Raw genomic sequence first — 133,517 nt, 5'->3', positions numbered from 1 at the left:
CATATTAAATGTCTGCACCAAAGACCTTTTATAACCAATTATATCGAACTGTTTTAAATATTGTATTCTACAACGTTTTTTCAAATTATTAAAAAAATCATGTAAATAACGATTGATATGTTTGAATCTTATTAAAATTTTAGACGTAGGGCTTGAAAGTCGAACGGCATTCCTATTTGAATGACACGAATAATTGTATGCCTCGCGAGGCATTTTTGATCTAATAAAGCTCGCATTTGTTAAGTCGCCTTGAGAACTTGTGCCTCGCAAGACAAACGATGTTCAACTTCTATGAATTTGTATGCCTCGTGATACATATTTCGTGAGGCATACTCAGCATGTAAGTTCAAATATGGGTATGTTTTAGACCGCCTGCAGAGAAAGGCTAAGGCCCTATGTATTAGCACTAATTTAAGATTCTATGTTTTACTATAGCGCTATTGGTTGTTGTTGTATTTTAAGTACATATTATGTCAGTTAGGTTAGTTTGCCATGGCGCGGCGAGGCTCATTGACGATACTAGTTTTTATTGGGGCTAGATTGGTGCACTAACAACTACGCTTATTTTAACGATACGTGATACGTGATAAATATTATAATAATACGAGTATACCTGCAAATGTTGTAGTAATCATAAGTATGTATTTGCTTGATGTTCTTCAATTATTCGAAATCAATTTAGTCCTAATCGGTTCAGTGGAAGGCAGGTCGGTACTGTAGATAAAGATTTTATTTTGCATCGCAATACCGACCCATTAGCCCTATATTTGCCCACTCTAATACTATGACATAATTGAGTTAGGTATCAGTTTGGCAAAGTGGGCAAAGTTATCTTAAAAAGAGATTAAATCAGACTAGATTTACTGATGTTGTCAACAATGGGCAAAGTTATATTTACGAGCAAAATTGCACTTAAGCATCATCAATGTTGCCAGAATACAAACGTTTACAAATACCGCCGCGCCTTGCTTCCTACGCCAACCAGTCTTCCGACCGCCGGCCGCGGAGCCGGCGCGCACAAGTTTAGGTTATGTAAGTGTAAGTGGTAGCCTGTCGGAGTACGCCCGCTGGTATCGTGAAAAGCAGATGTAATAAAAATGTAATGTCATAATTAAATGTATGACATAATAATATATAATTGGCAGTTCAAGTTTATGGTTGGAACTTACTTCAGAAAATACGTTCTTTACGACACACGTTAAACAGGATCACCATTCAGGTAGGTACTCAGTCATGTGTATAAAAAAAATATTGTATATTTGCATAATTGGGCAAAGTTACCTTAACGGGCAAAGTTAGCCGATGGTTTTATGTTGCCCAATTTGTCCTTGAAAGCCATTTAGCGTACTTTACACAATGTTATAATATGCACTAATCTAATGCTATGGCATGGCGGTATTATTTTTTTTTATTTCAAAATTGATAAGATTCTTTGTGATAGTATTACATCTGCTTTTTTTCATATTTCCTGTTATGCCTGATATGTCGCTAAATTATGTATTTGTGTGAGTAAAACCATAAATTAGCGGGCGGCAAGCGCCCTATGGCTGAAATGGCACATAGATTCATAGTGCCAATAGGGAATATTACGCAATACTCTGCGTAGGGGGCGCCACTAGTACAAACAGAAGGCCTACCGCGAAACACGAAAGTTCGTTGTCTGCCTCTATCACTCGTGTGTATTCGAGCGATAGAGAGGCAGATAACGAAATTTTTCACGTTTCGCGGTAGGCTGTAAACAAACCGCCTTGATGCATCAATTTCATATTTATTCGTAACAAATTATCAGTTTAAACTGTTTAAGGCATAGCATGTAGGTACGAGGGTTGCACTGAAAATGTCGGGAATAGAGAAAACTGTCGCATCTAGACGGTCAATCTTTATTTTAATACATACTTAAACTCAAACTGACCACGCATATAAATTTTCTTTTGAAAGTAATCATTCTGTAATGCACACGGCTCATAATCCCAAAGTCCTTTTTGTATGGCGATTTTGGGGCCTTAGTGGTTTTGTATGAAATTCGTGGAGTAGCCAACGGAATTGAAGTTTTTTTACATATATATATATATATATAAAAGATTTTTTTACTGTTGTCATATGAATATTTAGGAATGTCGAAATCTGCCGATATGCAACTTTTTTGGCAGTCTTTTTAATTAACAGCACAAATGCGATTTTAATTTTTGACGTCGCTTTGGAATGACATGCTTCTTTAAGATCACCCATGGGATAAAATGAAAGTGACTTTCATATTTAATTTTAACTGCAAACGAGCGTACGATGAACTCTAGTTCATAAAAAAATAACAGAAGCCCATTGTAACTTTTATTTGTTCGCTGAGGGCATATTGAAAACCGTTTAAAAATATGATCCGAAAAATCACTTGGCCAAAAATTCAAATAATGTTCGACATACAATTTTCAAATTGCCAGTAATTCTTAAATACAAATGACAACCAAATGGAATATACCTTAAAAGTTTTATAAAGAGTTACATTTTTATAAATTATATGCCTGTTTCTATTATGTTATTTCTAAGTGTCCCATTCCCGAATCTTTCAGTGCGACCCTAGTATAAGTTACTCTATGGTTTACGATAAGTGCTAGTGCTGCACTCTGGCGGCAGAACATTGCAGTAATACCCCCTATTGAAGAAAATATCGTTCAGCCGGGGCGTGGGCGTCGCTGTTCAATGCGCTTTTTACTCGTGTATTTTATTTCGAAAATAAAATTGATGGACTGGTGTATGATGTTTCTTTTCTACTTATTTAACTACCAAAGACATCCACAGACGCGCATTTTAAAATGAACCTTCACGCATTCTATTAAGGCTTACTTTAGCGGGTTATATAACATAGTTGTGGCGTTCAAAAGGGACTAAATTTAACCTTTCGAACGCCAAGAACACCTAAAGTCGTTACTAGGCGTGCCCACAGCGCCATGAACTATAGGTGTTATGGCACTTATGACGGACGCTGTCAAAGTAACCTTCACACTCTAGTAAGGTTTACATTAGCTTGCGCCCGGGATCTTGGCGTTTGAGTGATAGGTATTTGTTGAATAATTTTATGGTTTAGACACGCTTGTTTTTAGTAACTCGCGCGACATGTTTCGGAGAGCCTAGGTCTCCTTTCTCAAGCACTGACAGTGCGAGCAGCGTTCACGACGGCCGTGTATCGCGTACTGCGTACAAGTGAGTCTAAACCGAAATTTATTCAATGTTAGTATGTCTCACAACAGGTATTCGATAGGTATTTGTGTTTGTTTACGACATAAAGTGTTCAAAGGGTTAAGACATTCATACATGAATCTTGCTACAGCGAGATTTGACCTAGTTCCCAATTTCCGATTGACTTGATTTATTTACGGTACCTATAAAGTAATCGCCCGCCTTTTATCACTCTTATGGGTAGATTTTATGTTTACTAACTGGGATAATATTAAAACACCATATCAGAGTCAAAATGTATTTAAAAAACAATATGGATGCGAATTATACAAATAATAGGAGTTTTAACAAATTACACATTATTCAGTCATATTATTATGCAAAATAAATGCAGTCAGAAAAGGACAAGTTTAGTTCGAAATAGTTTTAGTACTTTTAGTGAAACAGAAGATGGAAATTAAAACGTAATGACAGTAAATACAAAATATAAACAGAAAACGTAGGAAATAATTTGAAGGATAACTCTTTTGAGAACCATTTTACAATGTGGGAAAATAGATTTCTATATTGGAAATAAACCTTGGGTTCTTCTGTATTATTATTATCACAATTTCATTTGTTTTTACTCACTTTTTCTTTCCTATATTATATCTATTTCAGTTTATAATTTATATAGTAGTGTTTCTACTCCAAATAAAACAAATTAAAACATTTCCATACAAATAATTTAATTTGTTTTCTATCGGTGCAGAATAGTCAATGTCCGGTTCGGCCATAAGTCGGCCTTTCTAATGAGGGATCTATTGCACAGTGAAAAAACACTTTATAAGTACATTCGAGAGCAGTTAAAATAGGTCACTTTTTATGAAAATTCTACACAAAACAATCTGCTTTCATTGCTTTTACGTGTATTCAAATTTAAAGGGCATTAATGTCGACTTCAACGTCGGCGACCCGATATCGATATTTTTTACTTTATAGTTTAAAGAATACATTTTTAGGCGAATTCTACACTAAATGTCACTTTTTCAATGCTAAAGAGTGTATTTCAAGACATCTTTCAGTATGAGTGTAGTTTAGTAGATTTATCAATCATCATCATCAGCCAAATGCAACGCTAGCACCGACGCAGCGCCAAACGGCGATCTATAAGCCACGCCCACCGCGCCAAACAGCTGCGCAGGCGGCGCCACGTTAGCCAATAGCAGCCGCGGCGCGACGGCAGAGAGAGACGGCGGTAGCAGTGCGACGAGGACGGCGCGAGCGGAGAGCAGCACGGAGTCCCAGAGGCCGGAGTCGTCGCCGCCGGGCTCCAGGATGACGAGGGCACCGCGGGACGTGGAGGCCCACTCGAGGGCTTGGGGAGTGCTGGAATAAAGAAAAAAATGTACCTTTGTATTACATGTAAATACAAAAATGCATTATTATCTATCATAGTTTGGCAAACCGATAGGTAGAGTCTATGCTGAAAGAGAAGAGTCGTGGAATGTAAGGGAGCCCATACATTTCACAACTCTTCTCTTTCCGCACAGACTCTGCTTATACGATACCGAACTTTCGCGCCTACATTTTTACACACTTTTATTTGATATCCATCATGGATTTTTACAACACAGAAAAGCATCTTTTATTCGATATCAAACTCAATGGAATAATATTAACATCAATAAATTGCTCTGATAATTAGATTTAGATTAATTACGATTCATAAGAGCTTGTTGCTAGGCCTACATGAATAAAGTAGATTTTGATTTTTGAATGATAATTTCTCGCGAAGAAACTGGGCGTCAATTTAGCCGCTAACCCTCGAACCGAATTGCCATTTGTCATTGTATCTATCATTATTACAAAATAAATTTAACGCGGTTTAAACGTCAACGTTATGATTGCCTCAACAAGCAAAAATGACCAACTAGAATTAAATAATGTAACTGTCAAAATAACGCCATGCCATTTGATCCCACGTGTTTTATTTTTAGCGGCAAACACAATTTTGATAATATTACACACAAACATACCTAATAAGAATGTAATCAACAGTCTTGTTTAAATCCAGAAAAAAGATGATTTCCAAAAATGTCTGCCAATAAAGTCTCCCGGATTAGTTGAAAACATATTGCCCTTTTGATGTGTGGATAACCGTAATGCGATTTTTTTTTACAAAAAACCATACTATATGACGATAATACATTGCACCAGATGACTGATATAAATTGCGATTATTCTTCGAAAGACCAAAAACTCAATATAACTCTTAAATCTGTGCAGATGCTGTAAAGTATAGAATACATATAAGTTCCCTCTATGGATCAGCATTAGGGAACTAAGTGCAAATCAGATAGTTAATCTAACAGAGTTCTTAAAAACGAACAACAGAATGCCTAAGCTGATGGTTTTATATAGTTAACTTCAAATTATGTTAAGGTACGGTCGTCCATTATTTTTGCCAGAAAAAAATATAATAATATAATTTAATAATAAACACATAATTAGGGCAGCTTGTGGCGAGCTGTTGGGGAGTAACGACCCCACGGACCCGAGTGCTCCCGAGAGTCGGTCAGGGTCTCCGTCTCCGGCGTGTCTTCGTCGGTCGGAGTGGACCCCAAGGGGACCCGCAGGACTCTCAGCTCTGGCTTGCCTTCATTGGCCGTCCAGAGAGGAGTCGCTAGAGCTATATGCTCCAGGGGTGGAAGTGAAAGATGCATAAGACGCGAGTTGGCACAGTGGCTGGTGACAGCCACTGGGTAGAAAGCGGCGCACACCTCTCGACACCCCTGAGCCGCTCACACCGATGTTGCTACTGGTCGTCTTCCCGACGGCAGTTTCAGGGGCCAATCTAGTCAGCGGCGAGTCACCGCCTGCCTCGATGACGGTGTTAACATTGTTATGGCAGGTGTCCGGACCTCTTTACAATAGCCCAGTTTCATTGTCCACCCAAACATCAATCCAAAGACCGGTATACTGTTCACTTTTTCTACAATAGTCCCAATGCCTGCTGCGACCGGTTCATGGGTGTCTATTGTTGCGCCTGTGAACGGGTTCCAGCAGGCGTTTACATGACATTAAAGCTCTCCAAAGGGCCTCTACGTGTTGGATGTGTCCCCAGGCAAGCCTATCAAAAGACCGGGATTTATAGGCCCGTGAAATCCAAAACGGAGAAACACATAATTATAGTTTTAAACTAACTTTTCTTTTGTATTTAGAATGTGTCTGTGCATATGTATCTGCACATACCGCTGGTGTTGCACCGCATTATGCGGTCCCAATAGAAGCAGTGCCCCCGCAATGCGGGGTTTCGACTCTTCCGACTTTATTAATTCAACAAATATTCGGCCCCCGCATGTGCGAGACGCGGGCAGCGAAGTTAATAATAAGGAATCTACACGAGATCTTGCTGTGAGTATATAAAGCATATTATTTTTGTAATTATGTGCGTATAATACCTACTTAGAGTAGGTAATAGAGGACCCCACAAATCCCGCAATGCGGGCTTCTGAATCCGTTAATATTCGGCCCCCGCAAGTACAAAAAGCAGTCCGCGTATTTAAAATCGATATGGGATCTTGTTCTGAGTATACAAAGCATAAATACCGGATGATACCAACCACGGTGGTTGTAAAGATCCATCATCCATGGAGTCGTCTTCGGGTAATATCATAGGTACAATTAATAATACATACCTCGGGTGCTGTACTGACGTCTCCGGGTCGTGCAGGGCTAGTAGGAGAAGGTCCCCCGCGGGGCGGGGGTCCGTGGGCCGCAGTACGCGGCCCCCGCACAGGCGGTAGGCGGATAGCGCGCTTGTTACTAATGGACAAGTGTCTGTGAATAGAAATACTGCAATTAGAACAATACTATGGCAATCAATATAACCACCGTGGATGTAGCAGTGGTATATAATTCGATAGCTCACGGATGCTCTGAGTCATAATAACCTGAGCAGTGTAAAAAGTAGCAGTTGTCCGACGGCCTTTGACGTGTAGCGCGCTACTAACAATGGCGATGACAGCGATATATATCACCCCTCGTCGAATGAATGTACAGACTGTGACCTAAGGCAGTCTGTACAGCACAAATGATTTACTAGCTAAAACAGTTTGGTTAGACAGTGAGAATTTTGTAATGAGGATTGTAGTTATTAGTCTATTCCGTGACTGAAGTTTGAGCTGGCCTCGTCACGGTCGCCATGTGAAGCGACGTACAAGTTGATGTTTTTTACATACACCACATAATAATAGGTTGGATAAATTATTCTGAAATTGTTAATGGTACATATTTATATCCCTAAAATACATTATTCTTCTACAAAACGGTACTAACCGTCGAGCGGTACGACGTAGGTGTCGACCCCGTGCGCGCGCAGCAGGCGCGCCGCGGAGACGGCGGCGGCGGCGGCCGGCCCGCCGCCCGCCACCGCGCCGCAGCACGGCCGCTGGTGCGCGTTGCGCGGGTCCAATCTGTAGAAAGCTTTATTTTAAGATGTGCCCACAGTAGGCAAACTCGCCTATAGTCTGTATCTTTAGGTATTTAAATAAAAGTAAACAAAATCTACCCTTAAATCCTTAAGCCAGTTGAGGGTGGATGAAAACATTACACGATCAAATAATGTAGGTTAAAGTCAGGTCGTACAGTGACAGATCCAGGCGGTTTTGTATTTGGTCGGTTAACCAATAAATGTTATAACTACCCGAAAATGTACAAATTATTTGTTTACTTTTATTTAAATACCTAAAGATACAGAGTATAGAGTGGGATCAAGTTAACTATGCATGACATTTACATTGATAAATTAATTACAAATTTCTATGAAGATATGACATTTATTAAGACACTCCCTCGCTTTGTTCTGTTAAAGTTGGTGCAAAAGTAAGTTTAGACGGACTCAATGCTTATGCTAGACTCGCTAACCGGGGGTGCATGGTCATTATGACCTTTACGAAACAGGAGTTTTGGCCGAAGGGTGTCAAGTTTCGGCGATTCCGCGACCGGCTCCCTGGCACAGCGGGGTTGCAAATGCATCACCGTTAATATGTGTGTTTTGGTTTTTAAGATGTATTTCATAATATCTATGCTAGTTTTAAGGTATTTATCTATGGGCCAGTTGCCTGAAAATAAAGACGTATCACTCTTACATAATTACATTACAGTAACATTTATATTTCTCTTTAATAGATAAAAAATACAAATAATCAGAATAAATTTGGCATATTACTTTTCAGCTTGGAGTCACAAAGGAAGTTTTAGAGTTATGGAAAAATAAAAAAGTGAAAAGTAAAGACACCAAAGATTTCGAAGAAACTAGTTCAAAAAAGAAAGTAAACAAGTAAAGTTTTACAACTTCAATGTTTTTATCTACTTTTAGTCTTCCATTTTGTAAAAATGTAGCCTTTATTATCCGGGCCATAAAAACCAATTATGGGACACACTCTGAGTCAGGATGGCCGAGTCAGCACACACTCGGCCATTCTGACTCAGTGCATGTCCCTGTCTTAATGTTACTTTAACAAATGATAGTTCTTACCTACGAGTCCCACCGACAAGTTTCAACGCTACATCAGCAGTCGCACGCGCGAACAAAGCCCTCGCCGTATGCTGCGTCTCATCATCCGTCCTTCTCAATCCAGCCCACAATCTTCCTCTTAAAGCCGCTGACACACTGGGTAACCTCGTCCCGGAATCAGTGACGTAGTCTCTAGCGCCTCTTAACGCTGGTGGTACGGTGACAGGGGCAGTGTCTGGTGCGGTTGTTCGGAGCACGTTCTGGTCGTGTCGCAGTTTGCCGCCGGCGGCCATTTCGTCGCGGGCGGCGGCTACGCGAACGACGTCGGGACGCATTTGTTGCCAGAGCGCCTAAAAAGGATACAATACAATTTATGTTAATGTCACTATCATCTCATTTAGAATTAAGTGTCCAAATTTCGATATTGTAAGTCTGTCTGAGGTAGGACATGCCGACATGATTGGTAATGACTAACAATAAATATTTTGACTTTTCTCATGGACTTGATAAAGCTTGTTTTATCTCTTCTTCAGTTGGTCCCTCAATACTGAGGATCGTGACATCATATCCTTCTGTTGAAGACCAGGTTCCTCCATAGGGTTCCATTCCCCGCCAAGCGCATGCCCTCGTGCAGTTTTAATTGCATAGGTGCCGTCATTTGAGCATACAGTAGGAGTAGGGCCCTGAGGTCTCGTGCCTTCAACTTTGCCCGTCATTATTTGGGCTTGTTTTATGGCTTGTTATATTTCTTTGGTGCTGTCATGTCAGAATGAGCCGTGCCGTAGGTAAGTACTGTATGCAAAAACAAATTGTTTGATTATATTTTGTGTGAGAAAATTCTTTTTAATTTAAATGTATATTTAAATATTGATTCCCTTGAATGTACATGTATAGTTAAAAAGCGGCCAAGTGTGCGTCGGACTCGCCCATGAAGGGTTCCGTAGCAGCAAGTAACATAATAAAATTGCGGTTTACGATTTATGACGTATTAAAAAAAACCGGGCAAGTGCGAGTCGGACTCGCGCACGAAGGGTTCCGTACCATAATGCAAAAAAAAAACGAAAAAAAAAAGCAAAAAAAAACGGTCACCCATCCAAGTACTGACCACTCCCGACGTTGCTTAACTTTGGTCAAAAATCACGTTTGTTGTATGGGAGCCCCATTTAAATCTTTATTTTATTCTGTTTTTAGTATGTATTTGTTGTTATAGCGGCAACAGAAATACATCATCTGTGAAAATTTCAACTGTTTAGCTATCACGGTTCGTGAGATACAGCCTGGTGACAGACGGACGGACGGACGGACGGACAGCGAAGTCTTAGTAATAGGGTCCCGTTTTACCCTTTGGGTACGGAACCCTAAAAACTACTTACTAGATCTCGTTCAAACCAATTTTCGGTGGAAGTTTGCATGGTAATGTACATCATATATTTTTTTTAGTTTTTACCCGACTACGGCAACGCAAAAGGAGGGTTATGATTTTGACCGGTATGTATGTGGGTATGTATGTATGTATGTATGTTCATCTGTTCCCTCATAACTTCTAAAGTACTCATTGAAATTTGACAAACGACATGTCATTCGAATCGTCTTAATCGTCCGCTGGTTATAGACTATATGACGTCACAAAAAAATTAACACGGCGCCCTGTAGAGGTCATAAAGTCACGAACCAAAAAATTAAAAATAAGTAATGATGACGTGTTGTATATCATTTGAAAGAGCTCAATTAGCACATTTCAAATATATACATATTGTTAGTATTTGCACCCGGCTTTGCTTGCATGCACCCGATAAAACATTAATTTATTTGGTAGGTAATTCGAACTACGAATCTACAACCGCTCTGGATTCTATCTATCCGCGTGTTACGCGACTATGGCGATACAAGAAGGATTTTCAAAAGAAATCAGTTTGGCCGCTATATACATGGTGTTTTTTAATGACCTGCAATTTTTTATAACGTGAATAGGTATAGAAGTCCAGATCGGCAAAATTTTTTACGAGAATGGGTTTGGTCCCATGGTAAAAGTTGCTTAATATATTCACCTCGTAAACTTCGCAGTGGTCAGGCGAAGCATACTGAAACGTACCTATGTGACGCACCGGACTCGGTCCAAAAGGCGACACTAAGGGTCAGGCGTAGCCCGATGTACGTGGCGCGCTGTACGCGGTCCAAAGCCGGGCGCCTTCGGCACCCTCATACTAAAAGAGTCTGGCGTAACCCGACACGTACGAGGCATGATGTACGCGTTCCAAAGCCGGGCGCCTTCAGCGCCCTCATACTAAAAGAGCCTAGCGTAGCCCGACGTACGAGGCTCGCTGTACGCGTTCCAAAGCCGGGCGCCTTGGGCGCCCTCATACTAAACGAGTCGAGCATAGCCCGACGTACGAGGCACGATGTACGTGTTCCAAAGCCGGGCGCCTTCGGTGCCCTCGTACTAAAAGAGTCGGGCTTAGCCCGACGTACGAGGCTCGCTGTACGCGTTCCAAAGCCGAGGCGCCCTCCTACTAAAAGAGTCGGGCATAGCCCGACGTACGAGGCACGATGTACGCGTTCCAAAGCCGGGCGCCTTCGGCGCCCTCGTAATAAAAGAGTCGGGCGTAGCCCGACGTACGAGGCATGATGTACGCGTTCCAAAGCCGGGCGCCTTCGGCGCCCTCATACTAATAGAGTCGGGCGTAGCCCGACGTACGAGGCATGATGTACGCGTTCCAAAGCCGGGCGCCTTCGGCGCCCTCATAATAAAAGAGTCGGGCGTAGCCCGACGTACGAGGCATGATGTACGCGTATACAGCTGGGCGCCTTCGGCGCCCTCATACTAAAAGAGTCGGGCGTAGCCCGACGTACGAGGCTCGCTGTACGCGTTCCAAAGCCGGGCGCCTTCGGCGCCCTCATACTAAACGAGTCGGGCCTAGCCCGACGTACGAAGCACGTTGTACGCGTTCCAAAGCCGAGGCGCCCTCATACTAAAAGAGTCGGCCATAGCCCGACGTACGAGGCACGATGTACGCATTCCAAAGCCGGGCGCCTTCGGCGCCCTCATACTAAAAGAGTCGAGCGTAGCCCGACGTACGTGGCGCGCTCCACGCGGTCCAAAGCCGGGCGCCTTCGGCGCCCTCATACTAAAAGAGTCGGACGTAGCCCGACGTACGAGGCACGATGTACGCGTTCCAAAGCCGGGCGCCCTCGGCGCCCTCATACTAAAGAGTCGGGCGTAGCCCGACGTACGAGGCTCGATGTACGCGTTCTCATACTAAAAGAGTCGGGCGTAGCCGACGTACGAGGCTCGATGTACGCGTTCCAAAGCCAGGCGCCGAAGGCGCCTTCATGCCAAAGGTTGTCGGGCGTAGCCCGATATATGCGGCGCTCTGCGTGCATTCCTGTACTGAGGACGCCCTTGCAAAAGTAATATAAAGTGACTTCAAATATTATTAGTAAGTAACGAAATCCTGACCCCAAAATTAATTAAATAAAAAAATAAGTTCAAAAACTAAAACCCGACTACTGCAAATTGTGCTCTAAAAAGTATGAAACAAGATGGAATTCTTATCTGAAATTATCATACAGGAAAATTACAAGAGTTATCATTTTTTTATATATTTACAGAGATTCAGAGGATAGCCGTGGTTGTATGCCACTTTACCTTAAAGTTTATAATTTGGAAGTGTCTCTCGCGCAAACTATTCAGTTTAGAAAAAAATGATATTAGAAACACCAATTTCATTTTTGAAGACCTATCCATAGATACCCCACACGTATGGGATTGATGAAAAAAAATTTTTGAGTTTCAGTTCTAAGTATGGGGAACCCCCAAAATTTATTGTTTTTTTTCTATTTTTGTGTGAAAATCTTAACGCGGTTCACAGAATACATCTACTTACCAAGTTTCAACAGTATAGTTCTTATAGTTTCGGAAAAAAGTGGCTGTGACATACGGACAGACAGACAGACAAACAGACAGACAGACAGACATGACGAATCCATAAGGGCTGTTCCGTTTTTTGCCATTTGGCTACGGAACCCTAAAAATGGGCCACCTTCATCAAGAATTGGCTGGTAGTAAAACTTAAGCCAAATTTTTCTTTGCAAATAGGCCCCAGGAGTCAAGAAACATGGAAAAGTTTCATTGTGTTCCTTTTGAACAATGTTTTTTAAATCAACCTGTCGAAGAAACCTAATATGACATAAAAATTACCTCTTTATCAAAAAGTGCTAAGTTTCCCTCAAAGTCAAAATCATTATCGACGGCCTCCAAGGCAGCGGAGCCGAAGCACGCTTCGTTTTTACGACGCGCCTTGTCACCGCCTGGCATCCGAGTCTTCGGTGTTGAGCCGGAGGCGCCATAGCTCCCTGCAAACACAATTACTAACTAAAGAATGTGCCGTCAGTACAACAACCTGATGTCTAAGCATATTGGTGTTTAAAATGCAGTGAGTTCAGTTTTATCTCCCAATGCAGCTCACTAAGCACTGAGCGGATGTCTGTGCGTGCCCAGGATTGCACATATTTTATTTTCTTTATTTTTAGGATTATATCATTGTTATTAAATTGTTGCTGAGTCTTAAACAGAGTTTTCTACAAAAAATAAATAATTTACTCAGTAGTTGTCAGTAGCTCTGCAATGGCATCACAAAAAAAAAACATACAATACAATACAAATCCTCCTTATTGCACAACCTCATAATCAATGTACATGGAAACACAAATTCAAAACATTTTGAATTTTGAGTCCTTTATTGTGACATACAGAATGTTAGCCTGATTGGCTTTTGTGATAATTACTGATCATAATTACTACACATGGCAAAAATTATTAATTCCTACAAGACTCTCCTATCATACAGAAAAGCTAGACTTAACTTTCACATACCAGCATGAGTGATGTTCCTATTCTTAGCCTGTATATCAATAGGCTTGCTCCTCGCCTGCTTGCTCTTATTAACAACCGGGAGTGGTGGTGCTGGAGCCTGTTCTTGTAAGCTCTCTCCAACCGTAGCCCGTGGCACTCGCTTCTTGCCTACAACTGGGACAGTGCTGTGCGCTGTACCACCTGACGTCTTGCCGGAGATAATCTCTAGGGATTTGATGTCTGAAGCTCTGTAAAGTTTAAATTTAATTTACCTTTTAACCGCAGTAGACTGATATATAAGACATACAAAATTGGGCTCATTTTGCAGATTTCTGATAAATAGCTTTGTACCGCCGGCAACACAAGCATGCTAGATGAAAAATTCTATGGTGGTTAAAAGGTTAAAGTGTAAGACATTTTATAACAGCTTGTGTATTTTATGTGATGATATATTCACTGCACTAAACATAAAACATCTTACTCTGAATTTCATTTGAACACTACTGTAAAAATATAACTGCTCAGTTGCATAGGATTGATGAATAAGAAAACGGAACCAACAGGCAGTCATTTTGTGGTAGTACTTAGTATAGATGATGTAATATAGTTATGCAAAACAAATAGGTATATTGCCCCAATGTATTAAACTTATTTGTCATTTTAATACAAAGTTGGTAGAAAAACAGGACGGTTGGGAAGAAAATAGCCAATCGGATTGTCATTTAAATATCCAGGATATTAAAATACAGCTCAGGTAACCTGAAAAATCTCCTAAACCTGATTGACGGCAGGAGTAGGCAGTTGGCTAAATTTAAAAGTGACGAAACTACCAAGCTTACAAGACTAGCTGAAGCACTTACTTTAACGTAACCTGTGCCTTAGGATAAGGGAATCCGTTCCGAAACGGTTTGGTAAGCGTAATGGACGCTCCATCAGCCGCGAGGATCGTGCCCTGGTAGCAGCCGAGCGGCGACCCACAGCGCACCGAAACGCTGAAACCTTCCCACTGCGCCATGTTTGGTCCACTAAACCATACAAGACACGATCACACAAACCGTTAATTACAAACAATATTATGGATCACAGCGTGAAAGGAATAAATGACACACATCGCATAATGACATGTAGACAAGTTCCATGACAAGTGACAACAATGCGTGACCAGGGGCAGGTTACAAAATGATTATTTTTGGATAACTCTAGTTTCTCGCAACGATGAAAATGGTAATCGCTTATGTATGCTGATAAAGATTATTTGAATACATAAAAAATACTTTATTAGTAATTTGCCAATGAGTATGTACTTAATTCAGGATATTATTTTAAATGAAATTAACATGTTTTGGAACATATAACAAAAACAACGATGCGGTTATCTGAGGGGCTACCGCGAAAACCGAAATTCGCAAATTGCGGGGATCTTACTCTTTTACTCCAATGAAGGCGTAATTAGAGTGACAGAGAAAAATGCCCGCAATTGACGATTTTCGGTATTGGCGGTAGCCCTACTGCCCCCTAGCCTAAAAGCAGCATTTTCGGTCGTTTTAATTATGTAGCTCAAATGGCTTTGAATTACATAAGTAGTGTCAGCTGTCAATAATGTCAAATCTTCATTTTTGATTTTTTTTTATTCATTTGTTCTTCAGTCTGTGGTTGCACTGGTTGCCGTGCGATCCTACTGGACTGTGAAGTTTTGTGATTTATACGGCAAAAAATAATGTGAGAAAAAGCTTCGTTACATGCTAATATAACTGAAGCGAAAACTTAGAATTCCTGGGACGCAAACGCCAGACGCTTGAGAGCTACGGGCACTGCAATACAGTTAAGGTAATAAATGTAATAATGTAATGATTTGCACTGCGGTCTACTCTTAATAGGAATAGTTTTTATCACTTACATGCTTACATGTACTTGTAGATCTCTGAAATAATAGTTTAATACTGACACGAACTATTGCTATCACAAGTTATTATTATTATTTGTATGTCTTTTCCATATCTCGGGACCATGGGGTCCGAGACCTTTGGGAGGCGTACGTGGGGCCGAAGCCAACTGCGCAGAGGCCCTTTAAGACACTTTTAATCTAACAGCAAGGGATACACGTGGCGGATACCATCCCCGAACGCACAATGTGATACATCCGGAGATGGTCCCCGCCAGGTGCAAAGACTATTGCAGTGCAGCACTTTTGTGCTGCGATGGGAACTAAGGTCATGGGTTATAGATTTGAAAGTTGGATGGACTGGATAATGGGCTATGGGAGAGACTAGCGGACACCTGCCGTGACAATCAGTCTCAAAATTGTTAAAGACAGGTGGTGACTCGCCAACTCATTGAGTGGGCCCCGCAATGGCCGCACGCACAGTGCGACAACAGGGCAACACTTTGGAGTGGCTGTGAGGTTGTCGAGAGGTGAGTCTGTAGTAGCCAGATCCCGGTAATCCGTTCAGCGGGCCGCCAGCGTTATGGCATTTTACACTTCCAACCTGGAGCATGGGTCCCGCTCTTGCGACTCCACTCTGGCTGGCCAATCAAGGCAAGCACAGAGGTGAGGGCCAGATGACAGGGCCCTCTGGAATAGGAGTCCGCAGTGTCGCCACTCACCGTCAGCTCGCCACAAGCTGCCCCCGCGGGGTTATTATTATTATTTGTATGTCTTTCTCATCACGGAACAATGGTGTTCCAGACCTTTGGGAGGCGTGCGCGGAGCCGAAACCAACACGTAGAGGCCCTTTTGACACTTTAATGAAATGTAAGGGGTACACCGAGCGGAGGCTGCCCCTTGCCCGTGTCATGGGACGCACGCAGAGGCAGCACCCGCCAGGGTGTAAGTACTATTGAGAGTTGATGGAATCTAAAATGAACTAGGTTATTGGGTGAAAGCGATGGACTAAGAACTGAGTTATGGGGTAAAAAACCGGACGCCTGCCTAATAAAACGGTATGCAATTTTATTTCCGGCAGAGTGACTCGCCCTCACAAGATGGGCCCCCACAAAAAGCGACATCTAGGATGGCTCAAGGGCAACACTGGTGTGAGCGGCTCAGGGGCGTCGAGAGGTGTGCGCCGCTTTCTACCCAGTGGCTGTTAACAACCACTGTGCCGACTCGCGTCTTATGCATATTTCACTTCCACCCCTGGAGCTTATAGCTCTAACGACTCCACTCTGGCCGGCCGGCTAAGGCAAGCCAGAGGCAGAGAATCCTGTCCCACCCACCCTCCTTGCGGGTAACAGAACTCCCCAGGAGCACTAATGTAAAGCGGACAAGGTTTATGTAGGAGCGCAGCATCGGTGGATGCTAGGTGCTTCGACCTTATAAAAGGGCGGCGGCTGTGGTTGCCGTGACCGGGTGGGTACGGTGACTACAGTCGCCAGGCGCCTCGACCTTATAAGAGGGCGGCGGCTGCGGCGACCGTGACGGAGTGAGTACGGTGCTTCAGTCGTCAGGCGCCTCGACCTCAGAGGTGTGCCGACGTGCGGCAGGATACCTCGACCTTATAAGAGGGCGGCGGCTGCGGCGACCGTGACGGAGTGAGTACGGTCCTTCAGACGTCAGGCGCCTCAACCTTATGTACCGGCTCCCTAGAGAGAGGGAGCGAGGCAGTTTTGGCTGCATAATACTTTAGAGGTACTTATGTCGATGTGCGGCAGGATACCTCGGCTCGGATGCTAGGCGTCCGAGTTATCCGACCTGATGTGTCGGCGGACTCCCCGTGGGGGGAGTTCTTTGTACCTTCATCCGGCTGGGTAAGATGGTGCTCATGTGTTAGAGTTAACTGATATATATATATATATATATACATATATATATATATATATATATATATATATATATATATATATATATATATATATATATATATATATATATATATATATATATAATATATATATATATATATATATATGTAACTCTTATTTATTATTATTATTTGTATCTCCTTGGATATCACGGGCCTATAATCCCGATTTTTTGATAGGCTTGCGTGGGGACACAGATCCAACACGTAGAGGCCCCTTGGAGAGCTTTTATGTCATGTAGAACGCCTGCTGGAACCCGTTCACAGGTGCAACAATAGATACCCATGAACTGGTCTCAGCAGGCATTGGGACTATTGTAGAAAAAGAGAACAGTATACCGGTCTATGGATTGAAGTTTGGGTGGACTATGAGACTGGGTTATTACAAAGACGTACAGACACCTGCCATAACAATGTTTACACAAGTTATCGAGGCAGGTGGTGATTTGCCGCGCACTAGATGGGCCCCTGAAACTGCCGTCCCGAAGACGACCAGGAGCAACATCGGTGTGAGCGGCTCAGGGGTGTCGAGAGGTGTTAGCCGCTTTCTACCCAGTGGCTTTTAACAGCCACTGTGCTAACTCGCGTCTTATGCATCTTTTACTTCCACCCCTGGAGCATATAGCTCTAACGACTCTTCTCTGGACGGCCAATGAAGGCAAGCCAAAGCTGAGAGTCCTGCTCCCCTTGGGGTCCACTCGAACCGACGAAGACACGCCGGAGACGGAGACCCTGACCGACTCTCGGGAGCACTCGGGTCCGTGGGATCGTTACTTCCCAACAGCTCGCCATATTATTACATTTTTATAGGCGAGCAGCTATTGAGCTGATGAGCCTATGTCGCACAGTGTCCAGTACTATATAGTTCAAAGTTTGTAAAGTCATATCACATCACTAGTCACATCAGTCTAACTTATTGTTTAAAAGCCACTTAACCAATCTGTTTTTAAACACATTGACCGAAGGAGCAGTCACAACACTGTCCGGTAAACTGTTCCAAGCCGCCACGACACGCAATGATATGCAAACAATGATGGATAAGGAATGATATGCAGCTTTACTAGTAGTGGAAGTGCGAACAATTCGTAGGCTGTGACCTCGGGTCTCGCGGCTGGTAGTTGTTAGTGATTTATGATCGATGGAAGATGCCATCACCTTTGGAAATAGACATATAAAAAAAGCCTATACTTAGCTGTAAACACTTGGTGACCTGTCATTTCATATTTACTTTTTAACCACAGATGGTGCAAGAGAGCCATGAGAAGCAAAGATTTAGGCAGTTAATGAGGAGTCTACGACAAGACTATGAGGTAGGACTAACCACTCCTATTTACCCTTACACATTACCATTATTCCTATTGTCGCGGCGTTCTAGTTAGACTATTGTTGTAGTCTAGTGTATTTACTTGTCTAAGTAATCTAAGTATAGTGTTCAATAATGAGAACGCCGCGACACCTATAATCTATAATAAATAAATAATAAAATAATTTAGCCTATATACGTCCCACTGCTGGGCACAGGCCTCCTCTCAAGCATGAGAGACTTCGCTATAGTCCCCAGGCTGGCCCAATGCGGGGCCCAATACACCTTTGAATTTACAAATACAAATACAAATTCTTTATTTGCCAGAATACAGTGAATATGTAGTATGTGTTATAGTGTTTCTAAATATTACTGTACATCCCGTAAGTTTGTCTATCTGACCTGACTGGAGTTTTCCTCTCATCTAATCGAAGGTTAGCTGGAAGAGATCCCTTATAGGGATAAGTTCGCCTTTGTACTTCCATTACTGTAATTTATTTTTGTAAACCTGTGTTGTGTACAATAAAGTGATTACTACTACTACTACTACTAATATGTAGATGGTGACTTAAAATTAGTAGTACAGTGTACTCTACTCACAATTGAGCATGCAAAACTTATAATAGGTACATAATGTCATGCGATCAAATTAAATAATTGAAATAGCAGAAACCACAATAAAATAAATTACAAATCATTAAGTCAATCAAGCTGGATAAATTATTCTGAGACATTTAAAATTACATACAATTAGTCAACATCATACTCGTATTCGTCATTATTCATATTCAAGAATTCACTTATGGAGTAAAAGCATTTATTTAATAGCCATTTAGATAGTAATTTCTTCGCGGATGTATGCAGGTTTCCTCACGATGTTTTCCTTCGCCGAAAAGCTAGTGGTAAATATCAAATGACATTCCGTACATAGTTAGCTCCGAAAAAGTCATTGGTACGAGCCAGGATTTGAACCAGATTGAAAGTCGGATGTCAGATCCACTCGGCCAACACCGCTTCACTCGGCCACCACCGCTTCAATACCTACCAATGCATAATGCAGTAATACCTACTTTTTAGAAAAATTCATTAGTTATACTCAACAACTTCCAGTTAATTGTAAAAAAAATGTTGTATTGTTTTAAAATATTTTGCTTAGCACACTCAAGTTCCAGTGATTACATATGCAAATATACTTACATGGTGGCAGTAAACAAGTTTTAGTTTTTTATAACTTTGTTGTCAACCATGATTTGTTAGTAAAGCAAGTTTTTGTCAATCATTTAATTTCTGGTACATAGTTTTTTAACGCCTGTAGGTACATTCCTAACTACAGAGTACAATGAATACAGTCAACCATGGTCTAATAAAACATGGTCTTCTATTCCCAGAGTGACACGGGCCTACGTCACAATAACATTGCCACTTTATTTCAACATAACATGTTACATGGGTACATTATACCTATGGTTAATAAGTTAAAATATTTCTTTATAATATTATAATTTTCATTTATATGTATTTTATCTTAAATTTTACAATAACACGTCATTTTTAATTATTCGTTAGCAATATCTTCCGATTCACGAATGAAATTTCAGACGTTCGGGTAATTCTGTTTACATTACTGGCAACACAGGATAGCGCTGTCACATTTGACAATTCGGATCTAGATAACTTCATGCCCTGACCATAGACTTATAATATATATAGAGACGGTGTCTCAGCGAGCTGTCACTGTTGCCACTTTTGTTTAGTGTACGATTAACAATGAGGCCCACCTTGCTGTAGCCATATCGATAAAATCATATCGATAAACTATCGACATTTCTTGCAATTTTAATTTTACTTCAAAGGCTTAACGATACCTAAAATGAACAAAAACGCTTTTATTCTTTATTGTGGTTATCAGATCACAATTTTATAGTCACGCCCCAGCAGGGAACCAAGGGAAAGTTCAGATATTTAATTAAAATACATAAATACCTCCTAAAATAGGTGTTCCGCAATAATTGAATTATATTATTATATTATAATATATTAATTATACATTAGCATTTCAATTATGTTTATGTTTAACGAAGATATTGAAGCTTCAATTAATCGCTATTTCGTTCCGCTGTGTAGCGTTTATCGATATATAACATGATTAAAATCGACTTTTTACATCCCTAAATAAAAGAGCACACGTATACGCTTTTACGCACACATATACAGCCTGGGCGCATCAAGAAAGGCAACACTTGATTTGAAGTTCATCTTGTCAACAGTATGGTTGTCCTTTTTTGACAAACGGCATTTTTAAAAGAGCGAGGAGAGAGAAATGATACTAGTTGCTGCGCCGTGAAAGAGAACAGAAAACGTTGGGCCCTTGGCCCTGACCGTCATCCTGGTCGAACGCGTGTTAATTGTTATTTCCTTCTCGCTCAGTGTCAGCAGTCGCAGTGTTTTCCAAACTTTTCACGTCGTAAGCTTGGTAATTAATGTGTAACTGTGAATTAGTTTTTCAAACGTTTGTCTTGTATTGTATAGATAAATAAAGTTTAATTTAATACATTAGATTTGTTTTATTTTACTATGTTTCTACAATTAATGCCGTTAAAATAATTTTCACCGTTGGTTAAAATTCTCCCACATTTTAAAGTTTGAGAACCTGTAAACAGCATGATGACGTAGGCCCGTGTCAGTTAGGTCATACGCGAATCTCGGAATAGAGTACCAGGCGGAGTATATTATTATACCATGCAGTCAACCAAATACCACAATGGAACCAAAATCGCATACAAATTCTTGAACCGTCCAATTAATAGGGCGTAATTTTGCGTTATACACCTATAAAATATTTTCAGGAGAAGTAAATGGGGACTATGTTAGTATGTGTGTGTGTGTGTTAACAATTTGAAAAAATATTTAGTTGAGAACTGATTCCATAGATTATTTTGACTTGTATAAATATCAAAAATAGTTACATTATTTATTCTTGTTAAAGAGTTATTGTGTATGTCTTAGTTATAGTTTTGCAATACCCTAACAGGGTCTCATGATGCGCCTTAATTTTGTAAATGTTACCTGTATTTATTTGTACCAACATGAACGCAATAAAGATATTATGATTATGCAAAGGCAGATTCCGGGTGGTCATCTCCGCTTACGTTTGTAGCGGCCCATGTATGTTTTCCTGGAAATAATTGTGAGGTGACGCTGTTCATTATCCGCGTGGGATGTGTGATGATTGTTTTATATACTCTTAGCACAGAATGATTAACAGAACTCCTTAATGATATATATATATAGGCTTTTTGTAATTATTTTGATAGTGGGTACTTTATTTATTTATTTAAAATTTATGTCAGGCATCAAGGCCCATATTACAAATACTTACCTTACAGACTAACATACATATTATGTATTTTATAAACGCGAAGGGTTATTAGGTATCCCAGCGTAAATTTGAATTTCGCACCTTTTCCAACTGACAAAGTTGTTTGACGGACTATAAGTACCCTCATAAAATTTTATAAAAATCGCTAATTTTATCAACTATTGTTAAAATTAAGTATAAACTAAATAAATTAAAACGAATAAAATAAATAAATAAATAAAACTTACCCATCTATCTTAAGTTCCCCAGATCTGCCCCTGCGGAAGGGTGCCCATAAGGCCCACTACATTCCCACGCTGAATTGCTATGCCTATTCTTTGGCCTAGAAATGAGCCAGCCCTAGGGTCACTCGTGGCTTCAATCAACAGATTACTCTATCCTCAACAGATGGTGGAGAATGTAAAGGAGAACATTCTGATCCGCGAGCCGCTATCGCTCCGCTGGCTCGTCCTGGGCGCGCTGAGCTGTGTACTAGCAGCATTGGCTCTGCTGGCAGCGGGTGACTTACTACCGGAACCACTCACGCAAGCCGCTGAACCGACCAGCTTTATTGCTGAAAACGCGCATATACACCTTGTTAACCTAACTTCTATAGGCCCTAGGGTGAGTATAGGTGCTTTGGTATGGGTTAAGCTACATCCTAGTATTCCTAGTCAGTCTAACTTCTATTAGTCCTAGGGTAATGTAAGACAGAGCGGCTTGGAGAGCTCTGGTGAAAAGTGTCCACATTCGTCACGTGGGTCTCTATTGGTTCCCATACATTTTTTGTCCCGATTTTTTCAGTCCTTAACGTTTTCCATCATAATTTTGATTAGACATATTGTCAATAGTCATAAATTTTAACAATATAAATTGCAGTTCCGATTTTTGCAGGTCATTATTATTGTTAGTCATAAAATTTGTTACTCATAATATTCAAAGTCCAGAAGGTATACCATTACATAATGTTGAAGGCAATAAACTTGCTTACAATAATCGTTGTAAGGTCTTTTATCGCAGGTTATAATGATAGGTAAGTATGGGCTCTATTGCATTCCCTAAATTTTAAGTTCCGATTTTTTTTAGACCATAACGTTTTCCATCATAATTTTTATTAGTCATATTGTCAATAGTTATAAAATTAAACAATACAAATTGCATGCTTGCCTACCTACCTGGGGATTATTTTTTATTTGGCTTACTGATTTCCCCTCCATTTCTTATTTTTCATGTAGTTTATTAAGCCATTTCGTCCCGCCAACGAGTCGACGGAGCCCCGCTTCGCGGGGCTCCTATTTCCGCTCTGAGGGACACAAGGTAACTAACGAACCTACCTGAGGAAACAGATTTTTTATTGTTTGGCTTACTGATTTCCCCGCCATTTCTTATTTTTCATGTAGCTTATTAAGCCATTTCGTCCCGCCAACGAGTCGACGGAGCCCCGCTTCGCGGGGCTCCTATTTCCGCTTTGAGGGACACAAGGTAACTAACAAACCTACCTGAGGAAACAGATTTCTTTTTTCTTTATATGAAGGATGTTATTGATTTGGTTTCTTAGACGTAATTCACTTTAGTCATTAAAAATGGGGGTCCCTTTGTTTGACATAATTATTGAAAGTCATAATGTTTAATATTATAGCTCCTAAATATTAGAATATTAGAGGATATCATTTTCTGACTATCGAAATTCGAAGCAGTAAGTTTATGGGAAACAAAGGGATGACATTGAAACGATATGATTAACGACCATTAGTCCGATGAAATATATGCCTTAAAATATTTCTGAATAATTATTGATATGCCTTTGAATGTTATACTCATCAATTTTATAACTTTTGTGATTATAGCGTTTAATATTATAGATGTTTAACATTAGAACTATGAAACGTTATACTTAACAAAAATTATGACTTTTGATGTTTATGTCGATAAATTATATGGCTATCAATTTCTGACTATCGAAATTCGAAACAATAAGTTTATGGGAAACAAAGGGATCCCTCGTCACGTCCCTCAGCCATGAGGATACGGCAAGGAAGAAGAATGTATACATAGATATATAACTCAGGATAGGGTGATCATAGTCCGTCAATCTATTGCTCCGTTGGTTCGTTCTGGGCGCGCTGAGCTGTGCACCAGCAGCATTTAGCGGGGGAATTACTACCTAAACCACTAACACAAGTCGCCGAACCAACTTGTTAACCTGACTTCTATTGGTCCTAGTAAGTATTTACAAAAGGTGAAAGAGATGAAAATCCAGCGTCATGTCTTTTCCTAACAGCTTGCGCATCAATAACCATTTCTGCACTATTTTTTGTCACTTTATTTTAATTTGTTCGTCTTTTCCAAATAATTAATTTAGTGATATAGTTTTGGTTTGTTTAAAGCTTTTACGACTAGAAGTTTTTAAGTCTTCTGCACAAAATGTACACGTGGATAGCTATGTCATAGCACAAATATGGCCGTGCTGGTGTCGTGCCGTGTGACGTGGCCATGGCGTGGCGGCCAGTAGGGCTACCGCCAATACCGAAAATCGTCAATTGCGGGCATTTTTCTCTGTCACTCTAATTACGCCTTCATTGGAGTAAAAGAGTAAGATCCCCGCAATTTGCGAATTTCGGTTTTCGCGGTAGCCCCTCAGCTGTCACTTGGCTGTCAGGCCTGTTCCAGATACGGCAATTGCCGCAATGTTGAAGTTGTATATTAAATAGATTTAGTTTCAATTTTATGTTTTAGGTATAGTTCTAGTTTTTAATTAGTTTAGTAAATTATAGCATAACCGCCTCGTCGTCGAACGGCGTACGCCTGGGTTACAACGGAAGAACAGCGCTGGCTTGCCAGCAACATGCTGAGTTGTGACCCTTTTATGGCATTTTTCACTAAATGTTATACATTGTATATTTGTCAACATGTTTTTGTTATCTGTGTTTGTTTGTCATAAATAAATGTATTTCTATTTCTATAATAAGCAACCCAAAATATTTAATTTTGTAGTTGCTTTATCTCATAATCACCAGCCTACATCTCTCACTACTGAGCACAGCACAGCCCTCCACAGAGGAGTTTAGGCACAGATTAATAAATAGTTACTACGTAACAGATAATTCATTCCCAAAGAAAAGCCAAAATACCTACGCTATAATAGCCTACAAAACCTTAATAATAATACCTGCTGCTCAGGCAGGACAAGAAGAAATGTACCATAAGTACGCGCACAAAGAGTCGAGACTGTGTTGCCCGCCGTGCGAGTCACGTGCTAACGCGTCATCGTAAGAATGCGCTAGGGTTGTAGGCATCTACCTATGATGATTATTGTAATAAAACGAATGTTGCGGATCAACCATATTTTTTATTAGTCAATCAAATATGTTTTAGTTTTATATAATGATTTATAATTTTTTCCCTTCTCGGAATTCTCTGTTATTAAATTTTATAGTTGTAAATATCCTAAATCGCGTAAATAATTTTAATAAATACTCAGGAGCAAAGCAACGGAAAATCAACGGTTTTTAAAATTTGTAATACGGTGCTACCAGGCCGGTTAATTATTACGTCGTCTAAATTATTTAAAAATACTTTTTCTAACCCTTCAATATAATTATTAAACGTTTCAGGTGGGACCTTTAGCCCGCCATAAAAAGATGAATCTTTATTATAGGCTTTTTCCTTTGTTTTTTGACTTTTAAACCCATTTACTGCACAATAATTACGTGGTTTCGGCATTTCGAAGCGTAAGCGCGGGAAACGTGCGGTGCGAGCGTTCAGGCGGGCGTTCGGCGGCCCTCTGTCGGTTGTATCGTCGACGATACGACGAGCGGTAGGCATATAGCGCGTGGCCTTGAGCGTGTGACGGAGGCCTGGTTTAGGCTATAGTCCCCACACTAGTCTATAATATGGACTTCTTCCACACCTTTGAATTTCTTCTTATATGTAATATGCTAGTATTTTCACCATATTTTCCTTCGAATAATTCGTACATAAGTTCCGAAAACTAATTGGTTTGAACCCACTTCCCCTTCGATTTAAAACACTTATCACTTATCACTATCAATGTTTTATTACATCTAATGAGTCTGAAACTGGGGTCTAGAGATTGTTTATAATATGCGTTTACGCAGGTCGCGGGTAGCTACGAGAACGAAGTACTAGCGGTGGGTGTTCTAGTAGGCGCGTTGCGTGAGATCGCGGCCGGCGCTGCACCGCACCACATCCTCGAAATAGACGTGCATACAGCAAGCGGCGCGTTCTCTCTGTCTTTTTTGGATGGTTAGTAATCACAGCTGTCACTCGTATGAAACTACACGGTGAGGTTGTGTGTTATGTATATGTAAGTTTATTTTCGTTAGTATGTATTATATATGGCTATTTTTTATGTCTTAAGTTACCTGTTCTGCGTTTTTTTTGTTTAATGCCTGCACCTACTACTGTTTCTGTTTAGCCTGGTGGTTGACTGGTAGAGAATGCCTTTAGGCATTAAGTCCGCCATTTGTACTTTATTTGTTATATTGTGCAATAAAGTTTAAAATAAATAATAATAATAATGTGTGTAATAGCAACATGTACTCTGTTGCCATCATTGGGTGCTAATACATTGAATTTTGAGGAAGAAATTGTGAAAAATATAGTATTACTCAGATTGAAATTGAAATTGATCCTACCGATTGCGCCATATAAGATCTTGAATAAAACCTCGTATTCAGCCTTTAGAACTGTTTATTAAATAAATAGTTAATTGGTTACATAATATGAAGAGAGTTAATATAGAATTCCGATCCGGCCTCGAGCACCTAGTACCTTGGTCACCTTTTCTTTAGTATAGTATAATATGATATCTAATTCAGCATATAAAGATTGAACTGTCATGCAGGCATGAACAACGTCTACCGCGACGTCCAAAGCGTAGTGGCGCGCCTCTCAGCGCGCGGAGGCCGCCCGCCGCCCGCGAGCCGAAGAAACGCACTTCTCATCAACTGTCACTTCGACACCGTGCCTGACAGCCCTGGTGAGTACACTACTGTTACTATTGTTGTAGTTGTGGACAAGACAGGATCATTGTAGGGATGAACAACGTATGCCGCGACGTCCAAAACGTAGTGGCGCGTGGCGCGGCAATCGGCGCGTGGCGCGGCAATCGGCGCGCGGAGGCCGACCGCCGCATGCGAGCCAAGAAACGCACTTCTCATCAACTGTCACTTCGACACCGTGCCTGACAGCCCTGGTGAGTACACTACTGTTACTGTTGTTGTAGGTGTGGACAAGACAGGATCATTGTAGGGATGAACAACGTATGCCGCGACGTCCAAAGCGTAGTGGCGCGACTTTCGGCGCGCGGAGGCCGGAGGATAAAAAAATTTTGGTCGGTTAATTTTGACCAGCAAGGCGTCCGCCTATACTCCATTTTTTTAAGCTTTTTTAAAGAATTGCTAGGGTTCCTATGATTTCTAATATTGCGGTAGGTACAATAATATGTTATATTGTATGTAAATGACACTAATTCAGTGCATAGTTACTCAGATTTAATTTTGGAGGGAAAAAGTTACCACTACTTTTGAGATTATGAAATTTCTAATATGAAAAAAAAACGGAGTAGGTATAACTTCTGCTGCAGGCTGTACTTAGTAGCAGTCAGTGTGAAGTAATTCCCATGAGAACCGTTACTCTTTAATGCAGCTGCAGTTTTCCAATGCAATATTGATCGCTATATTGCTCGTCGTCCACAATATTTCGTCATACTTATATTAGTTATATTGCATGATAAACATTTGGGGCATTATCTATGAAAAGGGACCTTATTGTCGATGGCGCTTACGCCGCACAGTGTCGCGCGGCATTGTATTTGTATCGGAGCATTGTTAATAATGGCGTAAGCGCCATCGACAATAAGGTCCCTTTTCATAGATAACGTCACATTTTTCACCACATCAGCTCGTAAAGACTCTTTTTGTGATTCGAAAACTGATGAGAAAGTTCCATTTAAGTAATCATAAGAGTGGAAAAGTAATTTAGTGCAAATTTTAAATTGTCTCCTCATGTCGGTTGATAGAATTGACTTTTAAGTGAATTGAATGATATTGAAATAAATTAAAAAAATACAGTTCGTATTCGCTCGCCTTGTTTTAGTGAATGATTTTGCGTTTCATTCGGTAGCAAAGTTTGTTTAACTCTCGGCTTCGTACCTTGAAGCCCTCACAACGCTCAATATTCCACTTTTCGAAACACTCGCTACGTTATATTATACAGAATATATCGTTTCACTTTGGCTTTTTTCCTCAATTTTGTGAGCCTGATAACATATATTGGGGGGAAACCACAGAAAACGGCCTCGGGGTTGGTCTGTGGGCGAAACCTGCAGGACAGGTTATATTAAAACACTGATACGTAAAATAGAGATATACGTAACACACGTTGTATCGCCTAGCAACCATCATGCCCCTTTTACCGATTGATAAATTCGTGCAATAACCTTAATAAATGAGCATATTGTTGATTACCTTATCGACATAGACGACCTACTTGGCTTCATTTAACGCGTATCGTTTTTCAATTCAATTGAATGTTGAAAATGGTCTAGGGCCAATAACCTTTTTATTTTGTCATATCCCCGATCCTGTTCTGATTTTAATTTATGTTTTATTTCTGGACCAAAAACGTTACTGTTGACATATATGATATATCACTACAATATTCTTGATCAAGTTTTTTTTATATTTATTGGTTCACCTACAATTGTTTACACTTTGTAAAATATAACAAATGTTTTAAATATTATCGCTAAGCGTAACAATTATTTATGTGTCAGGAATTATTGAAATAAAGTTCAATATCAGGTGGGGAATATATGCCCACTGCCTTATAAAGGCTTAACTCAAGCCTCGATGTATGTACCTAACTGCAATAACTCATCAATCTAAGATAAGATGCATGCCGTTATGAGAAGTTCAAAGTACATTATTGAAAAAAAACCGGTCAAGTGCGAGTCGGACTCGCGTTCCAAGGGTTCCGTGTACATTACCCAATTTTTAACAATGTATTTTACTATGTGGCACGTGAATGAAATGCCTTTAAAAAACCCGTAGAGGTCGGATCACAAACTATGTAATTAAGTCCGACTCACGCCTGACCGCACATTTCTAATAGGTTTTCCTGTCATCTATAGGTAAAGAACTATTTTGTGGATTTTTTTCAGAATAATATAAAGAGCGAAAATTGCGTAAAACCATAGGTAGAGAAAATACAGGTTATTTACTTCGGCTCGCGGTAACCGGTATTGCTAGGTACCTTTTACGACATGCTTGACCGTATTACTTACATACAGTCAGCAGCAGAAGTTACTAAGCGGGTGAGGTGTTCAAAATGATCTTGACGTGACATTATTGTTAAGAGAATAAGAGCGTGTCAAGGTAATTTTGAACACCTCGCCCGCTTAGCAACTTCTGCTGCTAACTGTACATGTTTTAATTCCTTTGAAAATATTACAATTTCTAGCAACGATAACCAGTACCAGAAAACCAGACATACATACATGTTACTTGAATGTTAATGTCACTTACTTAACTGTATGGCAGCGGCTAGGTTCGTGTGTCTCTTAAGAGTTTTCTATGGCTATCCTTCATATGTGGCTTTCCGTGTGGACCCTTTAGGCATGAAACGCCACATATAATCGTTAAAATATAATGTGAAAGTATGAAGATAGATAGGTTAGTCATTCACTCTTTTGCTATCAGATAAACAAGTAAATAAACATTGGACATCGAATCGACCTGGTTCTGATATTGATAAAAAATGTTTTCGTAGATTAGGCCAATCATATTAATTAAATCTTTTCGAATAATTAATTTCCAGCTTGCTAAGTAAGGACTATTGAAAGTTATGGAATCTTAAATGAACTAGGCTATTGGGTTAAAGCGATGGACTAAGTACTGGGCTGCGTAATAAAAAACCGGACGCCTATATATAATAAAACGGTGCGCCATATCATTTCCGGCAGATGGTGATTTTTATTGCCGTCAGCAGAGTTTTTAACTCCATAATGAATAAATTGGTCATTGTTTTTATCTTAATTTATTAATACTACGTCGGTGGCAAAAAGCATATCGCCAGCCTGATGGTAAGCAGTCACCGTAGCCTACAACTCCAGAGGTGTTACATTGTGCGTTGCCGACCCTAACACTCCGCACCCTCGTTGAGCTCTGGCAACCTTACTCACCGGCAGGAACACAATATGAGTAGGGTCTAGTGTTATTTAGCTGCGGTTTTCTGTAAGGTACTTCCCCAGTTGGGCTAGAGCCCAACCGAGCAGACTAGATCAGGCATGACACGCTTTATACGAACATTGCTTATTTTTTCCACAGGCGCCAGCGACGATGGCGCGGGGTGTGCCGTGGGGCTAGAAACATTGCGAGCGCTGGCCGCGGCTCCTGCGCCGCACCCTCACGACGTATTACTACTGCTGAACGGTGCCGAAGAAAACATCATGCAGGTGAGAATAACCACTACAAAGTTTAGACCTTATCTCCTTGCCACAAGGTTGCTAATGGCGCGGGAGCTGTGGGTTTAGAAACATTGCGAGCGCTGGCAGCCGCCCCTGCCCCGCACCCTCACGATGTTTTACTACTCCTGAACGGTGCCGAAGAAAACATCATGCAGGTGAGAATAACCGCAACAAAGTTTAGACCTGATTTCCTTGCCACAAGGTTGCTAATGGCACGGGAGTTGTGGGTTTAGAAACATTGCAAGCGCTAGCCGCGGCCCCTGCCCCGCACCCTCATGATGTGTTACTACTCCTGAACGGTGCCGAAGAAAACATTATGCAGGTGAGAATAACCGCAACAAAGTTTAGACCTGATTTCCTTGCCACAAGGTTGCTAATGGCACGGGAGTTGTGGGTTTAGAAACATTGCAAGCGCTAGCCGCGGCCCCTGCCCCGCACCCTCATGATGTGTTACTACTCCTGAACGGTGCCGAAGAAAACATCATGCAGGTGAGAATAACCACTACAAAGTTTAGACCTTATCTCCTTGCCACAAGGTTGCTAATGGCGCGGGAGCTGTGGGTTTAGAAACATTGGGAGCGCTGGCAGCCGCCCCTGCCCCGCACCCTCACGATGTTTTACTACTCCTGAACGGTGCCGAAGAAAACATCATGCAGGTGAGAATAATCGCAACAAAGTTTAGACCTGATTTCCTTGCCACAAGGTTGCTAATGGCACGGGAGTTATGGGTTTAGAAACATTGCGAGCGCTAGCCGCGGCCCCTGCCCCGCACCCTCATGATGTGTTTCTACTCCTGAACGGTGCCGAAGAAAACATCATGCAGGTGAGAATAACCACTACAAAGCTTAGATCTTATCTCCTTGCCACAAGATTGTTAATGGCGCGGGAGCTGTGGGTTTAGAAACATTGCGAGTACTTGCAGTTTTTTACTTAAATGTTACTTTTCTAAATGCATTAATTTCCTAAATATCAGAAATTTATTAATACTTTACGTGACAGCTACTCCATACAAAATGAACTGTCATATTGACCATCATTTTACGCGAAACGTATAGGTAAGTGTGCCAGCAAAAAGGCTCACGCTCAGCATTGTGTACTTGATAACTTCTTTCTTTAACATTGAAAATCAATTACAATGTAACTTTTTGCAGGCTAAATTAATTTTGTATCGAGTAGAAACGTCTGCGAACGATGCACATAGCGATGCTATGCATGTTGGGTAAGGTCTTGGTAGCTGAGATGGAAGAGCACTGGGGTAGCGATCCGGTGGTTCAAGTCCAGACAGTGAAATTTCCCCTTTTTTTTTGCAGGCTTCCCACGCCTTCATAACCACCCACAAATGGGCGCCCTCCGTCCGAGCGTTCATCAACGTGGAGGCGTGCGGCGCCGGCGGGCGGGAGGTGCTGTTCCAGGCCGGGCCCCACGACCCCTGGATCATGGAGGTACTGTCCAGGAAACTAGAGCGTTCGGCAGTGGCAGATTTGCTGTCTTTGCCGCCCTAGGCCCAAGGCTCTGTAGCCGCCCTAGGGCCTAGGCCCAAGGCTCTGTAGCCGCCCTAGGGCCTAGGCCCAAGTCTCTGTAGCCGCTTTCTCAGCACCCATCATACTGACTAAATTTTGATTTATTTCTTGTTATCATCAGCGAATTTTTTGTCACAATTAGCCGCCCTAGGCCTGGGCCTACTTGGCCTTAGGGCAAATCCGCCACTGGCGTTCGGACATTCTCGGCTCCGTTCGGCTCAGCATTGCTCCGAGCAATTATTAGGATTGACACAACGTGACGTCCCTTTGTCGTGCACAACCACAGATTTTTATTTGAATTTTGACAACCCTAAATAGCCGAAAGGGATAGTGCTATACGTCAAAAAGGGACAGCATGATTCGTCTCTGATATCGCTGTCAAACGTTGGTTTTGTAGGAAGTGTCTTTTCGGTACGGTAGTACTATTATTTATTATGTGGAACGGTGCCATATAGTCCGTCACTGGCCATAAGACGCCCTCTGTACGTCGTTCATCACTACACCTTATAAAACAAAGACCCCCGCCCTCGGAGTAATTAACAATGGAGCCGCCATTAACAGGCGTTCCCCTCTGTCGAAAATAGGCGGCCAATGGTCAACCACATGTCAACCATATGTATGGACTGACGTTTATCTGACATCACGTACATCTGACATTTGATGTGCCCCTCCCCCGCAAAAAACGGCAGACTATTTTGTACCGAAAATTTTAGACATGGCGTCTCCGTTGGTTATATCCTCTAAGCCCCCGCCGCGTCTGTCTATTTGTGTGTTTGTATATATGTTCGCGATAAGCTCAAAAACTACTGAACGAATTTTCATGCGGTTTTCACCTATCAATAAAGTGATTCTTGAGGAAGGTTTAGGTGATGTATAATTTGTTAACCCGTGCGAAGCCGGGGCGGGTCGCTAAAGTACCTACTATTGTGCTTACGATACTTTCGAATTCCATTCTCAATTCGGTTGAATAATACCCAGTTTTAAGCCGTTGATCCCCTTGCTTGTCGGAAAAACGAACTGATTTAGTATAGAATAAGGTACTTACTCGTAAAGCGGTTAATCTTAAGTTCGGTTCCAAATGTTGAGGTAGACGTATAAAACGTAGAATGAATCGAGTCTTATGAGTTCAATTATTAAACCAGTAACTAAGTCATTTCAACTGAAAGTAGAAAAACCATCCGGATTTTAACCCTTTACCAGACCGACCATTCAAAAATGACAATCGAATGTCAGGCTTACTCATCGAAACTAGAAGACATAACTAATCCTATACCAGGGAAAAGGGTTAATAAAATATTTTAACTTGTTTCTTATACCACCGCACCAATTTGGATTTCGAAAGTCACATTCCACAACTGAACAAGTACATCGGGTTCATGACGCAATACGTCACTGTTTCGAACACAAACAATACTGCTCTGCGGCGTTCCTGGACGTGCAACAAGCCTTCGATCGTGTCTGGCACAAGGGACTATTGTGCAAGATAAAAGAAAAACTGCCTCACTCACTCTTTCACATCCTAGCTTCGTACCTATCTGACAGAATATTCCAAGTAAGGCATGGTGACGCGAGATCCAGTTTTTATAACATAACAGCAGGTGTGCCGCAGGCTCAGTGCTTGGTCCTACTCTCTATAACATATTTACCTATGATTTGCCTACTTCTGAGCAGGTGACCGTTGCTACCTACGCAGATGATATAGCTTACCTCTCCTGTCACAAACTACCTGAAATAGCTAGTAAGCAGCTGCAGCTTGTGCTGGATAATACTTATAGCTGGTGAACCAAATGGCGCGTAAGAGCAAGTGCTCATAAGTCAAACCACATCACCTTTAGTCTAAGAAGAGGAGATTGCCCTCCCGTAAAACTTGGAAATGATATCCTGCCACACTGCGAGTGTATCAAGTATCTAGGTTTTCATCTGGATAGGCGCCTTACATGGAAAACCCACATAAAACATAAACGCAACGAAATGATTCTAAAATACAAAAATCTTTACTGGCTAATGGGACGCAACTCAACCCTCTCAGTGGACGACAATAAATTACTCCTATACAACGCAATCATTAAACCCATCTGGACCTATGGGATCCTACTTTGGGGAATTGCTAGCGACAGTAACATAATGTGTCTTCAAAGAGCACAGAACGCCATCCTTCGTGTGATTGCCAATGCACCCTGGTGTCCCTGGTTCACTCGTTACGATGAAGTACACGACTATCTCAGTATGCCCACCATAAAGCAAGAGATCAAAAAATTCACTAATAATTACATTGAGCGCCTGGCAAGGCATCCTAATCCACTGGTTTCAAAATTACTGGACAAGACTGAAACAGTGCAAAGACTTAAAAGGAAGCACATCGTGCAATATGAAAGTAGTGGTTAGGTGAGACGATGGTCTCCAAAACCCAAAATTAATACCTATATACAGCAAAACTGATTATAGTCATTACCGACTGATGGCAGTTCAAAACAGAACAAAAAAAAACTTGTTTCTAGGTGTACGCATCATCGGTGCCGCACCCGTTCGCATCGTCTCTAGCGCAGGAGATATTTGAGAGCGGCCTCATCCCTGCCGACACCGACTTTAGGGTTTTCCGGGACTTTGGGAACTTGTCTGGTAAGCAATGCTGATAGTAAAGTTCTTGTTGTACTTGATGCAAATCGGGCTTGATGCTTGTTTCGTTTTCTGACGAATAAAGGTTTACTCCGCTAAATTAAGCCAAAAAACAAATGAAAACGATGGTTGACTGGTAGAGAATGCCATTAGGCATTAAGTCTGCCATTTGTACATTATGTTTATGTTTTGCGCAATAAAGTTTAAATAAATAAATAAAATTCTTTAGCTACTGCTGCGGGTTACCGGCGGTGACCCACATGTCATCGTGAGTATTTATCAATGACAAGCGGATCAACACAAGTCAACTAATGAAGCCACGTGGGCTACAGGTGGCCCATGTGGAGCTGAAAAAGTTAAAAGTGACAAGTGAAGCCTATATATTTTTGCATTCGAGAATATCTCGACGAAATACACTAATAATTAGATATACGAGTAAACAATGTATGCAATACACACGACATTCCTATGTAAATATTTGCATGTCCCTGTCACGAAATATGTTCTGCTTTATTTTAAAAATGACCTATGTGTACCCTATTTATTTACTAAAAATAAATAACTGATTCAACGTTCGAGAATCTGTTTCGCCCTATGGTTGACTGGTAGAGAATTCTTAGTACTTATTATTATTGTGCAATAAAGTTTAAATAAATAAACTAATTACATACTTCCCTAACCACTGATTGTTCACAGGTGTGGACTTAGCTTGGAGCGCGAACGGCTATGTGTACCACACCAGACTGGACACCGCCGACCGGGCACCGCCCTCCACCCTCCAGCGCACTGGAGACAATGTGCTGGCCCTCGCTAAAGGTGCGTACCTATAATATAATATAAAAACATTCCTGCAGTTTTAATAACATAACTTCCGTGAGACACAGACATATTAAATATATTAAGAACGGGAACGCAAGCTCCTGATGACATTCCTCGGTACGGAGTGAAACATGTCGAGCGTTATTCGACTTAAAAATACGTGAGTGACCCGTTCTTAATATATTCATGCAGTTTTTATACTCAAAGGTCTAAAACTGAGTTTTCTATCCTCCTGGGATCCCCTGAATGTGTGCAAAAGTTTTATTCTAGTGTGAATTGGGGGTAAATTTAAGCCCCCCAATAGGTTTCAGGGGTAACATAGAAAATATTTATGTCACTAGGAAAAGGCAAGAAATTTATGAATCTTATGGGAGCTCGAACCTTGGCGTCAATATTTGTATACATTTTCCACTTTTTTCACTTACGAATTGGTTTTCCAGACTATAGTTTAAAATCACTACACCTTATGAAACAAAGTCCCCCGCCGCGTATGTCTGTTTGTATGTTTGTTCGCGATAAACTCAAAAACTACTGAACGGATCATGCGGTTTTCTCCTATCAATAGAGTGATACTTGAGGAAGGATTAGGTGTATAATTTGTTAACCCGTGCGAAGCCGGGGTCGGTCGCTAGTTATACTGTATTATGCTGAGGCGAGCCCATTTCGTAGTAAACAATATGTAATTATGTTTGTATTAAACCTTTCATGTTACTTTTGTATGTACACTAAGTTTATCACGAAAAATAAATTATTTATGATTTATTTTATTTATGTTTTACCTGCAGGGCTACTCCAAAGCGGTCGCCTCTCCCGCAAAGTGGAACGCACGGCCGGCCAGCCAGTGTTCTTCGACGCCCTCGGCGTGGGGCTCGTGTTATTGCGGTCCCACGCCGCCGTGGCTGTCGCTATAGCGGCCGTCGCCGCCGCCGTGCTGAGGGTCAAGCTCCATGCCGGCTTGGCGAGGGATGAATGTGAGTTGACTGACTTTTACCACAATAAATAATAGTACTACCGTACAGAAAGAAAACTTCCTACAAAACCGAAGTTTGACAGCGGTTCAGGGTCGAATTATACTGTCCGTTGCTAATATATGGCACTATCCCTTTCGGCTATTTAGGGTTATCTAAATTCAAGTCATTATCTTATGTCGTGTACACAAAGGGACGTCAAGTTGTGCCAACCCTAATAATTGCTCGGAGCAATGTTGAGCCTAACGGAGCCGAGTTTGCCCGAAGCGAGGAGTTTCGCACCCCTGGTTTTACTAGTCTCTTTACATAAATATGTTTGTGACCAAATTTACCTAGTGTCTCAAATTTAATTACACGAACGGGTCTACCGCGATATGATTTCAATTGTTTTTATCTTAAATTCCCTTACCCGTTAGATCCGTTGGTGTGATTAAATATGTGTCCTGAGTCATGGGTGTTTTCTATGTATCTAAGTATGTATTTATCTATATAAGTATGTATATCATCACCTAGCAGCCACAGTACAAGCTTTGCTTAGTTAGTTGATCTGTGTAAGACGTCCCCAGATATTTATTTATTTACTATATTTATTTTTGTTCCCAGTATACATGAAGCCAGGTGAATGGCTGCGTCACGTGGTCACCACCCTGGTCCTGGGCTCGGTGGGCGCGCTGTGCGGGCTGGGCTGGGCCGCGGCGTGCGGCGCGGTGCTGCACGCCGCGGCCGCGCTGGCGTTCTATAGCGACCCCTGGTTGTTAGTCCCGCTGTACGCCGCGCCTGGTAAGTGGTCAGCACCCTGGTCCTGGGCTCGGTGGGCGCGCTGTGCGGACTGGGCTGGGCCGCGGCGTGCGGCGCGGTGCTGCACGCCGCGGCCGCGCTGGCGTTCTATAGCGACCCCTGGTTGTTAGTCCCGCTGTACGCCGCGCCTGGTAAGTGGTCAGCACCCTGGTCCTGGGCTCGGTGGGCGCGCTGTGCGGGCTGGGCTGGGCCGCGGCGTGCGGCGCGGTGCTGCACGCCGCGGCCGCGCTGGCGTTCTATAGCGACCCCTGGTTGTTAGTCCCGCTGTACGCCGCGCCTGGTAAGTGGTCAGCACCCTGGTCCTGGGCTCGGTGGGCGCGCTGTGCGGACTGGGCTGGGCCGCGGCGTGCGGCGCGGTGCTGCACGCCGCGGCCGCGCTGGCGTTCTATAGCGACCCCTGGTTGTTAGTCCCGCTGTACGCCGCGCCTGGTAAGTGGTCAGCACCCTGGTCCTGGGCTCGGTGGGCGCGCTGTGCGGGCTGGGCTGGGCCGCGGCGTGCGGCGCGGTGCTGCACGCCGCGGCCGCGCTGGCGTTCTATAGCGACCCCTGGTTGTTAGTCCCGCTGTACGCCGCGCCTGGTAAGTGGTCAGCACCCTGGTCCTGGGCTCGGTGGGCGCGCTGTGCGGACTGGGCTGGGCCGCGGCGTGCGGCGCGGTGCTGCACGCCGCGGCCGCGCTGGCGTTCTATAGCGACCCCTGGTTGTTAGTCCCGCTGTACGCCGCGCCTGGTAAGTGGTCAGCACCCTGGTCCTGGGCTCGGTGGGCGCGCTGTGCGGGCTGGGCTGGGCCGCGGCGTGCGGCGCGGTGCTGCACGCCGCGGCCGCGCTGGCGTTCTATAGCGACCCCTGGTTGTTAGTCCCGCTGTACGCCGCGCCTGGTAAGTGGTCAGCACCCTGGTCCTGGGCTCGGTGGGCGCGCTGTGCGGACTGGGCTGGGCCGCGGCGTGCGGCGCGGTGCTGCACGCCGCGGCCGCGCTGGCGTTCTATAGCGACCCCTGGTTGTTAGTCCCGCTGTACGCCGCGCCTGGTAAGTGGTCAGCACCCTGGTCCTGGGCTCGGTGGGCGCGCTGTGCGGGCTGGGCTGGGCCGCGGCGTGCGGCGCGGTGCTGCACGCCGCGGCCGCGCTGGCGTTCTATAGCGACCCCTGGTTGTTAGTCCCGCTGTACGCCGCGCCTGGTAAGTGGTCAGCACCCTGGTCCTGGGCTCGGTGGGCGCGCTGTGCGGACTGGGCTGGGCCGCGGCGTGCGGCGCGGTGCTGCACGCCGCGGCCGCGCTGGCGTTCTATAGCGACCCCTGGTTGTTAGTCCCGCTGTACGCCGCGCCTGGTAAGTGGTCAGCACCCTGGTCCTGGGCTCGGTGGGCGCGCTGTGCGGACTGGGCTGGGCCGCGGCGTGCGGCGCGGTGCTGCACGCCGCGGCCGCGCTGGCGTTCTATAGCGACCCCTGGTTGTTAGTCCCGCTGTACGCCGCGCCTGGTAAGTGGTCAGCACCCTGGTCCTGGGCTCGGTGGGCGCGCTGTGCGGGCTGGGCTGGGCCGCGGCGTGCGGCGCGGTGCTGCACGCCGCGGCCGCGCTGGCGTTCTATAGCGACCCCTGGTTGTTAGTCCCGCTGTACGCCGCGCCTGGTAAGTGGTCAGCACCCTGGTCCTGGGCTCGGTGGGCGCGCTGTGCGGGCTGGGCTGGGCCGCGGCGTGCGGCGCGGTGCTGCACGCCGCGGCCGCGCTGGCGTTCTATAGCGACCCCTGGTTGTTAGTCCCGCTGTACGCCGCGCCTGGTAAGTGGTCAGCACCCTGGTCCTGGGCTCGGTGGGCGCGCTGTGCGGACTGGGCTGGGCCGCGGCGTGCGGCGCGGTGCTGCACGCCGCGGCCGCGCTGGCGTTCTATAGCGACCCCGGGTTGTTAGTCCCGCTGTACGCCGCGCCTGGTAAGTGGTCAGCACCCTGGTCCTGGGCTCGGTGGGCGCGCTGTGCGGGCTGGGCTGGGCCGCGGCGTGCGGCGCGGTGCTGCACGCCGCGGCCGCGCTGGCGTTCTATAGCGACCCCTGGTTGTTAGTCCCGCTGTACGCCGCGCCTGGTAAGTGGTCAGCACCCTGGTCCTGGGCTCGGTGGGCGCGCTGTGCGGACTGGGCTGGGCCGCGGCGTGCGGCGCGGTGCTGCACGCCGCGGCCGCGCTGGCGTTCTATAGCGACCCCTGGTTGTTAGTCCCGCTGTACGCCGCGCCTGGTAAGTGGTCAGCACCCTGGTCCTGGGCTCGGTGGGCGCGCTGTGCGGGCTGGGCTGGGCCGCGGCGTGCGGCGCGGTGCTGCACGCCGCGGCCGCGCTGGCGTTCTATAGCGACCCCTGGTTGTTAGTCCCGCTGTACGCCGCGCCTGGTAAGTGGTCAGCACCCTGGTCCTGGGCTCGGTGGGCGCGCTGTGCGGACTGGGCTGGGCCGCGGCGTGCGGCGCGGTGCTGCACGCCGCGGCCGCGCTGGCGTTCTATAGCGACCCCTGGTTGTTAGTCCCGCTGTACGCCGCGCCTGGTAAGTGGTCACCACCCTGGTCCTGGGCTCGGTGGGCGCGCTGTGCGGGCTGGGCTGGGCCGCGGCGTGCGGCGCGGTGCTGCACGCCGCGGCCGCGCTGGCGTTCTATAGCGACCCCTGGTTGTTAGTCCCGCTGTACGCCGCGCCTGGTAAGTGGTCAGCACCCTGGTCCTGGGCTCGGTGGGCGCGCTGTGCGGGCTGGGCTGGGCCGCGGCGTGCGGCGCGGTGCTGCACGCCGCGGCCGCGCTGGCGTTCTATAGCGACCCCTGGTTGTTAGTCCCGCTGTACGCCGCGCCTGGTAAGTGGTCAGCACCCTGGTCCTGGGCTCGGTGGGCGCGCTGTGCGGACTGGGCTGGGCCGCGGCGTGCGGCGCGGTGCTGCACGCCGCGGCCGCGCTGGCGTTCTATAGCGACCCCTGGTTGTTAGTCCCGCTGTACGCCGCGCCTGGTAAGTGGTCAGCACCCTGGTCCTGGGCTCGGTGGGCGCGCTGTGCGGACTGGGCTGGGCCGCGGCGTGCGGCGCGGTGCTGCACGCCGCGGCCGCGCTGGCGTTCTATAGCGACCCCTGGTTGTTAGTCCCGCTGTACGCCGCGCCTGGTAAGTGGTCAGCACCCTGGTCCTGGGCTCGGTGGGCGCGCTGTGCGGACTGGGCTGGGCCGCGGCGTGCGGCGCGGTGCTGCACGCCGCGGCCGCGCTGGCGTTCTATAGCGACCCCTGGTTGTTAGTCCCGCTGTACGCCGCGCCTGGTAAGTGGTCAGCACCCTGGTCCTGGGCTCGGTGGGCGCGCTGTGCGGGCTGGGCTGGGCCGCGGCGTGCGGCGCGGTGCTGCACGCCGCGGCCGCGCTGGCGTTCTATAGCGACCCCTGGTTGTTAGTCCCGCTGTACGCCGCGCCTGGTAAGTGGTCAGCACCCTGGTCCTGGGCTCGGTGGGCGCGCTGTGCGGACTGGGCTGGGCCGCGGCGTGCGGCGCGGTGCTGCACGCCGCGGCCGCGCTGGCGTTCTATAGCGACCCCTGGTTGTTAGTCCCGCTGTACGCCGCGCCTGGTAAGTGGTCAGCACCCTGGTCCTGGGCTCGGTGGGCGCGCTGTGCGGACTGGGCTGGGCCGCGGCGTGCGGCGCGGTGCTGCACGCCGCGGCCGCGCTGGCGTTCTATAGCGACCCCTGGTTGTTAGTCCCGCTGTACGCCGCGCCTGGTAAGTGGTCAGCACCCTGGTCCTGGGCTCGGTGGGCGCGCTGTGCGGGCTGGGCTGGGCCGCGGCGTGCGGCGCGGTGCTGCACGCCGCGGCCGCGCTGGCGTTCTATAGCGACCCCTGGTTGTTAGTCCCGCTGTACGCCGCGCCTGGTAAGTGGTCAGCACCCTGGTCCTGGGCTCGGTGGGCGCGCTGTGCGGACTGGGCTGGGCCGCGGCGTGCGGCGCGGTGCTGCACGCCGCGGCCGCGCTGGCGTTCTATAGCGACCCCTGGTTGTTAGTCCCGCTGTACGCCGCGCCTGGTAAGTGGTCAGCACCCTGGTCCTGGGCTCGGTGGGCGCGCTGTGCGGGCTGGGCTGGGCCGCGGCGTGCGGCGCGGTGCTGCACGCCGCGGCCGCGCTGGCGTTCTATAGCGACCCCTGGTTGTTAGTCCCGCTGTACGCCGCGCCTGGTAAGTGGTCAGCACCCTGGTCCTGGGCTCGGTGGGCGCGCTGTGCGGGCTGGGCTGGGCCGCGGCGTGCGGCGCGGTGCTGCACGCCGCGGCCGCGCTGGCGTTCTATAGCGACCCCTGGTTGTTAGTCCCGCTGTACGCCGCGCCTGGTAAGTGGTCAGCACCCTGGTCCTGGGCTCGGTGGGCGCGCTGTGCGGACTGGGCTGGGCCGCGGCGTGCGGCGCGGTGCTGCACGCCGCGGCCGCGCTGGCGTTCTATAGCGACCCCTGGTTGTTAGTCCCGCTGTACGCCGCGCCTGGTAAGTGGTCAGCACCCTGGTCCTGGGCTCGGTGGGCGCGCTGTGCGGACTGGGCTGGGCCGCGGCGTGCGGCGCGGTGCTGCACGCCGCGGCCGCGCTGGCGTTCTATAGCGACCCCTGGTTGTTAGTCCCGCTGTACGCCGCGCCTGGTAAGTGGTCAGCACCCTGGTCCTGGGCTCGGTGGGCGCGCTGTGCGGACTGGGCTGGGCCGCGGCGTGCGGCGCGGTGCTGCACGCCGCGGCCGCGCTGGCGTTCTATAGCGACCCCTGGTTGTTAGTCCCGCTGTACGCCGCGCCTGGTAAGTGGTCAGCACCCTGGTCCTGGGCTCGGTGGGCGCGCTGTGCGGGCTGGGCTGGGCCGCGGCGTGCGGCGCGGTGCTGCACGCCGCGGCCGCGCTGGCGTTCTATAGCGACCCCTGGTTGTTAGTCCCGCTGTACGCCGCGCCTGGTAAGTGGTCAGCACCCTGGTCCTGGGCTCGGTGGGCGCGCTGTGCGGACTGGGCTGGGCCGCGGCGTGCGGCGCGGTGCTGCACGCCGCGGCCGCGCTGGCGTTCTATAGCGACCCCTGGTTGTTAGTCCCGCTGTACGCCGCGCCTGGTAAGTGGTCAGCACCCTGGTCCTGGGCTCGGTGGGCGCGCTGTGCGGGCTGGGCTGGGCCGCGGCGTGCGGCGCGGTGCTGCACGCCGCGGCCGCGCTGGCGTTCTATAGCGACCCCTGGTTGTTAGTCCCGCTGTACGCCGCACCTGGTAAGTGGTCAGCACCCTGGTCCTGGGCTCGGTGGGCGCGCTGTGCGGACTGGGCTGGGCCGCGGCGTGCGGCGCGGTGCTGCACGCCGCGGCCGCGCTGGCGTTCTATAGCGACCCCTGGTTGTTAGTCCCGCTGTACGCCGCGCCTGGTAAGTGGTCAGCACCCTGGTCCTGGGCTCGGTGGGCGCGCTGTGCGGGCTGGGCTGGGCCGCGGCGTGCGGCGCGGTGCTGCACGCCGCGGCCGCGCTGGCGTTCTATAGCGACCCCTGGTTGTTAGTCCCGCTGTACGCCGCGCCTGGTAAGTGGTCAGCACCCTGGTCCTGGGCTCGGTGGGCGCGCTGTGCGGGCTGGGCTGGGCCGCGGCGTGCGGCGCGGTGCTGCACGCCGCGGCCGCGCTGGCGTTCTATAGCGACCCCTGGTTGTTAGTCCCGCTGTACGCCGCGCCTGGTAAGTGGTCAGCACCCTGGTCCTGGGCTCGGTGGGCGCGCTGTGCGGACTGGGCTGGGCCGCGGCGTGCGGCGCGGTGCTGCACGCCGCGGCCGCGCTGGCGTTCTATAGCGACCCCTGGTTGTTAGTCCCGCTGTACGCCGCGCCTGGTAAGTGGTCAGCACCCTGGTCCTGGGCTCGGTGGGCGCGCTGTGCGGGCTGGGCTGGGCCGCGGCGTGCGGCGCGGTGCTGCACGCCGCGGCCGCGCTGGCGTTCTATAGCGACCCCTGGTTGTTAGTCCCGCTGTACGCCGCGCCTGGTAAGTGGTCAGCACCCTGGTCCTGGGCTCGGTGGGCGCGCTGTGCGGGCTGGGCTGGGCCGCGGCGTGCGGCGCGGTGCTGCACGCCGCGGCCGCGCTGGCGTTCTATAGCGACCCCTGGTTGTTAGTCCCGCTGTACGCCGCGCCTGGTAAGTGGTCAGCACCCTGGTCCTGGGCTCGGTGGGCGCGCTGTGCGGGCTGGGCTGGGCCGCGGCGTGCGGCGCGGTGCTGCACGCCGCGGCCGCGCTGGGGTTCTATAGCGACCCCTGGTTGTTAGTCCCGCTGTACGCCGCGCCTGGTAAGTGGTCAGCACCCTGGTCCTGGGCTCGGTGGGCGCGCTGTGCGGACTGGGCTGGGCCGCGGCGTGCGGCGCGGTGCTGCACGCCGCGGCCGCGCTGGCGTTCTATAGCGACCCCTGGTTGTTAGTCCCGCTGTACGCCGCGCCTGGTAAGTGGTCAGCACCCTGGTCCTGGGCTCGGTGGGCGCGCTGTGCGGGCTGGGCTGGGCCGCGGCGTGCGGCGCGGTGCTGCACGCCGCGGCCGCGCTGGCGTTCTATAGCGACCCCTGGTTGTTAGTCCCGCTGTACGCCGCGCCTGGTAAGTGGTCAGCACCCTGGTCCTGGGCTCGGTGGGCGCGCTGTGCGGACTGGGCTGGGCCGCGGCGTGCGGCGCGGTGCTGCACGCCGCGGCCGCGCTGGCGTTCTATAGCGACCCCTGGTTGTTAGTCCCGCTGTACGCCGCGCCTGGTAAGTGGTCAGCACCCTGGTCCTGGGCTCGGTGGGCGCGCTGTGCGGGCTGGGCTGGGCCGCGGCGTGCGGCGCGGTGCTGCACGCCGCGGCCGCGCTGGCGTTCTATAGCGACCCCTGGTTGTTAGTCCCGCTGTACGCCGCGCCTGGTAAGTGGTCAGCACCCTGGTCCTGGGCTCGGTGGGCGCGCTGTGCGGGCTGGGCTGGGCCGCGGCGTGCGGCGCGGTGCTGCACGCCGCGGCCGCGCTGGCGTTCTATAGCGACCCCTGGTTGTTAGTCCCGCTGTACGCCGCGCCTGGTAAGTGGTCAGCACCCTGGTCCTGGGCTCGGTGGGCGCGCTGTGCGGACTGGGCTGGGCCGCGGCGTGCGGCGCGGTGCTGCACGCCGCGGCCGCGCTGGCGTTCTATAGCGACCCCTGGTTGTTAGTCCCGCTGTACGCCGCGCCTGGTAAGTGGTCAGCACCCTGGTCCTGGGCTCGGTGGGCGCGCTGTGCGGGCTGGGCTGGGCCGCGGCGTGCGGCGCGGTGCTGCACGCCGCGGCCGCGCTGGCGTTCTATAGCGACCCCTGGTTGTTAGTCCCGCTGTACGCCGCGCCTGGTAAGTGGTCAGCACCCTGGTCCTGGGCTCGGTGGGCGCGCTGTGCGGGCTGGGCTGGGCCGCGGCGTGCGGCGCGGTGCTGCACGCCGCGGCCGCGCTGGCGTTCTATAGCGACCCCTGGTTGTTAGTCCCGCTGTACGCCGCGCCTGGTAAGTGGTCAGCACCCTGGTCCTGGGCTCGGTGGGCGCGCTGTGCGGACTGGGCTGGGCCGCGGCGTGCGGCGCGGTGCTGCACGCCGCGGCCGCGCTGGCGTTCTATAGCGACCCCTGGTTGTTAGTCCCGCTGTACGCCGCGCCTGGTAAGTGGTCAGCACCCTGGTCCTGGGCTCGGTGGGCGCGCTGTGCGGGCTGGGCTGGGCCGCGGCGTGCGGCGCGGTGCTGCACGCCGCGGCCGCGCTGGCGTTCTATAGCGACCCCTGGTTGTTAGTCCCGCTGTACGCCGCGCCTGGTAAGTGGTCAGCACCCTGGTCCTGGGCTCGGTGGGCGCGCTGTGCGGGCTGGGCTGGGCCGCGGCGTGCGGCGCGGTGCTGCACGCCGCGGCCGCGCTGGCGTTCTATAGCGACCCCTGGTTGTTAGTCCCGCTGTACGCCGCGCCTGGTAAGTGGTCAGCACCCTGGTCCTGGGCTCGGTGGGCGCGCTGTGCGGACTGGGCTGGGCCGCGGCGTGCGGCGCGGTGCTGCACGCCGCGGCCGCGCTGGCGTTCTATAGCGACCCCTGGTTGTTAGTCCCGCTGTACGCCGCGCCTGGTAAGTGGTCAGCACCCTGGTCCTGGGCTCGGTGGGCGCGCTGTGCGGGCTGGGCTGGGCCGCGGCGTGCGGCGCGGTGCTGCACGCCGCGGCCGCGCTGGCGTTCTATAGCGACCCCTGGTTGTTAGTCCCGCTGTACGCCGCGCCTGGTAAGTGGTCAGCACCCTGGTCCTGGGCTCGGTGGGCGCGCTGTGCGGGCTGGGCTGGGCCGCGGCGTGCGGCGCGGTGCTGCACGCCGCGGCCGCGCTGGCGTTCTATAGCGACCCCTGGTTGTTAGTCCCGCTGTACGCCGCGCCTGGTAAGTGGTCAGCACCCTGGTCCTGGGCTCGGTGGGCGCGCTGTGCGGACTGGGCTGGGCCGCGGCGTGCGGCGCGGTGCTGCACGCCGCGGCCGCGCTGGCGTTCTATAGCGACCCCTGGTTGTTAGTCCCGCTGTACGCCGCGCCTGGTAAGTGGTCAGCACCCTGGTCCTGGGCTCGGTGGGCGCGCTGTGCGGGCTGGGCTGGGCCGCGGCGTGCGGCGCGGTGCTGCACGCCGCGGCCGCGCTGGCGTTCTATAGCGACCCCTGGTTGTTAGTCCCGCTGTACGCCGCGCCTGGTAAGTGGTCAGCACCCTGGTCCTGGGCTCGGTGGGCGCGCTGTGCGGGCTGGGCTGGGCCGCGGCGTGCGGCGCGGTGCTGCACGCCGCGGCCGCGCTGGCGTTCTATAGCGACCCCTGGTTGTTAGTCCCGCTGTACGCCGCGCCTGGTAAGTGGTCAGCACCCTGGTCCTGGGCTCGGTGGGCGCGCTGTGCGGACTGGGCTGGGCCGCGGCGTGCGGCGCGGTGCTGCACGCCGCGGCCGCGCTGGCGTTCTATAGCGACCCCTGGTTGTTAGTCCCGCTGTACGCCGCGCCTGGTAAGTGGTCAGCACCCTGGTCCTGGGCTCGGTGGGCGCGCTGTGCGGACTGGGCTGGGCCGCGGCGTGCGGCGCGGTGCTGCACGCCGCGGCCGCGCTGGCGTTCTATAGCGACCCCTGGTTGTTAGTCCCGCTGTACGCCGCGCCTGGTAAGTGGTCAGCACCCTGGTCCTGGGCTCGGTGGGCGCGCTGTGCGGACTGGGCTGGGCCGCGGCGTGCGGCGCGGTGCTGCACGCCGCGGCCGCGCTGGCGTTCTATAGCGACCCCTGGTTGTTAGTCCCGCTGTACGCCGCGCCTGGTAAGTGGTCAGCACCCTGGTCCTGGGCTCGGTGGGCGCGCTGTGCGGGCTGGGCTGGGCCGCGGCGTGCGGCGCGGTGCTGCACGCCGCGGCCGCGCTGGCGTTCTATAGCGACCCCTGGTTGTTAGTCCCGCTGTACGCCGCGCCTGGTAAGTGGTCAGCACCCTGGTCCTGGGCTCGGTGGGCGCGCTGTGCGGACTGGGCTGGGCCGCGGCGTGCGGCGCGGTGCTGCACGCCGCGGCCGCGCTGGCGTTCTATAGCGACCCCTGGTTGTTAGTCCCGCTGTACGCCGCGCCTGGTAACTTTTATAGCGAAATACTCTTATATGGATATGTGAATAGGTTCTTTAGAATATGAAGTACCAATATGTTTTTGCAATTTATTCTCTTTATACACAGCAACGGGAGCCTCATTAAGGGTCAATAAGCTTAACATAATTGTAGTGTAGTTGTTGCGTTCAAATAAATGTGGGAAGCCGGTGTCCCGTCGGGGTTTGGTGATAAAGTTATTAATAACTTAGTGACCTGCTCTAGTGATTTAGTGCCCACAAAATGCTGAGAGTGTAGGTTTTGTTTCTTTCTTACGAAGGTAAAAACGGGGAGGAAGGCTCGGAACCGGTTTTTTCTTCATACAAAAAATACCGGTATTATTACGTTCTTTTTCGTTCTTATTAGGTTTATTATTTCATTTTTAATGGGACAATCTAATAATACAAAGTTGTTACCTAAATACGTGATTCAGTCCTACGTAAAAAGCATAAAATAATTAATAATATTGGGCTATTTCGGAGTTTTGAAGAAAAAAACCGGTTCCGAGCCTTGGTCCCTGCCATGAACCGGATACCGGCGTAATCAATTTCCAGCGGTGGCAGTGTGGTGGCTAGCGACGCTGCGTCTGGCGCGCGGCCGGCGGGTGGTGCTGGCGTGTCGCGGCTGGAGGCGCGCGCGGGTGGCGGGCGACGCGCTGTGCGGGGGCTGGGCCGCGCTGCTGCTGCTGTGCACGCTCACGGCGCTGCGCTCCGGGTCAGCACAAACACCAACACTCCTCACTGTACAGCGGGGGACCTTATTACAAAAGGCATAAGGTCCGCCGATGTACAGTTAACAGCGTGGGCGATGGTACTCATTTATAGGCAATTTTATTAACGTTGAAAACAAATACTTGAAAAAAATATATAAATATTGTATTATAGTGAAGAATATTCTGTAAATCTGTAGCCAGTCCATGTGGGCTGCCGGTGGCCCACAAGACGCTGAACTTTAATCGGTTAAATGTTTTATCAATCACACTTACCTCACCCGATATCGCATTTATATTAGAGTACCTATTGTTAATATTACGCCACCATTGTACAAAATATAAAATCCAATACTTTTTCAGGTTCATTCCAGCCCTATGGACAGTGGGCCTGTCCGCATCCGGCATCGTGGCGTACTTGCTGCGGCTCCGCGGCGGCGCTGCCTTGCTCTGCTGGAGTGTGGGCGCCGCTCTGCCCGCGCTGCAGACCGGATATGTGGCGCTCGACGCGTTGACCATGATCGTGCCCATCATGGGCCGCGCTGGACCGGTGCCACACGACGTCAGTACTTAACACTTTTTATTAATGTTATTCTTTATTAATGGTGTTTTACACAGATCGACTGTCCCACAGTAAGCCTTATAAATCTTGTGTACTTGTAATTCTTGGTTGCATGTGAACCATTGCATCCGTGATATTTTAGCACCAAACGAAGAGAAGGTACCAATAAGTAGAGACTGAACTGAATGCGCGCCTTAGAATTAACAAAATCTTTGTTACGACAGGCCATGTGGGCTACCGAACGCCCACATGTATTAAACACTATTTCTCATTTCGACTCTGAGGAAAGTACAAGTGTTTTTAAACCGGTTATTTACTTATGAAAAATAAGTAAACTGTTACTATTACTGATAAATTTAACGTCCCGAATAATGATGGGCGTGTATTATGTTTTATGTACTATTGAACAACATGATTCCTGACCTACTGTGAAATATTTTCACATTTACTCGTCATTGGCATTACATTGATTTAAAAAGTAAAATTATTATGACTGACTTTAAACGATTTTTGGTGCGTCACATATCAGTTTCTTCGATAGTACGGTCAGCTGCAGAGATAGTTGACCCCCGCTGCAAACAAATTGCTATGCAAGGGGGGTGAGTTATATCTGCTGCTGACTGTACATATCCGTGATACGCGCATTGGTCTCGCAGATAGTGATGGCCGTGGTAACAGCATCGCTAGCGATGGCGGCTTGCTCCTGGCTGCTGCCGCTGGTGTCTGTGGCTCGGAAACTACATCGACTAGCACTAGCAATGCTGGTGCTACAAGCAGTTACGTTCGCTGCAGTACTGTTGACGCCGTTGGGTAACCCTTACAGGTACATAAATTATATAATCCCATACATTAACACTCAGCGCCATGTGGGTCGCTGGTGGTCCACACGGCCTGACAGTAAAATTATTATATTTTTCACAAAGCTTGCGTACGGTGACGGCTGTCATCTCTATACAATGTATTGAGTTGATAAATGTCACCGTACCTAAGTTATGTCGAAAATAATTTAGTGGCCTTCTGCACTCAAATCCTTGTGAGCCGCCAGCAGCCCACATTGCGAGCCGCTACTATCATTTTGGTTGTTCAATGCCGCTAATTGCTAATTACTAACCCTTACTGTAACAATATATCGTTTATCAAAATCCGTTGAGTGCGTTGTTGTATTTGAAAAATTATGTAACCTTTCCTTATATAGTCCCATACGGCCGCAGCGACTAATGGTGTTCCACACGCGTCGCACCGACCACGTCACGGGGACGCAAGAGAATCTATACTGGATGCCCGATCTGGACAGCAACTCGCCGCATTCGCTCGACCCGTACGGTGCGTATTATGGCTACGTTTTGTGGGGATATATTTGTATAAAAACTATTTAACCTTTTAATTCGCAATGTAAGGGCGTCCGCTAGCTGGCGCGGGTCCACGAAGCGGGCGCACGCACGCGGAGGGCTCGGAACCGGTTTTTTTTTAAAAACCCCAAATATCACAATACCTTTAATTATTTTATGCTCTTTACGTAGGATTGAATCATGTTTTTAGGTAACAACTTCGTATTATTATATTGTCCCATTAAAAATGAAATGATAAACTAAAGAACGTAATAATACCGGTATTTTTAGTATGAAGAAAAAACGGGTTCCGAGCCTTGCGCACGCGGGTGGCATTGTAGGTAAAATCCCTTCAAGTCTTCCTTTTCCATTTAACCCTCATATTTTTAAATGTAACAAGGAGAGTTATTTCCCAGTGGCCGCTTTCAAGTCAGCCGTCCCGACCTCCGCCGCGGAGTGCGCGCGCTGGGTGTACTGCGGCGCGCCCTACTACCTGCCGGCGCGCGCCGTCGTGCCGCAAGGACACGCCGCGCCTGCGCCCGAGCCACCACTCACTAAAATAGACGTACAGTTGAAGCTGGAGAGGAACCCGAATGTGTTCCGGATGAATGTTACAGGGCCCTCGCATGTGGTGAGTGTTTTCAAACACGTGTTTTATTATTCAAGGCTTGGAAATCGGTTAAATTTCCAAACCGTTATCATATACTTGACGCAAAACCTTTTAATTTCGGTTTCGTTCGTAAAACCGTTATTTGGAAACCACTTTTAAGGAGAAGCTTAATTTCCATAGTTCTTGACATATTAACCGGTTTAGAACAATAAAAACTGGTTTCTTCCTATGTGGTCTCGTCGAATAAACCGGTTTATTTAGGTTACAATAGAGTTACTTAAAACGTTCGCATTAAGTTCGGAGAAAACCCGAAATAAACCGGTATTTTACCGCTATTTCAAAAACCGGTTCCGAACCTTGCTATAATTACCATGTTTAAGCAAATAAAATATTTCTATTTCGAAGCGGTTTGTCTTAGTAATTATTTCACCAGGTGGTAATACTATCCCCCGTGGAAGGCGTAAAGGTGTCGCGCTACATGGCTAGCGGGGCAGGGGGTGGCGTGCCGCACACGGCAGCGCCGTGGGGCGCGCGGGAGACATACTTCCTGGCGCTACACGACGCGCGCGCGCCGGCCCCCTGGCATCTCACCTTCGATTTAGAGGTAATCATATAATAAAATTACATCTCGCGTTTATCAGTAGTAATTAGTTTTTATCTCAAAAATGGACGGCAAAGTCGACTTTGCCGTTTAAAAAATAGGTATAGCGTAGTTTATGGTCAGTCAAAAATTAAAAAGTTAAAAATTTTGCAGTCTCGATTTTGGGACTGCAATGTTGCATACAAATTCCATTATTTGTCGAGTTCCAAACTTTTTAAAAGTTGAAATTGCCATATCAAATGAAGGCACAGGCCCATTAAACAGCCAAACAGATGATTAGTACCGCGACTATTTAGCTGTCTCAAGTAGGTTGGCGTATTTTCGGCAGAAAAATACACTTCTACTTTTTTATTAAAAAAATAAAAAGGCGGCAAAGCAAATTTTTTCAATTGTTTCTACTTTTTTCTGTGAAAATATATACCTAAGAACGTTGCTTTTGTAAAATATTTCTATGATATTTATATTTCTTGCACCATTTTTGAGAAAAGCACTATATATGACTCGGCTGGAAGGCTACTTGCTGGCTTCGGATTCAATTAAACGGACTCCCAAGGTCGTCCGTTTAAAACGAATCCTCAGCCTGCAAGTAGCTACTTCCGAGCCTCGACAATAATGTACTATTACACTACTAGACGGATACTACAATTATTTAGAAGATCTCCATTTTTATTTTCAAATATTTCAACTATTTGTTTATTATAAATTACTAAAAAAAAATCTTAATTCGCTTGACAGAAGATGTTAACAAAGCCTTTTTGAAAAAGTCTATGAATTTATTTTAGTTCTATTTTCTTTCGCAAAGTACATATTTCTATTTAGAATCAGAAGCAGTTTTGGTTAAAAGATATAAAACATATCATTTTTATCACGCTTTTGTATGAATCGAACAAATAACAAAATTTGAAAATAAAATCACAAAATTATCATGAATCCAATAAGAATTAACCCTTTTTCCTTTTGAGACATGTTTTTCTAAAACTTCTTATTATTTCGGATACTGTAACATATAATTTATTCTAGTTGGAAGATGGCGCCTCACCGCCCAAAGATGCCTGGGTGGACGTATCAGTGGCGGGCCACAGTCAGTCCGGGCCGACCAAAGAAGCCCCTGCGTTGAAGGAATTACTAGCTTCGTTACCGCCGCATGCGGCGCCCGCCGCCACTGGATGGGGCGTTGATTTACACTTGTATAGAGTGTAGTGTACTGATTGTGACTTATGGTGGTGATGACCCTCAGATGTGTGGATTCGACATAAAGATTGTGATTCAGATATTATGTTAGTGAGTGACGAACAACATTTCGGCGATGTTTATTGTTTAATTAAGAAACTTTTCATATCATACCACGCCGGCATTAATTTCAGCAAGATTTCGCGTGTGGAGACATGTGGGTCAGGGATATTAGCCGACGGCCAGTCCGGGTCGTGTAAGAAGACGCTCTTCTTGAAAGAGTTGAGTGACCTGCTTCGCTCGCTCACGCTGCTTCGAACTATAGTGTAACTAAAAAATAAATATTGCATAGTGGTTATAGTGAGTCTTAACCCTTTACCAGGCTGACAGTTCAAAAATGACAATCGAATGTCAATCTTACTCATCGAAAATAGAACACATGTTTGAAGTGCCGTATGTGGGAAATATATATCCCTTAGCCTGGTAAAGGGTTAAGCACCACGGAATGGAAGAAAACAAAATTGTAAAAAGCTATGTGGGCTGCCGGTGGCCTATAAGAATACAGAACATTTAGGAACATCGCCGACAAGTTGTTAAGAGACTTAAGAGTGTTTAAGACATTGAGGACTGTGATAGATAAATAATAATATCATTATTATAGTGCGTATACAAATTAACTTGTTGACGAAAAGGTTAACTTAAAGGTTGTAATTTACAAAGTACATAAAAAAATTAAAATAAAAGACAAAATTTAACTTATTTTAGTGCTTAAAAATCTTATGCTTCTGACAAAATTGTAAGTAAAAAAGCTATTATGGTGATACTGTAAATATTGGTACAATCTATTTAGTGCACTCTGTTGATGCTGTATTGTAATACCATAGGGATATTGACTGGCATATCAAATCAGATTACATATTTTTAACTCTGTCAAAACGGTAGGGAAAGGCAGTGAGCACTCGCCTGTAATGTCAAATTAACCCTTTACCAGACTGACAGTTCAAAAATTACAATCGAATGTCAATCTTACTCATCGAAAATAGAACACATGTTTGATGTTCCGTATGTGGGAAATATATATCCCTTAGTCTGGTATTCGGTTAACTACTGTTTGTAGTACTTTCTTTTTTAAATATCTTTTTTTGGAAATCATTGCGTTTACGATTTTCCTGTGGTTTTCAATGCTTTGTTACTTGAATGGTGTAATAGTTATTTGTACAACAAGAGATCAAAGTTTGATATTTCTTCAAGTGCTTATTTTGAGTCCCGTGCAAGCGAAAGATCTAAAAGATCTAATTTAGAATCTTGAGCGTAGTAAGAAATCCAAAAGCGCACGAGATGTAAATAACTTTGATCTCGTGTAGTACACAAAAATTTTCACCCTAAGCAGTGAGAACATACCTAGAGGGACAGAGATAATAGAACCCAAGTATATCGAAATTGTATTAGACCCCGCATGTTGAAATGACATTTGACTATAAAGGTCACTTGAATGTCATTTTGTCTCACTCAGTGAGCAAAATCGCATTTTCTCACTGTTTTTAAGAAGCAAAGTACCCTTGTTCGAGCTGCTGAGGTGGAAAATAATTTATTTGAATTACAGTCAGAATCAACATCCCTATTTCGTGTAGGTATACGAAGCCTGCTTGGGGGCTTAAATTATACATTTGAATGTACTAAGAATGTGGATCAATCCTAATTCCTATTGGTGGATGTCGTACGAAGTCAGTGTTTTTTTTTATGTGACTCATATAGAGAGAGCCCACGTTTTTTGTATAAAAATGTAAGTGACGATGAAATAATTTTCAGTAATAGGACACATTATAGGACATTATTGATCTGAAAGCTACTTCAAACCTGCTTACTGCAATGTCTTTATTGCAATTTTAACTATAAGTACAATGAATGTACAAGACAATGGCGGATCAGGTCAAGTTAGGATAAAAATATAATATCTCTTTCTGATTGATAGTTGCGACACCATTCTTTATCATGTCTCAATAACGGACACAATTATGTAAAATATGTTATACATCCGCAATCTGTTTATACCAATGGGCCTATCGCATACCACCACGCCCTTATCTTGTTTCGTAGCTTTTGTTTCGCGATAAGAGAATATTTACTATAGCAACATTCGCGTACAAAGCGTGTACAAAGCTTCAATGACACTAATGACAGTTCATATTTGACACTTCGCATCTGTCAGTTGGGCGGTTTCCTGCCGTGCTTTGTGTAGCTTTTACAGTGTAAAGTGTAAATAAAACTATTAAAATGATTGTTAGAATATCGTCCCTTTTTCTACTAGTATTACTATCGTCTACAAACTGTGATAGAGACGTTGAAGTCCGTTCAGAAGAAGATGTCGGCGTAAAATACGCAAATCGTTGCGAAGTTTGCAAGATATTAACCACCGAATTGCAGGCAAGACTCGAAGAAACCGGCAAAATTCACGATGTCATCGAAATTGGATACTCCCTCGACGATGTCCAGCCGAAGAAGAGAACTAAATATGAAAAGTCCGAGTTAAGATTGATTGAATCACTTGAAGGAGTCTGTGACAGGATTTTAGAGTACAATATGCATAAAGAACGAGAAGACAGCACCAGGTTCGCTAAAGGCATGAGTCAGACGTTTAAAACTCTTCATGGATTAGTAGATAAAGGTGTTAAAGTAGATCTTGGTATTCCACTTGAGTTGTGGGACAAGCCATCGGCGGAAATCACTCACATGAAGAGTCAATGTGAGAGCCTTCTGGAAGAAAATGAAAGTGTTGTCGAAGACTGGTACTGGAACCATCAAGGAACTGTGGATCTAATGAACTATTTGTGCACTAAAAATGCATTACGGGGAACGGATGATTCCTGCCTCTACGAGAAGGTGCCGGAAAAAAATATGAAGGGAGACAAATCTGAACTTTGATTGTAATTATTTGTAGAAAAACTGATCAAATATTCTTTAATAATAAAATAATAAACAAAATGTGACTTGATTTGAGTGTTTAATTTTACCTATGAGTTTATTATAAAGGTACAGACAGACCTTTATATATGTCTGTAAGTCAGCACCCTAATATTAGTTTCCACTTTTCTATACAGCTAGTAAGGCAACATAGGAATTTAATTTTGGTCACTTACACATGGAGAAACCTCTTCGCTCACAACATTTGAACAAATTGAGGACCTTCTCCTTTTTTTGATGTTGTTTGCAGTTTATTAAAGGAAATGTGACCATGAAAGATTCCTTTTTATCAATAGTGAATTTTAAAGGCCTAATTGACTGCATAATATATAAATTATATAATTAAGGTCATATTAAGGAGTAGAGACCATCTTTCTGTAACATTTACTATGTTACTTATTAACACTAGTTGGAATAGTTAGTATAAAACTGTACTATCATTTCAGATATGAGTGGTGTGTGATGAGTATGTAGAATAGATTATATGTATCACCTCTGCCACACCCATACCATGACCCACACTGTTGACCTTACATCGGTGGACATTATGCCTTTTGTAATAGTCAACCAATGTAAGGAGGAGTTAGGAGGAGGAGAGGAGGAGTAAGGAGTGTTACTGTTTTTACATACATGACCAGAATGTGCATGACAACAATGTTGGTTTTGTCTTTGACCTTTAGATTGAGATAAAGTGAGTAAAGGTAATTGACTCATTATAATGAGTATAATCTATTATATTTTAGTGAGAGCTTAATTTAGGACTCCCAGAGCTTATTTTGATTTAGGGTAATTTAAAGATTTTATCTATCATGAATTCATGATACTTTTTTTTTCACTGAATAATAGTAATGTAAATGATTGAATAATAAATAATTGATGCATTGTGTGGTGTAGATTTAAGGTGGTTATGCTAGTGTGTAGATGGCCTTAGTTTAAAACTTTACTCATAAGATAGCTAATGGAAAAAAATAGGTAGATAGCTTTAAAAAATTCGGTGCTGTTTGTGTTGGGTAACATCTTCAACTGTATAGGATGTAATTTATTTACAATTCAATTCACTTTGGTCACAGAATAAATAGTACTAGGTACAGAAGGTTCACTTCTAACAAAACGCGTCTATTACGACAGATATGACCGCCAGGTGGCGCAAGCGCGAGCAGGCGTCCGTTCCGTAGTGGTGCGCGGCAAGTCAGCAACTACTACCTTCATACCAAAATTGGTGTGGACCGCATGTACTTGTAGCGACGCGACGAAATCGCGGAGTGAGCCACGGCCACGCCTGCTTTGGTGTAGATAGGTAGTTAAGGTAAAATATTATCACCCTACATGACAAAGAGAATAAAAACATTAGGGTAGTGGGTACCTATTGTAAACACTTTACAGTCCAATTTTAGAAAATACCTATTGAGAGTCTGTGCGGACAGTGAAGAGTCGTGAAATGTGTGGGGTCCAATACATTCTACGACTCTTCTCTTTCCGCACAGACGCTACCAGTAATTTTAAATTATAGACCTAAAGCTAGGTTTGCACTAGCAATCAATAACTGGCAATAATTTTTACTATTTCAGCACTGGCAAATAATAGCTACAAAGATTTCAGTTCTATATCTACATAGGTAGTTATTGTGAAATAACTTTATTGTTAAACTCTGAATTTGTTTAGTTGATTGGCAGATGAGTACTGTAATATTAAATTTACATAATCCCATTCCATGTTGAAGTTTTATTTTATTTACTGTTGTCTTTCTTAAATATATATTATAAACAATGTATTTATTTTACAATTTATTTTTGTTTGATACTATTTTACATTTAATAAAGAAAATTAAATACTGCCGTAGCGTTAGTAAAGTGTCTAACGAAAGAAAACTCTTTTAGAAATCGATTTTCGCTCATGTCGTCTCGGATATGGGTGAATATGGTATCGATGCATTCAGTGTAATGCCCTGAACACAAATATATGAGATGACAAGCGCGAAAGTGGTGGGGCTAGTTGCTGTGACGTCATAAAGTCGGCAGTACAAACTTTTCTTTTTTCTTTTAAACATACCATGTGGGATTGCATGTGGGGTACCAAATGAAAGGGCTTTGTGAGTAGATCACAAATATATAACATACTGTACCATTTTCAACACTTGATCTAACAAATTATTAGAAAACGTTCAAAAATATCACAATGCACCGTTAGACCGTTAATTAGTTAAACCACGTATTGAAAATGGTACAGTACCTATGTTATATATTGTGACACTTTTTTCGCAAAATGTATACTTTCCACAAAAAATGTAAAAAACTGTGAACCGGGACATATTTCATGCAAAAAGGGGGGGTTGCGTCAGGGGGAGGGGAAGGTACGCTAGTGTGCGTAAAGTACCATACCCTAAGGTATCATACTACATTCACAAAAGGCTGGCTATAATTAGTTTTTTAAAAAACACAATTTGACGTAATCATCAGGGCATTACGCTGAATCTTCGAGCAACACGGAAGGGAGGCGGCATTCGCACTATTTCCCCTCTGCCGAGGTACAAGATTAGCGCGTCAATCTAATCTAGCGCGGGTAATAAAACTAGTTGCACTTGGATCTTGGATTTTTCACTAGACCGAGTCCAGACGCGCGCGTGAACACTGCTGCACAAAAATGCCTGTTTGCTCGGTTTTTTGTTATAAAAAGAGGTCGGGGACATCAAATTTACAAAAAGAAAGTGTTACATTTCACATGTAATATTTTTTTTTTACATATCATACGTTTAATTTCATTCAAACACAATTATTATATTTTAGTCTCATGTAATTGTTGGATTTATCGATTTTGCTCGCTCAGTACAAATTGCGGATCGGTCGAGCGACAAATCCGACTTCTCATCTCTCAGAATACAGGCTTGGCCACATACAGAGCGCGACGCAGCGCCGCGTCCACGCCGCGCGACCGCGGCACATGCTAACAGGTTACCGACGTCAAACAGACTGCGTCCCGCCGGTATCACGCCCCGCTTCTGTCGCGCCCCGCGCCGCGCGGCCCATTGCGTCCGCGCGGCGCGTGCGCAGCGCTGCGCCGAGCGAACGCGGCGGCCCGCCGCGTCGCGCAAGGTCACGTCAGTAGGATCGGACGTAGGCAGCGAGCGGTGCGCCGCGTTCCCGCGCGGCCGCGCCGCGTTCACGCGCGCCTTGAGGGCGTGTTGAGAGCGTGAGGCCGGCGCGATCGGCGCGCGCCCTGTTTGACCAGGCTTCGCGTCGGCATCACGCGGCGCGGACGCGGCGCTGCGTCGCGCTGTGTGTGGCCAAGCCTTACAATAACATACTTCAACGAAAATGTGTTAGTGTGCGTGTTGTGACACTTGTCACTCGTCCGTACACAAAAAGAGATCGAGGTTTGCAAGATTTGTCTTTGACGTGTGTCATTTTCTATGTATTTGTGTCGTCATTACAGATTGGATCAAAGAGTATAATAATATATGTATAGTAAAGGATTGGATTTTGTATGTAAGTGTGTGAGAAGTGCGACTGTGTGCACCGTGTGCACCGCGAAAAATGGCAGAAAGATTTGTATATACGGTGAGATATCGCTTGGGCCCCTCCCTTCCGATGTGTCGGAAGCCGGTGTTGCTCGAAGCGCTGAATGCATCGAGACCATATTCACCCATATCCGAGACGACATGAACGAGAACTAACCTAAAGCCTGTGTTAACGCTCTACTACGTTGTTAGTTTAGTATTCAGGATACCAAATAGGTGGTAAACCCATTTTAAAAAGTTTCAATTGTTTCATTTCAATTTTACCTCGTTTTATGAAAATAAATTAATATGTTTGTCGATAGTTGTGCTTAAAATGTGTAAAATGTTGAATATAAAGTTCAATATTAGTATAATTTTGTTTTATTTGTCTACTAGAATAGTTAATGTACTTACTTGAATTATGGATGCATAAATAAATGAATAGGTACAATTTATTACATTACTACCAAATGACTACCAACTTTTCACTGACTGCTACACTACCTAAGACAAAGAAACCAGATCCCTAATTCACGCATAATAAAAACTTGTAAAAACAATATAGGTATTTATGTAACTTACCTTTACACTGAATTACGCTGCACTTTCAATAAAAACTAACATTTATTTCGTTTAGCAAATTATAATTTTCGGACGTAGACAGAGACGGAAAGATTCAACAATGGTATGTTTGAGGCTCAGTTTTAAACTCCACTCTGTCAGTTCTGCGCAAACAGCTGTCTCCCAAAAACTGTACAATCTGTGGCGCGACCTCGTTTCCGGCTTTTGACATTTGTCGAATCGAAGTTGACTGAAAACCTTTATTGATTGCGCTGAAAAGTAATTTATGATAGAAAACGAGCAGAGTTGGCGCGGGAGTGTGGTGATGTTCGATTAGCGTTAAGTGGAACGCCTGAAGCGGGGTGTGAACCGCGCAGGCAGGCGCCGTGGTGCGGTTGTTATAACTAGGAGTTCGTGCTACTCGGGCGAGATGTGCCAGTGAGCCCTTGGGGCTTCGGGGGCAGGCTGTCGGGGATGGCGGCGGACACGGGCGGCGCGGCGCCGCAGGCGGGCGCGGGCGCGGGCGGCGCCAGCCCCGAGGAGACGCTTGAGTCGCTGCTGCGGGAGGCAGAGGCGCTCAAACAGAAGTTAGAGGAGGAACGACAGAAGCTCAACGATGTCACGCGTGAGTGAACTTTCCGGCCTAGGCTTTCTGCGATCTCTTACCCCTGTGGTTCAACTTGTTTAGGACCTTGCTTAGACCTAAATATTTTCATAGTGATAGTACACAGGTGACATTTCTGTCAAGGCTAAGACTCTAATACACATGTAACATTTTCAGAAATATTCGTTGCATGTAAACAGTGATTAATAAATAATAATGAATGTCTCAATCACCTTTAGATTTTTTTTGACCTAAAACATTATTATTCAAAATAACATCAAAATGTATTCAAATTAATTTTGCATTAAGCAGACATGTCTGCATACAATATCATAAAAGCTTAGAAATAAATGAAAAGTGGGAAATTCACTGATAATTATAGGCGACTTGCGACTAGATCACTCGCTCATCACATCATCTTTGCTTCATTTAAAATCACAAGGTCTGTGCTTAAAGTTATTCGAGCACCTAAATCCACAGGCCAGGTGGTCATGAAATGCCTCATACCTATTGTTTTTGCAGGACGGGATATCATTTAATACCAGCTTTGTTGCAGTGGCAAGTGTGGCTGAACGCCTGGAGGCCATCAATTTCCCCAACTTGAAGCCGAGGCGGGTCCTCAAGGGCCACCAGGCCAAGGTTCTCTGCTCTGACTGGTCGCAGGACAAACGCCATATTGTCTCCTCCTCACAGGTACCTAGTTTTAGTATTGCCATCATCTAAACTAGTTTCTGTGCTTAAAGAGATTTGAAATTGAAATTGAAATCGTTTATTGCATATCACATAGCAGGAACAGGTGTTCTTAAATATAAGCAGTTCATGTGACGCCCTGTTAGGGCACAGCAACATGGTTCCACATAGGACAACATACTAATATAATCTAAAATTGTACGCCGTACGCCTAATTGTAACGCCGTCCTCGAAACGTCGGAGGTAAATCTTAAAACTTAAATACGCGATTAAGTCCCGTTGTGTAGTTTGATAATACCCAAATGAGATTAATGAATTGTCTCTACTTTTCGTTTCAATGTAATGACTGGAGTCTAAATTAGCTTTTAGCACTAATTTTGCGTTTCCTTATGATGACACTGGCAGTCATAATGACAAACCCCAACTGAGTGAAGCTGCTTTTATAATATTATCACCTAGTTCCTATGGCCACCTTTCATTAGTATACCAAACTTGAACCAAATCAAATGTCAGGAATTGGATCTAATTTAGCTTACAAGATTTGAACTAGAGATGCACCGGATATTCGGTTACTATCCGGTATCCGGCCATTATTTTAACATCCGGCCAGATACCGGATAGTGGCCTACTATCCGGCCGGATACCGGATAGTAACATTGCTTGATTTTGGAGTAAACAAAATTGGAATAAGAAACGATGACGGTCATAATCGTACTCGTTTATTATTTTAAAACAATTTAAGCATTCCACTCACTTGCACGACGCGCACTCATTTCGAACCTAGAAATGAGTCCGCGCGAACGTCAACTACGAAGCAGGTCAAAACCTGCACAATGCGCACCTGAAAAACCGAAATGTAGGTATAGTTCCGCCGGCCGAATATTCGGCGGCCGGATACCGAATATTCGGCCGATGGTCAGGCCGAATATCCGGTATCCGGCCAAACCACTATCCGTTGCATCTCTAATTTGCACACAACGAACGAACGGAGTTAACCTTTTCACCGCCGTTGACTTGATATTGACTTGATAAAAAGTGGCCCACACGCCATGACGCCACGACTTCGTATCAAGTCGTCGTTATGGTCATGTTTGTTGACGTGCAATTTTTGATATGGCGTTGATGACTAACTAACACAGAAGTTTAAAACAAAATTTTGCACTAGCAACTGACTTTTTTCCTTAAGATGAGGACTAATCTTAAACACTAACACATAACTGTGAATATTGACCAACTGCTGTGTTGTAGGATGGCAAGGTGATCATCTGGGATGCATTCTCAGCAACCAAGGAGCTGACTATTGCTATGCCCAGCACTTGGGTCATGGCTTGCGCCTACGCCCCTTCAGGAAACATGGTGGCTGCGGGGTGAGTGCTCTTATTGTTGAAAGACTTGCAATTGCAGCGCCATCTGAGCTGTTTTGTGTGCAATTAAATTTGGGGCAATCAATGGGGTAAATTTGGTATTCTAGGAAAGAAAATTACAAGACAAAAGGTTGGTGTACTTTCGTTTGGGCCAAATACCTTTCGCCAAATTTCACTTCCCAACAAACTTATCGCAATAGTTTCATTTCCCAAAGGAACCTTTAGCAAAGTTACACTTCGCATATAATTTATTTGGTCAAATTATCATTTGGCATGATTTTACTTTGTCAAATATTATTAGGACAAAAACTTATTTAGCAAAGGTTTTTTATTGGCTAATATTATATTCCAAAAACATGTTTGGTCAAATTGCCACTCGCTAATTTGGCAAATAGGCATCTCTATTTAAATCCGCACCCGGTTCGGACCCTGACCCGGTTCGGACCCGGACCCGACGGACCTAGACTCGGACCCGGAGCTGGCCCTGGACCTGGATCCGGGCTCTTATCTGGACCTGGACCTTCACTTGGACCTGGACCCGGACCTTGACCCGGAAAACCTCACTATGATACCTAAACCATAAAATGTACTGTATACAGTATAATGATGTAAAACTTAATAGCCCGTTCAAACCGTGTACGGGACACTGCACTGCGCGCGCCGTTAAGTGGGTTAGGTTAGGTTTGAACTGCGATCCTCACAGAACTGAACAAAAATAGGTTAGGTTAGGTTAGAACTGCGAGCCTTACAGAAACAAAATGCTACTAGAAAAGTGGGTGGTTTTACCTCCTTTTCTATGTAGTGCACCAACTATGTACAATAATCTTTCACCGGCCCCCATAGAAGTCGGTTTTTTTTTCTTAGACATTATAATGTTTATGGTTCAACAAATCACATCCGTTTGCGGAAAACATAACCAAAATGTTAAAAAAACCAAGGTCGGGATTAAGTATTTCAAATGAAAGCAAAAATAAAAATACCGCAAGCCCTCTATTGGTATGTTAATGCCAATGTTGTATGCCATGCAATATTTTGGGACATGTAAGTTATGCTTAACGATACATTTGACTAAATAATACTTGGTAAAATGAAACTTGTCCAAGTAATTATTTGCTAAACAATAACTTGCCAAAAAAGACTATTGCTAACAAAAAAATTGCGATAAGTTGTTTTGCCAAACGTTTTTTTGGGAAATGATAATTTGGGAAACATAGTTTGGGATGTGATACTTTGGGAAACGTTTTTGGCCCATTCGTTAGTAAACCCAAAAGGTTAGTTACAATTTGGTGCCGTGACCAGGATACGGTCATTTCCCGAAAGCTATGTAACTGGCCAGGACGTACAAAATGGTGTATAGTTTTGCTTAACTTTTTGCATTTCTTCCGGACTTTTCAAATTTATAAACAATAGAGGCGTGTTCAGATATTTGTGAGCACCTTGGCCGCTCCGATATATTGATGGCAACTGTATCAGCAGCCTATTCACCTATCCCATGTAATGAACTAATAAAACATCAGCACAGAACACTGCCAATAACGCATTAACCTTGTCCACAGCGGCCTCGACAACAAAGTGACAGTGTTTCCTCTCGGAGAAGAGAACAAAGAAGAGGGTGCCACCCGCAAGCGCACCGTCGCGACGCACACGTCCTACGTCTCATCTGTTCTGTTCCCACGCACTGACAGACAGTTACTAACCGGCTCTGGGGACGGGTCTGCAGCCCTCTGGGATGTGGAGTCCGGTCAACTGCTGCAGACTTTCCAGGTAAATCATAGGTTTTAAAGTAGGTGGTGTAATAGGTCCAAAGAAGAGGGCGCTACCTGCAAGCGCACTGTCGCGACGCACACGTCCTACGTCTCATGAGTCTCATCTGTTCTGTTCCCGCGCACGGACAGACAGATGTTGACTGGATCTGGGGACAGTTCTGCTGCGCTGTGGGACGTGGAGTCCGGTCAACTGCTGCAGACCTTCCAGGTATGTCATAGATTATCTTGAAGTAGGGGGTGTATAATAGCAAGTTAAAGATGTCATATTTGTCAGTCTGGATTCGATCTGGATTATACAATGTTCCTTCCAAGTTGACTAATTTTTTTTACGTCATCAATCATCATCATAAAGTAAAATTCTCCCTTGGACGATTTCATGATTTTTCTTATATTTCTAAAAGGTAAATAAAGTTCTTTAAATGTAAATCATAAAAAAATAGCACCATACGTACTAAATTGCAAAGAAAAAAGATTTACTTTAGATCTGGCAAGACATAATTATGCTGTTTTCTATTGGTATTGGTACAACCAGCCTGTGCTTGATTCCTGAAATAAGAATAAGTCTGATGCTGATAATAAGATAAGTTAAGGATAAGTCAGTCATATTTTATAATAGAAAAAAAAAACACCGCGTTCAAAAAAAATTAAACTTGCGACCCTTCTGAAAACCGATCTAATAATAGATAATTTCCCTCCAGGGCCACGCGGCCGACGTGCTGGCGCTGGACCTGGCGCCGTCGGACACGGGCGACACGTTCGCGTCGGGGGGCGCCGACCGCGCCGTGCTCGTGTGGGACATGCGCTCCGGCGCCGCCGTGCAGGCCTTCGACACGCACCGCTCCGACGTCACCAGCGTGCGCTTCCATCCCGGGGGGGACGCTTTAGCCACCGGTAAGTGACACTAACGTCGGGCGGCGCCGACCGCGCCGTGCTCGTGTGGGACATGCGCTCCGGCGCCGCCGTGCAGGCCTTCGACACGCACCGCTCCGACGTCACCAGCGTGCGCTTCCATCCCGGGGGGGACGCTTTAGCCACCGGTAAGTGACACTAACGTCGGGCGGCGCCGACCGCGCCGTGCTCGTGTGGGACATGCGCTCCGGCGCCGCCGTGCAGGCCTTCGACACGCACCGCTCCGACGTCACCAGCGTGCGCTTCCATCCCGGGGGGGACGCTTTAGCCACCGGTAAGTGACACTAACGTCGGGCGGCGCCGACCGCGCCGTGCTCGTGTGGGACATGCGCTCCGGCGCCGCCGTGCAGGCCTTCGACACGCACCGCTCCGACGTCACCAGCGTGCGCTTCCATCCCGGGGGGGACGCTTTAGCCACCGGTAAGTGACACTAACGTCGGGCGGCGCCGACCGCGCCGTGCTCGTGTGGGACATGCGCTCCGGCGCCGCCGTGCAGGCCTTCGACACGCCCCGCTCCGACGTCACCAGCGTGCGCTTCCATCCCGGGGGGGACGCTTTAGCCACCGGTAAGTGACACTAACGTCGGGCGGCGCCGACCGCGCCGTGCTCGTGTGGGACATGCGCTCCGGCGCCGCCGTGCAGGCCTTCGACACGCACCGCTCCGACGTCACCAGCGTGCGCTTCCATCCCGGGGGGGACGCTTTAGCCACCGGTAAGTGACACACTTAAGGCCAGTTGCATCCACGGATTATGACGGACTGAACAGGCGCTTCCGGATCTTCCGATAATGTCGGAGCCCCCCGTCAGCTGTCGGACCGATCATATTTGTTTTTACATCACCTAATCACAAAATGGATTTTTCTTCCCTGCTAGGAGGGATCAAAGTGGTACTTTTCTGTTCAACGACATTTCATTGCCATTATAAAATATTAATATAATTAACTATGAACATCGTATGTACAGCCTGGCAAAAAAGAATAGAAATTAAAAAGTGGCAACACTGTAGTGTCAACACTAAAGGCCGTAACCAAGGACCGGAAAACCCCTCTTTACGCTTAATCCTATCCATTCGGTAACCCAATCGATTCGGTTACCGTATCATTCGGTAACCGTATCATACTGTTACCTGATTGTAATGGTAAGCTTATTGAAACGGTAACCTTAACCTTTAACCGAGTTAATCTCAAAACCCAATCGCGATAGGGTTTTTGTTAGGGGTTTTTAACAGGTTTTTATTCAGTTATGGTAACCTTTATTATCGGTTGCTTATAGGTTTGCTACATCCGTATTTAGTGACGTGTCGTCAGCAGGGACCGGAACCGGTTACCTTAACCGGGGTTTTTCATAGGGTTATTTTAGAAGTGGTTATAAAAACCCCTACCATAACGGTAACCGTCTGATAAGGTAACACTTTGATTCGGTAACCGTATCAGATCGAGTTAACCTCGGTTACCGGTAACCGAAATAAAAACCCAGTCGATTCAGTTACCTCATAATAAGGTTTTGAACCAGTTCAAACGATTGTAATCTTTACGCACACTTAAATTGAACTTATTATTGAATAACCGTGGTTGGCATGGGCGGTCTATTAAGTCTCCAGCACAAACATGTTTCTTTGTCGGTAACTTCGCTTATTGTCAATTCAAACAATATTGTACTTTGACTCCTTAAGCTAAAATTGAAAACATTATTGGGCGATTACAGTATTATTTTGGAGCGACAGCCGCAGCGCGGCCATTCCTTTGTTTATCTTTATACTTTTATACCTGTGTGTTCCTATTGTTTTTGCTCATTTCGGAGCAGTTCTAGTTTGGAATTTTTAGAAATGGGCTTCCTGCGAGTAAACACCATCCTATCCTAGCAATATCTGTTATTGTTTAGTTATATTTTTAATGCTACTTAGATATTATTTTTCTATTTTCGGGTTCAAACTTGGTATGTACCTACAGATTAAAGACTGATTTAAGGAAAAAATTTAACCTAACTAGTAATTTTACTGGTAGTTATAGTTTATCTTTAGATAGAGTGATTAAAAAAATGTCGTTGTAATAAAGATACATGCGTTAGCGGATTGTGGTAGATATTTAACCATTGTTGACAAATGACATAATACCTAATAATGAGCTTATTTTATAATAAGCAATTACTTTTAAACGTTTTCAGATGCGGTAAGTTGTGTCAGCTAAAAGTCGTAATTTACCTTGTTTTGCTTAATGCAGCGAGCAGAAAATATATATATTATCTATAGCAGTGATAACCTTATTTTAATACTTCAAATCTTTCATTAATACCAGAATTCATTATATTTATTAAGTATCTGTAACATTGGAAAGGTGAAATAATTTTGATTAAATTAAATAGATACATACTTAGTAAGCAGTGTTGGGCATTCAAGAATAAAATCATTATTTGAATAAGAATTCCTAAGAATAAAATCATGTTGATTTATTCCCGTCAAAATTATTCAAATAAAAAATTTAATAAGAATAATCTCATTCTTAACCCTTCGAGTGGCATTGTCCTCCTCGAGGTCTCTACGGTAAGTGGCGGTGGCCGCGAGACGGACAGACATAACAAGCCGGTTGAGTGGCGCAGCCATTTTGGAAAAATATACGTCAAGTGGCGGGGCCTCAACGGGTGATCATCGCGAATTTGGCGCGTGTTAGAAATATGACCGTTTCCCAAAAAAAAACTATGAATGATATATACAAACTATATATCACTGAATTCAGCATAAAATGGGTTATTTGATTGTATACCAATGAATTCTATTCTATTTATGTGAATTATGCTAGACTTGTTCTAATCTCATATTACCAATTTTTTTCTACTTTCATGTAAAAATACGTATAGTTACGAAATAAAACAATTGATTGTAGAAAAAGCAGTCTTTATGACAAAACAATACATTTAACACGATTACACAGTTTATTTCACTTTTTATCAGTGCGTATTCTGTTTGAATGTTCGCGGCTCGACGACGGTCGGCGCGTAATGGGCGAGGTAGGGCAGGAACATCACGTCATTTCTAACAAACTTTGTTTTACGCGGGAATTCGACCGTTAGGGAATACCATCCTTGTTTATTGACGAATGCATCTTGCAAGAGTGAGCAAGCAAGGCATAGTTTTAACGGTTTTATTTTAGGCGCGAAATGCAGCGTCGCCCAGAGGCCGCGAGACGGTCTCTGCCAATTACGGGCTTGTTATGACCGAACCTTCTCGCGGCCTCTGCCACGCCGAGGCATATTTAAAAAAATGGCCGCGCCATTTGTCCTACCGGTCAACCGGAGGTGCTGCCACCCGAAGGGTTAATCAAGTTAATGTAATCTTGATTTTATATTCTTAATAATATTCCTGGATTAAAATGTAGTCTGGGTGCCGTATAGATAGAAGTAAATAATAATAGTTGTCTAATTTATACCTAATTTTATTCAATAAAATCTTAAGAATTTAATTTACTGCCGCATAGTCTTTGTACTATGATTGATAACTAAATCATCAGGTACAATTCAGCTGATCTGCTCGGATGGTGGATAGCGAAACACTTCAATGGCTCACTGTGCCTAATTTAATGTAAAAAAATAAAATACCGGCCAAGTGAGAGTCGGACTCGCGCAGGAAGGGTTCTGTACCATTACGCAAAAAACAGCAAATAAATCATGATTGTTGTATGGGAGCCCAACTTATATATTTATAATATTCTGTTTTTAGTATTTGTTGTAATAGGGGCAACAGCAATACATAATCTGTGAAAATGTCAACTGCCTAGCTATCACGCTTCATGAGATACAGCTTAGTGACAGGCAGACGGACAGCCGAGTCTTAGTAATAGGATCCCGTTTTTACCCTTTGGGTACGGAACCCTAAAAAATATGTTTTTAAAGGTATGATAAGGAATAGCTCGATATGGTGTATTCCTATTTCTCTCCGCCGGGCACAGATGGGAATAGGCACTTCATTTAAATCATTCCCATATGTCCCCACCTCATGTATCGCGGCGGTCACGTTGGGCAGGAACAAATGGGGAAAGTATTCATGATTTTTTGTTTTCGAATTATGTTTAGTATGTAGTTTCAGTGTCCGCGTTACTACCGAGACTCATTGTGTTTTTAAAAGTTCAGCTGATATTGATGATATTTAAAATTTTTGTACTCATTATTAGACGGAAATGAATAGGTATTAATATCGTTTGACACACTGCCTACCGCACGTGTTTAGCAAATGCTCTGATTTAAACTTTCACGATTATTAAACATTATCAAACTGATAAACAAGACCAAGTGCGGGTAGTTCGAAAAACTCGCGCGGCTAGAAGATGTTGATGTCAACTTGAGCCAGTCTTCTCCGAGACCACGGGGACAACGCCGTCCTCGAAACGTCGGAGGTAAATCTTAAAACTTAAATACGCGATTAAGTCCCGTTTAGCAAATGCTGACAAAAAATTCACCACGCCACGACTTAATCTTATTGTTATTGCCAATGAGTAATAAATGACGGTCTCAAGTGGAAACACAGCAAATAATACAATACAATTCATGCTGCGATCTGCGACATTCAGCAAATCTAGTGATAAGCGTAGGACTATTTTCTTACCTGATGTAATTTGCTATCTCATTCACTTTCCGTAGGTGTGAAAGAGATAGCATACGTAAAGACCTCAAGGCTGATAAGAATAATAAACAAAATACGACATACTTAATTGGCAAAGGAATATACATTGAACCATCATAATTATAATTTCGCAGTTTACTTTATATGTAGTTTCATTATCAAATTATCATCGCCGTTTCGAAGGCTCCAAAAAAATGTACATATCTATCACAATATAATCTATTACGCTAAAAAAAATTCAAATCAATCCGACCGTTGAAAAGAGGGGTGAAATTCATTTTACTAATTTTATACATTGTACTACAAAAGTTAAATTAATTGAGTATAACATTCTAATTTAATAAGACGTTATTTAGAATAATCCTACATTAGGAATAAATATTCCGTTTTTTATTTTTCATTTAAATAAAAGTGACATGATTTATTAACTTTCATTTTATTCTAAAATAACGAGTGCAAGAACTATTCTAATTCAAATCTATTGGATTAAGAATAAAATTCCTGTGTTTGTTCTTCTTCGTATTCAAGTAAATTTTAGCCCAACTTAGTATGCTTTCTACATTCCAACAAAACTTTCAACAACAATTCACGGGATTATTTTTAAACCCGAAAGAGTAAAAGGAAATAGGTAGTAGTAGGTAGTAATGTATGTAGTATTTTTTTAGACTCCGCTGTCCGTCTATCTGTCACCAGGCTGTATCTCATGAACCGTGATAGCTAGGCAGTTGAAATTTTCATAGATTATGTATTTCTGTTGCTGCTGTTACAACAAATACTAAAAACAGAATATAATAAATAAATTAAATAAAAAAAATATATTTAAAAAAATAAAAAATAAAATAAACAAAATAAATAAAATAAACAAAAGAAACAATAAGCAAAATAAACAAAATAAACAAAATAAACAAAATAAACAAAATAAACAAAATAAACAAAATAAACAAAATAAACAAAATAAACAAAATAAACAAAATAAACAAAATAAACAAAATAAACAAAATAAACAAAATAAACAAAATAAACAAAATAAACAAAATAAACAAAACAAACAAAACAAACAAAACAAACAAAACAAACAAAACAAAACAAACAAAACAAACAACAAACAAAACAAACAAAACAAACAAAACAAACAAAACAAACAAAACAAACAAAACAAACAAAACAAACAAAACAAACAAAACAAACAAAACAAACAAAACAAACAAAACAAACAAAACAAACAAAACAAACAAAACAAACAAAACAAACAAAACAAACAAAACAAACAAAACAAACAACAAACAAAACAAACAAAACAAACAAAACAAACAAAACACAAAACAAACAAAACAAACAAAACAAACAAAACAAACAAAACAAACAAAACAAACAAAACAAACAAAACAAACAAAACAAACAAAACAAACAAAACAAACAAAACAAACAAAACAAACAAAACAAACAAAACAAACAAAACAAACAAAACAAACAAAACAAACAAAACAAACAAAACAAACAAAACAAACAAAACAAACAAAACAAACAAAACAAACAAAACAAACAAAACAAACAAAACAAACAAAACAAACAAAACAAACAAAACAAACAAAACAAACAAAACAAACAAAACAAACAAAACAAACAAAACAAACAAAACAAACAAAACAAACAAAACAAACAAAACAAACAAAACAAACAAAACAAACAAAACAAACAAAACAAACAAAACAAACAAAACAAACAAAACAAACAAAACAAACAAAACAAACAAAACAAACAAAACAAACAAAACAAACAAAACAAACAAAACAAACAAAACAAACAAAACAAACAAAACAAACAAAACAAACAAAACAAACAAAACAAACAAAACAAACAAAACAAACAAAACAAACAAAACAAACAAAACAAACAAAACAAACAAAACAAACAAAACAAACAAAACAAACAAAACAAACAAAACAAACAAAACAAACAAAACAAACAAAACAAACAAAACAAACAAAACAAACAAAACAAACAAAACAAACAAAACAAACAAAACAAACAAAACAAACAAAACAAACAAAACAAACAAAACAAACAAAACAAACAAAACAAACAAAACAAACAAAACAAACAAAACAAACAAAACAAACAAAACAAACAAAACAAACAAAACAAACAAAACAAACAAAACAAACAAAACAAACAAAACAAACAAAACAAACAAAACAAACAAAACAAACAAAACAAACAAAACAAACAAAACAAACAAAACAAACAAAACAAACAAAACAAACAAAACAAACAAAACAAACAAAACAAACAAAACAAACAAAACAAACAAAACAAACAAAACAAACAAAACAAACAAAACAAACAAAACAAACAAAACAAACAAAACAAACAAAACAAACAAAACAAACAAAACAAACAAAACAAACAAAACAAACAAAACAAACAAAACAAACAAAACAAACAAAACAAACAAAACAAACAAAACAAACAAAACAAACAAAACAAACAAAACAAACAAAACAAACAAAACAAACAAAACAAACAAAACAAACAAAACAAACAAAACAAACAAAACAAACAAAACAAACAAAACAAACAAAACAAACAAAACAAACAAAACAAACAAAACAAACAAAACAAACAAAACAAACAAAACAAACAAAACAAACAAAACAAACAAAACAAACAAAACAAACAAAACAAACAAAACAAACAAAACAAACAAAACAAACAAAACAAACAAAACAAACAAAACAAACAAAACAAACAAAACAAACAAAACAAACAAAACAAACAAAACAAACAAAACAAACAAAACAAACAAAACAAACAAAACAAACAAAACAAACAAAACAAACAAAACAAACAAAACAAACAAAACAAACAAAACAAACAAAACAAACAAAACAAACAAAACAAACAAAACAAACAAAACAAACAAAACAAACAAAACAAACAAAACAAACAAAACAAACAAAACAAACAAAACAAACAAAACAAACAAAACAAACAAAACAAACAAAACAAACAAAACAAACAAAACAAACAAAACAAACAAAACAAACAAAACAAACAAAACAAACAAAACAAACAAAACAAACAAAACAAACAAAACAAACAAAACAAACAAAACAAACAAAACAAACAAAACAAACAAAACAAACAAAACAAACAAAACAAACAAAACATACAAAACATACAAAACATACAAAACATACAAAACATACAAAACATACAAAACAAACAAAACAAACAAAACAAACAAAACAAACAAAACAAACAAAACAAACAAAACAAACAAAACAAACAAAACAAACAAAACAAACAAAACAAACAAAACAAACAAAACAAACAAAACAAACAAAATAAACAAAATAAACAAAATAAATAATGTAAATAACATTAATAAAATGAATATTATTAATCAAATAAACTACATTAATAAAATAAATAATATTAATAAAATAAATCAATTATAGTAAATAAATAAAAAAGTAAAAAAAAAACTAAATTAAGAAAATTAACAAAGTTAACAATTAATAAATGAACTATTTTTTTTTTGTATTTTACTGACGGCACATCACTAAATACGGATGTAGCAAACCTATAAGCAACCGATAATAAAGGTTACCATAACTGAATAAAAACCTGTTAAAAACCCCTAACAAAAACCCTATCGCGATGGGGTTTTGAGATTAACTCGGTTAAAGGTTAGGGTTACCGTTTCAATAAGCTTACCATTACAATCAGGTAACAGCATGATAGGGTTACCGAATGATACGGTAACCGAATCGATTGGGTTACCGAATGGATAGGATTAAGCGTAAAGAGGGGGTTTCCGGTCCTTGGTCGTCAGTAAAATACTAAAAAAAAAAGTGAATTTATTAATTGTTAACTTTGTTAATTTTCTTAATTTTGTTTTAACTTTTTTGTTTATTTATTTACTATAATTCATTTATTTTATTATTGATATTTATTTTATTAATAATAATTATTTTATTAATATTTTATCAATAATATTCATTTTATTAATGTAGTTTATTTTATATTTATTTTGTATATTTTGTTTATTTTGTTTATTTTGTTTATTTTGTTTATTTTGTTTATTTTGTTTATTTTGTTTATTTTGTTTATTTTGTTTATTTTGTTTATTTTGTTTGTTTTGTTTGTTTTGTTTGTTTTGTTTGTTTTGTTTGTTTTGTTTGTTTTGTTTGTTTTGTTTGTTTTGTTTGTTTTGTTTGTTTTGTTTGTTTTGTTTGTTTTGTTTGTTTTGTTTGTTTTGTTTATTTTGTTTATTTTGTTTATTTTGTTTATTTTGTTTATTTTGTTTATGCAAATTTTAAATATCAGCTGAACTTTTAAAAACACAATGAGTCTCGGTAGTAACTCGGACACTGAAACTACATACTAAACATCATTCGAAAACAGAGAAAATCATGAATACTTTCCCCATTTGTTCCTGCCCAACGTGACCGCCGCGATACATGAGGTGGGGACATATATATGGGAATGATTTAAATGAAGTGCCTATTCCCATCTGTGCCCGGCGGAGAGAAATAGGAATACACCATATCGAGCTATTCCTTATCATACCTTTAAAAACATCTTTTTTAGGGTTCCGTACCCGAAAGGTAAAAACGGGATCCTATTACTAAGACTCGGCTGTCCGTCTGCCTGTCACTAGGCTGTATCTCATGAACCGTGATAGCTAGGCAGTTGACATTTTCACAGATTATGTATTGCTGTTGCCGCTATTACAACAAGTACTAAAAACAGAATATTATAAATATATAAGTTGGGCTCCCATACAACAAACGTGATTTCTTTGCTGTTTTTTGCGTAATGGTACAGAACCCTTCCTGCGCGAGTCCGACTCGCACTTGGCCGGTATTTTATTTTTTACATTAAATTAGGCACAGTGAGCCATTGAAGTGTTTCGCTATCCACCATCCGATCAGACCTGAGACTGAATTGTACCTGATGATTTAGTTATCACATTAAAAGCAATACGGGTATCGACCAATACAAAGACTATGCGGCAGTAAATTAAATTCTTAAGATTTTATTGAATAATATTAGGTATAAATTAGACAAGAAACTATTATTATTTACTTCTACCTATACGGCACCCAGACTACGCTTTAATCCAGGAATATTATTAAGAATATAAAATCATGATTACATTTACTTGATTAACACATTCAACACCAAGAACCCGACTGTCGGGTACACTGTTCGTAGCGACTACGCGCTACATACGACGAAACCGTGGCTACGCGCCACGAGCGTAACCCGTAGCACTTAGTGGTATTGAATGTGTTAAGAATGAGATTATTCTTATTAATTTTTTTATTTGCATAATTTTGACGGGTATAAAATCAACATGATTTTATTCTTAGGAATTCTTATTCAAATAATGATTTTATTCTTGAATGCCCAACACTGCTTACTAAGTATGTATCTATTTAATTTAATCAAAATTATTTCACCTACTAATGTTACAGATACTTAATAAATATAATGAATTCTGGTATTTATGAAAGATTTGAAGTATTAAAATAAGGTTATCACTGCAATAGATAATATATATTTTTTTTTCTGCTCGCTGCATTAAGCAAAACAAGGTAAATTACGACTTTTAGCTGACACAACTCACCGCATCTGAAAACGTTTAAAAGTAATTGCTTATTATAAAATAAGCTCATAATAACTATTATGTCATTTGTCAACAATGGTTAAATATCTACCACACTACCACAATCCGCCAACGCATGTATCTTTATCACAAAGTGTTTTTTTTAATCACTCTATCTAAAGATAAACTATACCTACCAGTAAAATTACTAGTTAGCATAAAATTTTTCCTTAAATCAGTCTTTAATCTGTAGGTACATACCAAGTTTGAACCCGAAAATAGAAAAATAATATCTAAGTAGCATTAAAAATATAACTAAATAATAGCAGATATTGCTAGGATAGCAAGCCCTTTTCTAAAAATTCCAAACTAGAATTGCTCCGAAATGAACAAAAACAATAAGAACACACACAGGTATAAAGATAAACTAGCAAAAAGCAGAGCTTTGTAAGGGCTCGCGGAGTTTTTCTACCTAAACGTACCGGACCGCGACTTTGATCCAGTCCGAGGCTTGTTTCATGTTCGATCGAGTGGGTACGAATTAAATCCGTTAAGGACGCAGCTATAAGTGAGAGCAAGAAAAAAAAATATACTGACCGGACCCCGGTCGCTGTCCGATACGCCTGTCTGTTACAGCTTTTACTTTGTCCATTAAAAACGTGTCCAGACGACAAAATCAAATTGCCAATATCATCCCCACGTAATATACAATTTCATAAGCGTTTATTACATCCTACACGGTCGCCCAGTAGTTTTTGTAAGGGAGCCAACTGGCTTTCCTACATAATGTTGGGTCAGCGAGCCAATGTCCTTGAATTTATTTATGCGTCCATACCACACAATTGAGCGTAAAACTATCCCGTCTGGACACCTACTGGCGGTAATCATCCTGCTCCGCACATAAACTTACGTATAATTTGTTCTCTTAAGTGCTCATCAAGACGAGTGAGATGACCAAAATAGCGTATGCCTATGTTGCAACAAACCTGAGTTCCACTAAATACTGCCAGGGTTCAGCTACAGCTCTATCTTGGGTGCTGCTCTCCCAAGTGCTCACCAAGATGTGTCAAATTACTAAAACAGCGTGTGCCTATGTTGCACCAAACCTGAGTTCCGCTAGGTACAGCCAGGGTTCAGCATCAGCTCTATCTTGGGTACTGCTCTCCCAAGTGCTCATCAAGACGTGTCAAATTACTAAAATAGCGTGTGCCTATGTTGCACCAAACCTGAGTTCCACTAGGTACAGCTAGGGTTCAGCGTCAGCTCTATCTTGGGTACTACTCTCCTAAGTGCTCTTCAAGACGAGTCGGATGACCAAAACAGCGTGTGCCTATGTTGTATAAAACCCGAGCTCCACTAAGGTACTGCCAGGGTTCAGCATCAGGTATCTTGGGTACTGCTCTACCAAGTGATCATCATGACGAGTCGGATGTCCAACCCAGCGTTTGTCTATGTTGCACCAAACCTGAGTTCCGCTAGGTACAACCAGGGTTCAGAATCAGCTCTATCTTGGGTACTGCTCTCCCAAAGTGCTCATAATTGTCATCAAGACGTCTCGAATTACTAAAACAGCGTGAGCCTATGTTGCACCAAACCTGAGTTCCACTGGGTACTGCCAGGGTTCTGGGTCATTTTGTTGAACTGCACGCCGACGTTGCAATTGGCGTGCAGTCGGCGTGCAGTTTCCATACAAGTCGCAGTCGGGTTGTAGTCCGTCTGTATCGGCCCTAAAGGGGCCCACTGATTAACAGTCCGCCGGACGGTATCGGCCTGTCAGTTGTTCGGAACTCTCAAAATTTTGTTGTGACTGGCAGGCCGATACCGTCCGGCGGACTGTTAATCAGTGGGCCCCTTAAGTCACTGAAATTTGTATTACCTAATATGCTTATCTTTATTTATAATTGTGGCAGTTCCAAGGAATAGTAACACTAAAACTGTTTCTCGAACTGAAAGTACCCTTAAGTTTGCTAACACAACATGACTGATCGGTTCACAGAAACTTCATTGCTAAATTGGGAACCAACCGTGCGAAGCGCGATTAGTCAGAATCCAAAATTTTAACCCACTTTTGTATTCATCATTGTTAGCACATAGTACATTAGCACGAAATTTAATTCATAATTTTTCTAACAGATGGCGCTAGTAGTAATACAAAGTGTTATTCCTTTATTTTATTTTTTTAGGTTTATAAAATTATATTTTTATGTTTGATAACACATCTAGACATGAATTTAAATTACTATGTTAAATTTCAAACCTAACAGTGCGATAGTTTTTCCGTAAAGTGTACCACAAGAATGCATAGTTTATCGAATAGTGATAGGGCTCGCTTCGCTCGCCCTAACAAAGGAATGGCCGCGCTGCGGCTGTCGCTCCAAAATAATACTGTAATCGCTCAATAATGTTTTCAATTTTAGCTTAAGGACTCAAAGTACAATATTGTTTGAATTGACAATAAGCGAAGTTACCGACAAAAAAACGTGTTTGTGCTGGAGACTTAATAGACCGCCCATGCCAACCAAGGTTATTCAATAATAAGTTCAATTTAAGTGTGCGTAAAGATTACAATCGTTTGAACTGGTTCAAAACCTTATTATGAGGTAACTGAATCGACTGGGTTTTTATTTCGGTTACCGGTAACCGAGGTTAACTCGATCTGATACGGTTACCGAATCAAAGTGTTACCTTATCAGACGGTTACCGTTATGGTAGGGGTTTTTATAACCACTTCTAAAATAACCCTATGAAAAACCCCGGTTAAGGTAACCGGTTCCGGTCCCTGGCCGTAACACACTATCGCACCGCACCGCGACCTTGGTGCGTCGCACCCATAAGTGAGAGCGAGAAACAGATATCTGTTTCTCGCTCTCACTTATGTGTGCGACGCACCAAGGTCGCGGTGCGGTGCGATAGTGTGTTACCACTTTAAAAAAAAAATATTTTCCTCATAGTTGATGTGAAAAGCAGTATGTGTCACACGGTATCAAAATTATTTCTTCTTGGGCGTTAACACTTGAATCCCTCATTACGCTCAGGATTCTACTTTAGAATCCATCGCTTCATTCAGGATTCAATGTACGCCCTTGACGGAAATATATCATTTTGATCCCTTGTAACACAAACTACTATTGTGTGCGTATGTGTAAGCATAATGTTTATTATAGTGTGCATGACGGCTAAAGACGGCGCCCGGGCGCGCCCTCGCAGCCTGACTACGGGGATGTAGGATCCTACATCCGATATCGGATCGGACAATGTGAAAACGCTCTTATTCCGTGGGACTTCCGATCGAGCTCCATATGTAATGTAGTATCTATTGGTTGCAGGCGCGGACGACGCGGCGTGCCGCCTGTTCGACCTGCGCGCCGACCGCGAGGTGGCGCGCTACGCCAAGGACTCCATCATCTTCGGCGTCAACAGCGTCGACTGGTCGCTCTCCGGCCGTCTGCTCTTCGCCGGCTATAGCGACTATACAGCCAGCGCCTGGGATGCTCTGAGGGCACAGAGAGTGTGTGTACTCTGTGGCCATGAGCATAGAGTGTCGCGCGTGCAGTTGGCCCCAGATGGCGCCGCGTTAGCGACAGCCTCTTGGGATTCCACGCTGAGGGTAAGTGTCAACTATATCTCCATTTGCAATAGTGTCGATTAGTCGACCGATTCGTTGCTGGCTATAGCGACTATACAGCCAGCGCTTGGGACGCTCTGCGGGCACAGAGTGTGTGTGTACTCTGTGGTCACGAGCATAGTGTCGCGCGTGCAACTAGCACCAGATGGCGCCGCGTTAGCGACAGCCTCTTGGGATTCCACGCTGAGGGTAAGTGTCAACTATATCTCCATTTGCAATAGTGTTGATTAGTCGACCGATTCGTTGCTGGCTATAGCGACTATACAGCAGCGCTTGGGACGCTCTGCAGGCACAGAGTGTGTGTGTACTCTGTGGTCACGAGCATAGTGTCGCGCGTGCAACTAGCACCAGATGGCGCCGCGTTAGCGACAGCCTCTTGGGATTCCACGCTGAGGGTAAGTGTCAACTATATCTCCATTTGCAATAGTGTTGATTAGTCGACCGATTCGTTGCTGGCTATAGCGACTATACAGCAGCGCTTGGGACGCTCTGCAGGCACAGAGTGTGTGTGTACTCTGTGGTCACGAGCATAGTGTCGCGCGTGCAACTAGCACCAGATGGCGCCGCGTTAGCGACAGCCTCTTGGGATTCCACGCTGAGGGTAAGTGTCAACTATATCTCCATTTGCAATAGTGTTGATTAGTCGACCGATTCGTTGCTGGCTATAGCGACTATACAGCCAGTGCTTGGGACGCTCTGCGGGCACAGAGTGTGTGTGTACTCTGTGGTCACGAGCATAGTGTCGCGCGTGCAACTAGCACCAGATGGCGCCGCGTTAGCGACAGCCTCTTGGGATTCCACGCTGAGGGTAAGTGTCAACTATATCTCCATTTGCAATAGTGTCGATTAGTCGACCGATTCGTTGCTGGCTATAGCGACTATACAGCCAGTGCTTGGGACGCTCTGCGGGCACAGAGTGTGTGTGTACTCTGTGGTCACGAGCATAGTGTCGCGCGTGCAACTAGCACCAGATGGCGCCGCGTTAGCGACAGCCTCTTGGGATTCCACGCTGAGGGTAAGTGTCAACTATATCTCCATTTGCAATAGTGTCGATTAGTCGACCGATTCGTTGCTGGCTATAGCGACTATACAGCAGCGCTTGGGACGCTCTGCAGGCACAGAGTGTGTGTGTACTCTGTGGCCATGAGCATAGAGTGTCGCGCGTGCAACTAGCACCAGATGGCGCTGCATAATTTATGCGCTCCTAGTATATTCATTCGAATGTATAGTAACAACGCCAGAGCCTCGGTCGCATTATTAAGCTCTTGTTTTTATATAAATGAGAATGACAATTTAATTGGCCAATTTACATACCCAATCTGCCCATTATAACTGTCTTTTAATTACAAAACCAGACAAATTCGGTTGTAAATTGACTGGAAAACTAAGGGTTATAGCGACTATACAGGACGCTGCTCTGCGGGCTACTCTGCGGGCGCAGGGTGTGTGTACTCTGTATACCAAATAATATGAAGATGTCATCCCACGAAAGTTCATATTTTCACCACGTTCGTGCATTGGCGTCGCTTACCACCAACCCCTAGTCCCCTACCACCGACTTCAGGCATAGCCAATACGTTTGTCAATATTTAACCTGATTTTTTTTTTCAGATCTGGGCGTAAGCAGCATTCTTCTCTTCCCGGTGTTGATATTTATTCCAATACGTAGCTAGAGTAAGCGGCCTCGGCCGATCGTGCAATGTAACATAATATACGTGTGTAGGACGGTCGGCGGTTACTGCCCATTATAAGTCAAATGGAAATGAATACCGTACAGTCAGCAGAAATAGTTGCTAAGCGGGCGAGGTGTTCAAAATCTTGACGCGACATTATTGTTCAGAGAATAAGGGCGCGTCAATAGTACATTATTGTCGAGGCTCGGAAGTAGCTACTTGCAGGCTGAGGATTCGCTTTAAACGGACGACCTTGGGAGTCCGTTTAATTGAATCCGAAGCCAGCAAGTAGCCTTCCAGCCGAGTCATATATAGTGCTTTTCTCAAAAATGGTGCAAGAAATATAAATATCATAGAAATATTTTACAAAAGCAACTTTCTTACGTATATATTTTCACAGAAAAAAGTAGAAACAATTGAAAAAATTAGCTTTGCCGCCTTTTTATTATTTTTTATTAAAAAATAAAAGTGTATTTTTCTGCCGAAAATACGCCAACCTATTTGAGACAGCTAAATAGTCGCGGTACTAATCATCTGTTTGGCTGTTTAATGGGCCTGTGCCTTCATTTGATATGGCCATTTCAACTTTTAAAAAGTTTGGAACTCGACAAATAATGGAATTTGTATGCAACATTGCAGTCCCAAAATCGAGACTGCAATGTTTTTAACTTTTTAATTTTTGACTGACCATAAACTACGCGCTTCGCAACCTATTTTTTAAACGGCAAAGTCGACTTTGCCGTCCATTTTTGAGAAAAGTAATTTTAAACACCTCGCCCGCTTAGCAACTTCTGCTGCTGACTGTACTTAATAATACATAGAAAATGAACTTACCAAAACAGATAATTTATTGGCCATAGTGAATATTAATTTAAAAAAGTAAAGGAATAACAGTTAGCCCAAACACGGCTAAGTTCTTAGTGCTCTATTTTAGCAGTTCTATTTCACTAAAAACATTTAAGTTCGGTTTTTGGAGAGCAAATCGTCAGGTGACAACCGAAAATACAAAATTTCAAAAAAATTAACCTTATTTTGATAGATACTAGCACGGTTCACTATGGCTCTTAACTTGTGAATTTTGTCACAGTAATAATTAGTGAGTTATGTCAGGCGTGGCTCACTCCGCGATTTCGTCGCGTCGCTATAAGTACATGCGGCCCACACCAATTTTGGTGTCTAGCAGTAGTGGTTGCCGCGCACCGCTACGGAACGGACGCCTGCTCGCGCTTGCGCCACCTTGCGGTCATATCTGTCGTAATAGACGCGTTTTGTTAGAGAGTGAACCTTCTGTACCTAATACTATTATTTATTCTGTGGTTTTGGTTGTCATCTGACGAAATGTTCAAGTTACTTCAAAATATACATAAATCACTATAGTTGTGTCTATATTATTTTTGTAGTTGCCTCAATTTCTTCAGGATAACTATGAAAATTAAAACAAAAAAAAAACAAATACAGGCAATTTTTTGGCTTGATCATTTTGCAACATTTGCAAGCCAAGATATTTGGATTTTTTATTTATTTATATATATTTTTCACTTGACTTTTATTTGGGCATTATCACCGACCACCAACCCTATCGAATGTAATTTTCTTTATGAATACAAGCGGTGATCTCGTCATGTGCAATTGGCAACAAATAGTACACCAACAAAGATGTCAATAATATCTACACAAGATCATGGTTGAAAATATAAAAAATGTGTCTTTATACACTTTGCCTGTAGATATATTTGTTGCTGACTGTATGAAGGTATAATGTGGGTGCGTACAACACATAACAAAAATGTACAGTCACCTGCAATAATATGTTACTCTTTGAAGGCCGCAAAAATATGTGACACGCTCTTATGGCTCTACAAATAAGATCGTGTCAGATATTTTTGTGGCCTTCGTTATGTAACATATTATTGCAGGTGACTGTACAGCGTACCATAACCAAAATGCACAAAATATTATTATATTTAATACCATAAGCAATAATCGCCATTGTATTATCGATTTCTGAACATATTTCGATATGGCAATTTCCATATAAATTGACCTAATTTTATTGCTCTTAAGTGCATTAATTGTAATAAATACCCAGGGCGAGATACCGCTGAGCGATCTGAGATACGGATGCTACCGTATGTATGTCTGTATATTAGCAATATTAGTTAGAACAGTGCGACTTAAGACTGTACATGCGTTTAACGGCCTGGCCACGACGTTGCGCGACCGGCGGCGGCGGTGGCAATCATAGGTGGGAACGAAGGGTCCGATCGCTGTGTCTCCAACCTATGGCCGCCGCCCGTCGCTGCCTGCCCGCCCATGGCTGGGCCGTAAGGGATTATTATTTTTACCTTTTCGGACACTTTCTGAGAGGGACAGAAAAAAGGTATTTGTTTACCCGGTATCGTCTTGGGTCGTCCCATTCGTTTTTCGTCAAGTTCTTAAATTAGTCCTATTCTGCTTTCGTCACGCATTCTACATTGAAAGCCATCGACGATTGTGACGAATGTAGAATGGGTGACGAAAGCAGAATAGGACTAATTTAAGAACTTGACGAAAAACGAATGGGACGACCCAAGACGATACCGTTTTCCCTTTCTCTCTCAGCAGAGAGATGACAGAAAAGGTAGACATAATAACCCCTTTAAGGCCAGCATCGGATTTTACAAGCAGAATTGTCTTCGAATAATCAACTAGTACCTACATACAAAGGCCAAAAAAAAAACCGGACAAGTGCGAGTCTAACTCGCCCACCGAAGGCTCCGTACTTTTTAGTATTTGTTGTTGTTGGCAATAGAAATACATCATCTGAAAATTTCAACTGTCTAGCTATCATGGTTCATGAGATACAGCCTGGGCCCTATTTCACCAACGTGACAGGTCCGACAATTGTCGACATCACTGTTACTGACGTCACAGGCTTCCATAGGCTACGGTAACCGCTTACCATCAGACGGGCGGTGTGGTTGTTTGCCATCAACATGTTAATTAAAAAAAAACTCCACTATATCGCCAGTTAATCAGTATTTATTTTGCGAAGCTAATGACAATTGTCACAAGAAATACGACAATTGTCACGAAATTCCGACACAGAACTCATTTACTGTCAAGAATTACTGAAAGTTCTTTGAAATCTTGTGACAATTGTCATCATTGTCATCATAAACATCGCAGGAGAAATACCTGTTGTTTGCCAATATAATAAAGTTTTTTTAATAATACAATGATGGTGACAAACAGGAATACGGCCCGCCCGATGGTAAGCGATAACCGTAGCCCATGGATGCCTGTGACGTCAGCAACTATGAGACTTGTCGAATAGTCGCACCTGTCACGTTGGTGAAATAGGGGCCTGGTGACAGACAGACGGACAGTGGAGTCTTTGTAATAGGATCCCGTTTTTACCCTTTGCGTACGGAACCCTAAATGGTGCAAAAAAGTTTTATCTACATGACTACCACAATAATCAGGCATCTAACTAATCATAACAAGGTCACATTTGTGTCGTAGTCTAGTCAAAGGTCCCACTTTGTCGCTTGACCCACTCATATGCTTTTGGCAACTGTAGTTGCCAGCTGTCACCCTTATTTTATTATAATAGTAGAGGTCATTGAAAAATATCAATCATGTGAGTGGTTACCATAAGGATGAGATTTGCTTGTATCTTTATACGAATAACCTGTCAAACCGCCTTTATGGCAAGCGACAAAGTGGAACGTTTTGCCGGCCGCGGACACATTTAGTTTCTTTCAAAATATTAAGTTAAAATTTTACTATTTTGCCAACTTGTCAAACATATTTTGGGGTAAAAAAAATATAATTAAACAATATGATACTGGCAATACTTATCCGATCATTTTACTTTTAGAACACAGTTCGTATTGGACAATTTTGCTTATTGGCAAATCCGATGTTGGCCGTTGTATGAAACCAAAGAGCGTTTTGAGAATGATGCCAAAGGGAGCCGTGTATGGTCATTGGTTGTAGCAAAGCATTATTGATTCTAGAATACTTGTATAAAGTTTAAGAAAAAACTGAGCTATCATTTTTTCAGCAGTAGATGGCGCTATGTGACTTGAAAAGTCCAGTTTCGACAAAATGAGGCGCCGGCGTGAGGCCCCATCTATTTTATTACAAGCTTTTTACTGACTTGCAATGTAACTATGTTTGTACGGGTCAAATCTTGCAAATTAAATTTGACCCATTCCCCGACTTCTAATGAAGCTGAAAATTTGCATGGACATGGGTGACAATGCAATATTATGGTACCATCGAGCTGATCTGATGATGGAGACAGGAGGTGGCCATAGGAAAACTCTGTGATAAAACAACGCAACCTAATTGTGGGATTTTTAGAATTGGGTCGATGAGTATTAATTGCCTGTGGAAAGAAACGTACAGTCAGCGATAAAAACTTGTACCAAAAATGTTTTTTTTTTCCAAAAACATAGCTGCTAAATTCAAGGAATGATGCTTTCTTAGATATTGCAAGTGTTGTAGAATCAATAATTTTTTGGTTGTAGTTTAAAGACGTTCCCGATACTGTTGCCGTTGGGAACCATCTATAGAATGTGATTAAAACACTATAAATTTTTATTTGGTCAAAAGTCATACTGAAATTAATGATTGCTTAGTATAATCTAAATTTTAAAAGATTAGTGGCGTTATTTGTAAGAAAGGGATAAAACATAATTTTGACTAAATAAGGCTGTTAAATTTTATGAATAAGGGGGTTTTATTCTTTATTTCTTCACATTACTTTTTGAACGCCACAGACGGCAATTGACGTCAACGCAAAATCGTGACAACGACGCCAAAGACGGCATTTGACGTCGATCGTTTTTTGATGAAAATCTACTGAAAAACACCCCACTTTTAGGTTGGTTATTTATTCACAAAACTAAATTTTACCCCCGTGGCGTCAGTGGCACGGCAAATGGATGCGCCGTTTGGCGTTCAAAAGGTTAAACGGTTCCCTCGGCTAGAGCATCGACCCGCACCTTCGACATCCGTTAATTGTAATTGTTAAGAATGAGTTGTAGAATCTAATCGTATGAGAGATTTAAATGTAAATATATTATAGTTAGTGATACCTTGTTGAGTGAGCGGCGCCGGTGGCCTTTATACCATAGACAAAAGGAAAGAAACGTGTTCACTAAAAAATATTTTAGCCTTTTGAAAGCCACAGACGGCATTTGACGTCAACGCAAAATGGTGACAACGATGCCAAAGACGGCATTTGACGTCGATCAACTGAAAAACACCCCACTTTTAGGTTGACATTATTTATTCACAAAACTAAATTTTATCCTTTATTTTTTAATGGTAGGCTCAACTTATATGTTTTTTGGCATCAACTGTCAAATAACGAATATATCCAATATTGATTATTTTGCGGTAACAAGGTTATCAAGCTTTAACCTTTTCGCCGCCATTGACTTGATATAAAGTCGTATTGTGCCCCACACGCCACGACTTCATGTCAAGTCGTTGTTTTGGTCAGATTTGTATACGTACAATTTTTGACATGGGGTTGATGACACTTTATTTACTTCATTGACGTTAAGTGGTTAAGTTCAAAAGGTTAAGTTTGACTATCCTGTTACATCAAAATAAATAGTGCTGTACAGCGCCATCTACAATTCAGTTATCAGGTACAATTTTTAAATAAATAATAACAAGTACAGTGACGGACTATAATTGTCTTTAATTGTCGGATTTAGGGTTCAAGCTAATTTGGTTGTCAATACTAACCGTATGAAATGTCCAATGTAAAGTAAACCCTGAATGGCTAACATAATAAAATACCTTCACAGCAATAATAACACTATTACTTTTTCTGTATGTTTTGTTTCTACAAGAGAAAACACATGTGAAAACTATAAAAGTGGCGCCGGCGCTGCTATCGCGGTAGTGGTCCGTCGGCCTCGGCCGGCCTCGGTGTTAGTTGCAGCCTTGTGTCATCATAACAATCAATAAACAAACTTACATGTTTACTTGTTTTTTATTTCACTTCCCTGTCTGTATAGCCCTAACACCCTAATAAAGACAATGAAAAGCGACAAAATTAATACAGCGCCAGCTAGTGCGTTAAAACTAGTGTCCGACCGAAACATGTTTTTTTGCCGAAACCGAAACCGAAACCGAATGTTCGGCTTTGGCTCTAGTTTCGGCCGAAACCGAAACCGAAACCGAAACCGAAACCGAACCTTTTGTAGACTTGTTAAAATCGTTGAAAAAATGCTATAAAACCGCTTTTACACACATATTATGGGGCTGTCAATACCCAATGTCCTTGAAATTGATGTTACTTAAGCAGTTTTTTAAGAAAGTTACTAGAGTTAGACCAAGATAATTCTGCAACGATTTGATAACACACGCAGTGCATGTGTTATTTTAAAAGTCAAAACTTCTATGAAATTATGACGTATAAATAACATTTGCACTAGTTGCACTGCGTATCCTATCAAAATAATAGCAGTAATTTCTTGGTCTAACTCTATTCATTCACTAGTCAAGCCAACACGTAGATACAGGGTCAACCAAAAACGCGAGCGCAGCGAGCGCGAATTTTTTGTTGACAATATCGCAAGGCCGGGTATCGATCTTCACGTGGGCCTAAACGTCCGAAGTGTCCCAGTGAGGCGAACTTTCATGCGAAGTCAAAGCCGTGCTTCAGGCTTCAGGATAAGTAGTTGAGCACAGAGACTCCAACCAATGTCCATTGTATTAAAAAGCGAGATATTTCCTTGAGCGCTGGTGGCCTAGCGGTAAGAGCGTGCGACTTTCAATCCGAAGGTCGCATCGCTAGGTACAAACCCCGGCTCGTAGGAATGACTTTTTCGGAGCTTACTTATATACGTAATATCATTTGATATTTACTATTTGCTTTTCGGTGAAGGAAAAACATAGTGAGGAAGCCGGACTAGTCCCGATAAGGCCTAGTTTACTCTCTGGCTTCGAAGGTCAGTCTGATGGCAGTCGCTTTCGTAAAAACTAGTACCTACGCCAATTCATGGGATTAGTTGTCAATTGGACCCCAGGCTCCCATGAGCCGTGGCAAATATTCCGGAATTACGCGAGGAAGATGATGAGTTTTCTTATTTATTTGCCCAGGCCCAGTACCATGCGACAGTGCTATCTCATTTACTCCGATACAATTAGACAGTGTGCGCGTTATAGGTATTAACAGCCTCTTAAGACTGCGTCGACCGTCTAGTAGCGCCCTCATTAGTGGAATTGTGTTTTATAATAAACCGATTAATTTCTGTAGGTACCTATACATTAATCAGTATAATTATGTAGGTACATATTAATATTGTTGTCCTACTTATTCCCCAACTTTTGGTCTTTGTCTCATAGTTTAGTTTCATAGTACGAAGTACCATTACGTAAGTTTCGGCCCGGCCGAAAGGTTCGGCCGTTTTTTGGCCGAAACCGAAACTACAGCCGAAACATGATTTTTTGGCCGAAACTGGCCGAAACCGAAACCGAAACCGAACCTTCGGTCGGACACTAGTTAAAACCTAACTGATCCATGGTAAGTGCATCACAAATCGTTCATGCATTTTGGAAATTATGAAAGTGAATTGTAATTTATGAGATTATTGCCCTAATGCTCTTAAAATTATTTTTTTGTTATATTCTTTATAGTTAAGTTTAAAAACTTTAAAATACATTTACCAGTTTAACATTAGTCCATGTATGTACAGTGCGGCATGAAATAGTAGAACTTAATAAAATGGAATAAAAAAAATCCATACAAAATTGTTGCCATTTTTAAGCATTTAACGCCAATAATGTGAGTTACGGAGAAAGAGACGCCCTCATTTCATTTCCACTCTTTCATGTCGCACTGTATGTAGCATCCTTAACAAATCCTTAGCCAGATTAATTATCATAGACAAATTCGATTGGCACCCCTGTACAAATGTCACATCCCTAATGACATTGACACTTGTCATATCACTCGCAGCAAACTTCACGCTGCGCGCCATCTTGTTCCTATCCATTGTTCGTCTGTCACCCGACAGTAATGAACTATCGGTAGCTCGTGCCCAATCCGCCCTGAACAGTGCACATAATCATCGATTGACCGAGATCCTTCGCCGCGAGGTCGTCTGAACTCCACACAGGACACAGACACGGCTCCAACATGCGTCCTCTGCTCGCCTGCCTGCCTCTGGCATTGCTATTTATAGTTCCTACAAATGCAGACAGTAAGTGAATCTAGCGAATATTTCATATAATTAGTTTTATTTATATCAATGATTGGCCTCGGGTATTCGTGTCGTATATCTTCGTGCGCTCAGACAGAATGTTACAGTTTTCGTGCTTAATTGTTATCTGAGCACTACGCCTCGGCTGGACATTAAATAGTAGGTCGTTGTCGCCCTCAGTAGCGGCCTAGGGATGATGTCACTTTGCTTCATTTACGTTTAATTACTTTGTTTATGATTCATTATTCTGCATACATTTTTTATTATTATTCTATAGACAATTTTTTTCTGTTTATGATTTTATTAGAATCCAATGAGTTGTGTTATTATTGGTTCTCATGCAAGTCAGGGTAGCACACCACTCGTGAACTCACTGAAGAATTAAATAATTATCTAAAAGAGATAGAAGTAGTTCTGTCTCATTCATAGCTTCTTGTTATTTTCCCAGACTCATTTTTATAATGCTTTGTTATCTTAGCAAATAACGAAATGCTTTTATAACCCCATTAAGTTGTTTGTTAGTTTTCTGTGATAATGGCTAGGTTTCCCAAAAGATATCATTGTCTTGTAACAGATAGTTAGTTCTAAATGTGAATTGCCAAGGCAATAAGTATTAATGTAAATGTTTCTCAACTTATTTTTTTATTTCTGAAACCTATTTTTTATTTGAACTTACCAAACATCATACTGTTTTTATTATGTATTAATACTAACAGGTGACCAATAATTCCTGTTTCAAAAGTTTCCACTAGGTACAGTCACCATCAGATATATTGGAGCAGCCATCATGCTCAAAAATATCTGAACACACACTCTAACATCTTAACAATAGAGGTGTGTTCAGATATTTGTGTGCACCTTGGATGCTCTGATATTATATATCTGATAGCAACTGTACTCTATAGTCTCTAAACTGATGTAATTTTGTTTTGTCAGTACAAGAGCAAAGGAGAGATCTGAGGAAGGAATTTGTTCGTATTTGTTTCATGTCCTTCAAATGTAGAGTAGGATTTATCAAAAGATATTTCAGTGTACATTACTTTTTATGATAATTAAAATCTTAGTAGATAATATTTTTCTGTATTTCACATAATTTTATGTTGCCTTCATTTTGTACTAACATTTTTTTGTGGAAATATAACCTCATTAATGTAGTAAATCACTTATGGAGTTAGAATCAATATAAAAAATTGTTTACATATGTTGAACAAAATAATCTCATTTCTTATCTATTGATGTAAGGAAGCCAACAACAGAACAATTGCAATGTTGGTAATATATTGCTAAGCACTGATTATACATTTCAAGATTGGCATACTTATAGATTTTATTTATTTTAAGGTTCCGTCACACAGGCGCGGAAAACGCGCCTGTGTGACGAAGCCTTTACGGTGACAGATATATCCGAGCAGCCAAGGTGCTTATAAAATATCTAAACACTATAGGAGTGTTCAGATATTTTAGGCACCTTTGCTGCTTTGTTATATCTGATAGAGACTAAATTATTCATCTTATCATTTATATAGTCTTTGTTTGATTTGTATAGTCTTTGATTTTATTAAGCAGTATTTGCTCAATCATACACAACATTCTTGTGATAAATAGACATGATGAAAGTCTTTTGATCGTACTCTATCCTATAGCTTGAAATCATAGCTGAATCGGGCCGTGTACACGCGGCTTTAATAATTGATAATTTGTATTGATTTTTTCTGTCGATACACATTTTAAAAAGGTAAAAAACAATACAGTAATGAATTTTCCTACAACGTCCGCTAAAACAGTACAATAATGGAATATATTTTTTTTAAATTGTGGTTGTGACTAATGTAGAACCTTCTCGTACTATTTTTAATACAATAAGTGACATATTTCCGAGCATATTTCATAAAATAGTACAATTAGCACCGGTACGCGTCCTACACACGTTGTGTGATGGTAGAGATGGCGCCAACCGAAGCGGAGATCGTGGTCGTGGTGCCAGAGGGGGCTCCGCTCGAGCTCGCCTGCGTCCTACGGGTGGAGCAGCGGGCGGAGTGGAAACGGGAGGGGAGCCCTAAGCTCCCAGACGAGCTGAAGGTCGCCGGAGAGAGCACCGGAGCTGGAGGACTGACTGCGAGGCTCCGGGCTCAGTACGCGCGTCCGGACCTCGCCGGGGTGTACTCCTGTGCGCGCGGGCCGCAAGCGCAGCGCCTGCGGGTCGTCGTCGAGCCCCGGGCCGCCACGATAGCCGCCGGTACCGCATGCGGCTTCGCTTCGCTCGTTGTCGTAGCTCGAGTAGTTTATTCTGTCGGAGCACTTTTTTCGTCTTTACTTTTTTTTCATCATGAGATTATTAGATATGTTAAACCACTTATAAGAAGCCTCAGTGGCCTGCTCGCGGGTCATTCAAAATAGTGGCCGGATCAAGGTCACTCATGTTTCGAAGTGGACGATTGCTTCTCTCGTTTTGGCTCATTATGGAGCGAAAAAAACTCGTTATCGTGCGAAACACGAGTAATTTTCGGGTTTAAATGAGTGACCCGTTTAAAAAAGACATGAGAGTATCACTGAAGGTTTTACGGGTTAAATTAACCCGTGGATAGTAAATGAGTAGATCTGCTAGTTGCTTCGCGCTTCAAATTACTAATGAGAGGTTTTTTATTCGTCCTATTATATGTTTTAACTCTGCTGATATTTAAAAGCATGTTATTTTTTTTTGTCGTGTTGGATTGTAGAAAAGTAACTTCGATTGATTACGCTTTTACGTAAGTACACGTAATTTTAGTACTGTAGGGTCTACGTATGTACGTTGCAAAATTATTTTAATAGTAGTTTGGTAATATTGTATTTTCAGTTAGTATTGCTTAAGTTTTAACAGAAAATTTGATATAATTTCCATTTTATGATATAATTCGGAAAATTTTAATGTTACAATGCAAAATAATTAAAATAAGTTACTTATTAGCGGTTTTGAATGACTTTTTGCACCGTTTTCAGCAATTTCATTTTTGTTTTTATTAATTTTAACATCAGGAGTTTCCAACCGGCGAGGCGATATCAGAAAAGGGGGCGCGTATTATAAAAAAAAACTACCTACTTTTTTAAGCTATATTTTTTCGATAAATGAGAATGGTAAAATGAAAGGTTGGAAACCTCTGATATTATAACGATATTAATATTCTAAATTCCCAACCCCAAATTTTGGTATCGCATTCGTGCCCCCCTCTCCTTTTAATTTATTACTTATTCCACTGAATTCCAATTTTAAGCTGAACGGCTATTTCCTGATTAACTACTATCTTGATACCACCATCTTGAATACAGTGGTAAACAACCTTTCAACGTCGTTATTTCAATCGAGGATGAAATAACTTTCCGTGCTACTCTGACGAGTGTCGAGGCTCATTATGAATTAATTATTATTTATTTAATGCACTACGTTCGTTAGGATTGCTAATTTATTAATTAATTTATTGATATTTAGAGTATTTATTGTAGAATGTATCTTTAGTAATTTTAATAGGTAGCTAGTATTTTTTCTACAGTAGCGTAGTTCTGTCGTAAGGAAAACACACTAAGCTTGATGAAGTTAAGTGTGTGTCACGTAATGGTGCGTTAAAGGCTATGTCACACCGCATGCGGAATTCAGCACATCTCCTCTACGTAATGGCTCCTCTACACGATGGGCCAACGCCGGCCACTCCAAGGGATGCAGTCATGCGGTAGAATGAGATAGCAATATCACTTGCTCCCTCTAACGCATATAAATGCGTCCCTTGGAGTGGCCGGTGTTGGCCCATCGTGTAGAGGAGCCATAACGTAAGCAATGTTCTACTATGTAGAACGAGGAGTTAGGGAGTTTTGGAGAGAAAATACGATGGCAAAGTTCTCTACTTACATCTGTAGCTGTGTGTAACGCATGTAGTGTGGTCTGGCCTTTAGATCAAAGGAAAGAACTATAGCATTTTAGAATATCTGTTGTTTTAATGTAAACGTAGTCTTAAGAATGCTCTTTCTCCGTTTGGTGTATGAATTTACCTACCGTAATTTAGTGTTTTAATGGCTAAAAAGTAGTCCAAATTCGAGACACAGTATAGGTAATACAATACTGTCTAAAGTAAGTACGTAGGGTGACCAGGCAGACTCAACGTACTCAATTTTGAGCTATATTCCCTTGACATAGGGTCCAAATTAGACATTTTAGGTACAACCAATCTCTTGTTCACTGCAGCGTGTGTATAGTTTCTTTTCTGGAATAATAATTTATTCGAAACTTTGCTTTCTCTTAACCCGCCCAATAATGGACATAGAACTAATAATAGTAATAATGGGACAAATATTTCAAATTTATTCTTAAACTGTCCATAATTGGGGTTACAGTAAAAACTAATTCTCAAATAGGAGGCGTATGCTGATTACTATAACAGGATATGGACTTAAAGGCTGATGCGATTTTAGTTACATTGCGGACTGTTGGTTACGTCAAATGCAACCGACCGATCAAAACCCGCAATGTAATGAAACTCGCATGCGAGTTCTCGCATCGTCTAAATGAGACCAGAGCCTCTACCATCAGTTTTGACATTGACATAACGCTCACGTCTACGTAATTTACTTTCTGTACATCTCGCTTGCACTAATATGCGAGTACGAGCGAGATGCATAGAAAGTAAGTTACTTAAACGTGAGTGAATATGTCAATGTTAAAACTGGTGGTAGTGCTTCAGGCCCCAATTTCAAATCGGTGACAGGTGCGACGAATTGTAAAATCACTGTTGCTGACGTCACAGGCATCCATGGGCTACGATTACCACTTACCATCGGGCGGGCCGTACTCCTGTTTGCCACCATCATTGTATTATTTAAAAAAACTTTATTATATCGGATAAAAACAGATATTTCTCCTGCGAAGTTTCTGACAATTGTCAAAGATTTAGAAGAATTGTAGGTAATTCTTGACAGGTAATGAGTTATATGTCGGAATTTCGTGACAATTGTAGTGTTTCTTGTGACAATTGTCATAAACTTAGCAAGAGAAATATCTGTTTTTTTCCGATATCATAAAGTTTTTTTAATAATACAATGATGGTGGCAAACAGGAATACGGTCCGCCCGATGGTAAGCGGTAACCGTAGCCCATGGATGCCTGTGACGTCAGCAACAGTGATTTTACAATTCGTCGCACCTGTCACGTTGGTGAAACAGGGGCCTGAAGTCTGGATTTGTTATGGATGTGAGCTGTCAATGTCAAAAGTGACATTTCTGGTTTGAAGAAATGTGAGTTTTGAGACTGACATCCTATTTATAACAAATCCAGAGCAAATTCATAACAATCAGAATACGGCGCCTATTGTCTTTTACATCTTTTTGTATATCTAAGTGTAATGTTAGATTTTGAACTTATTTTTAATACTATTTATATTTATGCACTTTCTGTCCTTCTCTTTCAATATGTATTTCAAGAGCGGATCCAGCTTTATAGTCAGGGGGGGTCACCTGACACTATAAAGTCAAGGGGGGGGGGCAGTTTAGAAAAATATCTACTGTTGTCCTAGGTTGCCTCTCTGTCGTACTTGTAAATTCGTACGTAAGTGTGACAAGGAGGCAACACGTCGAACGCGGTTCGCGGTAGGCCCTCTGTCCAGGGCCCGGGGAGGGGCAGCCCAGGGCCCTAGATCCGCCCTTGATGTGTTTAGTTCATGCATATTGATTAATGCCATATGAGTTTAGATTTGTTAACTTCAGCGCTCGTAGTTGGCAGGCTAATTATGAAACACAATTGACTATATCCTGGCCATACTTGTAGTTATGTGGTTTTAATACAGCGGTCGGCAACCTTTTAGCAGCCATGGGCCACATAGTAGTTAACGAAGTAGGCGCGGGCCGCACTCTGTTAATATTTGTGACTTTATTAGACATTGTCGTTTGTCAATATTACATACAAAATAGCCAGGGGGCTCGCGGGCCGCACGCGCGGCCAGCGGGCCACCTGTTGCCGACCGCTGTTTTAATCTTAGAGGATATAACCAACGGAGACGCCATGTCTAAAATTTTCGGTACAAAATAGTCTGCCGTTTTTTGCGGGGGAGGGGCACATCAAATGTATAGGTACGTCATGTCAGATAAACGTCAGTCCATACATATGGTTGACATGTGGTTGACCATTGGCCGCCTATTTTCGACAGAGGGGAACGCCTGTTAATGGCGGCTCCATTGTTAATTACTCAGAGGTTTTAATAGATAAAGGTGAATATAAAAACGGGTATTTGCATAAAACGAGATGTTTTATAAAATCGCAACATTTGTCACTAGAGTCCGTTTTTATGTACGATTCCCACCGAACGGCTGGAGTCGGACCGCCCTGGAGCGCATTTTAAATGTGCCTATATAATTATGTTTGGCAGAATGGTAATTAAATTAAATTAAATTAAAATTTCTTTATTAAAGACAACATATGGTCCATACATTTGTTAGTTATTGCTTATAATTTATGTTAGTAACAACAGTAACCTAATAAAATATTTAATAAAATATATAATAAGTAATAAGTAATCAAATGAAATTCTAGCTCCCAATTTAAGGTTTAACGACTTATGTAATCCATACAATAATGAAGTAAAAAAAAACTATTCTTTTACTTGGTTTTTAACATGGTGTAACATTGCAGCGACCGAACCGGCGACAACCATAGCAACGCCGTCCGTCCCGCTGCTCAAGCAGAGCGACGTGCTGCCCGTGAAGGCCGAGAGCGGCGGCCCGCCGCCCGGCACCGTGCAGTACTACGACATCGGCCGGAACACGTCCATGACGTGCTCCATACCCGTCGTCAACGGACAGCAGATCGTCTGGTAACTCACCTTTATATAGCTCTAGCGTGAACTCCAACACGCTAGCTCTGTCACCCTTTATTATATAAGGATAGAGTAGCAACGCCGACCGTCCCGCTGCTCAAGCAGAGCGACGTGCTGCCCGTGAAGGCCGAGAGCGGCGGCCCGCCGCCCGGCACCGTGCAGTACTACGACATCGGCCGGAACACGTCCATGACGTGCTCCATACCCGTCGTCAACGGACAGCAGATCGTCTGGTAACTCACCTTTATATAGCTCTAGCGTGAGCTCCCAACACGCTAGCTCTGTCACTCTTTATTATATAAGGATAGAGTAGCAATGCCGACCGTCCCGCTACTGAAGCAGAGCGACGTGCAGTACTACGACATCGGCCGGAACACGTCCATGACGTGCTCCATACCCGTCGTCAACGGACAGCAGATCGTCTGGTAACTCACCTTTATATAGCTCTAGCATGAGCTCCCAACACGCTAGCTCTGTCACTCTTTATTATATAAGGATAGAGTAGCAATGCCGACCGTCCCGCTACTGAAGCAGAGCGACGTGCAGTACTACGACATCGGCCGGAACACGTCCATGACGTGCTCCATACCCGTCGTCAACGGACAGCAGATCGTCTGGTAACTCACCTTTATATAGCTATAGCGTGAGCTCCCAACACGCTAGCTCTGTCACTCTTTATTATATAAGGATAGAGTAGCAATGCCGACCGTCCCGGTACTGAAGCAGAGCGACGTGCAGTACTACGACATCGGCCGGAACACGTCCATGACGTGCTCCATACCCGTCGTCAACGGACAGCAGATCGTCTGGTAACTCACCTTTATATAGCTCTAGCATGAGCTCCCAACACGCTAGCTCTGTCACTCTTTATTATATAAGGATAGAGTAGCAATGCCGACCGTCCCGCTACTGAAGCAGAGCGACGTGCAGTACTACGACATCGGCCGGAACACGTCCATGACGTGCTCCATACCCGTCGTCAACGGACAGCAGATCGTCTGGTAACTCACCTTTATATAGCTATAGCGTGAGCTCCCAACACGCTAGCTCTGTCACTCTTTATTATATAAGGATAGAGTAGCAATGCCGACCGTCCCGCTACTGAAGCAGAGCGACGTGCAGTACTACGACATCGGCCGGAACACGTCCATGACGTGCTCCATACCCGTCGTCAACGGACAGCAGATCGTCTGGTAACTCACCTTTATATAGCTCTAGCATGAGCTCCCAACACGCTAGCTCTGTCACTCTTTATTATATAAGGATAGAGTAGCAATGCCGACCGTCCCGCTACTGAAGCAGAGCGACGTGCAGTACTACGACATCGGCCGGAACACGTCCATGACGTGCTCCATACCCGTCGTCAACGGACAGCAGATCGTCTGGTAACTCACCTTTATATAGCTCTAGCGTGAACTCCCAACACGCTATCTCTGTCACTCTTTACTATATAAGGATAGAGTAGCAACGCCGACCGTCCCGCTACTGAAGCAGAGCGACGTGCTGCCCGTGAAGGCCGAGAGCGGCGGCCCGCCGCCCGGCACCGTGCAGTACTACGACATCGGCCGGAACACGTCCATGACGTGCTCCATACCCGTCGTCAACGGACAGCAGATCGTCTGGTAACTCACCTTTATATAGCTCTAGCATGAGCTCCCAACACACTCTTTACTATATGTTATAAGGATACAGTCAGGGGTTAGAGGTGGCAAGATATTGGCAAAATACTATTTAGTTATGATCCCTTCACACGATAAGAAGAAGGATACAGTCGTCGTCGTCGTCCCGTTGTCAACGGACAGCAGATCGTCTGGTGAGGCGGTCTTCATATGAGTCGTTTAACTTCAAACTCGGGTAAATCCATCTGTCAGATTAATACGTATTGATATTAGGAAAAGGTAATAGAGTACATATTTGCTGAGAGGGTCGAATTGATTTACCCGAGTTTGAAGTTAAGCGACACATATTTAATGCGCAACTTTATGCTACTCTGGTGGGTGTGCTGTATTCGCATTTGTCCCCGCCGAGACGAGATAGGAATAGGTGCAATAATATGAATAATTCATGTTGACGGCGGTCACGTGGGCCGGGGACAAATGGAAATAAGTAAAACCCTCCGATGAGGGAGTGGGACTCATATACGCTGTCTCGCTCATACACCGCTGCGATTAGTCCTCTTTTCGCCACTTGCACCATTCCAGTAACCCGGGGTTAACAGGTTAAACCTGGAGTTACCATGGTTACCAGTACAATTAGACACTGGGTTAACGGTTTAACCGCTTAACCCCGGGTTAGAGGGATGGTTGAAGTGGCGCTAAGAGAAATTGGGAAACATTAAACAAAACGTTTTGGAGTCGACAAAAAATGTGGTAGCTCCTTAGATTTATTTCCGTCATTTAATAAGAGTAAAGACTCACAGACGACAAGATCTACGATAATGGATTTCCTTATCATTGTCTCTGTTTTGTAATCGACCGTTTAAACATGAAAAGTTAAACAGATACATTTCCTCTTTCCTTCTACAGATAAAATTTGATAAAAAAGACAAGGCACAAATAAGATATGACTATAAAACTCTGTTGTGGTGTCATCATCGTCTGATGCAAGTTATCCAAACCTATGGACTAGCGAGATGGCCATGCGATGGTTGACAGCACGCCCGCGCCCTATGAAATGGGCCACGTGTAGATGCGTGTAGATGCATAGGCACCATCGCTGGCCCACTACTTTTGATGTGCGGACGAGAAACCGACACTGTGGCCGTCCCATCGCTATCCCGCCGCGCCATTAGCCATCCGACACCAATACCCTCTATGCTACGCTGGCCCCTCTTAGTGGGTATGATGCCCCACTGTGTAGAGGAGCCATATACGTTTGGAAACCTGCACGTTCGTAACCCCTGGTCTATAAAGTGCGTCATTATTCTTATCTATTTACTCTATCTACCGTTGACATGCAATTTGATACTAATGAAAGTAATAAAATAATTAAAGCCATTTTCTTTGATTGGTGTCAAATTACTAATAATTCAAGGTTAACGATCCCTTTCGATTAAATGCCCGGCTAAATGATGTGTAAAATATTTAGTGTGAATTCGTTGCTAGAAATTAGAATGCAAAAAAAAAAAATGAACGAGTAATTGGAATAAATTAGCGCTAAATCGGGAGTCATGGAGAACCAGGGGAGAGGCCTTTGCCCAGCAGTGGGACGCACATACAGTACAGGCTAAGAAAAAAAATGTCTGGCGGTGGCTAGGTTGGCGAGCAACGCCGGGAAGGGGGTCGGCATTCGCACTATTTCCCCTCTGCCGAAGCACATGCCCAACTGTGCATGCACACAACTCGTGCTGTGCGTGTTGTGACTCGTCCGTACACAAAAAGAGATCGAGGTGTGCAAGATTTATCTTTGACGTGTTTCATTTTCTATGTATTTGTGTCATCATTACATATTGGATTTTGTATGTAGGGAGTGAGAAGTGTGACTGTGTGCACGTTTCTCCCTGCAAAAAATGGCAGAGCGATTTTTACGGTAAGATATCGCTTGGGCTCCTGACGCGCTGGTGGCCTAGTGGTAAAAGCGTGCGACTTTCAACCGGAGGTCGCAGGTTCAAACCGCTCGTACCAATGAGTTTTTCGGTATTATGTACGAAATATCATTTAATATTTACCAGTCGCTTTTCGGTGAAGGAAAACATCGTGAGGAAACCAGACTAATCCCAACAAGGCCTAGCTTCCCCTCTGGATTGGAAGGCCGTCAAAATACTAACATATTTGTAGACGTTTTCTTAGACATTACTTGCGTGACGACAGTTAACAAGGCCGACCTATTAAATAATATAATCAGCACTGCATTGCTATCATATCTACGCACATAGAATCTTTATTTAATTACAGATAGAGGTAAAAGATAACACTATCGCTAATCCATCTGTAGGACTGACGTTATTTGCCTGTTTAAAGTTAACTGCCGTGAATGTAATTTATGTGCGTTTGACGTAAATTTATCGCCGTTATCTTTGTATCTTATTTGAATCGGTTCTGATTTCGACGAAAGCATTAAACTGTATTAAGAAGGGTAAACTACCTAATGAGCTACCTACCTACCAACCTAATAGCCCTTTAAGGGCCACTTGCACCATTCACTAACCCGGGGTTAACCGGTTAAACCTGGAGTTACCATAGTCACCAGTACAATTTGACACTGGGTTAACGGTTTAACCACTTAACCCCGGGTTAGTGGGACGGTGCAAGTGGCGCTAAATAATCATTGGCCCATATTTTTTGTAGGAAATCACTGCTGTCTTTAACCCTTTTCCAGTCCTAGTGCATCTAGCGACAACATACTCGCCAATAGAATTTTAACCCTAGGAATCGGATTTAAGGTTCATATTCGATTGGTCTTTCGGGAAAAGTTTACTTATCATTAAATGAATCATCAAAGCTGCATAAATTTTAATATATTTGCATTTTTTGGAAAAGCCTTGTAGTTCGGTGCGGCCTGGAAAAGGATTAAATAAGTTCAGCCGCCACAGGAGGCCTTGGTTACTTTTTCTTTCATATATGACATCTATTTCAGCTTAAGATAATTTACTATATTTATGCTTGGGAAGCTTCATAAAAAACCAAATAATTTTTAGGGCAATACCGTTATGCCAAAGTCAACGTGGACATTTAGGGCAATTTGCCAATAAATGTCCAGAAATAGCATTCAGAAATGGCATGCTGATTTATAGAAATACAGTTTAACTTGTTACCGGACCGTTTGCCGGATGATGTCAGCCTGTCAGTTAATCATCAATCAGCAAAGGTAACAACAACAACAGGCACAACGGACAGGCTGATATCGTCCGGCGAACTGGTAATCTGTGGGCGCCTTTAATGTGATTCCCTATTGGGATAACTCAAATATACTCTTTCGCACCTATTTGTCAGTAGAAAAAAGCGCCTATATATATAGGCGCAAGCCTTGACCTGTCATAGAAAATTTGAATTTCGTGCCTTTTTCTACTCTCTAGATCAGTGGTTGGCAAACTTTCTTCATGGGGGGCCAGAAAGATTAGGAACTTTAAGTGGAGGGCCAGAATTGTAGCCAAAATTTATTTTGATTTGCGATAATCGTGGGCCAATGCCAATTGCCATATACTAATTATTTCATAGGACCGGCGGCAGGCCGGATAAAATCCATTCGCGGGCCGCAGATGGCCCGCGGGCCGTACTTTGCCCACCACTGCTCTAGAGTCTAGATGGAAAAGAAAGCCGAATTAGCTACGGCTTTCCTAAGGATAATTTTGACGCGCCACCACTGGTGTTGACGGGCCAGACAATTTAGCACTAAGTAGTAAGTAAATGTACTACTGTATGTACAGTAAGCTGCAGACTCTGCAGAGATAACTGACCCCCAACCCCTGCATAGAAACTTGTTTACTGTACAATCGAGCTGCTAAAGTGAATACCCATTTTAAGAATGAATTTCATAAGAAGTAAGCACGCGTACATTATAAAAATATTTTTCTAGACCTAATCACGCTAAACTTCTTTCACAGGGAGAAAAACAACACGGAGCTGGCAAAAGTGAAAGAGATAACAAACCGTTACAAGCTGGAGAGCGACAACGCCAGGCTCGTGATCGCGCGCTCCAGCGAGGACGACTACGGCAACTACTCGTGCAAGTCCGGCGGCGAGCAGCTCTACTGGCAACTCAGGTTACCTACCTTCTTTATATAGACTAGCGACCCGCCCCGGCTTCGCACGGGTTAACAAATATAACCAACACGGAGCTGTGAAGAGTGAAAGAGATCACAAACCGTTCCAAGCTGGAGAGCGACAACGCCAGGCTCGTGGTCGCGCGCTCCAGCGAGGACGACTACGGCAACTACTCGTGCAAGTCCGGCGGCGAGCAGCTCTACTGGCAACTCAGGTTACCTACCTTCTTTATATAGATTAGCGACCCGCCCCGGCTTCGCACGGGTTAACAAATATAACCAACACGGAGCTGTGAAGAGTGAAAGAGATCACAAACCGTTACAAGCTGGAGAGTGACAACGCCAGACTCGTGGTCGCGCGCTCCAGCGAGGACGACTACGGCAACTACTCGTGCAAGTCCGGCGGCGAGCAGCTCTACTGGCAACTCAGGTTACCTACCTTCTTTATATAGACTAGCGACCCGCCCCGGCTTCGCACGGGTTAACAAATATAACCAACACGGAGCTGTGAAGAGTGAAAGAGATCACAAACCGTTACAAGCTGGAGAGCGACAACGCCAGGCTCGTGGTCGCGCGCTCCAGCGAGGACGACTACGGCAACTACTCGTGCAAGTCCGGCGGCGAGCAGCTCTACTGGCAACTCAGGTTACCTACCTTCTTTATATAGATTAGCGACCCGCCCCGGCTTCGCACGGGTTAACAAATATAACCAACACGGAGCTGTGAAGAGTGAAAGAGATCACAAACCGTCGCTTCGCACGGGTTAACAAATAAAAACAACACGGAACTGTCCAAAGCGAAAGAGATAAAAAAAAACACGTTTGTTGTACAGATGTGTGTGTGTTGTGTGTTTCACAGATGATGTATTTCTGTTGCCGCTATAACAACATATACTAAAAACAATAAAATCAATATTTAACTGTGGCTCCCGTACAACAAACGTGTTTTTTGTGCCGTTTTTTGCATAATGGTACGGAACCCTTAGTGCGCGAGTCCGACTCGCACTTGGCCGGGTTTATTAAATATTGTACACCATAAATATGGTAGACTGCGTAAAAGTTATCACCATTAACACCTTTTATATCGAGGGATGGGCGGTCAAACCCGATAAGTCGTGTAATAGGTTTTTGAAATGAGAACTATATGTGACGGGCATAGAGTTCTTATTTAAATGACAAAATATTTTTTTTTAATTTATTTAGAACACAAACAGTCATAATAAACATATTACATATGTTGTACAGTCAACGGTAAAAATATGGGTGTAGACAACTTACTCAAAAATACGTCCCATAGTTCTTAATTCACTGACATAAGAGTTATGGGACATATTTTTGAAATGATTTGTACACCCATATTTTTACCGTTGACTGTACACAATGTACAGAAAGTGAGAGGTGATACAAACAGACCTGGAGGTTCATTAACACAATATTAATAAAATAAAAAGGTAGGAAAGAACAACGTAGTAAGTAATTTAAGAATACATAACTAAGCATACAATCTCAAGGAACAATGAAAACTGGCCACGCTGTGTAGTAATTGCCACACAAACAGACCCAAAATATTTCGACTTATCGGGTTTGACCGCCCATCCCTCGATATTTTTACCTGTGATCTGACAAATAATTTCTATTTCAGGGCCCGCCCGTACACTAAGCTACCGAGCACCGACTCCAGCGTGGTCGAGGGACAGAAGTTGAAGCTGGTGTGCAAGATGATTGGGAAGCCGACGCTGCCTGTCAAATGGTTCTACAATAAGGACCATACGTCGTATGATGAGGAGATTGTTAAGGATTTGCAGTTGGGTGTTGAGGTATGTGTGATCCCTTCATCAATTTTCTCTTTCACCGTCCGTCCACTGGGCGTTTTGGGACTGGGTTTCCCGCAGTCGAAATTGGCCCCCTGCACTTTTTTTTAGCTATCTGGACTTAACGTCTTAAGGCCCAAGGGGCTGTCCATAAATTACGTCATCGATTTTTGACGATTTTTGACCCCCCCCTCCCTAAAATCATGCTTCGAATGACCCCGTTTCCTCCTACGTCATGCTACTATCATCCGATGTCCAGACCCTCACCCCCTAATTTGAAATGACGTAATTTATGAATAGCCCTCAAGGTCCTACTTAAAGTACTTATTCAGTTCGATGAAATTTAAACCATATTCACTTGGAACAGAGTCGCATTTGTATTGTCTCGTTCAATTTTCAAACAAAACCAATCTCAACTCTATTCCCAGCAATAAAGGTTCAAATTTCTGTGGCAAATTATTGGATTTTCATTTGTCCCAGCCATACAAGTAGGAGGAGGCATGGCACTCTAGTTAATAAAGTAAAACATGGGAGATATTTCGATTAGTTGAAATTTCCCACAGTCAAAATTGTCCCCCCGCACCTTACTACAAACAACCAATCAGAAATTTAGAATGCGATTTAAAAAAAAATCCTTTATTAGGGAATCCCCATTAGAAAATGTTGCCACTGCAATAATTTGTTTGTAAAATAGTAAATTCCTTTTTATAAATAAATACGCTAAGAGAATTTATTTATTGGTAATTTTACGCCTACGATTTAAAAAAGTACTTTTATTTACTTATTTTTACATAAATACAAGACGCGCTAGTAAAAAGTGGCAACATTGTCTTACTTTTTTTGGAATCTAATTATGATTTAGAGTATACAAACAACCAATCAGAAATTTAAAATTCGTATTTTAAGGAATAAATCTATCTTAGGGAATCCCCATTCGTTTCGGTATACGTACGCATTAACACAATTGTTCCTAGAATTTTTAATTTTTACAACTAATTTCATAATTGCATTGACTAAGCTAAAATTTCTATAATAATCGTAACATCCCGCATCCCGCCTGGATAAAAAAAAAAGACAAAAAAGTTTTTTATTAAAAGCGTCTTACGCGATAAGATTCCTATAGTTTACAAACCCAATTTGTCAATAAATAAGAACAAAAAATCTATACTCATCCCTTTCTTTTGGGTGCTAGTACTAGCGTAAGACAAAGACAGCATGATTCTCTTTATGTTTGAAATGAGACAGTCCCTGGCCACAGAATAAATAATAGTACAGAAGACTCACTCTCTAACAAAACGCGTCTGTTACGATCAGGACAGATATGGCCGCTAGGTGGCGACAGCGCCACGCGCGGCTTATGGCTAGCCACCAAAATTGGTGTGGAACGGATGAACGGACTACCTGTTGCAAAGCGACGAAATCGCGGAGTAGCCACGCCTGCCCTGGCCAAGCTATAAACAACCTTAATGTTTTTTGACACAATGCTTTTCAGTTGGAGGAAGGCGGCCGTATCAAGTTCGAGGTCAGCGACGCGGGCATCGAGAACGGTCAGCTGGTGATCGAGTCGGCCGAGCGTACGGACGCCGGCGCGTACGCCTGCATCCCGGACTTTAGCGAGACTGGCAACCAGACCCAGTCTCCCCATCTACCCGCCGTCACCGTGCTGAGGGTCAAGGTCGGTATACACACACACGACACACACACAAACACACACAGGCAGCTGGTGATCGAATCGGCCCAGCGTTCTGACGCCGGCGCGTACGCCTGCATCCCGGACTTTAGCGAGACCGGCAACCAGACCCAGTCTCCCCATCTACCCGCCGTCACCGTGCTGAGGGTCAAGGTCAGTACACACACACACACACACACACACACACACACACACACACACGACACATATACACGCACGCACACATGCACGTCCTCACACACGCGCACACACACGTCCTCACACACGCGCACACACACACACACACACACACACACGCGCGCACGCACGCACGCACGCACGCACGCACGCACGCACGCACGCACGCACGCACGCACGCACGCACACGCAGCTCGTGACAGTGGCGACCAGGACGTACATTGGCGTTCAAAAGTGCATGAATAGATATCGACCTAATATTAAGGTTGAAACATCTCCATGCACTTTTGAACGCCAGTGTACCTTAACGAACTTTAGAAACTTTATTTGAACCATGACATTTTGTTTGCCAGGACATGTACGCCGCCCTGTGGCCGTTCCTGGGCATCTGCGCCGAGGTGCTGATCCTGTGCGCCATCATCCTCGTGTACGAGAAGCGCCGCACCAAGCCCGAGCTCGACGACTCCGACACCGACAACCACGACCAGTAAGTGACATGCCCATTATAGGGACTTGCCACACCTCATTCGTACGACTGAACCTGTGAGTGACGTGTCCAACATGGGCCCAAGCCCGAGCTCGACTCAGACACCGACACGACCAGTAAGTGTCATGTCCAACTTGGGCATCCTCATCGAGAGTTTTTTTTTTAAACACTTAAAAGTTTTTTTTTTAATATGAGATGAGTGTGTATAATCGTATACAGGTTGGGACATTTCTAGAGGCTGAGCTTAAAGATTAGATTAGATTCATTTATTTCTTATTGAAAATGTACACTATGTTTTGCATGTCAAAATAAAATGCATTCTGAAAGGATAGTGTTATCTAAGTGATCTACAATCGAGTTATTATAATCGTAAAGCTGGATTATAAAGTAAAATAAAATCATTATAACGAAATATTTTTATATCAGCCCTACAAAGCTATTTACATTTTAAATTGACACATGTCATGTCATTCTCATAGGATCTACATGCTAGGGTTGAAACATACAGATTTTTCAAGTCAAAGAAACTGTATCTCAAAAACGGTTAGAAATATTAATATGTAAAAAATAGAGTACGTAGCCTAAACAATTCCCCGTTTGCATAAAACTCCCTCGTTCTGTTAAGTAGGCCCAAATGTTAATCTATTCCGATTTGTTTTTGTAGAAATGTGACTAGCTATGACGTGAAGCTATGATTCAAGAAAATATTATGAAAATAAATTATTTTTATCGGAGTATTTTTAAATGTTTTATGAGAGTTTACTAAGGTATTTCTAATTTATTTTCTTGTTTATTTGGTGTAGCTCTGTTATCGCACAGTTTTGTAAATTTACACCAACTCATTTAATTTATTGATATGTATTTAAATACTTATGCAGTTTCATTTTTGCATAATAAAGACTTACCCATTGTATTCTAGAATTAGATACAGTAAATAAATGTTGAGTACATTTGTTTTGAAAATAATATTAGTAATAGTATATTTACAGTACATATGGTACTACTTTACCGCACTAGTACAATAATTAGCACATTAGACTATGTAGACAATTTAAAAGGCCATACTGTAAAATGTTGTACGATACATGTGCGAATTTCTTATTTTTCACACTTTAATGTACAGTCAAGAGTAAAAATATGGGTGTAGACAACTTACTCAAAAATATGTCCCATAGTTCTTAATTCACTGACATAAGATCTATGGGACATATTTTGAGATGATTTGTGCACCCATATTTTTACACTTGGCGGTACTATTATTTATTGAGATAATTTCCATGTTTATTTTTATACCCGATTAATTCATGTTTCTCATAAAAATATGTTTACTGCAATATTAACAAGTGTCCATTTTCCAATTTCAGGAAGAAGTCGTAAGCGGTGCCGCGGGGTGTTGTTGAGTTTTAGAGATACGAGGTTTTTTTTTATTTTTTGCAATCTAACCCAAAGTTGTTATTTAATTAGAATAAAGTGCAATTACATCTGACCAACATGGCGCCTTACGTCTACCGAAAAAAAGTTGTTGAATTTATTATTCGATACTTTTTAATATTGTCTATGGAATGTACTGTGAACTGATTATTTATAAATTGATTTAACTCGACATAAGACTGGTTTTGGTCTAAAAACTGTAAAAAAATACTTGTAAATATTGTACTAAACTAGTATGATATTAAATTAATTTATAAATGTACTTAAGAGACATGCTATCGGTGTGTAGTAATGAATATAAGCATTAGAAAGTGGTGAGGCGCTCGAATATACGTGAAAATATCGTAAGTCAGTCGTGGAACTTTGTGGAAATATCTTAAAAAAATATTAATCAGTTAAACAATTCATTCCATAGACACGGCAGATACACAGACCAAGATAGACGCTGCAAAATATGATAAATATATATACACTTTTGAGTCTTATTACCAAAGTATAAAGCACAAAAATGTATACATATTTCTGTAGCATTTGTGGCACATTAAAACTTTTAAATATACATTTAATCTAAGTCATAGTTTAGACTTAAATTACGAACAAAAACTTGTGACGGCACAAGACACGCATTTGAACTGCGGCGTCTATATTTAGTCTGTGGTAAAGAAGGGTGGTATTCCATCTGTCCAATATCTTTGTCCAATGTGTATTGCGTCTCACAATTTTGCTTTATGAGAGAGTGAGACGTAATGACATTGGACAAAGAAATTGGATAGGTGGAATGCCACCCCAATGCACGTTTTGTACTAAAGTCTGTCATGCCATTTCCGTCACTAGAAAAAAGCGGCAAATTTAAAAAATGTAGGCACGAAGGGTAATCTCCCCATAGAATATTTGAATTTCGCGCCTTTTACTACTGACGAAAGTTGTTTGACAGACTATATATAATGTTCATATTCACCTTCGTTTATGTTGCGTTCTTAAATTATGGCTTGATTCGTTGACCTAAGTGTAATATATTAAATAAATACTAATGTGGTACCAAGTGCTGCCGAGGGATGTATGGTAACTGCCGCGAAATAATATTAGACCATTAGATGAATACAATTGAATAAAAGATTATGTTACTTACACTTATTTGTTTTATTTCGTAGATACTTTAATAACATTTACTTTAACTGGATTTTAGATTATAGGCCAAGCAATAAGAAGGTATAGAGAGAAATGCTAGGAACCCAATTGAATAAATTTGGCACTCCCGATTTATACGAAAACGATACCAAACATGGCCTAGTAGCTTCACTGATGTAGAAGTCAAGATAAATTGAGAGCCCCAAATAAACTTTCAAGAGAAGATATCCCGAAAACTATTCAAGATATCGATAAACTTGACTAAATTAACCTTGTAGCAAATTTAATCAGCTTTCGGTTTATCTAAGTAGTCAGGTCGCTAAGACGCAACGTTTCCAAGATATAATCGAAAAACCGAAAAATGGGACCTTCAAACCCCCCGGCTCAGGGGCTACGGCCGGGGACTTTTGATATGTTCTCACCTAACTAAAGTCCAAACAAAGTTACGGAGTCAAAAATTGTGTTCGTAGCATTTCCCTCTAAAACTTTTTTTTTGAGCTTTCGTTGCCTGACCTAATAAGAATGTTTGAATTTTCTATTTGATGGAACATTTACACATACACATTTACATTTAAATAATAGTTATTTGTTTTACAAGGGGCAAAGTTGTTGTTTAACCGCTCGTGCTAATATTGATACCCGAGCAAGCGAAAGATACCAAAATTGAACCACGAGCGTAGCGAGTGATTCGAAAAATGGAATCTTGAGCGTTGCGAGGGTTTCAAAGCACGAGGGTTAAACAAAATTTGCCCCCGAGTGAAAGACAACATTTTTCACCACACCCATCCGAAGCAAATATTAAATGTAAAATATCAAACAAAATCAAATTCAAATGAATGTTATTAAATATTTATCATCCAAAATCATCATTTAAAAGTCAATTCTACCAGCAAACAAAAGACAACAAAACAACTCAAAATTTGCATTTGATTACTTTGCCTCACTTGAGAATTACTGATAGCAAAGTGCAACTTTGCTATCCGGTTTTGAAGAGCAAAGTAAGCCTTTCCGAGCTGGTGTGGTGAAAATACATATCTAATAGGACCATCTTTTTTAGTGGTGTTTCCAGTGGTTTTTAACACATCCGCAGCCGAAGAGAACACGCTAATTAGGTGTGCTCATTTTGTATTGTAAATGGGGCACTTCGCACTGAAAGTGATAACCCCTGGAGTCCCTAGGATTGAGTTTTGATAATCATTTCCGACATGGTAATGCGTTCGTGGAACTCAACATTCTCGCATTCTCTGCCAACGTTTTCGCAGCGCTACGCTCGTAGCCGATCCCAGCGTTTTCCCGCTTTGTAGAGAAAAGCGACTACGAACAGAGAATCCGCCGAGCGGATTCCCGGCACTCAATGTGTTAAACTTTGGTAGTTTCCTCCCGTGGTGGCGGCGCCTCCGGAGCTATGATGGCTTTGACGAGAGCTCCTATCGGGGCCTCCACGGTCAGCCAGAGCAGCGCCGCCGCTATGGTCGTGATGAACGTAGTACCGCCGAGTATCATTAGCTGTGAACAGAAGAAATATCTTCAGTCACACAGAATATACCTATTCAGCACAAAAGGCAAGCGAGCAAGGGTGACAGAAACTAATAATATGCCAGTTTAGGGCAAACTAAACTACAGTAGTCCTAATATTTCACCACAATCATAAGTGACGTAATAAATTCATTTTCAACGGAACACGTCGCACGCTCGATCAGTAGATTAAGGGTCGGTTGCACCAAACTGTTCGTATCGTTAAAGAGTTCGCAAAATTTTTATGTATGGAAAGTTTCATAGTAAAGCGCCGGGGCGCGCCGGCTGACGTTGATCAGTCTGTCAAATGTGGTTGGTGCAACTGGCCCTAAGACTAGGACGTCGCACCGACTGCACTCCAACTTCAGTCGAAGATCCTTAAAAAACGGATCGAAACATGTCGAGCGTTTATTCGACTTAATAAGAACCCGTTTAAAATATATATCCAATGACTAGCTAGTGATCTAGTGACGTGAAAATTCCAATCATACGGTATATTAGACAATATATATGCGTAGGTAGTAGGGCAGAGTACTTCGGTAGCCGCTATTAGGTAGGTACAAACCAAGTAATAGTCCGTCATGTATGTGGGCAGCTTCTGCGAGCCGACTAGACCACGCTGCACTAAAGTATGGAGTAGGAACGCGCAGTACGACACTCGGGCAGTCCAAGTGAAGCCGCGCCATTCTAGGATGCCACGGAGTACACCTGTAGGAGGATTTATTGAAGTAAAGCTACATCATTGAAGTGTTTCATTCATCTTGCTTTAATTCAAGGCACTTAACAGGGTACCTCTATCATTAAAAGTAGCGTAAAGAGGTCTGCATGCTTAACACGAGTGCCGGAACCCGCTCGGCGGCAGAGTTCTCGAGCCACATGCAAGTATTGTGACTGTTTACAGTTAAAATGTGAAGCTACAATGGTTTTCTAACAACAAAATCGTCGTTGGACTGTTCGCAGCGCCGTCTTAAACTATGCTGGGGCCCCAGGGCACAAGAATTTGGGGCCCTTTTGGAAAGTAAAGAAAGCTAATTAAACTAACATTTTTCTACTATATTCTTCTATTTATTATGGGTAATCAAATATACTGATACCTACTGTCTGTCCTTAGGTTAGGACCCCGTGTGCCCTTATGGTAAAGACGGTACTGACTGTTCGCCGACAATACACTTCGTATTAGTAAGTTCCATTTTGTTTATGTGTTTGTCGAAGAACCCACAGAAGTCAGGCATAGCTCAAAGATTCGTTGACAGAATATTAATCACTACACCTTATTAAGGTGTTTTATAAAACAAAGTCCCCCGTCGTGTCTGTCTGGTTGTGTGTTTGATAAACTCAAAAACTACTGAACGGATTTTCATTCGGTTTTCACCTATCAATTGTGTGATTCTTGAGGAAGGTTTAGGTGTATAATTTGTTAACCTTGTGTGAATGTGTGTACCTACCTTCAGCCTTAAAGATGGAGCCCATAATGAACAAAAAGGTGAAGACTTGGAACAGGGGCTTCCGCAGCGTGGCGTACAGTACCCTCAGCGCCGTCGAGGGCTCGTAGCCGTCCGCGTAGAAGAAGGAGCCCGAGTACACGTTGAAGACCCCGATCGGGAGCGTCACCCAGATCACCCAGCGATATTTCTGGGAAATATAAATTATAAATGAGATGATCCATTTTGAAATATTAGTAAGGTCAGTAAGGTAATTAGCCACCAAGTGGATGCCGATAGAGGGACGTGGAAGGGGCAGGTCCAAACAGAGATGGCGGGATGACATGGACAGCTTCCTGAACAACTGGCCGGAGGAAACACCAAATCGGGAGTCGGGGAGAGGCATTTGCGCAGCAGCGGGACTCAATTAGGCTAGGGAAAAAAAGGAGGGACAATGTGGCGAAAATTGTCTATATCTTTAGTTGCTTCTAACTCGTGCGTTTACAATTGTCCATACTCCGCTTACAAAAGGTCGGTAGAAAGAAGAAATAATTTCTTGCAAGTTTAGAAATCTTGGTCAAGTTTCAAGATTGTTGGTGAACTAACAGCTGATGAGTAAAGATTAATATGAAATCTTTCAGAGACATGGATCTTCTTGAAATAGTAGACGGCCAGCAGTCTATCGGATCTGCCGAGCACATATGGACATGAATTTACAGCTAAAGATTAGGTACACTGCAATCTTTCAAAGACGATCATCTTGTTCTTGAACCAAAGGATAGTCAGAAAACCGTCGAGAATTAGACAGTTTTGGTGAATAAATTATATAGTAGACTAAAAAGGCGATGGCGGGACAACTTGGACGCATTTTAGCCGGATTGGCGGGAACGTACAAACGACAGGGTTGGGTGGAGGCACAGATCATATAAGTGGAGGAAAGGGGGAGAGGCCTTTGCCCAGCAGTGGGACACTAAACTAGGCTAAAAAATAATGTTGGGAACCAACCTGGAATCTCTCAGAGACGACCTTCTCATTCTTGAACCAATGTATGGCGAGCAGCCCGCAGGCCATGCCAAGGACGTAGGTGAACATGTTGGTGTGCGCACGCACGTACATGATCCGAAACGTGTCGTACGTCTTGTAGAGGCTGCGATATAATCTGGGGAAGAAAACACTTAAATTAATCAAGATTTTGAAAATACCTTCAAATCAATTCACAAGGTTTTATTTAAGCCTTTGCTACGTCTCGTTTAATAACCCTGGGGTCCGCTTGGCAATGTAATCCCAAGAATAAAATTGACGCACGCTGTAGTTTGTATGAAGTTTTGTTTGAAAGCGTCTGCCATCTCATCTTCCCATTTCCTTCTTCTTCTCGCTAGACTTGTTCCCATTTAGGGTCGGCTTGTTTTGTCCTCAATTTCCATCTAGCGCGGTCTTGCGCAACGTCTTTATTTAAATAAGCATCTTTTAGGTATTTTTCAACCGTCGTCCTCCAGGTGGTAAGGTGGTCTGTCTAAGTTGCGTGTAGTGGTTGGCAGTTTTAGGGCAAGCTTTACCATATGGTCTTCTGAACGCCTTTTGACGTGACCATACCATCTCCCATTTCCCATCATATTTAATTAAAATAAAAGTATAGAGAATAATTTGTCTAACTTACTCTGGAGATTGATAGACCACCGCATCCAAGTCCTGAAAATAGGTGTGAGCCGCTGGCATAAGCAGCGCGAGCACTCCCAAAACAGCTAGTACTATCGCCTGATAGCGCGGACGGCGGAACACCACGCATACCAGCATACCTAGTGCGAATAGCTGTGTATCAGCTGCTATGTACCTGTAAAGATAAAAAAAAAAAAAAAAATCTGTTTATTTCATAAAAAAGCATGCATATAAACAGTCATCAAGGCCTTTTTATGGATACAGGTACCTATACCGTTCCCAGTTAGGTACGGACAATTTTTTTTTACTAGCCTATTATGGTGTTCCATTGCTGGGCCTAGGCCTCTCCCCTTCCCCTTATCATCGACGAACTCATAATATAGATAGGAAAATTGGTCAAGAGAGAGCTTTATGATTGGCAAACTCAGACCATAACTAATTCCAAAAGTTGTTGACAAGTTCCAAGAAAAAGGCACTCTTATACTCTTCCATACTGGTAACTGAAAGGCTGCAGTATGTTTAATTGTTTAGTTTAAACTACGTTGCGTGTTTAAACACGCAAGAATTCATAAGCGTATCAAGTTTTAATTCTAAACAGGAGGCCTAGCCAAGATGACAATCGCTATCGCGTCGCCATCGAATCGCTTTGTGTCTCTATTCTATCGCTCTTCTATATTAGTGCGACTGTGACAGTTGCGTTTCGATCGCTACGGAGCGTAAGCGATTGGCATCTTGGCTACGCGGCCAGATTTAATTCAAAGGCCCGTCCAACGGTCGCCCGTATCCCAAGCGAGGGCCGTTGGTACTATAACATCATCATCATTGGCCACAGCATCTTTGCAGATGATAGTTGCAGCGACTAAAGAAGGTATTTTCCTACAGCCTACATCGACTGGTACTAACAACAGTTATAATAAAAAAATTGAAAAACTTACCAAGTTTGGGGCAAGCAGTGCGAGTTGTCATAGATATAGTTGTTGATATACAGCATATGCGCCCACCAGTACTGCCAGCAGGCTTCGGCCTCGCTCGTAACCACTAAGTCCCATTGCGGACCGTCCGCCAGGTGGCGGTTGATGGTCATCACCGTGAACAACACTATCGCCATCACAGGGGTCAATCTGAAAACGGACGGCATGCAGTGTTAAGAATGTTGTGTAAAAGTAAAGAGATTTAGATGGCAAGGTAATTGACGACTCATCATCATCAGCTGAATGAAGTGGACGTGGAGTGACGTGGAGCTACCTACATGTGGACGTAGGCCTCTCCCAGGGATCTCAAGGATCAAGGAAGGACATTTCTATGCGATGTAGATCATATCGACGGTGATCGAGAACCTTTTCGCCTCAACAGCCATCGATTCTACGACAAACATGACCTGTGACCGGTACATAGGAGGATGAAATGTAGAAGGAGAGGCCCCTTTCAAATACGTTGTTTTTGGTTAAGCTGACAAGTAGTTTTTTGAGTTGACTCCATGAAGGGATATCGGCCGCCATATCAGTAAGACGACTACAGAAGACAGTATGCCCTCTCAAGCTAATAGAATATTCAATGTAATACTTAACTCCAAAGGGTCAAAAAAGGACCTTTTTGTCTCTTTAATGTTTCTCACCTCAGCCAACGCAACACCAAAGCCTTAGGCCATTCCCAGAACGTGATCTTAGTCTTCTCCGCCAGCAGCTCCAAGTTGAACGCCAGCAGGAAGCCGGACATCACGAAGAACGTGTACGTGACCACGTCGCCGTTCACGAGCAGGACTTTAAAGGGGTCTTCGTAGGCCTGGGATGAATTAATATGGGTAATTTTACTACAGTCTCGGAGGAAAAGACTAATTTGGGGTAATCTTGGTGTAATCTGGAAGCAAAAAGCTTCTTTGCAATGCAAATGGAGTAAATTGTGGTTTCATGTCTAACGTAGCTCAACAACAACTTTGCTTTTTAGTGTTCAGTACAAAATTTTGCTCACGGAGCACGTATAGGATCATTTCGGGCTAGCAAATGGGTTAAATGCGTTTTTAGTGATATGTACCGTAAAAGCATACACGATATCTATTTCTGTTGGAGAGTTATTGATTTATTTAATGATTTTATTTCTTAAGCAAAATGCGCCATCATAATTTCAGTCATTTCCACAGGCTTCGATTCGTTAATTTTAATTCAGTCATAGGCTATTGTTGTTTTCTTACCACTTCGAAGTAGAGAGGGTTCTTTAAGAAGGAGAAGGCCATCACTAGGGCTGTGTGGGTCGTGAACACGCCGAATATCGTCAGGGTTCTGTGGACAAATAAAAAAATCTCTGATAAAAAACAGTCTGCAAAAAAGTTCTGACCCTGTTGGATACACAGTCAGGATACATACATACTCGTACCTACAGACTTCATTCGGTTTATGAAAAAATAATCCGAAAAGATCTCACTATTCAAGTGTTGAGGTCCAAATGAATAAAGAGTTTTCCTGGTTCAAAACAGTATTTTCCAACCCTATTTATGAGGTGATTCTTTGTTTTCGCTTTTATCATGAAACGTCTTTCCGACAGTTCCGTTTCTACTGAAACTTTATCTCTCAAATCTCATTTGACAGTACCTTAGTCCATTGAAGACGCGAAGCCTCCTCAATCTGTGGTCGGGCCCGTCGAATCCGGCAGCGGTCAGTTTGCGCCAGTTGCGTCGGATGGAGAACGCCATTAAGTACGGGTTCCCTGGAATTAATTAAACGTGAAGAACTAAAGACAAGTTGCGGACGTTCATTAAATGAAAGTGGATGATCAGGTACTTACCTACAGCTAACTTTTTAAGATTAAAATTCCTCCACTGAGTAATTCCAAGGAACTCATTGGTAAAAACTGGGGTTAAACTTCGCGACCTTCGTTTGGAAAGTCGCATGCGTTACCACTTGTCCGCGTCCGCCTAAACTGGTTGTCAACTATGAAACTTGGATTAAAGACGTTACTATTTTGTTTTCAATACAAATCTTCAATTGAAGACACTGAACTAACCTGGTGTGTCATCCTGGATGAAATCGTGCCATGTTCCCAGCACGTTAACTATTATGAGAGTCATGTAAACCCCTGCCATCACATAATCTGCGGCGGTGAAATGCCTTTTTGCCCCATGTTTCTTGCAAGTCGATACATTCGTCACTCTGCAAGAAAAGAGTTTTAATGTAGTAATCAAGCGAAAATTTGTGCATATTATGTGCCTCAAGTCACATTAGATTCAATAAATAAATTCTGGAATTGTCAATAGGTATTTTGATGAACAAATAATGCGAATCAAAAAATTCAACACTCCGGTAAACTGTTTATAAAATTTATGAATATTAAGTACTAGCGTGAGGACTATAGCCCAAGCCCTCTGCATGAAAGGAGGCCTGTGCCCAGCAGTGGGACGTATATAGGCTGAATTATAATTATTTATTTTATGAATATTAAGTACCATCATTTGAGTGAAAGACGTGGTAATAGAGATTTTTACGTTACCTGGCGGTCAACTTGTGTGTTCGCCATATGGAAGCATTCACGCATTCCTCAAGGACCAACTTTAGGTCTTCTGGGTGTTCCAAGTATCTTCCCAGTGCGAAATCTTTACAGGTTTCTGTGACACATAACGCTCTGTGTATTTGCGTGTGGTTGTAGTGTCTCTTCGTACTGGCAGAGTATTCCTGAAATGAAATAACATGTCAAGCTAGACTGGTTGTTGTAAATTTTAACCAAATAATATTTATGGATCCAATGTTTAATTTCGTTTGGTGAAAAACCTGTATGTAACAGATTTCACTGAATTAATATAAATTCAAAAATCTCGATTGATTGACCGATTGAATTTGTTGAAAAACGCATGCGTTTTGTTGCAAGGCCTGTGGAGCCCTTTAACGCGAGCAGGATAGAAGTCAGAAGGCCCACCGCGAATCACGATCGACGTGTTGCACACTTGTAAATTCGTACGTAAGTGTGACAGGGGGGCAACACGTTGAACGTGGTTCGCGGTAGGCCCTCAGGCCAAGACAAGTCTGCAATGATCTTAATAGCAAACTTCTATGAAATTATGACGCATTAATAAGACTTGCACTGCGTGTGCTATCAAAATCGTTGCAGGCTTATCTTGGTCTAACTTTTAATTACCTGTAAAATTCGCATAAGGTCCGGGTTTTCTCCAGGGTACAAATCTGCATCTAGGACGCAATAGAGTCCTTTGGGTGCCACCAGACAGCGGTCGTAGTCGTCCATTTCGTGCAACTCCGGCAGTTTGTAGTACTCCGTTACTGCAACATATAAGTAAGTAGTACAATCTATAAATTGTAAATAGATGTCAATCTCATCATTAATCAAGGTATTTCCTTTGCGGTACGACATGGGATTCTTCAAGAAGCAGGTATTTAGGGTTCTCAAGGGTCGGCAACGCTTAAGTGGCTCCTGTGATGTTGCTTATGTCCATGGGCGACGATGACCGCTTCCCATCAGGCGGCTCGTCTGCTCGTTTGCTGACTATTACATAAAAAAAAACAACTCCGGCCAACGTGGGCCTCGAACCCACATCCTTGGATTGCCGGTCCAATGCGTTACCAATTCCGCCAGCTTTCATCATCAGTTGATCATCGTTGATTTTTTAATTGTTATTGACCTCTGTATTTACAATTTATAGATTGTAATAATGTGGTACGTCCCACAACAAAAAGGAAAAATATATTAACATATAAGTAGTATACAAATAAAGTTCTGAAATTGGTAAAATCTTTTTATTGAGGTTTAATTTTGAATGGGTGGAATGAAAGCCTCCGGTAGAGAAAGAAACGAAACACTTGGTTTTTATTTATGGTAAGTTATTTTCTCCCTGGGTCCCTTACTTACCCTAAGCTGATTCTAAATAAAATAATTAATGTACTTAATCAAACTAAGCTAAGTATGTGATTTTGCTAAATCATTTTAAACCTATATGAATCAGTTTATGAATAACATAATAAATCTGAAACATGAAACTTGTTTCTTTCAAATAACAATAGAAATATAATAAAATTAAATTCATTTTTATTTTAAGTATTATATTTGACCTCCAAATCCTGGCCTTTGCTTGCGTCAACAAAAGCAATATATAATTAATTTTAAATTGTAAAAAGATGAACTTAACTAACAGCCCGATTCAGATATTTCAGATGTAACAATATGTTATGGTTTTGAACTCGTCCTGGCGATTGATGCGCATCTCACGTTTATTTCATTTGCATGCACCACTCAGCGTGAGCGATCTTCAATGTCGTACCATAACCACAAAAAATATCAAACCAGAATCGGACTCTACGTAGATGAGTTAATTTTGGAATGAATATTCATATTTAAACATAATATACCAGAGCTGAAAATTAGGAGAACTATAGTCAAAAGGTTTTTATTTAAATTAAGGATGACTCCCATTAGACCGGGCCGGAACTTCCGGCGCATCGTTCTCTATGGAAAGCATCAGGTGATCGCCTCTCATGTCATAGAAAAGTAAGCGCCGGAAGCTCCGGCCCCGGACACGGCCCGGTCTAACGTGAGTCATCCTTTAAAGTGTTTCTTCACAGCTATAAACTTCACAATGGTGACAAACGGGACCTTATTACTAAAACTAGACTACTAGAAGTCTAGAGAAGAACACGAACCTACTGAGCCTTAGACAGTAAGTTGTAGGCAGTTTAAAAATTGACAGAGTGGTGAGTTTATTGCCGCTATAACAACCTCTTTTTAAATTAAATTGAACAAAGAAAACGTGATTTGTTTGATTTTCGTAGCATACGCAGTGTAAGTGTTATTTATACGTCATAATTTCATAGAAGTTTCACGTTTAAAATAACACTGGCACTGCGTGTGCTATCTAATTCGTTGCAGACTTATCTAGGTCTAACTCTAGAGGACTCTACCTATTGCATATCTCGTAATAAGTAGACGGTTGAAATTAACGCGGGTCTCTATTTCCCATAAAGTTTTAAGTCTTAATGTACTTATTGATTGTCCGCATATTCGTTAGTCATAATTTGGTTTTCTCAGAAACGCGTAACTTTTCAGGATTGCCATAAAATAAATCTAACCTAACCTAACATATTTATGGGATAACCTTACGAAAATCCTGAAAAGTTAACGGTTTCAGAATTATGACTAATGATAATCTGACAATCATTATATTATGACTTTCAATAATGATGTCAAACAAAGGGATCAGAATTTACACACAAGTACTACATATAAATGTTTGTATTCCTATGTATTTTACTTATTTGGTGTATCTGGGCCGATTTTTATTTCGTTGTAGAATTTATTTTTGATTGGTTTTGGATAAAATTTGGCTGGTTTGAAGAACTCTTTATTTGGGGCGACATAAACACGAAATCATTAATCTCAAAAAATTCCGTTGAGTTACGAAAATACCATATCTTTTCGTAACTTAGTGGAAGATTTTGTAGAAAATAAAAATGGCGATTTTTATTCCATAACGGTCATCTCATAACGCTGCAAATTAAACTTACACAAATCTTAAACTCTGAATACTATTAATGGCTAGTGGACATGTGACCTATGAATACATTACGCACTATTATTATCATACTATTCGCACATGTATCGTACAACGTTTTACCTTTTACAGTACATATAGCCATTTAAATTTGCGACATAGTTACGTAATGTGCTAATTATCGCACTAGTGCGGTAAACTAGCACCATTATGTACCTACTGTAAAATATTATTAAAGAATACCAAAACTGTTCAGCCAACTACTTATTTCTCAAAGTTGCCAATAAGTCCAGTGAGTCATGAATCAAACAAATGACTTAAATAAAACATGACAACTTAAATATGACAACACAAATAAAAAAAATACTTACAATTTAACGAGTATATAACACCTGATGCCTGATGGGCCAAAAACATTAACAATAGTAATTTCTGCATTTTGCCTTAATGTGTTATAAATAAATTAAATTTAATAAGTCAAGCGACTTTGCGCTGGCACGAGTCAACCACCAAATAAAATATTAATGTAAAATATTACAGGGTTTGTAATAAATACAGAAACAACCTTATTAGTGTTATTGACTTTTTAAATAGGGTTCCTTAGTTACAGAGAGACGAATTAAAATGGCAATGCCATAAGAGGGGGTTAACCAGTGGCGGCGCGTCAAACATATCCATAGGCAAGCCGGGGCTAATTTGGCTTACATATTTCCTTTACAACTCCGCTCAAACGTCCAAAAACAGGCAAGCCGGTGGGAATCGGCTTTTATGGACGCGCCGCCACTGGGGTTAACGCAAAATTGTAGTTTTTTTATTGTTTGTCGTTTTATTGAATTGATATTTTACGTTTTAATCACAGGCAAATGCCATGAAAATAAAAATACACGGAAACTAGATTATATTTTTAAGAGCAGACTCCAATCAAAACATTAAAATGTTTAAAAAGTTGGCTCGACACACAAACTCGTGGTTAATTTTCATTTATTTTCAATAGTATTATCGTTACCCTGCATACCATAACTATCAGTATAATTTTTTTAGTGTTAAAGTAGCTAGTGACATAGCCGAGACTCTGAAGAGCCAAATTTTAAACTGAAGTATAATTAATTTCAGAGTATTTAGATACATTTTTTTTAACCTAGTTTAGTGTCCCACTGCTGAGCAAAGGCCTCCCCTCCTTTCCTCCACTCAACCCTATCGTTTGTACTTTCCCGCCAATCCGGATAAAAATGCGTCCAAGTCGTCCCGCCATCTCCTAAAATCAGAATAAATCGCAATATAAATATAAAAGAAAAACAAAGCATCTATTTGCCTCAGGGTCTTTAAGATTATATAATTGGGTAATAAAATAAGGGCCATGACTGGAAGCTAAAGCTACTAAAAACACGTGCTTGGTAATATTTAAAATTAGGATTAAAAAAATAGTGCAAAGAAAGTATTTTTTTAGCGCTAATATCTATATTATTTTCTTATTCGTCTTCTAGTTATACATATAACCCCCTGATCGACCCTTTTGATGTTAAAATAATAAAAAAATATTAAAACTAACTATGAATTAAAGATTTAAAAACTAAACTAAAATTAAAATAAACCTACTTAAAAATTAAACTAATACTTATAATATTATATAAAAACTAAAATATACTAATAAAATATATGAAAATAAAAAGAAGTTATTTAAAGAATATCCCTTCTAGAACCTCCGCCTGCGGCATTGAGCCCATAACGCTGGCTGCAAAAATTAAATATATTTTTGGTAAGTCTTATTTTTATTACAAACATTAATATTATTTGACAGTGGTAAACGCACAATATTGAAATTTTATAGGTAAGTAGTGATTTTCTGATACGACCACGAAAGGACTTTAAATTTAATTGGCAGGATATATTATTTTCAGAGGTAACATAAAAAAAAGTAGGTAACTATTTCCATTTACCTACACGTAAATTACGTGGGTTTATCTTATTAACTAGTTTTAATTTGTTTGTGACATATTAATTTAGCAAAAATACAGGTAAATAACATGTACGATAAATATTTACTACTAAATAAGTATAATTTTATTTATGTTAATTTGTGTATTTATGTTAATTATTTTCAGTCTCCATTTGCTCGTAATATCCTGTAAGTTTATATATTTTACCAACTTAACCTTGTGGACGCCAATGACGGATAAATCCGCCCCGGAGGTCCAACGCCAAAGACGGATTTATCCGTCACAGACCACAGAGCAACATAAACCTACGTGCATATATGCATAAAGTTCAATTTCAGTTTTGACACGTCGGTGACGTGACGTCCGAGTGACAGCTTTTGTTTTTGATACGGCGTCGAGAAGATTAATGTGCGGTCATAAGTAGGTATCTCTAGTTGCAAAAAAATGTAGAGTTGCTCCCCTGTTTTAAGTAAGCAACGTAAGCAGTAAATACTTATCTACTTATCGGATATTATATCCATTATTCAAGGCGCAGGGGAAAACGGTGCATAATAAAATTCCTTTTTCCTATTTTCCTGAATAATGGAAATACAAGGCATACATAAAATGTGGTGTTTTGTAAACAGGTTGCTATATTTTCTAGGTAAGGGTAAAAACGGGACCCTATTACTAAGACTCCGCTGTCCGTCTGCCCGTCTGTCCCTCCGTCTGTCTGTCACCAGGCTGCAACTCATGAACCGTGATAGCTAGGCAGTTGAAATTTTCACAGAATGGTGTATTTCTGATGCCGCTATAGATAAGTAGAGCTTCCATACAACAAACGTAATTTTTTTTTGCCGTTTTTTGCGTAATGGTACGAACCCTTCGTGCTCGAAACGACTCGCACTTGGCCGGTTTTTTGAACGCATCATAGAGGGTACGAGTACGTTTATTATATATATTATGTGTAGATATAGCATATAACATACGTAGTGTAGTAGAGTAAGAAATGTCTCAGATCACAGGGAATTGTACAGAGAAAAACATGACTGTGATCTGAGTCTTTATTATTAAATACCCGAGGTGTGTCATACTATAATATTTTACTCATGACTTTGTAGACAATAAGATAACCTGTACATAGGTAGCCTCCTAAGTCCCAGAAGCTTAAGTTTTGTTTTTACACGACTGCCCAAACAAAGAGTGTATTGTTTTCAGCGTTCATGTTTGTATGTATGTGAGTTTCTTTATTGAATTTGGAACCGTGTCTTATTTAAATTAAGTTTGTTGAAATTAAGTTTTGGAATAAACGGGACTCAGGAGGTCAGTTTGATCGTTTACCTTGTTAATTTACAAAATACTAAGCAAATACACAAACTCCAGACACTATATAGTTTTACCTTACAACCCATCGATCTATCACAATCCGTGTGGTCTTCCTAAAATCGAAAGCAAAAATGTCACAACGCCCCTGATAATGTTCATTCTATTGTAGCATCCAATATCCTAGCAATAAACACTATAATCCCGTGTTCCAAAAGGTCCCCAAGGATAATATTAATGACTGTAACTAACAGATAATGTTCAGTAATTAATTACGGAGATTGTTGGTCAATCACGATAAACGTTAAAATCTGTTTTTTTTTTTTGCGTCGTGTGTGGTCATGCGCATAGTTTTAAAGATGTTACACACTGTTGACATTGTTATTTTAAGAGCAACACGAACCCGCCACTAAAAAGGGCTTCCATACAATCGAAGTTACGCTTTTAAAATGACATGAAACTTGGCATAAAATTTTACATAGGTAACCTATAGGTATGTTTGGTTTTCGCCGATAAAAAAATTTATATAAAGAAAATAGAGCGAGTAGAAATATACATATAATACTATTAGGTACTGACTATAACCTATTTTTAGAAATGATTTATTCAAGTTACTCTATACTCTGTATCTTTTGGTATTTAAATAAAAGTAAACAAAATCTACCCTCAAATGGCTCCTTAGGCCAGTTCATCTATACATATAATAAAGCTGAAGACGGTCGAAAGTCTGTACATGGAAGATATTTGAAAAAAAGTTGGCTGGGGATACTTAGAATCGATAACAGAACACGTTCCAAAAGTTTTTAGAATTTTTGTCTGTTTGTCTGTTTATCTGTTTATCTGTTTGTCTGTTTATTTGAACGCGCATCACGTGAAAACGACTGAACGGATTTTGATGAAAACTTTACTAATCTGTCGAGAAAATCCCCGGCCAGGTTATAGACTATAAAAATTCAACCCCTAAAAGGGGGGGTAGCCACAACACTCGATTGACTTAAGTTTGCCCCTGAATCTTATGGCGCTACTTAGGAAGGAGGGGCAAACTTTTTTCAAATATATGCTACCACTATTGAGTACCCTGGTAAACTAACAGATGGAGCTGAATTTAATACATTGTGACATGAATAAGCCACCGAGGAAAGATTTTGCCAAATTAACTCTAAGTTTAGAAGACACGGATATCAACAAAAATAATTGAATAATTATGTTGATTTAATCTATACATATAATAAAGCTGAAGACGGTCGAAAGTCTGTACATGGAAGATATTTGAAAAAAAGTTGGCTGGGGATACTTAGAATCGATAACAGAACACGTTCCAAAAGTTTTTAGAATTTTTGTCTGTTTGTCTGTTTATCTGTTTATCTGTTTGTCTGTTTATTTGAACGCGCATCACGTGAAAACGACTGAACGGATTTTGATGAAAACTTTACTAATCTGTCGAGAAAATCCCCGGCCAGGTTATAGACTATAAAAATTCAACCCCTAAAAGGGGGGGTAGCCACAACACTCGATTGACTTAAGTTTGCCCCTGAATCTTATGGCGCTACTTAGGAAGGAGGGGCAAACTTTTTTCAAATATGTGCTACCACTATTGAGTACCCTGGTAAACTAACAGATGGAGCTGAATTTAATACATTGTGACATGAATAAGCCACCGAGGAAAGATTTTGCCAAATTAACTCTAAGTTTAGAAGACACGGATATCAACAAAAATAATTGAATAATTATGTTGATTTAATCTATACATATAATCTATACATATAATAAAGCTGAAGACGGTCGAAAGTCTGTACATGGAAGATATTTGAAAAAAGTTGGCTGGGGATACTTAGAATCGATAACAGAACACGTTCCAAAAGTTTTTAGAATTTTTGTCTGTTCGTCTGTTTATCTGTTTATCTGTTTGTCTGTTTATTTGAACGCGCATCACGTGAAAACGACTGAACGGATTTTGATGAAAACTTTACTAATCTGTCGAGAAAATCCCCGGCCAGGTTATAGGCTATAATAATTCAACCCCTAAAAGGGGGGGTAGCCACAACACTCGATTGACTTAAGTTTGCCCCTGAATCTTATGGCGCTACTTAGGAAGGAGGGGCAAACTTTTTTCAAATATGTGCTACCACTATTGAGTACCCTGGTAAACTAACAGATGGAGCTGAATTTAATACATTGTGACATGAATAAGCCACCGAGGAAAGATTTTGCCAAATTAACTCTAAGTTTAGAAGACACGGATATCAACAAAAATAATTGAATAATTATGTTGATTTAATAAATAATAAATTAATAATATATCGAAAAATGTTCGCGCTCGCTTCGCTCGCGTTTTCAATAACTTTCTAAGATATGTCGACTGCAGCAACATTACTCTGTTGCAACGTTGCTGCTGCAGCACTGTAAATTTTCGTGATAAAATGATGTGACTGATTTCCATACTAAAAGTAAAAATGTACAACTGTCTATCAAATTGCCTATTTATACCGAAAAAATTTCGCGCTCGCTTCGCTCGCATTTTTAATCACTTTCTATTATATGGCGACTTCAGTAGCGTTACTCTGTTGCAACGTTACTGCTGCAGCACTGTCAATTTCCGGATAAAATGATGTGACTGATTTCCATACTAAAAGTAAAAATGTACAACTGTCTATCAAATTGCGTTTTTATATCGAAAAATATTCGCGCTCGCTTCGCTCGCTTTTTCAATAACTTTCTAAGGTATGGCGACTGCAGCAGCATTACTCTGTTGCAACGTTATTGCTGTAGCACTGTCAATTTTCGTGATAAAATGATGTGACTAATTTCCATACTAAATGTAAAAATGTACAACTGCATGTCTATCAAATTGCGTTTTTATATCGAAAAAATTTCGCGCTCGCTTCGCTCGCGTTTTTAAACACTTTCTAATATATAGCGACTGCAGCAGCATTGCTCTGTTGCAACGTTACTGCTGCAGCACTGTCAATTTTCGTGATAAAATGATGTGACTGATTTCCATACTAAAAGTAAAAATGTACAACTGTCTCTCAAATTGCGTTTTTATATCGAAAAATGTTCGCGCTCTCTTCGCTCGCTTTTTCAATCACTTTCTAAGCTATGGCGACTGCAGCAGTATTACTCTGTTGCAACGTTACTGCTGTAGCACTGTCAATTTCCGTGATATAATGATGTGACTGATTTCCATACTAAAAGTAAAAATGTACAACTGTCTATCAAATTGCCTATTTATACTGAAAAAATTTCGCGCTCGCTTCGCTCGCGTTTTCGATCACTTTATAAGATATGGCGACTGCAGCTGCATTACTCTGTTGCAACGTTGCTGCTGCAGCACTGTCAATTTTCCTGATAAAATGATGTGACTGATTTCCATCCTAAAAGTAAAAATGTACAACTGTCTATCAAATTGCGTTTTTATATCGAAAAATATTCGCGCTCGCTTCGCTCGCTTTTTCAATAACTTTCTAAGGTATGGCGACTGCAGCAGCATTACTCTGTTGCAACGTTATTGCTGTAGCACTGTAAATTTTCGTGATAAAATGATGTGACTGATTTCCATACTAAAAGTAAAAATGTACAACTCTGTCTATCAAATTGCGTTTTTATATCGAAAAATTTTCGCGCTCGCTTCGCTCGCGTTTTCAATCTCTTTCTAAGCTATGGCGACTGCAGCAGTACTACTCTGTTGCAACGTTATTGCTGCAGCACTGTCAATTTTCGTGATATAATGATGTGACTGATTTCCATACTAAAAGTAAAAATGTACAACTGTCTATAAAATTGCGTTTTTATATCGAAAAATTTTCGCGCGCGCTTCGCTCGCGTTTTCAATGGCAGCAGCATTAGGTACTCTGTTGCAACGTTACTGCTGCGGCACTGTCAATTGTCGTGATAAAATGATGTGATTAATTTCCATTCTCAGCTGTAATGCGGCAATGAACGTCACTCAATTTACCAAAAGAATTCAATGTAATCTTGATGACCCTAGGGAGAGGGGGCACCATGGTCTAGAAATGCTTAGGGCATCAAAATATCTTAATCCGGCACTGGTCGTTTGCGGAGTCAAATGATTTGGGACTCGCATTTTATACGCATTACCAAAAAGAATAGATAGTATAGAGGGGTCCTGTCATTGTAAATTTTGTAGTCACTGTAAATTTACTGCCATCTATCGACACACGACTAAAACTCAAAATGAAAACGCATAAAGTTATCAAAAAATGTATACATATGGATAAATGATTTTATTATTTTTATATCATTTTGAGCCATGTTCATTCACTGATATCTATGTGTTAAAATTGTTAAATATGAAACGGTGTCGTCACGCCATCTAGCTGAGGATAGGCTAAAGGTGTGTGCGACATCTATTCGAGAATGACTTTTACTTGAATTCCGAGGCACGTTTTTTCCTTAGACTTTATACGTCTTATACGAAGTTACATATGTCTTTGGCATTACCATGCATTCCCGAAAACAATCGAATCATTCCCGAAAGTCTCGCAACGCATTGAGGTTACAAGGGGCACGTGTCTTCCTCAGGAGTCTGAAGAAGACCACGGTGAGTGGCGGTCTAGCCACAAACAGGCCGCTTCGCTTTCGCTCGCGCGCGTATACCTTACGGCTTACTGTATCGTCCGATATACACCTACTACCTACTCTGTCGTTTAAATCACGTGTAAAATTTGAATAAGGGCGAAAAAACTATTGACTTTGGAGTGTAGTTTTTTTAGTGGTTTATTTAGTGGTACCTAATTGTAAAATATTTTATCTGGACTACAGTCCTCTAGCATATCCATCTGTCAACTTTACCTACTTCAAGTTCCGCCTCCAGGGGAGAGGGAGAGAAATTAGGATTACAAATTAGCCGCTTACTGACACAGACCGAATTCCACGCGGGCGGAGCCGCGGGCACAGCTAGTAGTCTAATAAAACATGGTCTTCCATTCCCAGAGTGACACGGGCCTACGTCACAACAACATGGCCGCTATATATAGCGCTATCGCATATTATCATATAGCGCTGTCGCATGATGACGTAGGCCCGTGTCAGTTAGGTGACCTAGAAAAGACGGGAATGGAGTACCAGGCGGAGTATATTATTATACCATGGGCCAGTTGGGATGATCAAATAATTTAGGTTAAAGTCAGGTCGTTCAGTGACGGATCCAGGCCGCGTAGCCAACATGCCAATCGCTTACGCTACGTAGCGATCAAAACGCAACTGTCACTGTCGCACTAATATGGAAGAGTGAAAGAGAGACACAAAGCGTTTCGTCGTCGAAGCGATAGCGATGTCACCTTGGCTAGGCCGGCAGGTGGTTTTGTATTTGGTTGGTCAATAAATGTTATGACAATGAACAATGAAAATGTACAAATTGTTTGTTTACTTTTATTTAAATACTTAAAGATACAGACAATATATTAATACATATTAACTCACATTTATAGACTAACGCGAATTTTATTCAATAACCTGTGTCCAAACGTCGGTAAATCAAGGTAATTGAATAAAATTCGCGTTAGACCCGTCTATAAATGTGAGTTAATATGTGTTCAAAACGCGAAAGTTTAAAATATTATATACTAGCTGTGCCCGCGGCTCCGCCCGCGTGGAATTCGGTCTGTGTCAGTAAGCGGCTAATTTGTAATCCTAATTTCTCTCCCTCTCCCCTGGAGGCGGAACTTGAAGTAGGTAAAGTTGACAGATGGATATGCTAGAGGACTGTAGTCCAGATAAAATATTTTACAATTAGGTACCACTAAATAAACCACTAAAAAAACTACACTCCAAAGTCAATAGTTTTTTCGCCCTTATTCAAATTTTACACGTGATTTAAACGACAGAGTAGGTAGTAGGTGTATATCGGACGATACAGTAAGCCGTAAGGTATACGCGCGCGAGCGAAAGCGAAGCGGCCTGTTTGTGGCTAGACCGCCACTCACCGTGGTCTTCTTCAGACTCCTGAGGAAGACACGTGCCCCTTGTAACCTCAATGCGTTGCGAGACTTTCGGGAATGATTCGATTGTTTTCGGGAATGCATGGTAATGCGTATAAAATGCGAGTCCCAAATCATTTGACTCCGCAAACGACCAGTGCCGGATTAAGATATTTTGATGCCCTAAGCATTTCTAGACCATGGTGCCCCCTCTCCCTAGGGTCATCAAGATTACATTGAATTTTTTTGGTAAATTGAGTGACGTTCATTGCCGCATTACAGCTGAGAATGGAAATTAATCACATCATTTTATCACGACAATTGACAGTGCCGCAGCAGTAACGTTGCAACAGAGTACCTAATGCTGCTGCAGTCGCCACCCGAATGTCACCTTTATTACATCTTAGAATGTCATTGAAAACGCGAGCGAAGCGCGTGCGAAAATTTTTCGATATAAAAACGCAATTTTATAGACAGTTGTACATTTTTACTTTTAGTATGGAAATCAGTCACATCATTATATCACGAAAATTGACAGTGCTGCAGCAATAACGTTGCAACAAAGTAGTACTGCTGCAGTCGCCATAGTTTAGAAAGAGATTGAAAACGCGAGCGAAGCGAGCGCGAAAATTTTTCGATATAAAAACGCAATTTGATAGACAGAGTTGTACATTTTTACTTTTAGTATGGAAATCAGTCACATCATTATATCACGAAAATTGACAGTGCTACAGCAGTAACGTTGCAACAGAGTAATGCTGCTGCAGTCGCCATGTCTTATAAAGTGATAAAAAACGCGAGCGAAGCGAGCGCGAATTTTTTTCGGTATAAATAGGCAATGTGATAGACAGTTGTACATTTTTACTTTTAGGATGGAAATCAGTCACATCATTTTATCACGAAAATTGACAGTGCTGCAGCAGCAACGTTGCAACAGAGTAATGCAGCTGCAGTCGCCATATATTATAAAGTGATCGAAAACGCGAGCGAAGCGAGCGCGAAATTTTTTCAGTATCAATAGGCAATTTGATAGACAGTTGTACATTTTTACTTTTAGTATGGAAATCAGTCACATCATTATATCACGGAAATTGACAGTGCTACAGCAGTAACGTTGCAACAGAGTAATACTGCTGCAGTCGCTATATATTAGAAAGTGATTAAAAACGCGAGCGAAGCGAGCGCGAAAATTTTTCGATATAAAAACGCAATTTGATAGACAGTTGTACATTTTTACATTTAGTATGGAAATGAGTCACATCATTTTATCACGAAAATTGACAGTGCTGCAGCAGTAACGTTGCAACAGAGCAATGCTGCTGCAGTCGCTATATATTAGAAAGTGATTAAAAACGCGAGCGAAGCGAGCGCGAAATTTTTTCGATATAAAAACGCAATTTGATAGACATGCAGTTGTACATTTTTACATTTAGTATGGAAATGAGTCACATCATTTTATCACGAAAATTGACAGTGCTACAGCAATAACGTTGCAACAGAGTAATGCTGCTGCAGTCGCCATACCTTAGAAAGTTATTGAAAAAGCGAGCGAAGCGAGCGCGAATATTTTTCGATATAAAAACGCAATTTGATAGACAGTTGTACATTTTTACTTTTAGTATGGAAATCAGTCACATCATTTTATCCGGAAATTGACAGTGCTGCAGCAGTAACGTTGCAACAGAGTAACGCTACTGAAGTCGCCATATAATAGAAAGTGTTTAAAAACGCGAGCGAAGCGAGCGCGAAATTTTTTCGGTATAAATAGGCAATTTGATAGACAGTTGTACATTTTTACTTTTAGTATGGAAATCAGTCACATCATTTTATCACGAAAATTTACAGTGCTGTAGCAGCAACGTTGCAACAGAGTAATGTTGCTGCAGTCGACATATCTTAGAAAGTTATTGAAAACGCGAGCGAAGCGAGCGCGAACATTTTTCGATATATTATTAATTTATTATTTATTAAATCAACATAATTATTCAATTATTTTTGTTGATATCCGTGTCTTCTAAACTTAGAGTTAATTTGGCAAAATCTTTCCTCGGTGGCTTATTCATGTCACAATGTATTAAATTCAGCTCCATCTGTTAGTTTACCAGGGTACTCAATAGTGGTAGCATATATTTGAAAAAAGTTTGCCCCTCCTTCCTAAGTAGCGCCATAAGATTCAGGGGCAAACTTAAGTCAATCGAGTGTTGTAGCTACCCCCCCTTTTAGGGGTTGAATTTTTATAGCCTATAACCTGGCCGGGAATTTTCTCGACAGATTAGTAAAGTTTTCATCAAAATCCGTTCAGCCGTTTTCACGTGATGCGCGTTCAAATAAACAGACAAACAGATAAACAGATAAACAGACAAACAGACAAAAATTCTAAAAACTTTTGGAACGTGTTCTGTTATCGATTCTAAGTATCCCGAGCCAACTTTTTTTCAAATATCTTCCATGTACAGACTTTAGACCGTCTTCAGCTTTATTATATGTATAGATTAATACACTGCTATTATATTGCACACTACAGTCATGCAAAAATACTTTTACTCTTTGGCGGTCAGAATCAGATCCATATGCTTAAAATACCAGGCATGGTGGTCATTTGATCGATTCATAAACACGTAGGTAGGTATGTCGTCTAAAGGTGAAAACATGGTGAAACACCACCTTTAATCTTTGTCTCCCCATGTTGGCCAACATCATTAATTTACAACACGAAATGTGGCGCAGATAACAAAGTGGACTTTCGGATTAGCTTTTATAAAACCTTAAAGCTTAACAGCGGTTTAACTTGATAACACAGTAACGTTCACAAACTCTTATCTTACTCTATTTGATGCTGAAAAATGTGATTAATTCCCTCGATAATAGAGTTTGAATTGAACGCCAAAATTATATACGTTTTTAATGTACACTCGGCGTCACGGAAATCGCACACCCACGGATTTTTGTTTCAAGCCGTTATAAACCTTATGTTGTTGAAGGTAAAGTATGAGTGTGTGGGATCATTTTAAAGAGAATTTAACCCTTCATTTAAAAACAATGCAATAGTTACTAAAGAGTAAAAAAAAGGCACCTTTTTTAATAAGAAATAAAAATCGTATATTCATGCAAAAAAATCAACAAATTAAAACACAATAAAATCAACAAATATCGGAATACAAATGCCTAAAACTAAACTTAAAACCTAGTGTTGCCTCCTCTGGCCTTAATGACTGCCTCCATGCGAGCCTTCATGGACCTCACGAGAGACACGACGTATTCTTGAGGAATAGCATCCCACTCTTCAATGACGGCATCTCGAAGCTGTTCCAGGGTCGCAGGTGCAGGATTACGTGACCGCACCTTCCGTTTTAGCTGATCCCAAAGGTGCTCTATGGGATTCAGGTCCGGATTCCTTGCTGGCCACTGCATGACGGTGATCCCAACCTGATCAAGGTAGTACCGAACAATCAACGCTGTGTGGGAGCGGGCGTTATCCTGCATGAATGTGAATCCAGGACCGACAAATTCGGCGTATGGAACCACATGGTCCTCCAGGATCTCTGTGATGTACCGATGAGCAGTCATGGATCCCTGGCCTCGACCACCACCAGTGCGGGAAACACAAACGAGCTCGGTTTTGCCGGCGAGGGAAATGCCACCCCAGAACATGCAGGATCCTCCTCCGTATCCGACGGTTTCTTCAAGACAGGCCTGTGAATAACGTTCCCCTTGCCTCCTGTACACTTTTCTGCGCCTATCGTTGCAGAACAGGCACACCCTGGTCTCATCGGAGAAGAGGACAGCCTTCCATTGGTCGACCGTCCAATCCTTGTGTTCGCGAGCAAACTCACGTCTGACTCGCCGATGCTCTGCCGTCAATTTGGGACCCGTAGCCGCTCTATGGGGCATGATCTTCTTCTCCCGCAACCTTCTTCTTACTGTAGAGACACTCACCACCGTTCTCCGAACTGCTTGCAGCTGCTGCTGCAGCTGGACAGCGTTGGAGAAACGGTTCCGCAAAGACGTCGACACAATAAAGCGGTCGTCTCTTTCGGAAGTGCAGCGTTGTCCTCCGGATCCAGGCTTCCTGGTGAAGCTTCTAGTCCTCTGGAATCGATGAACTGCTCGGAGAACTCGGAAACGGCTTATGTTGAGTTGCCGAGCAACCGCAGACTGCGTCATTCCTGATTCCACCAGGGCTACTGCTTGAGCTGCTTCTGCTTCCGTGGTATCCATTTTCTTGGGGTGTTTTCTTTCTCCAGCTGTTCCGGTGTGACCTCTGTGAACTCTGGATACCGAATGACCCATATTCCACTTTTACCCCCCCTTTTAAACCTATCCAAGGTAACGCAACTAGCGACCCTTACAACGCGTATTGTAGGTGTTCTTTCAGAACGCCGTAATTTCGTGATTATTATTATTTTTCCCAAAAATGCTTTACTCATGTTTTAATGCTTATTAATTGTGCTTTTAAATGATGTATATATTGTGAGGGTATAATACATATGATAAGAGCTATATTCGCTTAAAACAAAAATCGGTGGGTGTGCGATTTCCGTGACGCCGAGTGTATTTTTTCTTTTAGTTTATAGGGTGTGGTGCAATGCAATGGATTAGCTTATCTGTTTCTGGCTTGACCTGCTATGTTTTACTTTTGTCAATGAACTATGTGTGCTTGGTACTTTTTATTTTAAAACTGACATTAAAAAAAGAAGAATTTTGACATAAAATTTACGACTTAGGGGACATCCATTAATTAGGTACATCACACAAAATTTCGAATTTTTAAACCCCCGCTCTCCCTTTGTCATACTTTTTATAGGAAAAAGATAGGTCGTTAATACGTATTGTCACACTTGGCAGGACCCCCTATGGCGTAATATATGGATGAACCCTTACCTAAGTTTCCGCAATTTCTCGATTACTTCACACATCTTCTATTGCCCATTTCTAAGTTCAAATGTTACAGTGAAAAGCCATAAATAGTGTTGTTCAAGTCAAGACTTGAGTCTTTCGACTCCTCTGCTTTCAGACTGGACTCAGTTTCATTACAGTCACCTTTATAGTAAATTTTTTGAATTATTGGGTACAGAAATTATACAATATAATGCCTATTTTCTTTTCTTTTATTTAGATACAACCTATAAAATTGTCGTTGGATTTTTTCTGTGGATCTAGTCCTTTTGAGTTGAGCTTAAAATAAACTCAATAAAGAACTGGGGGCTTAATAAACTCGAAAGTTGTTTAACCGCCGAGTCTTGTCAAAACGAGTCTAAGTTATTAAAGTAGCCGATACCTAGAGTCAATAACGAGTATAACGACACCGAGCACAATCAATGTATAGTTAGCACTTAAGTAAAATGTTAGTCTCAATGTTTATATGTGAAGCATGACTGTAAATGTTAATTTAAAAAATAAATAACCTAAATATAAAGTTTAGACTCAAGAGACTCGAGTTCCCAACACTAGTCATAAACTGGAAGTTCATAATAATCATAATGTTGCACGTTTTCATTAGCGGCTGTAAAACGATTAGCCGGTTCGATGTGTGGCTGTTTGTTTCCGTTGTTTGTACGACTAATAGTGGTAATAGTGCCATGTTGCCGTAAAACCGCCACTTTGACTTTTGTTCGAAATGCTCGAACACTATGAAAATACAAGAATTTTTTTTAAATCAATTACCTATGTTACTACTCTCAATCAATAATGTAATCAATTATGTTATGTTGCTAATATTTTCGATTAAAATCTTTGTTTCCGCTACCCTGAGGTTATCTGGAAGAGATCGCTCTTTAGCGATAAGACCGCCATTATCCTGCCTCTATCTTTAATCAATTGTTTTTCTTTATGCTGTATCTTTAACTGAGGTGTGCCAATAAAGAGTATTCTATATCTATCTATCTATGTTACGTATGGCATTAGGTACTAAATGGTACTATATAAATTATACAGGTGGGTTTTCCGATAAAATTACCTAAAATTTCACCCCTTTAAATGTGTGCAGTTTATCGAAAATCACCCTGTATAATAGTGTAGTGAGTGTTATAACACAATCTAGAGATTGTGGAGTTACAATCAGAAGAACGATAAAATGAATAAAGTACAGTTAGAATTGGTAAAACAATATCAGTACGGCTACCATTGTCAGCCTTGACATTGACAGAACGCTCACGTTTACGTAATTTACTTTCTGTACATCTCGCTTGCACTAATATGCCAGTACGAGCGAGAT

At 42.5% G+C, this 133,517-nt stretch overlaps 5 protein-coding genes and 1 long non-coding RNA gene across 6 annotated transcripts; 4 read left to right on the top strand and 2 right to left on the bottom strand.

Moving 5' to 3' along the window:
• Nucleotides 1-3,455: 3,455 nt before the first annotated feature.
• On the bottom strand, nt 3,456-14,777 carry LOC134798432 (enhancer of mRNA-decapping protein 3). The gene is made up of 7 exons (XM_063770870.1): nt 14,384-14,777; nt 13,545-13,771; nt 12,870-13,024; nt 8,693-9,021; nt 7,492-7,628; nt 6,852-6,993; nt 3,456-4,539 (listed from the first exon to the last, which is right to left on the bottom strand). Exons 1-7 carry the CDS (start codon nt 14,536-14,538, stop codon nt 4,260-4,262), a joined length of 1,425 nt encoding a protein of 474 aa, XP_063626940.1. The 5' UTR covers nt 14,539-14,777; the 3' UTR covers nt 3,456-4,259.
• On the top strand, nt 5,671-8,514 carry LOC134798466 (uncharacterized). The gene is made up of 2 exons (XR_010145185.1): nt 5,671-6,567; nt 8,391-8,514. It is a non-coding gene; the product is annotated as an uncharacterized LOC134798466 (long non-coding RNA).
• Nucleotides 14,778-53,921: 39,144 nt separating the features above from the next.
• Nucleotides 53,922-54,696, top strand: LOC134798443 (protein canopy homolog 4). Its single transcript, XM_063770884.1, has one exon. The coding sequence runs from the start codon at nt 53,979-53,981 to the stop codon at nt 54,624-54,626; it is 648 nt and encodes a 215-aa protein (XP_063626954.1). The 5' UTR covers nt 53,922-53,978; the 3' UTR covers nt 54,627-54,696.
• Nucleotides 54,697-58,857: 4,161 nt separating this feature from the next.
• Nucleotides 58,858-79,669, top strand: LOC134798405 (guanine nucleotide-binding protein subunit beta-5). Its single transcript, XM_063770822.1, has 7 exons — nt 58,858-59,344; nt 59,880-60,016; nt 61,262-61,380; nt 62,934-63,141; nt 63,842-64,034; nt 77,608-77,888; nt 79,518-79,669. Exons 1-7 carry the CDS (start codon nt 59,194-59,196, stop codon nt 79,527-79,529), a joined length of 1,101 nt encoding a protein of 366 aa, XP_063626892.1. The 5' UTR covers nt 58,858-59,193; the 3' UTR covers nt 79,530-79,669.
• Nucleotides 79,670-87,531: 7,862 nt separating this feature from the next.
• On the top strand, nt 87,532-105,997 carry LOC134798035 (uncharacterized). Its single transcript, XM_063770365.1, has 15 exons — nt 87,532-87,792; nt 89,735-90,028; nt 94,442-94,623; nt 94,692-94,853; nt 94,929-95,045; nt 95,121-95,237; nt 95,505-95,621; nt 95,697-95,813; nt 95,889-96,005; nt 96,081-96,247; nt 100,168-100,326; nt 101,968-102,142; nt 103,629-103,979; nt 104,357-104,490; nt 105,855-105,997. Exons 1-15 carry the CDS (start codon nt 87,729-87,731, stop codon nt 105,865-105,867), a joined length of 2,286 nt encoding a protein of 761 aa, XP_063626435.1. The 5' UTR covers nt 87,532-87,728; the 3' UTR covers nt 105,868-105,997.
• A 2,280-nt stretch (nt 105,998-108,277) lies between these two features.
• Nucleotides 108,278-118,676, bottom strand: LOC134797930 (nose resistant to fluoxetine protein 6-like). The gene is made up of 13 exons (XM_063770272.1): nt 118,497-118,676; nt 115,764-115,903; nt 115,122-115,303; nt 114,639-114,784; nt 114,227-114,341; nt 113,830-113,917; nt 113,257-113,423; nt 112,577-112,762; nt 111,643-111,816; nt 110,991-111,144; nt 110,010-110,196; nt 109,130-109,272; nt 108,278-108,555 (listed from the first exon to the last, which is right to left on the bottom strand). Exons 1-13 carry the CDS (start codon nt 118,561-118,563, stop codon nt 108,409-108,411), a joined length of 1,896 nt encoding a protein of 631 aa, XP_063626342.1. The 5' UTR covers nt 118,564-118,676; the 3' UTR covers nt 108,278-108,408.
• Nucleotides 118,677-133,517: the final 14,841 nt, after the last annotated feature.

Source organism: Cydia splendana, chromosome 16 (assembly GCF_910591565.1).
Source record: "Cydia splendana chromosome 16, ilCydSple1.2, whole genome shotgun sequence".
NCBI classification, from domain to species: domain Eukaryota; kingdom Metazoa; phylum Arthropoda; class Insecta; order Lepidoptera; family Tortricidae; genus Cydia; species Cydia splendana.
This window is presented reverse-complemented; position numbering and strand designations above follow the sequence as displayed.

Bases quoted from the DNA above. Each gene is read 5' to 3' on its own strand.
- LOC134798432 (XM_063770870.1), bottom strand. From the start codon at position 14,538: ATGGCGCAGTGGGAAGGTTTCAGCGTTTCGGTGCGCTGTGGGTCGCCG. The intron at 13,025-13,544 runs GTATGTGAAAGT...TTGTGTTTGCAG, and splicing joins TAGGAACATCACTCATGCTG to GGAGCTATGGCGCCTCCGGC. The intron at 6,994-7,491 runs GTTAGTACCGTT...TTCTATTCACAG, and splicing joins CTACGTCGTACCGCTCGACG to ACACTTGTCCATTAGTAACA.
- LOC134798443 (XM_063770884.1), top strand. From the start codon at position 53,979: ATGATTGTTAGAATATCGTCCCTTTTTCTACTAGTATTACTATCGTCT.
- LOC134798405 (XM_063770822.1), top strand. From the start codon at position 59,194: ATGGCGGCGGACACGGGCGGCGCGGCGCCGCAGGCGGGCGCGGGCGCG. The intron at 59,345-59,879 runs GTGAGTGAACTT...GCTTTGTTGCAG, and splicing joins GAAGCTCAACGATGTCACGC to TGGCAAGTGTGGCTGAACGC. The intron at 61,381-62,933 runs GTGAGTGCTCTT...CCTTGTCCACAG, and splicing joins GGAAACATGGTGGCTGCGGG to CGGCCTCGACAACAAAGTGA.
- LOC134798035 (XM_063770365.1), top strand. From the start codon at position 87,729: ATGCGTCCTCTGCTCGCCTGCCTGCCTCTGGCATTGCTATTTATAGTT. The intron at 94,624-94,691 runs TAACTCACCTTT...TTATTATATAAG, and splicing joins ACGGACAGCAGATCGTCTGG to GATAGAGTAGCAACGCCGAC. The intron at 103,980-104,356 runs GTCAGTACACAC...TTTGTTTGCCAG, and splicing joins TCACCGTGCTGAGGGTCAAG to GACATGTACGCCGCCCTGTG.
- LOC134797930 (XM_063770272.1), bottom strand. From the start codon at position 118,563: ATGCAGAAATTACTATTGTTAATGTTTTTGGCCCATCAGGCATCAGGT. The intron at 115,904-118,496 runs GTAAGTATTTTT...TATATGTTGCAG, and splicing joins TGTTATATACTCGTTAAATT to TAACGGAGTACTACAAACTG. The intron at 108,556-109,129 runs GTTTGTACCTAC...TTCTGTTCACAG, and splicing joins ACATGACGGACTATTACTTG to CTAATGATACTCGGCGGTAC.